Raw genomic sequence first — 104,969 nt, 5'->3', positions numbered from 1 at the left:
GCCAGGTATCTTTCTCAATCATTCTCTACCTTACTTATTTAAATTTTAAAAATTTAAAAATAGAAGATTTATTCATTTTATTGTATGTGTTTTGCCTGCATGTTTGTACACCACACATGTTTGGTGTCCTCAGAGGTCAAAAGATGGCATTGGATCCCCTGGAGTTGAAGTTATGGATTGTTGCAAACAACCATGTAGATGTTAGCAATCAACCCTGAGTCCTCTCTGCAAGAGCAACAGACACTCTTAACCACTCAGCCATCTCTCCTGTCCTTCCTTAAATATTCTTAACATTTATGGACACACAGGCATGGGGAGGTCGGTGACAAATTTAAATATTATTTCTCAGGCACTTTTTTTTTTTGGGACAGGTCTCTCACAGGCTTGGGACTTGCCAAGTATGTTCCACTGGCTGGCCAGCAAGCCCTGGGGACCTGTCTGTCTGTCTCCTCAGCCCTGGGATTCCATCTTAGGCTACCCCGTACTTCACTTTTTTTTTTTTTTTCTCCAAAATGTGAGTTCTGTGGATTGAGCTCAGCTTCTGAATCAGTTGAGCCTATCTCCCCAGCCCTGCAGTTTGGGGATTTTGTTGTTGGTTTGGTTTGGTTGGTTGTTTTCAGATTGGAATCTTGCTATGTAGACCAGGCTGGCCTGGAACTTGCAGCAATCTAGCCATTGTCTTCTAAATGCCAGCATAGGCTTGCATGCCTTAGCCTTGCAGTGTGTTAAGATCCAACATTTATCACATTTATATTTAGATATTATGGACATTTACATATAGTATTTGATTTGGTATGTTATGTATGTATGTATGTATGTATGTATTTATTTGAGAAGGCTTCACTGAACCATTCAGGATGACCTGGAACTCATCGCAGTCCTCCTACCTCAGTCTCAATAATCTATTTTATGGGCATGCACCACCCCACCTTACTGTGTTGTTTCTGGGTGTTAAAGAATTGACACTTGGAAGCATTGCACAGATACCGTTGTACTGAGCCCGCAATGGCTTACCCATTGATAGTGTTTTGTTATCAAAGTTCTTTCTGGTTTCCTGAGCTCAAGTGAAGTATCTGTGGTTTAAATGAAAAAAAGAAAAATTGGGCTTTGTTTTTCTTTTAAGAATTTGATACTGCATCTAGGGAGATGTCTGAGTGGGTAGAAGATCTTGCTGCAGAAGTCTTTATGACCAGAGTGCCAGTCCCGGAGCCTACACACACAGACATTCCTGTGCTGCTGAGCCACTCAAACCACCGAAGACTCAGCAAGAAAGGCTCATCCCGAATGTGGGTGACACCATCGGATGTGCTGAGAAGCATCATCCACCTCTACCTCCTGTATCCTTCGTGGTTGTGGATGCCAGCTGCCTCCTTCATGCCTTCTCTGCGTCTAATTGTGAGCAACATAACCCCTCCTCCTCTCGGTGAAAATATCACGATTTATAAATGTTATGTATTTTAGGAGTGCTTTGCCTGCCTCTGTGTCTGCGCATCACATCTGCCGCGCGCCTCAGGAGCCCAGAAGAAGGTGTCAGAGCCCCGGAAGCTGTAGTTACTGCAGGTGGTAAGCTGTCCGTGTGGATGCTGGGAATCAAACCCAGGTCCTCTGTGAGAGCAGGAAGTGCTCTTCACCAATGAGCCATCTCTCCAGCCCCTCAAAATAAGCACCTTCATTTCTTAAGTTGCTGTCGTCAAGTATTTTGATCATGACAATGAGAAAGTGACCAATACAGCACAGTAGACTTGGTACATGCTATGTAACCCCAACCTCCTGTCTCAGCCGCTCAAATTCAGGGATTATAGATGTGAACTACCTTGCTTGGAGATTATTTTTATATTTAAAATTGCAAGTGTGTGTGTGTGTGTGTTAATGTGTGTATGTGTGTGTATGAGTGCATGTGTATAGGTGTTTTGCCTGTACCTGTGTGCACAGATGTGTATGTGGTGCCCAAAGAGGATGTTTGGATCCCTTGAATTAATTAAGAAGATGCTCACGGTTCCCTCCTCTCAGATAACGTTAGCTTGTATCTAACTGACATAAAACTAGCCAGCACATTGTCCAAGTAGTTAAAAATTATGCAATGGAAACAGTAATTTTAAAGCTTATTAAAAGGCCATTTATTGACTCAATGACTTGAAATAGTTTAAAGCCTCTTTTTAAAAATTATTTATTGGTAAGCTTACAAGGCTCTTGTAGATTAGCAGTTCAACTGCAAAATTTATGTACTTTCTGGTAGGTACTTCTGCCATAATTTCATGGAAAATATATTCTTTTGTGTTTTTTTATGTATATGGTGTGTTGTCTACATGTCTGCACAATACGTACATGCCATGTTTGTGACCGGAAAAAGGCGTCTGATTCCTTGAGGTTGAAGTTACAGATAAGTTGCGAACCATCTTGAGGGTGCTGGGAATTGAAGTGAGTTCCCCTGGAAGAGCAGTCAGTGCTCTTAAACAGATGAGTCTCGGCTCTGCCATTGAAGATGACCATGACCTTGTGGGCCACCCGCAATTACCTCCCAAAACTCTTGGATTACAGATATGATGCAAAATACCCAGTGTATAGGACACCAGGCATCAAATCCAGGGCCATGGGCTTGCTAAGTAGTTCATTTTACAAATTTGAAAACAGAACCACACGCTAGTGGTAGAGCCAAGACCCGCTGGGGCTCACAGGCGCTGGTCCCGGCAGCTCCCACCTCTCCCCACAGCGCTCTCGGCAGCCGGCAGGGGGCGCTGGCGCACGCGGGCTCCCGCGGCCCCCGCCCCCGGGCAACCGTCGATTGGGCCGGCGCGTGATGTCACGCCGGTTTAGCCAAACAAATGGGTTTCGGGGCGAGCGTTGGGCTCCGCCGCCCAGCGCTGAGCTCCTGGTCCGCCTCAGTCTCGGGGGAGCGCGTCGGGCCTGCCGCCGGCGCCGCATCGGGCTGCCCAGCCGCACCAGCCCCGGGCCAGGCCCCGGCCGGGCAGAAGCACAGGTGGGCCGGGCGGAGGCGCGGGGCTGCGGGGCTGCGGGGCGCGGGCGGGACACCGTGGGCGCCTCCCGCTGCTCCCCGCGGCGGGGGCCGGGCGTTGGGGGGCGGGGACCGGGGCTCGCCGCGCTCGGGGTGCCGCCGGCCGCGTCCTCCGGAGAGCCGTCCGCGCGGCCTGGCCCCGAGGTCGTAAGCCCGGCGGCTCCCTGGGCCCGGAGTCGGGCGACCGGAGCTAGGCCTCCACGGGTGGGCTGCGTGCGGGGCTGGGGGTGGGGGGGGTCCCCGCGCAGGTGAGTTTGCGCGTCTTCTCCACCCTTCCCGGGGGGTTCTGGCGTGCGAGCCTGCGGCGGTGAGGTCACACTGCCGAGGCTCGGCGTGCGGGGGTGATGTCAGGGCTCTACCGAGACAGACTGTGATGTCACAGCAGGCCCCGAGTGGCGACCTTGGCGCGCGGAAGGGCTGGGAGGACCCGCGGGGAGAAAAAGGAAGTTCGGTCCTAGCACATTTGAACCGAAAACGTAGGATCTCGGCTTTGTGCAGTTTGAATGTAATAATTGTCAGGTGCTTAAACTTCATTTCGGAGAGCATCGATAGTACAGTTTAAGGACGTTCGGTTTAGAAATAGAGAAATCATGGGGGATTTGGGGGAGGGGCGGGGAAGGGTATTGGGGTGTTCACTGTAAGTGCCTTCAGGAAGCTAAATTCAGTTTGATGTGGTAGTTGCTGGGGAGGGATGCACGGGGCTGAACTAACAGGAGGGCTGATAATTCAGTTGGCTTTATCTTGGGGGGGGGGGCAGTGATCTGCTGCTAGCCTTTTTGTTAGCGAATGGCCAAGGCAAGCAGATCTTGAATGAACTTTGTCTTGCAAAGAGGGGGGAGCTTGAATCTAACATTCTTCTTAAATAATAATCATCCGATGATATAATTTGTCCAGGTGTTTCTCCCCCCCCCACCCCCCATTTCATCAGGGACATTGGTTTTCTGTGATTATAGCTCAGCAATAAACCTTTTCTTTGCAACTCCCCCCCTCCCACGTCTAGGATGTAACTTAATATAATAACACGTCTGAAGAAGACTTTTCAGGTCAGGTGACTAAATTTTGTCGGTAGTGCTTCCGAATGTGGAATTAGAAATTTTAGCAGGTGATTTTGAGAATGTTGCTTTTCCTTGACCTGCATAGAAGCTGAATGCTGGGGACATTCCGAGACAGTTCTTTCATCCTTTCTTTCTTCTAAAATCTGGTTCAAAAAGATAGGGAGGGGACTTGACAGTGGGGCATAGTTACAATTAAGGTTTTCAGCTGGAAGCTTCAGTAGACGCTTGCTCTTCAGTAGTCCTTGCTTGCTCCGGTCACCTACTTGAAATAGGTCCCCCCTTGAAATAGGTCCCCCCTTGAAATAGGTCCCCCTCCATTACTTTCTGCTTCTCATTTGCTTTTCAGATATTTGCATTTTTAAATGCAAATATGTCTTTGTTTAATAACTTTGTTTTTCTGATATGGTCTCTCTGTAACTGAGTGTCGTGAGAGGACAGTAGTTCCAGCCTGTATGTCTGGTGTGCTGAGAGTGACCCGTGTGTGTCATCACACCCAGCTCCTAGAAGACTTTCAGTGACTGGATTTTGCCTCAGTATGCAGATGAAATGTCAATTAACACAGGAAATGAAGTGCAGCAGAAATTATGTTATTACTGATTTTGGGTGTGTGTGTCCTGAGATTCAAGACCAGGGTCTCCTTCATAATTATTGGCACTGAGCTACATTCCCAGGCCCTTACTGTTATTGGACCGGAAGTTCCTAAGACATCACCAAGCCTTGGTGATTCAGTAGCCATTGTGTGTACTGTTGAGCAGAATTTTTCCCTTGAAGGAAATTAGAAACTGTATGGTGCCATGTTAAAGCTCCTACAATAAAATTTGAGTCTCTGGAACACCAGGGATCAAGGCGAAGCTGCTGATGTGGGGGTGGGGTGGGTGGGTGTAAATCAACCATTTATTAAAGATGAAAGGTTCTCCCAGGAAATACATTCTGAAGTTGGACATCGTACTGAAATGGACACCTATAGCCCTTGCCAAACAGTAGCCCCTTCGTGGCTCTGCACCCCTGGTTCTCCACCTTCCTGATGCCACGACCCTTATATGATTCCTCACCCCAACCATATTATTTCATTGGCACTTCATAACTGTAATATTGCTCCTGTTATGAATTGTAATGTAAATGTCTGATCTGCATCCTCAAATGGGCTGAGTCACACAGGCTGCACACACCAAAAGAGGGCGGCAGGTCTCATTACTGATGGTGTGAGCCACCATGTGGGTGCTGGGAATTGAACTCAGGACCCCTGGAAGAGCAGTCAGTGCTCTTGACCACTGAGCCTTCTCTCCAGCCCCTGGAAGTGAACCTAAATGGGAATTGAAAACCCTGCGGGTGATGGCAGTAGCTGTGCTTAGCAGAGCTTGTCCACCTCACTGCCTGTCGTGTTTAGATGTAAGTGTTATCTTCATGTGGAAAGAGAGTTAAAAGGTGCGGAATAAAGGTCTCGGCGTGTTGCGATTTTACTAAGAATCGATGGTGGGCATGAAGAAGCCTACTTAATGTGTATCATTGCATAACCAGGCATAACTGCAGGGAACATTTGTATAATCTGCTTCTACTTTTAGAGGGTTGCTTTTCACCCACGCTTTGCACTTTTGGGACTAGGAAGCAGCTTTTACTTCTTAAATGGTTTTATGGAAATTTGAGATGAAGTTTACTTTAAGACTTTTGTCATCATTTATGCACTTGAAAGGACCGGAATGATCATTAGTAACGTGGCATCTTTTTGATGGATAAGGCAAGCATTGTGGTGAATGAGTGTGGTGCTCGACTCCCTTAGGACACGTGTATTGTGCCAAATACTTACCAACATGCAGAGCTGAAAATCCTACAAACATTTTCTACTTTATTTTCTAAACTTAGTTTACGCTCACCTTGTTTAATTTCCACAGTATTGGATTTCCGGCAGATTCTTAGTATTTGTCGATGGGACATACCCACTGTGAGAGACGTCATTTAGTGCTTCTTCCCAGAAACTGCCGCTGTTTAAAGCCAAATAGTTGGAGGCAGGGCCAAGGATGTGATGAAAGCCTCCCATGTCAGGCCCATGTCAGGCCCATGTCAGGCCGTGTGCACCAGGCAGCATCCAGCAGGCGCATAATCTGTGCGCAGTCCTCTGGAAGCAACAACAGAAAGGTGTGGATTAGCTCCAACGACTACAGGTCATTTGGACATGGGCACCTTCAGTCCTTTGTCTAATTTATCTTCCCACTTCTCTTTATGTTTAGTGGATTTTGAAGCAGATGAGCTACTGTGTCATCACCCAGGACAGTGTTAATAATTAAAACGTACATGATCCTCAGTGTTGATTAAAACTACTTAATTGTTCATTTTAACTTCATCTTCTAGTTACTGCTTCACAGGACACTGTAGAACAGTGGCTCTAATCCTTTCTAACACCGTGACCCTTTTATACAGTTCTTAATGTAGTGGTGACCCCTGGCCATAAAATTATTTTTGCTGCTACCTTTTAACGTAATTTTGCTACTGTTATAAATCATAATATAAATATCTGTGTTTTCTGATGGTCCTAGGTGACCCCTGTGAAAAGGTTGTTTGATTCCAAGGGGGCAGCAACCCACAGGTTGAGAACCACTACTGTAGTGCATGCTGTTATAACTACTTAGCTTCACAGCCTATCCTGTCTGTTTCCTACCATAGTCACAATGTAAGTCTGTGAGTCCAAGACTGTGATAGTGCCTGTACAACACTGTCAGCCAGCAAACACTTTTTGAGCATCTTTGTGCCAGCTCTCTCTCTCTCTCTCTCTCGCTCTCTCTCTCTCTCTCCCCTTCCCTCCCCCTCCCTCCCCCCCACCTGATTTTTTTCTTTCTTTTCTATGATCCTCTCTCTGTGTGTAAGGGCCCTAATAATCCTCCTGTGTAGGAAGATGTGTGCCGACCAGATGTTGGTGTCAAGATGTCTCCCTCAGTCACTTTGACACTAATCTTTGAGACAGAGTGTCATTAAAACTGAGGTTGCTACTTATGTAGACCTGCCTGGCTAGTGAGTCCGTGGGATCCACATGTTTGTACATCTCCTAGTAGCAGGGATACAGACACGTGCCACTATGCACAACTTTGCTTGGGTTCTGGGGATCTTCTCTCAGTCCTCATACGTGTGTAGCATCAGTGAGCTGTGACTCTGCCCCTTCACCTTTGTTTAACATTGACGAGACGCTGGAGAGCACAGTGCCTGTGGGCTTAGTCAGACTGATGACTACTGTTGGGACACTTGGCTGGGCAGAGGTTTCGTCCAGATGTTAGTTGAAGGAGGAATTAGGAACTCAGGTGCTTCTAGCCTCAGACAAGGACTTGCACCATTGCATTACTGGGCTGTGTTGTCCCAGAATGAACGGATGATGAGAGCCTGAGGTACAGCCTGTGTGTGGAAGCGATCAGACTTTCTGCCCTCTTCCCCTTCCATTCTTTCCCTTCAAGTTTTAGCTTTTTAAGGCAGGACATTATCAAATAGTTCAGGCTGACCTTAAATTCACAGTCTCCCAGCCGCAGCCTTCTGAGGTCTGAGACTCTAGGCACTTCAGCATGTCTGCCTGTATTCACTCTGAGACTTGTACCTTTTATTGATGGGCACTCTCTCGGTTTGTGGAGAGTAGGAGTCTCTCAGGCCTTCATTTTTAGTCTCCTCTTTTTCTGATGTTTTATGGGGAAATTGTTAATTACAAGGAAAATATTGGGACATTGAATACATTACTATCTGTATACTTCCTCTTATTGGCCAATCTTAATTTTTGTATTTGTTTATAGTAATTATACTATACACACACACACTTCAGAATATTTATTGGTACTTGTTTACTTAATTTTAGGTGACATAGTAAAATGTACAAATCTTGGGTGTACGTATTCATGTAACCCATGTACCCTGTCACAATCACAGAACATTCTTGTTACCACAGAACATTCTTGTCAGTTTAAGTGGCTTTTAATATTTTGCTGTATTACATTCATTAGTTTCTTCTGAAACTGGTCAACAGACCCACGTCCCTACTCTGCTAGGGCACACTGGGGCAGGGCTATGCTGGGTGAGAAGCATGACAAGATGTCCATCAGAGGTGATGGGAGCACAGTGCTCCTGAAAGAGGCTTTGAGACCTGTCTGACCCTGTCTGTGACTCCTCAGGATGTCAGAGGCACCTTGAGCTTCCTAGCCTCCAGAGCACAGCGCTAATTTGCTTGTGAAGAGCCCAGGCGGGGTGTTTTGTCTCGGCAGTTCTCCTGAGTGAGGGCAGAGTGGCACCTAGAAGCAGTAACTGGAAATGCGGGGCTGGTTTGGAGGTGAGGGAGCGGTAGAGAACGGAACAGGTTTGGGAGTGGGCTGCTGGGAAAGGAACTTCAAGGACAACTGTGGACTCAGGCAGAAGTGATGAGTGTGTTGGGAATGAGAGGTGGCAGGTCAGTTGTACAGAGACAGACTGGGCAGACTTACACCGCGTTCTTGTGCTTTTCCAAAAGCACCTTCCGAGCGGTGAGTGTGTGGCAGAAGCAAGCACTGAGTGCACACGGGCTCTTGACTGCCTGTAGTAACATGAGGGGACTAAAGCACGTATACAGGACACTTCATACTAAAAGGAACAGAAGGGGAAGAGTGGGACCCAGTTCAGACTGGCCATGTTCTAAAGGAGAAGAGGGATTCAGAAGAGAGCCTGCAGGGTGTGGCCAAGCGAACTTTGGATGAAGAGATTAGTGTAGGCTGATGATGCCAGGTGCAGTTGATCAGGACAGTAATTCCTAAGGCACGCCAGGTCACAGGCCGTGTCTGACTCGGCGTTCTGGTCCTCACAGTCCAGTGTCTAAGTAACCCAGGTGCAGTCTAAGGCACAATGGCTACCTCTCCAGAGGTCTTAAACTTTGGCTAGATCTGTATGGCTCAGGCTCCTTCAGAATAGACTCTGCATGCATGTGGGGGAGGGGAGAAGAGATCAAAACCGTGAACACTAGTGCATTCTGTGAAGACACTCACTATTTACCTATCTTTCTAAGTATGCTCTGGAGAACTCTGGAGTCCAGACAGGCCCCCCACCCCCATCCTCAAGAGGTGGGCCATGATGGAGAGTGCCCCGACCAGGCAAAACTCGGGTTCTAGGGATGGGGCTTGCCCTAAGACCTGTACAGCCTTTAGCTAACAAGTCCAGTTGAAGAGATTTGTAGCTTGGGCTGTGTCCAGAAAAGCCATGAAAGCGGCTACTGCTTGGATCCTTAAGAGCCCAGTCCCCAGTATAGTTTATCTGGAAAGCAGACGATCAAGTCAGAGAGACTGGAACTTTAAGGTTTAACATGCTTGTGGGAGATTCTGTACTAAGTGACTGTTTTAAGGAGAGATTTAATTTTAATGTGTGTTCTACTCCCCTTTGGACTTGTGCCTGACTCACTATTGTTTTTTGGAAGCATATGAGCTGTTTGTTTCTACAGGATGGGGACAGTCAGCAGTTTGCTTCATGATGAATCTTACCTTTGATTCTCATTCATACCCATTTAGATAGAGTCCAGACTTTAGATTTGGGAGTTGTTGCTGCAGTTGGTTAAGATGTGTGGGGTTGTTGCTTTAAAGGAGTGAAGATATTTTGTATGACCTTGGGAAGATAAGGCATGAATATGTCTCCCAAGGTTCTGGGCTGGATCCTAATCTCCAGTGAAGACTGTGGGAGCTTCAGGATGTGATTAGGTGTGCCCTCATGAAGAGGCTCGTGCCTTTAGAAAGTCTCACAGGAATCCTTGACCCTTCCACCACGTGAGTAGTAAGGTGCTGTCTGTGGAGAGCGGGCCTCTGCTAGTGTACTGACTGTAGGTTCCCAGCTTCAAATAACTTGTTTCTCTCTAATCATCAGAAAAGGGACTTTACTTAAGGATTCAGAGAAAAGAACTTTTTTTTTTTTTAAAGACTGGAAGTTTTGCTATAAAGTATTAGAAAGGATTTTAGGGCCAGAATTTAATGAGAATTTTTTAAAAATTATTTTTGTTTCCAAGTATATTAGTGTTTTCCTGTTATATGCATGTGTACCATGTGTGGCCATGTATGTATCATGTACGGCCATGCATGTACCATGTGTGGTGCCTACTGAGGTCAGAAACTGGAGTTACAGATGGTTGTGAGCTGTCGTGTGGGTGCTGGAGACTGAAGAGCAGCCAGTGACTTGAACCCTGGAGCCATCTCTCCAGACTCACGCAGTGACATGATTTGAGGAAAGACTACCGTGGAAAGCAGGCTTCTGAGGGAATCTTGTCCTGTCGTCACAGGTTTGGCTGACGTCATTATTGTTTCTCTCCCTGTGTTTCTTGCCTGCCTCTGTCTTCTCACCTTTGCTGGCAGCTCTCTCTGTCCCAGATGCAGACTATCTTGTGTTTCTGGCACTCTGAGGGTTTCTCAGCTGCAATCTCTAAGACATGCTTCTGTTTGTACCCCATAGGCTTTACTTTGCCAGGTTTCCATCTGCTGAGAGGAGAGTGAGCCTCTTTTGTGGGTGTGTTTGATTTGGACTCACTGTTCCAGGCCACATGATATTCTCAGTAGTAGTGGTACCAAATGGGATTTAATGAGAAACAACTTGTAATTGTTGGGCTGACTACCTACATTAAACTGAGTTTCAAGGAACAAACTCCAGGGGCTGGAGAGATGGCTCAGTGGTTAAGAGCACTGACTGCTCTTCTAGAGGCCCTGAGTTCAAATCCCAGCAACTATGTGGTGGCTCACAACCATCTGTAATGGGTCCAAGTGCCTTCTTCAGGTGTGTCTGAAGACAGCTACAGTGTATTTATAATAAATAAATTAATTAATTAAAAAAAAAAAGGAACAAACTGCCTACTGCCAGCACAGACCTCCTAAATCCAGTGTGTGAACCAGAAGTTGCTGACGCTGCATTTGATGTCAGCTCTTTGAGAAAATGTCACTATTTCTGTCTTTGTGAGACCTTTGCTTTCATGTGAAGCCATGAATGGAGTTTGTCTGCAGTGTATTTACTGTGTGATGCACTGAGTTCATTCTCTCAGATTCTGTGTGAAGATAAAGCCCTTTCTGATGTTGTTGCTTCTAAAAAAAGCCCATGGGTTGTAGTTTTCTGAGGGAGCCTATGAAATCAATGGTAACATTAATTTTTAAAATGTTGTTATAACAGAAAACTAAGTCATTCACTGGCTAGCACCATTGAGAAGTTTAAAGATGAAGTTTGGCTGAGTCCTTGTGTCTCTAACCTCCTTTTCTGCTTCCTTCATTACTGAGCTCAGCTTTTATGCCTTTTACCCCGTTGTGGTCTTAGTATGTTTGTCATCCTTCAGATCGCGTGTCCTCCTGTCATGTGGCTCTACAGGAGGACATGCAGAAGGAATGAGTTGTGGAGCTGTGGGAAGGGCTCCTAAGCTGTTCCATAGACACCTTTGGCAGTGTGAAGTCAGAGCCCCTCCCCTTGGGAAGAACTTGGCTAGCACACTACTACACACCGCTGTTGGAGGGGAGGGCTCCTAAGGCCAAGCTGTGGATGCAGACAGCATATGCACAGTGTGCCTTCCTAGTCCATCTTCCCTTGCTCCCGTTAAACAGGCAGTTCCCTTTTGTGAGTTTATCTTTCCTGGTTTAACCTTTGCTATTATCCTGATCCTCTAATGTGGAATGAAGGTGGTTTGTATTGAAGGAAGGAAACTGCCCTTTATTTTCTGAGCATGCTAACAGAATGAACATGTTAGAAATGGGATAACTCTGTAGAGTGGTACTGTCCCATAAGAACAGTGTGACCCATACAGCCGTTCACAAGTGTAGATAGGAAACTGTGTGCGTGTGCGTGTTAGTTGCTGGGAATTAAACCCAGGGTTTCACATGGGCCATAATTGTTAAAAGTTAAAACAATTATGTTTGTATAATTGCTTATTTGAAGCCATAAAATCACTCTAGGAACTACAGAGATAATTATTGATTAGTTGGAGTTTCTTAAGATAAAATCTGTATTTGATAAGGATAGCTCAGAGGGCCCATTTACTTTATTGCTGAAGAACCAGGACAGGCAGACCAGTTTCCAAAGTAGGGCAGGAGATCTTATTTCAGGCTCAGGAATCAGGCTCAGGCTCTGGGTTCTCAGTATTCACAGCCCCCACTCACTCCAGTGATGGGGAGTAAGTTTCTGTCCTGGCTGTCAGCTGTTGTAGGTGAAGAACTCTTGGAAAATAGTTCAGAAAGGGTCTGAGGACCTGAAGCTTTCTAAGGAACCATCTCTCCCCACCCAGTTCTTTTAAATATGTGTTAATGATTAGCTTGATAGAATAGAAATACATTAACATTTTTAATTTGTAGAATTTTAAGACCCACTATTTCCTAGGAAATGTAAACTATATATTGATGCTAAGTGCATTAGTTGTTTTTGTTTGTTTGTTTGTTTGTTTGGGACAGTAGCTTCCTATGTAGCCCATGCTGGCCTACAACGTAAGTCCTGCCTTGTTCTAGAGCTTGGATTACAGGCATACCCATCAGACCTGGCTGTGTCCTGTCGTTTTTCTCTTAGATCAGTTTTACAGATTTTCTGTTCTTAGAGAAGTGCAAGTCTTTAAGAATTCTCCATGTTCTGCTGTTGTTTTCCTTCAATTCCTTATGTAACACTCCCTTTGCTAAATATATATTGATGGTTTTAAATAATCAAAACGTATTGTTAACAGCCAGGTAAATGGTTAATTTTACTGGCGGGCTTACACTTTCGCTCTATAAGCTGGCTAGTTAAAACTTTGCTTCAAAGTGGGACTGAACGCTCACATCCTTTCACTTAACTGCTGCAGTTTTTTCTTTCTCATTTGTTTATTTGCTTGTTCATTTGTTCATCCAAAACAGGGTCTTTTTTTAAGGTTTATTTATTTATTATATATAAGAACACTGTTGCTGTCTTCAGATACACCAGAAGAAGGCATCAGATCCCATTACAGATGGTTGTGGGCCACCATGTGGTTGCTGGGAATTGAACTCAGGACCTCTGGAAGAACAGTCAGTGCTCTTAACCACTGAGCCATCTCTCCAGCCCCCAAAACAGGGTCTTAACTCTGTAACCCTGGCTGGCCTAGAATAGCAGTAATCCGTATAATTGCTCAGTTTTCTTTAAGACATTCCATTGATGTTATGTGGCTGTTAGTATGTCTTAGAGAATTTTAGCTGGATTCTGTTTGCTTGGTGTGTTTGTTTCTAAACTGTTGCTGCTCATTGCACTCACCAAATGTGTGATGACTACTTTGATTCTTTTACACCTGAGTGTCCTGTTATTCTGTGCTGTGAGACTCTGGTTTATAAGATGATAAATATTGGAAAGTGCAGCCTTGTCTTCAGGAGTGTTTACTTTGAAAAGGTTAGTGATTATTGTCTATGCTAACATGTAGTCCAGAGGATCCACTGCTTACTAAGGATTTCTAAGTAGTGGATGGTTGGCTGTGACTTCTTGAGCCTATTGGAGGCCATGTGATGTTCGGCTCTGTTTTGTTTTGTAGTATTGGAGCCTCACAGTTGCTGGACGAACACTCTGAGCTACTGTTTTAGCGTAGCATGTAGTGTTTGCTACTGACAACCCAAAATGATAGATTATGTCTCCTTTTGGGTTGAAATGCATGTATGTTTAGCTTAAAAGGTTATTTGTATCTTGGATGGATCTATATATACTCGAGTGGAGTTCTGTGTCTTAAGGCTGAGTGGTTGTCATCTGGTATTGGTGCCAAAAACCAGGGTTTGCTGCTGATGTAGTTTTCCATGTGCATAGACTTTGCAAGCCTCCCGTAGTGTTTAGTGCCAGATATCCTCAATTTTATGTATATATTTAAAGTAAAGGAACATTATTTTATGTAGTATAATTATAATCATTACATAGAAATATATAGGAAATGGAGTCTAAAATTATACATCCCAAAATAGAGCCAGTCTTAAATGGTCTAAGAATAGTTAATTTAGACATGTATGATGATGCTTATCTGCAATTCTAACCTTGTGGATCCTGGAGCAGGATGATTTTGTGTTCAAACCCAGTGTAAACTACACAGTAAAGCCTTGCATTAAAACAGTAGCAAAAAGTATATATACTTAATAGCTGAGACGGCAGGATCACCAGCAGTTTGAAGACAGCCTGACTTATACAGTGAGCTTGCTGCCTGTATGTTTATGTAACGTGTGTATACAGTGCAAACAGAAACCAGAAGAGGGCCCCTGTCAGATCCTTTGATATTTAAGTTATAGACAGTTGTTAGTTGCCATGTAGGTACTAGGATTTAGATCCTGGGTTATCTGGGGAAGCATCATGTGTTCTTAACTGCTGAGCCATCTCTTCAGACCCCTCTTGGGTGTTTAGCCGTATGTGGTTGCTTTGTTTGCCTCAATTAAGAACAGGTGATGAGAGATAGGGTGCGCAGTATGGCTGAACCAGCCATGTGCTGTCTCCCTCAGGTCACAGGGACTAACTTGGCAGTGCTTCCCGCTCCCTTTCCCTCCCCAACACTGTGATTCTCTTTATCTAGTGTGTGGTGGCTTGATGAGAAATGGCCCCCACAGGCCCAGTCACCAGGGAGTAGGAGGTGTGGTCTTGTTGGAGGAAGTGTGTCACTGGGGCTGGGCTTTGAGGTTTCAGAAACTGAAGCCAGGCCTGAGGGCTTTCTTTTCTTCCTGCTACCTGGGGATCTAGATGTAGAACTTTTGGCTACTTCTCCAGCACCGTGTCTGCCTGCACACTACCACACCATGATGATAATGGACTAAACCTCTGAAACCGTGAGTTAGCTTCAGTAAATGCTTTTTTAAAACGAGTTGCCATGGTCATGGTGTTCACAGCAGTAGAACACTGGCTAAGACATAGTGGTTCTTACGGTAATTAGCTCCATGCAGTGTTATCTAAAACTATGGCTTTTGAAAAAATGTTATTTGGCCAGGTCCTGTGCTTAAATGGTTGAGAATGCTGGCCGTGCATTTCCTTTTTCCGTCAGTTGGGTGCCCGTCCCCCTCTGTAGAAACAGCAGAATTGCTTTTGTCGTGCCTGTTCTTTCAGCACACATTCTGTTCTCCTGCTTCAAACATTTCAGCCTTTGTTATCTCCGCCACCCACTATAACCTCTGCTTTATTTCCATTTCTTGTTGGCTGTCCTCCATGTGTCGGCAGAGCTCCTGGGAGCATGCTGCCTGTCCCCAACAGGGGCTGGCTGGCTGGGCCTCAGTATGGCTTATGGGCCTGCTGTAATGGGTAAATGCTGTGGCCACACTCACAATCCTAAGGCAGCACTTCCCAGTCTGGGGCTTGCTCTGTCAGAGGAGGCCTCCTTTGTCCTTGCTCCTGTCTGCCTGTACTCACTTGTTGCTCTTTCAGAAGACCTGCGTTCAGATTCCAGCATCCATGGTAGGTGTATAAACCCAGTTCTAAAGGTACATAAATGTGATGTACATAGATACATGTAGGCAGAATATTTATACACATAAAATGAAAATAACCCCAAAAATTTTTTAAAGAAATATATAGTACTTTGCTTTCTTTTTTTAAAACATTTTTTGTCAGTCTTTACACAAATTATTTGTGAGATAGGAAGCCTGACCAGTGGGTTAAAAACAATGATTTCTGATGCAAGAGTTCGGGAGCACATAGGCCTGGGGTAGTATTTGTAATGCCTGCTCTTTCCTGTCTGCAAGTGAAGGTCTAACACAGAAGACGCACATACACGCATGGATGGCTCGTAGCGCTTTCTTTCTTGTCTGTACTCATGGAACAAGTGTTCCAGTCATGAGAAGAGGTCTCTGTCTGTCTGTCTGTCTGTCCTCTCCCACCCTCACCATTCAGGTTGTGTAGGCTCTTTCTCTTCCAGAGTTGTCTGAGTTCTCAGTGACCTGTCTGGATCTTCAGGTGAGCTCACTTCAGCAGTGTGGGTCAAAGAGCAAAGGCTGCGTGCTAACCTTTTTTAACAGGAAGGTTTCTAGAAGTTGCCGTCCACAGTGGTCTTGTTAGGTAGAATGTTATGGCCACATCAGAAGAAAGGGATGCTGGAAAATGTAGGCAGTACCATCTTTCTCTATTGCAAACAGTGCCACATGAGCCCTTGCTTAGGTGCTGTTTTGTGGATGAATCCTTAGAAGTTGAGCTGTGGGCTGGAGAGATGGCTCAATGGTTAAGAGTACTGACTGCTCTTCCAGAGGTCCTGAGTTCAATTCCCAGCAACCACATGGTGGCTCACAACCATCTGTAATGGGATCTGATGCCCTCTTCTGTGTGTCTGAAGATAGCTATAGTGTACTTATATATACAGTGTACTTATATACATTAAATAAATAAATATTTTTAAAAAATGAAATTGAGCTGCTCAGTCAGAGTGGCGGCATCTCGAGAGCATGCCTGCTTTTTCTCATGTCAGTTTCTATCTTTGCCATAAGTATGGAAGAATTAGGACCAAGGCCAGCTCTAAATGTGCCCAATAAGATAGGTAGACAAGTAACCCCATCCTATTGCCCCAGTGTGTTGACAGGGCCTTGAGATGAGGATGAAGCTCCTGTTACACTAAGTCTGATGATGCACACGGCACATTTCACATTGTACTGAGTTCAGTCCTAACAGGAAGCTACGGGCTGATACAAAAGCAGAGAGACCTTAAATAGTTCACAGTGAACTGATAGGAAGATAGCAGGTAATAGTTTCCAGCAACCATTACCGTCATTGAAAAGTGAAGTAAGCTTAGTGTGTCAGTGTACCTGTAGTCCCAGCTGCAGCGGAGGGTGAGAGCACTCTAGGAGCCTGAGACCCTCTCAGAGAAAATAAAGCTAGATCTGGGGGTCAGGTTCATTTAGATTTAATGCTTTTTGTCTATTTCCCCCATGACATTCTTCCCACAGTCTACCTGCCCCGCCATCCCTGGGATTGTGACTTCTCATTGCTCTCTTAGCCGAAAGAGGAAAATCAAAGTAATAAACACATGTTCGGTTTGGATTCCTTTTACAGAACTATGCATATTTTTATATAATTATATTTGTTTTGAATCTTTATATTTTCCTTTTACTCCCCAGTTCAGATGGGTTCAGATATAAAACACATTTCACTAAAACTCCTTAGTGGACTGTTGAGGTTCTCAAGAGCATCTCAGATGTATTGCTCTGCTGGAGCGCCAGGGTACGCCTGGAATTTTGGCACTCAGGTGGATGAGGCAGAAAAATCATAGTTTGGGCCAGTTTGGGCCAGTGAGGTATTTTGTTTTTGCTTTGCTTTGTTTTGAAACAGGGTTTCTCTGTCTAGCCCTGGTTGTCCTGGAACTCACTCTGTAGATTGGACTGACCTCGAACTCACTGAGATGCACCTGCCTCTGCCCCACAGGAGCTAGGATTAAAGGAGTGTGCCACAACTGCTTGTTGGTGGTGGTGGGGTTTTTAATTCAATTTAGTTTTATTTTGGTTTGGGTTTTTGTTTTTTGATTTAAAAAAAAAAAAAAAAGTGCAGGGACTGGCGAGATGGCTCAGCAGTTAAGAATATTGACTGACTGCTCTTCCAGAGGACCCGGTTCAATTCCCAGCAACCACATGGTGACTCACTACTGTCTGTAACTCTACTTCCAGTGAATCCAACACCCTCACAAGGCCAAACACCAAATGAACGTACGTATGTACATACGTACATACATATATACGTACATACATACGTACATACATAGAGCACTATAAGCTGTCTTTACTCCTGACATAGGATTGGAACAGTTAATGAAAGTTGATACTTGGGAGTCTGAGTCGGGAAGCTAGATTGATTGAGTTTAGGATGTAAGGAGCAGCCTAAGTTCTGGAAGGATTTCAGTCTGTCTTGGCAGGGAAGCACAGGGAGTGGCCCTGTGCATGTGCTGGAGCATGAGGCTGTGGCTTGTCTTCTTAATGGCAGACCAATAAGCATCATCCACAAGGGGCAGATACACCCTTCAAATGCCCACCCTGGTGAGATTGCCTTCCACTAGTCAAAGGGCGTGGGTGGCTGCATTGCTTTCAGAATAGTTCCACAAGGTGGAAACAAGTGTTCAACCCAAAAGATAGTGACAGACATTTCAGGTTCAACCATATCACTCAGTAGCAGTGCTGGCCTTTCTAAGAGGGGAGGGAGCTTAACTATTACAATGCCAGGGACCATAAAGCAGCTTTAATGATAGCCTTATCTACAACCCGAGATGGAGGTCTTGAAATGCTTCTACGTTAGTGTCATTCACTTGTGCTGCAGCCCACGTTTCTGTGTATCTCTTTCTTTTTTTAAGAACAACAACAAATGACTAGTTCAGATTCCAAAGCACTGTCACATAAAAAGCTAGGCCCTGCAATATGCTGTAGTCCCAGCATTAGGAAGGCAGGTAGAGCTTGCTAGTTAGACAGCCTAGCTGAATCAGTGAGGCTCAGTGAAAGACTCTGGTCTCCAAAAAATGAGACTTCTGGCCTCCAGACGTGTATACGTGTACAAGTACCATACACACACACAACGCTGAAAAACAAACTTATATATACATACACATATATAAAATCTGCCATGTGCCTAGTGTGGCATTTTTTTCAGTTTAGTAGGGGACAGTGAGGAAAACCTTCACTAGGTCTCCATTGTCCCACAGTATGCAGATGAGCATCTCCTCTTGGAGCCCCCCAGGCTTTAATGGAACGGGGTAGGGCAATGTGAGTAACTCACCGTACCTCATTCTCACGCCAGAGTTGTGCTTGACGTCTGAAAGGCCCCAGGCCTGCTGTGTTGAAGGCCCTTTTCCTAGCATAGCAGTGCTCACTAGGCCTCACTCAGGCTACATCATTCTGTCTCCCGGGTGTATCCTCAACTTTTTAAACCATCTTCAGTTGTGAAACAGGATTTTGATAGTTACTGAGGTGGTTTTCTGTTGTCAAATTGATTTCAGTTGGGGGTTTCTATACTGCCTTTGATCTTTCAGTTCCCAGATAAAAGACACACAGCTTTTATATTTACCATAAGCCTTTAATGCACTGTCTACCCTTTAAGCTATTGGAATTTACTTTCCATCAATAACCCTGAGTTATAACTTGCTGTGGTCCTCCTGGGCTGCTCTTAGCTTCAGCTGGCCCTTACAGCCATGTTTTCATGACTCCTACTCCACTGTTGTCTTGTCCTCTCTCCACCTTCCTCTCCGTCCTCACGGTTCTCCTCTGACTCCAGGGCCCAGGAACCCAGCCTCTGCCTATCTCTCTTCTGCCCAGCTATAGGCTGTAGGCATCTTTATTCAACACCAGGGATAGCTTGGGCAAGGTTACAAACCACTGTGTATGTGTGGATTCTTTGGTGGTGGGGGGAGGTAGTCCCTGGGGATAATCAGACCTTGGGGGCCAGTATTTAGCGTTAAAATTCATAGCAAAAGACCAAACCTCAACTGCTTTCAATTTAGGATCTTCCTGCCTCCGCCTCCAAAGTAGCTAGGTTTACAGATCTGTACAGGCTTATAATATCTCATTGTGGTTATAACTTTCATTTCTCTGATGGCTAATGTGAGCAACCATCTCTTTGTGTTTGTTAGTATGTTTTTTTGGGGGGAGAGTGTCTCTTCAAACCCCAGTTGTTGAGGACTGAACTCAGGGCCCAGTGTGTGTGTACACCCTGTTACATACACTCATCTGGGATGATGTTTGTCTTCACTTGCTCTTACCCAGATTAAGGCCTAGGACACTATCTCTTAGTTTACCATCATTGCTGTCATGAAATAACTGAGACTAGGTAACATTTATATATACTTTTTGTTTCTCATGTAGCCCAGGCTGGCCTTGAACTCACTGTGAAGAGGAGGATGATATTGAACTTTTGATCTTCTTGCTTCTTCATAACTACTGAGGTTAGAGGTGCTGGGGATCAAACCGAAGGCTTTGAGAATAGAAAGCCATACTTACCAGCAGGGGAGACACCATGATCACAAAGGTGCTTTTCCCAGGGCGAGGCTTAGCCATTGTATTCCAGATATGCTGACCCCTGCGTTTCCCAAATGTGGGAAACTGGACTGCATAATTTGTGGTAGTGGGGGACTGCGTTCCCGCTCCCTGAAAGGGGGAAAGTGGTAGGTAAGCACTCTGCCAACTTAATTATAAGTAGCCCAGGGAAACCTTGAACTTCTGACTTCCTGGCTACATCTTCTGAGTGCTGGGATTAGAAATGTGTACACCAGATTCAGCTCTAAGACTTTGGAAATGTTTATTTTGCTCAGAGTTCTGGAGATTCAAAGCATGGTTCTGGACTTGGCTTAGCTCTGGTGAAGACCACCTGGTAGATGACTTTACAACTGTAGGAAAGCTTGTGAGGGAGAGATTTCTTTTGGAGACAGGAATGGGTTTGGCTTGCTTTTTTTTTCCACAAATAACTCACGGCTAGAGAACTAACTGTCTTAATCCTTCCAGAGGCAAGGCCACCCAGGAGCACCTCTTCATAGCCCATGTCACTTTCTAAGGTGCTGGAGTAGGGTCACACTTGGAACATTTGGGACCCATATCCAAAGCCTGTCCAATTCAGGTAGTAAAAAGAGAAAGGCAGACTTGAAGGAGATACCAGGATAACAAGTCTGAGAATAGAGACTTCATACAAAACAGAGAATAGGTAAACATCTATTTGGACACATTTTATAGTTTTAAAGGTAGGCACTAAAATAGGAATTTTGCCATGAGTTAGTTATAGCTCACTGATGGGACTTAAGTATGAACATCATCACTGTCTTCCTTAGGCCTTAGAACGTGGTCTCTTTGAGTTTATATGACTGGGCTTTGTAGCTGAGTATTTAAATGTGCTTACTTTCAGACTTGGAGAGTTTATTACTTATACTTACTCTTTGCTCAGATTATTAATGTATGAGAAATAATCCCATGTTTACAGGCTTCTGTGTTCGCTTCTGAGAAATTAAACTATCACCCCATGTTTAAGCCGTTGGGTGTTACCTCCCGTCAGTACCAAGAGATAGCTTCCTATTTACTCTGACTAGTAAAAAGCTTGCATTCCCTAGCATGCTATCATTTTGTTCTGCAGTGCTAGATTTTATGTCAGCGTAGAATTTAAAAGGCTTTTCCTTTTGCCTTTGATGACTATAACGAATAAAAATATGTAGTGAGTGTGTAGCTTTTGCTACCCAGCCCCCACCCAGAGATTGTTGTATTCGTAGATGAAAAACACAGACACACACAGTTGTTCAGTTTTAGCTTGCCTTATTGGCTCAACTGCTGGGCACCTCTAATCGACCTTGACTAGTGTGCCCTTCCCAGAATTCCCAGCTCAGAACCCAAATCTGCACTCAACTTCAGTTGCTCAGCCACCTTCAGTCCCAGCTCAACATCCCAACCTTCCAATTGTGGAAGCAGCCTGTTGCAGCTCTACCCAAGATCTCACATGGCTGGTTGGCTTTTCCTCCATCTGAAGCATGACAAACTCCCCTTTCCTTTCTCTCCTGCACTAAGGGACCCGGGACCTGGGACCTGGAATTTGGAAGTCCTGCCTATTCTTTCTGCCCAGCAATTGGCCGGTGGCATCTTTACTGATAGATCAGGAACCAATTGGAGAATTAGGACCTTAGCATCAGAACCACCCCTACGATGATGTAGGGTTTGTCACACAAATCTGCACCCTTAATCTTTGGAGGAAGAAAATTCTCATGTTGATTAAATAATCTCCTAGATCAGGTTCCTGCCTGGGACTCAAGTAGAGGGGCAGGGGCATTGCTGTGATGGTGGAGGTCAGTAGACTGGTATTATTAAGTAATTTAATGCTTGTGTTAGCCAAGCTAATGCAGGTACACTGCTGGGCTTTAAACATAGAGTCAGTCATTAGAGGATTTAAGGATTCTAGGCTAAGCTAAATCATAGAGAAATAGATGCCCTCATTTAACATATACACATGTATATTTCTTTTTTTAATGTATATCTCAAAATGCAAAATTTAAAGGCCTTAGAACATCTTTTTAAAAGACTATATGTATTAAACAGGAAAATTATACAATTGATTTTTCTGCTAAAAGACTGTTTAGATGTATTGCCTAGTTATTGTGACATACAGCTCAAGTTGTTAGCAAATGCCTCTATTCTGATGGAACTGGCTCTACATGTGTGATTATGCTTACAATCCGTAGTGTTTGCTGTGGATTTCATTCTACCAGTAAAACTAAAAAGTGCTGTGCACTTGAGTGCTGCACTTTCATGCTGTCAGCAGTGGAGAACACTGGTCCTCCAGGGCACGGTGCTGTGTGCTCAGTAGTGGGGAGCACTGGTCCTCCAGGGCACGGTGCTGTGTGCTCAGTAGTGGGGAGCACTGGTCCTCCAGGGCACGGTGCTGTGTGCTCAGTAGTGGGGAGCACTGGTCCTCCAGGGCACAGTGCTGTGTGCTCAGTAGTGGGAGCACTGGTCCTCCAGGGCACGGTGCTGTGTGCTCAGTAGTGGGAGCACTGGTGGTCTTCCAGGGCACGGTGCTGTGTGCTCAGTAGTGGGAACACTGGTCCTCTAGGACACTGGCACAATTACTGTCACTCTAATCTGTGAAAATATTTCTAAGACTATTTAGAGGTGCTAATTAGACAGATAAGTGTTCTTTGATTCATAGAAGTCAACTGCAAGACAGCTACAAAACTTTCACAAAATATGCAAGCGGCAACTTCAACAGGGTCCAAAGAATAGCAGTTTCTGTACTTGAAAGTGTGTGTGTGGCAGGGGTTAGTTGAAATGGTTAGTTCTTTGTGCACCATTAAACTGGTCTTAAATATGTAGAATACTGATTTTTTAAAAGTCACTTACTTTGTTATTCTAAGATGAATCACTTCTAAGCCTGGCATGATGACTCACACCTGTACTCCCAGAATCTGGGAGGATTCGTCAAAGAAATTGCCGAGTTTTAGGCCAGCCTTCTATACAGATGAGTTACAGGCTACCTCGCTCTCAGCACAGTGAGACCCTGACTGGCCGCTGATTTCTGAGGTATAATATGATTTGGAAAGGTCTTGTTATGTGTGTTTTTGGCAAATGATGAGACTTGATTTGTTTCTAGTTGTTTACTTATTCAGGATTATTAGCTTCATTCTTAGTGTTGGTTTTTAGGTTAAGTCTTTATAAACACCAAATAATTGGGTGCCTACCCTTTTTTCTTATAATCATTTCTCCTGCCTGGGTGTGAAAGTGATTTTTTTTTTTTTCCAAAACGTTTTGAAGATGCTGGGAAGAGGCTCCTTAGGTAAAACATCTGCCTTTCCAGCATGAGGACTGCACTGGGTCCCGGAACCTGTGCTTGTTTGATTGTTTGCTTTAAAGCTGCTCAGTCTGGCAGCAAGTGCTTAGATCCTCGTGCTGGGGACAGAGGCAGGCGGATCTTTTGAGCTAGCAAGAGAGCTTTGATGAGTTCCAGGGCAGTAAGAGGCCTTATCTGGGGAAAAATATAGTTGGTGACTCTTTCCAAGGTTGCTCACTGGCTTTCACATGTACACACAAACATACAAATGTTTTTGAAAGATATTAAAAACATGGGGCTGGAGGAGGAATCTGGTGGTAGTCACCTTTAGGGGGGAGGAGTTGTTGATCAGTAGAAATCCCCAAAAAGTGAAGTTTAGTGTTCAAAGCTGAGTGTTGAAAACTAGCCTTTTTTTTAGATTTATTTTATTTATTTATTTATTTTTATTTTTTTAAACAACTTTATTTTACAAAACAAAGATAAATGTACAGATTTTAAACATTTTTTGCTTAAAATTATACACTTTTGTCAGTACTTTTTTTTCAGATTTTAACATAATTTTTACATACAACTATATGAATATATTTTTTAGTCAGTACTTGATTTTTTTCAAGGTTTGATAGTATGCCTTGAAAACTTAATAGTTACAATGAGCATAAAGTACATGTAAAACAAAGTGTAACATGGAAATAGTTAAAGTTTTCTTGTTTTGTAAATATTTTTTTTGTTTTGTTTTGTTTTCTTTATTTCTTGGACTTCATACAGTCTGTGAGTTGGTTCTGGGGGAGTGCAAGCCTCTGGGGTTAGCATCCCACTATCAGTGACTGCATATTATGTCTGTTCTTTTGTGACTGGGTTATCTCACTCAGGATGATATTCTCTAGATGCAGCCATTTTCTTAAGAATTTGGTTAAGTCATTGTTTCTGGTGGCTGAGTAGTATTCCATTGTGTATATGTACCACAATTTTTGTATCCATTCGTCTTCTGAAGGACATCTGGGTTCCTTCCAGCTTCTGGCTATTATAAATAGAGCCGCTATGAACATTGTGGTGCATATATCTTTGTTGTGTATTAAAGTGTCTCTGGAGTATATGCCCAGAAGTGGAATACCTGGGTCTTCAGTCAGTACTATATCCAATTTTCTGAGGTATCGCCAGACTGATTTCCAGAGTGGTTGTATTAGCTTGCAACCCCACCAACAGTGGAGAAGTGTTCCTCTTTCTCCACAGCCTCGCCAGCATCTGCTGTCATCTGAGTTTTGGATCTTGGCCAATCTGACTGGTGTGAGGTGGAATCTCAGGGTTGTTTTGATTTGCATTTCCCTGATGGCTAAGGATGTCGAACACTTCCTCAGATGTTTCTCGGCCATTCGGTGTTCCTCAACTGAAAACGTTTTGTTTAGCTCTGTACCCCATTTTTTAATAGGGTTATTTGATTCTGTGGTGTCTAGCTTTTTGAGTTCCTTGTATACCTTGGATATTAGGCCTCTATCTGATGTGGTGTTGGTAAAGATCTTTTCCCATTCTGTTGGTTGCCGTTTTTGTTTTCTTGACGATGTCCTTAGCCTTACAGAAACTTTGCAAAGATTTATTTTATTTATATGAGTACACTGTAGCTGTCTTCAGACACACCAGAAGGTGGCATCGGATCCCATCATAGATGGTTGCAAGGCACCATGTGGTTGTTGGAATTGAACTCAGGACCTCTGGAAGAGCAGTCAGTGGTGCTCTTAACCACGGAGCCGTCTCTCCAGCCCAAGTATATAGCTCTTAGTGTTACAACTTTCAGTGTTACCGTATCCCCTGCCACACTGGTGTCTCCTTAGCAGCAGGACCCTGTAGCATTGTCATGAGCCTTTCCCTGTCTGTGGGCTTTTTCACTCCACTCAGTTTCCAGTCCCCTTCAGCTGCTCCACCTTCCACAGTCTCTGATGCTGGTCCTTCCCTTTGTGTGGTCTCTCTCCTGGCTGCTGTCAGCACCACTCTAGCAGGTGGATGTGCTTAGCACTAACAGCCTCTGGTGTTATCTCTCCTTGCAGCCAGCTCAGCCTGCTCTCACTACAGTAAAAAGGTCATGAGCAGCCAATGAAACCAGTCAGAGCACTGAACTAAGTCTTTTGGGGACCTGTTTTACAGCACAGGGAGGCAGTACACACGTAGGATGTCTCCTGGACCAAACCATTTGAAGGGAAGGCCGATTATATAGCCAGCCATGCAGTCTTAGGTCTGTTAGCCACAAAGTTTTTGCAGAATCATGCTATGTAGAGTGTGTAGGCTGCACAGCAATACTTGGTTTGCCTAGCCTGTCTACTGTGAGTCAGGGAGGTACAGGGAGGAAGTAAAGGCTTTTATGGGTGCCAATGAGTGGGGATGAGGGGCAAAGTTTCCTAGGGGTCTGGCAGCACATTTGGAATGATTGTGGTTAAAGAGGTGGTGTGTGTATGTATGTGTGTGTGTGTGTATATATACATATATATATACACACACACATACATATAGTAGCTATTGAAAGGGACTGAGAGTCTTTCTGAGTGGCTGTGAGGTGTTTAGAGCATCCATTGCTGGCTGTCAGTACAGTTCAATGGATCAAAAAAGAAGTCATTATTTAGGGCTCAGTGAGTGGAGTACTTGCCACCAAGCCTGTCAACCTGAGGTCATCCCCAGGATCCGAGTGTACAGTGAAAGGAAAGAACTGACTGCCAATGAGTGTATGCACACATACACACATGCACGCTCATTAGCTGTTGGTAATTCTTGTGGCTTCTGTAGAGGTGCCTTTGATGAGACTTAGAAATGGCAGTGCTCTATAGTTAGTTTTTGACACAAGCTAGCGTCATCTGGGAAGAGTGAGCCATCTGAGGATGGTAAGCATGTGGGGCCTTTGCTTTTAAAATATTCAAAATCTGTGTTGTTGTAAGTTATTCACTAACGCTGTTATGACCCAGCCAGCCCCCAATAATCAGGCAGAATCTTAGCCACTTATTTAGTCAACTTTAGCATGATTAGTGGGTGACTACCCCTAAGGTATTTTTCTACACTAGACTAGCTATTTCGCAGCTGTGCTCTCCTGGTTACTTGCCTAGTTACTGGGCTCTTTCTGGTTTTCTTTCTTCTTTTCTGTGGTCACTCTTGAGACACTCACTGGATTCTCAGGTCCTGCCTTTCTCTCTCTACCTCCCAATCACATGCCTTTTACTAAGCAATTTACCAATTTACAAATTAAAGCAGTAGCTTTAAATTGAGGAGCAAGGTTTACACAACAAAGGCCAGTGTGAAGATGCACTTGTCTGGAGGAGACCTGGTCTGGGGTTCAGGATTCAGCGTTTGTATACATAGCACAGACCAACTCCCAGCACGGTTGGTCTGCCTGCATATTATGTCTGTGCATCTCTTGAGTGTCTGGTGCTATGCAGGCAAAAGAGGGCATCAGATCCCCAGGAACCAAAGCTACGATGCGTAAGCTGCCCTGTGGGTGCCGGGAATTAAAACTGGAAGAATAGCCAGTGCTTTTTACCCCAGGGTCATCTTTCTAGCTCATAGAGTTGAGGTATGTGAACAGCATAAAAAACAATTGCTTGACGCTGTTGGCTTCATCTCACTTCGAGAATAAAGTTAGAATTGCAGCACCTGAATATTTTGAAGGACTTTTGTTAGAGCTGCTTCTGCAAAGCATCCTTGTGAAAATTATATCTCACATGTAGCATTCAATGCATGTAATTTAAGTTTACAAAATATATAAGGAAGTAATATACGATCTTTCAACTCTCCGTGTTTAGAAATAAGACTTACAGCTTTGAAAAGGAAGCCTTTCTCTGACACTGCTTTTCAAGTGGTAAAATGTCTGCTGTTTGCTGAATTTAAGTTGGAGAAATTCTTTGGTGACATGAAACGATTATGCCATATTTTACTGTAGTCATATTTTCTCTTAAACGTCTGTTAGGAGACAGGGACTCACTGTGTAGACCAGGCTGGCCTTTGCTAAGCTAGGATTACTGGCATGTGTCACAGCACCTGACCCTTTATTATATCTAATAAATGATGTAGAAAAACAATGTAAACATCTCCAATGTTGAACCCAGGAAAGCTTCCTTAATGCTTCAGAAGGTTATTTCCATAATACTTGCTTGCTTACTGGCCCGTTAGGAGAGAGTCCTTCATGGTACCCTGGTGTGGCTATTCGTATTTATTGCCATTTTATTCACTGACAGGTGGAGAATCAGAGAAAAAAAGGTATTTTGCTTAGAGTTGCAGGCACATAAAGCCAGTTCATTCTTATATTCACTTATTTCATCAAATTACCTTTATATGTTCAGTTAGGATTCTGTTGTCTGAGGGTGAGAGCCACAGCTTCACACTTGCTAGGATGGTGCTTTGCTACTGAGATGTAAGACCCCGCCCCTCCCCCTTCTTAAACCTTAACTTTAAGGAACTGATTTCTAGGGTCATTTTGTCTTTTGGGAAATCCACCAGATTACAAAGTTGAATATATGAAGTAAATCAAAAGTTGATGACTTGGTACACATAGAAAGAAAAAGTAACACCTTTGGTTTCTCAGGGGAAAACACTGCAATCACCACTCAATCACTGGTTTAAGAATGTATAGGTGTGGTGGCACTTGCTAGGCTACACAGCCCACTACAAACTCTGTGAGTTTGAGACAAGCCTGGTTGCATGATTTGCATATGCTTGGGCCAGTGCTTGGCACTATTAGGTGTGGCCTTGTTGGAGTAGGTGTGTTACTGGGTGTGGGCTTAATACCCTAGAAGTCAGTCTTCCACTAGCAGCCTTCAAATGAAGATATAGAACTCTCAGTTCTTCCTGCACCATGCTTTCCTGGATGCTGCCATGTTCCTGCCTTAATGATAATGGACTGAACTTCTGAACCTGCAAGCCAGCCCCAATTAAATGTTGTCCTTATAAGAAGTGCCTTGGTCATGGCTTCTGTTCACAGCAGTAAAGCCCACACTAAGACAGAAGTTGGTACCAGGGACTTGAGTATTGCTGTGATAGGCCTGACCATGGTTTTGTTTGGAAGAATGTGGATTTAGGGACTTTGGATTTGGAAAGCAATGGAATACTTTAAGTACGGCTTAGTGGGCCATCCTAGTACTAATGTGGAAGACTTTGTTGCTAAGAATAATTTGAATTGTGTGGACCTGGCCCAAGATGTTTCAGTGAAAATTTTCAGTGTGTCCTAAAGACTGTTTTTATGTTACTTTGGTGAAGAACATGGCTGCTTTTTGCCCTTGTCCAAAGAATCTGCCTGAGGCTAAGGTGAAGAGATTTATATTAATTGCATTGACGAAGTATCAAAAAAGCCCAGCAGAGACTTTGTTCTCTGATTAAAATCTCTTGAAGAGCATTTTGAACAAGTGTAGCAAGCTTAGAAAGGAAAAATATAAAGTATATGGTTTGAGTATTAAAGGGGCACCAGGAAGTGAAATGGAGCTGAATCCCTTGTTCTAAGAGATGGCAGATTAAGGGAGTGGAGCTTTGTAGCAAGATTCTATCCAATTTAGATCCAGGTATGGTGGTACACACCTTTAATCCAGCATTCAGGAGATAGAGCCATGCAGACCTCTGAGTTCAGATCAATCTACAGAGCAAGTTACAGAAAAGCTAAACTTAGGCAGAGAGGGATTCGGAGAACAGAAAGCTGATAATAGAACGGAGGCGAGGGGGTATGTTCCAGCCCAAAAAATCGGCAAAACAAAAGCTTTGGTCTTGTGGCTCTGGCTTTAGAGTGAAAAGTAGAAGGACTACTGGGACAATTGCTGTTGGTTAGCTGGAGCTAAGAAATTAGTGGTGATTAAGAAGAGACCAGCATCACTGAGGTGAAGTCTTCTGGGACGTGTTTTCTGAGAGCACAAAGATGTGTTCCAGAGATGGCCAAAGTTGTACTTCATGCTGCAGCTGTACTTGGTAATGTGTAAAAGTCACACAGGTGGTATTGGTTTTGAAGGAATGAAGGGGTCATGAAAAGCACCTGAGGCTTGGCACTATGAGAGGCCATGGAAGGCCATTGGGCAGTTGGTGGCCCAGGACTGAAGGGGTCATACAAAGGAGTTGAGGTTTGGCACCATGAAGAGAACCTATGAGAGGCTATTGGTGAAGCCTAGTTGCATCAGAAGACCCCAGCGTATTGGAGATGCCAGTACCATGGGAAGAACAGCAGCAGCAGTGGAGTGGATCAACGTGAGCTTAAAATGCTACAGAGGGCAGAGCTGGAGAAGTGACACCAGCCCTTTGGAGGAGCCCAGAAGATCATATGTGGACCCTAGACATTGAAATAGTTACTTTGGACACCCCAAGATGTTCGAGATGCCAGAGCCATGGGCTATCTGCTGAGTAAAGCTGCTAACAGGGAGAGGAACCAGCCCAGGAGAAAGAGGTTTGTTGCAGTCAGCAAAGATGAAAAAGGAGTTGGAGATCTACAGACAGCTTTAACATCAGATCTGGAGATGCAGAGTTTGGAGTTTGCTCAGCTGGTTTTCTGTCTTGCTTTGGGGATTAAAGTTAAATGATTCGATGAATCTCAGAAGAGACTTTGAAATTTGGACTTTTAACACTGTTGAGACTGCTATAGACTGTGGGGACTTTTGAAGTTGGACTAAATGTATTTTTCATTATGCTATGTTTAGACATGAGCCCCATAGACTAATGTTTGAACAAACCTGTGGGGGCCAGGGAGTAAAATGTGATGGTTTGTATATGCTTGGGCCAGGAGTGGCACTATTGGGGGCTTTGGCCTTGTTGGAATAGGTGGGTCACTTAACACCTTAGTCCTAGCTGCCTGGAAGTCAGTCTTTCGCTAGCAGCCTTCAGATGAAGATATAAAACTCTCAGCTCCTCCTGCACCATGGCTGCCTGGAAGATACTATGAGGATAATGGACTGAACTTCTGAACCTGTAAGCCAGGACCAATTAAATGTCCTTTATAAGAGTTGCCTTAGTCATGGTATCTGTTCACAGCAGTAAAACCCTAAATCATTGGTATATAGTTCCACGACAGCCAGGCATTACAGAAAAACTGAAAATAGTGAGAGATGGGGAGGGAGGGCAGCACTGTGGTAGTAATTATTCTACAGTTCACATTTCAAATTACAAAGATTATTTTACAATCTGGTAATTATCTTTATTTTATATGTATGGAATTAAGGTACATGCTAAGACCTTCTTTTGCCTTTAGTATATTGTTTTTTTTTATACTATATCATAAGTATGATTAGATTTGAGGCTCAGATTTTTTCAGAAGAAAATGATGTTTTTCTATTAAAAAAATCTAGTACTTATGGGCTGACATACTTCAGGCAGTTGGTACCATTCTTGCTTAGTTCAGTATTTGAGTGAACAGACTGGGAGATGATCATCAATACCTCCTTAAGTGTTCCACACTGATTAGAGATTTTTACTTCTTACTGCATTTCTAGTATGTATATGCGTGGACATGTGCCGGTCAGAAGACAGCTTTCAGGATCTGGTTCTCTTCTTCTACCAGGGCTTTTCTGAATTGAATTCTGGTATCAGTTTTGCTCCTTGACTTAGTGAGCCATCTTGCTGGCCTGCTGAGTATATTTTAAAAGCTTGGTGGGGGAGGAGGGCTGTACCTGTATTTGGATGGTGAAAAGAAGTATAAAACAGTACTTGCTTTCACTAATTTTTAGTGAAATAGTATTTTCTTCAGACTCTCACAGTGTTAGCAATACCTTTGACATTGTCATCAATAGAAAGTATAATTGCTCCCTTTTAAAAATTTATTTTTGAGATAATATAATTATAATTCCCCCTTCATTTTTCTCCCTCCAAACCCTGTCATATATCCAGATCATCTTGCTGTCTTTCAAATTCATGGTGTATTTTTCACTAATTGTTGTTCCATGTATATATGTATATGCATAACCATATATATTCCTAAATATAACATAGTCTGTACAATGTTACTTATATATATGTTTTCAGGGCTGACCATGTGATATTGGATAACCAATTGTTATGCTCTTCACTGGGGAAGACGAACCCAGCTTTTTCCAGTTGCCTACAGTTCTTTGTGTGGGGTTGAGGCTTTGTGGATTACCATCCTCCCTCAATTTGTTAAGTCTTGGTGTCCTTGTTCAGCTCATGTTTAGGCAGTTATGTTGTCGAGACTTGGGGTGTAGCTTCTGATTTACCGGAGACACAGTCTCACAGTGGACGCCCTGGTAGAGCTTGTAAGACTTTGCACCTCTTCTGCAGTGTTCGCCTAGTCTTAGGTGTGGGTACTCTGTAGCTGTATCCATGAGAACTGTGCTCCACAGCTGTGCCTTTGGATTGGTTCTAGTTTTCTGTAGTAGTCTCCTGTCTGTTTTCCTTCATGAGGGAGGAAAACTACTTACTTGTGGGTTTAAAGACAAATGTTTAGGTTGTTGGTAGGATTGTGTTGTAAGTTCGTCTATGATACCAGTGAGTTCACTATGACTAAACAGCTAGCTAGGTTTCCAGTACCAGTCATGGTTTCCCTCTTGTTGAGCAGAAGTAATTTCTTGTCACATCCTACTTACTACAGATATCTTATAAATACTTATGTTGGTCACAAATTAGAAATTAAAGTGATAAATAAACTGTTATTAGAGCCTGTTAATTAATTTGTTAAAAAGGAAAAAGCAGAAGCAGAGACAAGAGGATCTCTGAGTTTCAGGCCAGTCAGGATTATTCAGTGGACCCTGTCTTGGGGAGTGGGGTGGGAAACTAGGCTGCCTTGTGATTCCGTGCTTGCTGGCATATCTGAGTTCCTTCATCTAATACTACAATAGATTTTCTTTTGTGAATACATCCTTGAGTATTAATACTTGAGTTTAAAATATGCTGAGAGGAGCTAAAGGCTCTGCCAGAGGAATTTATTGTACTCCTCTGCATTAAAGATTAAGGATTAAATGGCTCAGGTTAATTCTAGTTTAGGGTAATGTTCTGTGAATGGATTATGGAATTCCTTCTAGCAGAATGAATTTAGAAATTCCAAATAATAATCTATGCTTATTGAGTTTCCATAAAAACTGAGTTTATACAAGGCAAAGGATTAAAGTAAAGATAAGTGTGTGTGTGATTATCTACTTTTCCTCTGTTTCTTTTTGTTGATTTTATTTATCCCTATCCTGGATATTCAGTTTGTAAGTAGCTGTCTGTTTTGATGGGTGTAGGAAAACTCTTGAGGTTTTCTCCTTCTGCTTTTCCAGACAGGAGGACTAGCTTCCAATAACAAAGTTACCACATAACATATGTACTGTACAAAGTATTTCTGAAACAGGTCAGTTGGGAAGTTGCTTTACCCTAAAAGTACCAGGGCACTTGTTCCTGGATGAGAGAGGGACAGGGAGTGGCAGTAATTCCTGATTAACTGGTTTGAAAGGAAGGAAATAGCAGTAAAATGTTAATATTAGTAAGAATATACAGAAGACTGAGAAGCTTGGTTGGAGCACAAATACTGCTGGAGTTGTCGGGTAGAGGCCATTATTCCATCGTAACAAGTTTATCTGTAGACTGGGGAGGGTGGGATTTGTATTCCCCAAGTTACAATGAGTTTCCAGATCCTTATCAGCCAAGTATTAGGAGTGACTGTTTTTAATAGTGATAACGAGGCACCTATTCCCAGAAGGGGACTTAGTCACTGGCAGGATTGTCAGAGGCCTGAAATGGTTGGGAAAACTCAGGATGGAAAAAAGGAAACTGTTTCAAACAGAACAAAAACAGTGTGCTCCCCCACCCTACCCCCAGGATGGTGAGATGGAATTTGATGAAAGTGGCATCCATCTTGTATCCAGGGAAACAGTGGGCTTCCTAGAAACCAGAGATCGGGGCTACTTACCAAAAGTACTGCAGACTTAACAGGAAGCATTGAGTAAGGTTAAAATGATAACAGCTCCTAAGCTAGAGTTACAGTCTTGGTAGAAATTAGAAAACCTAATTTTAATTAGAAAAAAACATTTAAGCTGGGTGTGGTGGCACACATCTTCAGTCCCAGTCCTGGGAGACAGTGAGGACAGTAGCAGATGATTTTTGAGTTCAAAGCCAGCTTGAGAAGGACAGTTAGGTCTACACAGAAAAATTCTGTCTTGAAAAAAAAATCTTGTAGCAGCTTTGTTTTAAAAAACAAAAAGACCTATTCTTCTTTATGTGTGTCTGTTTGAGCTTATACCACAGGTGCCCAAGGAAGCCAGAAGAGGACATCTGTCTTCTAGGAAATAAGAGTTCCAGCCTGTTGTGAACCACTTGACATGGGTGCCAGGAACTGAACTCACATCCTCTAGTAGAGCAGCAAGCTCTCTGAGCCACTGAGCCATCTCTCCAGACCATGGTTGCAGCCTTTTGAAAGAAAATCTAAGTGGCATTTCATTCTGTGGGATTCCGGTGTTGAGTAGAAGTGGTGGAAGTTGATGAGTTTACAGATGCTATTCTTTCAAACCAGGAGTTACTAAACTAGTGATGCAGACAAGGGAGTGGTTAGCATCATTAGGCCCAAAGAGAATGAGAAAAGTAGGCTGCCTTTATGTTTATCTTATTTCTATGCTAAGAACAAAAGTATATTTAATGTTAGGTTTTAAAATTAACATAACCATGACTGCCTGCCTACTAGCATATCCAGCTATGGGACCAGCTTTTCTTAAGTCCAGATTAAAAGAAATTGAATCACACACCGGAATAAACACACACATGTGCCTGCCTTGGTTGGTATAGTCTGCAGCTTGTCTCAGCTGTCTCTACTAAGCAAACTCCTCTGTAAAGATGATGCCATCCTGGTCCCTTCATCCTGTCTGGAAACAGCATTACTGTCTGAATTTCAATTAGAAAACTCGGGTCATAGTAATGTTTCTATCTAAGTAAGAATCAATTTTAAAGCCACGTAAAGAGATAGGCTCAGTGACTAAAAGCTCTTGCTGCACAACTCTGATGACCTTAGCTTGATCCCTAGAATCCATTGTGGAAGGAGAGAATTGACTCCAAAAAAGATGTCTTCCGACCTCCATACATATGTCTTAATATACACACTCAGAAATAATGATAAAAATAAATTTGTTTAGAAGTTATGTAAAGGTGTAAACTAGAAACAAAGTGTCTCAGATCATTGTATTTCATATTTCAGGTTATATTTACATACTAAAAATGTTACTTTCAGGGCTGGAAATAATAACAGTATGAAAGATCAAAGTTGGCTGGGCAGTGGTACCACATGTCTTTGATCCCAGCACTTAGGAAGCAGAAGCTGGCAGATCTCTCTGAGTTTGAAGCCATCCTGGTCTACAGATCTAATTCCAGGACAGCCAGGGCTACACAGAGAAACCCTGTCTTGAAGAAAAAAAAAAAAAAAGGAAAAAGAAAAAGAAAGATCAAAGTTGTAGCCATCTTTAGGGGACATTTGAGAAATTACTGGACTGATCATTTTAACTTCTCATATAATATTAAGTAAAAATAGCCCCTCATAGTGCTTTGAATATTGTCTTGAAGGAACTAGAGCACCACAAGATGCATGAACTATTGAGGTAACTTCCTGCTCTGCAGCTCAGCCTAACCCCAACTCATGTCAGTCTTCTTTCTTCAGCCTCCAAAGTGCTAAGATGTGGGTGGTAGCACCACGCCACCGTGCCTCTGTGTCACTCACAACATCCTTACTCGACTTCTTGTCGGCCTCCCTCCCAGCCGCTGAGGTCACATGCTTTTGCCACCATGTTTGACCATTAATAGCACTCCTGTGTTCTGACTGTTGAGTTTTCAGCCTTATCTGTGAGCAGTTAACTTTTTTCCTCACCCCCAGAGATGCTTTTGTTCCTTGTTCTTTTAATGTAGGTAATTATGGGTCTGCTTAAATTGTCCTGAGTGTTTGTGTATTCAGACTGAAAGTCTAGCTAGTTCCACTTTTATAAAAACTGTTAGTTTTTCCTCTGGTGTTTATGTGCGGAGTTAATTTTCTATTTTTACTGATGTGGTCCAGCTTCTCTCAGGAACAGGTGTTCTGATGTGCTGTATTCCCAAACACACGCTCTCATTTTGATCAACTGTTGTTATGCTGAGCCACTCTGCAATGTCCTGCCACCAGCATAGTGAAGATAGCACTGCTGCTTGCACTGCATTTCTGGTTTAGAGCTTTTGTCTTCTTTATCTTGGTTTAGATCCCATGACCTCAGCTGTCCTCCATGCTCTTGACAGAGTCCCATCGATGGAAAGCAAACCTAAGACTCTGCATGGTAGGTGAACTCTTTCCCACTGAACAATGTTCAGCCTACTTTAGTCTCTGTTTATAGTAGAACATGCTCTCTCTCCTAGTCTCTGCTTGAGAAAATTAAACTTTTGTAGACACTCGGTAGATATTAGTTCATCAAATATACTAACAACTGGTAGGTAACAGAGAGAACATGAACTTTTATTATACACCTAAACAGAGGAACCTTACGTATTTGGATGTGGGGCTCAAAGTGAAGCAAGAGTACTGAAGATTAATTGGAGCTCGGCAGACAGGGCTAGGGGTTTGGGCTTCTGGGGAAAAGAAAGTGGAGCAGGCTGTAGAAGTTCAGTGTAAGCATCAAGCAAGAGCCGCAGCAGCCTCTGGGGTAATCTCTCTCTGAGCCTGGTGTCACACCAATGTCTCTTAATAGAAAGGATAAAAAAGTATGTCCTAGAAACACCTGTCTCTTTACCCACTGTTTGTGAGTGAAGATAGTGTGTCTTCTATAGAAGAGTAGCTTTCCAGAGCCATTCCTGTGCACAGATCTGTGAGCTGCATTTCCCATGACTGTGTGCACAGGTCTGTGAGCTGCCCTTCCCGTGACCATGGCAGCGCCTGACTTAAGGAAGTAAAAGTTGACTTTATATTAAGGCAGGGAAGGCAAGGCAGCAGAGCTCAGGTGGGAAGCAGGTTGGGGCTGGGGGGAGTAAAGGATGCTGCTCAGATCTTTTGCTCCTTTTTATTATTCCACTGTTGGGTAACCTGCTAGATTTGGTTTGGAAGTGTCTTACATTTTTTTTCCTGTGATTGGATTCCCCAGAGACTTCCAATTTTCCTCAAAGTGAATATCTGACTGTTAGCCTTTGGGAAGAGTATTGGTAGATGGAGGTATGGTCAATGATATGTTGAAGGTGGTTCATATGAAAGACACATTTACTTGAGATGGAAAGATGGCTCAGAGCACCTGAGGACCCAGGCTCAATTCCCACCCAGCACTCACATAGTACTTACCACATAGTACCCCACATAGTATTCACCAGTCTGTAACTCCAGTTCCAGGGAATCTGTTCTCTTCTGGTTTCCTTGGGCAATGCATGGGCTTGTGAATTTGCTAACTCTGGGTTAAGTAATAAGTAACATCATTTGGTAGATTCTAACAGTTTGTAATAAGATGCTTACATCACAGGGTAAGCACACACTGCAAAGACACACATTTTCTCTTTCTCCTTAACCCCTCTGCCACTTGTTGGATGCTTACCACTTTAAGGTACATCCTGTGCCAGGGTCTGTGTGTACTTCATCACTTTGTTGGTGTTAAAGGAACTTCCCTTTTCCCCCCTTGAAGGCTCCAAAATTGAGTTCTGGTGACATAAACCACAATAGATTAGCAAAAGAAAGGGCATGCACATTTTTGTATATTCTTCCTAGGGAAGCTGAAAGTTGAGGATACATGCAGTTTTTGAGTATTTTGAGTAAATGGGTTTAAGAGGAGATTAATAGCCACAAAAAAAAACAGACAATAACAGTCTGGAGCAAAGTTCATCTGGGCTCTGGACATAGTGTTATCCCAGCCATCCTTTCCTGAAAGTCACTCTTTCCTGTTCTACAGGTTATAGGGAGGATAACTTAGGACTGCCATTCCTTATGGAAGAACTTTAGTTAGATAAGGAACTCCAGAGATCATTCCTCCTATGCTTTGAGGGAGACAGAGAGATGGGAGAAAGTTAGAGACCTTAGTTTTGAGATTAATTTTATAGTTTAAGGTTGTTCAGCCTGTCAGCATGCCCAACTTTGCAACGTTACCTCTCATCACCTCAAACCTTGTCTGGCATACTGAAGTCTAGAGTTCCATCTGGTTTAATGCTCTCAGAGGACCCACAGCATATGCAAGTGGGGGAAGGGAGAAGGGCAGATAGGTATATAACTGAAAGAGTGACGTCGATAGAGAAATTAGGTAGTATTTCTATCTTTAGCCCTGCTCCTGCTACCTGTTTGTTTGAATTGTTAGGTGTATGGTGTATAGGTGTGCTTGCATGTGAGCACACATGTGTGTTTATGAAGGTATCTTGCATCACTTTCTAGTTATTGATGCAGGATCTCTCACTGAACTCAGAGCTCACCAATTCTGGCTAGCCTAGCCATCCAGCTTGCCCCAGAAGTCTGCTGTCTCTGCCTCCCAAGTGCTGAGATTATAGGTCCTTGACTTTCTGTTTCTGTCTTTGGGATGATGTTTCCTGATGTTTACCCTACAACTTAGTGTTCTTCAGCTTCTGAGTCCTTTGCCTCATGTTTTTGTTTCCAGAAATTTCTGGCTATAATCAGTGTATACATGCCTGCTTAGGATTCTTGATAAGATAGGTAAATGATTTCAACTATTAAAGAGATTTTGAAATATGCCTGGCCAATCTCCAGTTGGTTTGCAAGTCGGGAAAAGACTTTGCTTATTGTGGGGAGGAAAGTTTTCATTTTCCTGAAGTGTATCTGTAGTGGTTGAAACTGAATGACCTATGGTTGCTTGTTTGCTTATGAATGTGTGGGAAGGTGGAGCAATATCAGATCACATTGTTTGCTCTTCAGAGGAACTAGAACAGTCATATTTCGTTGATGCGGATTCTTTAGTAATTCCAGTTATGCATCAGTGGCTGGCTGTAGTGGTCCGGTCACTTACATCCACTCTGGTAGGCAGTTAACTGTGAGTCTTAGGTATCATGGAAATGGCCTGCTAAGACTGTCAGTGCCTTTCATTTCATAGCAGGCAGGCCGGCCATTTCATAGTCCACTACTCCACATTCTCCTGTTGCCTTGTTTTTACAAACAGATGCATGAATGCCCACTGAAGAACTGCCATAGGAAACAAGGTGATAATTTAAAGTAGAGGTAGGACTTCAGAGACAGAAGCAAGAGAACCATTATAGATTCAAAACAAGCTTGACACCCAGTCTCAAAACAAATGAAGAGAAAAAGGGGGCAAGGAGGAATGAGAGTGTAAGCTTCTGGGTCAGTTAAACTCTTAGATTCCTCTATTGAGGAGTATGTTTTAATCCCTCCCCCCTTTTGATTGGTTGATTGGTTGTTTCTGTGCTGAATATTGAACCCAGGGTCTTGCACATTTGTCATGTGCTTTACCACTGAGGTAAATACCTATGCTTCACACACATGCTTTAATTTTTCAGAAGGTATTTATGGTTCAAGACAGTAATTGTAACTAAAGTAAATTGATTCCTGAAAGTCCCTTTCCACACAGAATATGTGAATTACACATAGACCCAGGTGAAAGTTGGGAGTTCAACATTGTGAAGAATGGTAGTTGTTTTAGTTACTGTTGTTTTGTTATGAGGAGACACCATGACAAAGGCAACTTTATAAAAAAGGGGGCATTTAACTGGGGCTTGCTTATAGTTTCAGAGGGTGAATCCGTGGGCAGCATGATGAGGTCATGGTAGCAGACAGGCAGGCATGGTACTGGAACAGTTGCTGAGAGCGCACTATCTTAACCTGAATGGAAGCAGAGAAAGATCTCCAGTGACACACTTTCTCCAACAAGGCCACACCTTCTAAATCTTCCTAAACAGTTCTACCAGCCAGGAAAAGAAGCATTGAAATGTTAAAGCCTGTGGGGCCATTGTCCCTTAAACCGCCACAGTGGCCGTTGTAACAGTCCATGTGTGAAAATATCCAGTTGCTGGGTTTTACGGAACATTGACACAAGCTGAGTCTCTGTCCCTCTTTTCAGTCTTTTCAGTCTTCTGTCACCATCGTCTTGCAGGTAGGAGGTTTTGTTGTTGTTCTTCTTCTTCTTTTTACCCCTAGTTGATGTGATGACCTCTAGGTCAGACTACATGACTTTCTGTTGTTTTCAGACCCTGTAATTCCCAGTGATTCCCTCAGACATGCTCCTCTTTTTAGAAGGAAGGGACAAGTGGATTGGGCCGGGTGTCTTTATAAGCTTATGTTCAAGACAAACATTCTATGGTATCTGGAAGGACCTTCTCTAGAACTTTGTTCATATGAAAAATCACACCTTGAATTGTATGTTCAAAGTATTACTTCTGTGAAAAAGTGGGATATTCTTGGCTACCTGGGCCCTCCTCAGAGACGGACCTGCCTTTGCCTTGCCATTGCCTACCACATGGGTGTAAAATACAGAATCTATACATGAGGGACCTTTAGAAGCATCATCTAGAGAGAATTACATAGGGCTTTTATTATTTTACTTTTCTGGAGTGAGGAGTGAGCCTGGAGCCTTTTGCATACCAGGAGGACAGTCTACCATTGAACCATCACTTGGAGGTTTTTGAAAAGTTTCTTCAGGCTCTGGGCCTTGTGGAAGTGACAGCGAGTGTGTGTTGACAGCTCTTGGCCTCAGGGCTAACGTGGGGCTAGGCAGCCCGTGGTGGAAGAACCCGAAGCTGCTGCCAGATGCCTTTTCACAGAGCACTTCCAAAAGATGGGGCCGGGTGGGGAATACACCAGCATGGTTATGTTGTTGTTCATAGCTCGAAGTAGATGCTTTTTTCTTTCTTTTTCTTCCCTAGACAGGATGTCCTGGAACTAAGGCAGGAAGATTGTGTTTGAGTCTAACTGAGGTAACATACTGAAACCTTATCTCTGAAACACAAATCTTTAAAGCTCTAAGGTGAGGAAGTTTGTAGTTTTGTTAGAACTTCTGTGGAAGTTGGAACACGCTGACATGGCAGATGGTCACATAAGATGGGAACAGAGCAACTGAAAAGAACCAGTGTGGGCTGAGTCATTAAAAATATCTCTGATTCACTAAAATATTCTTCATGTGGGTCAACTTGCTTATGCTGGAATCTTGGTTTTTTCATTTTTTGAGAAAAAAACAAGTATGAAGTAGACAAAGCAGGCTGGCAAGATGGCTCAGCAGTTTATGGTGCTGATGCTGTACCAGATGATCCCCATGGTAGAAGGAGAACCATCCTAACCTCTATATGCCCACCATGGCACATGGTGTTTTCTAAATAAAATAAAGCAGACAAAAGAAAATAGCCAGGCATGGCTTTAGCGTTTCTGCATTGGTGAATTTTAGGGCATGAACTTTGTGAAGTGAAAGAAAGAGTCTTAAGACATTTGCGTGTAGAAGCTGGTGGGATCTTCTCTTTCTCCTCTTGATTGGTCAGGAAGGATTGATTGTACTTGTCAGGAATACCTGGTTGTCCTCCCTGAAGATTATCTCCAGATGTCTCTCACAGGCAGACTTGCCCAGTCATGCCAGGAGGAATGGCCACCTCGATTTTCTATCTCTTTCTTAACTGCCCAAAGTAGGTACATAGATGTTTTCTTGAGGTTGCTTACAGCATTCCATGCCTGAGATCTGACTGAGCCCAGAGAGAAGTGGCTTCCTGGTGAGCTGATGGTTTTATCAGCAGGAAAAAAGGGAGTGCCCTAAGTCTTTTTTACAAAGGTACAGGTCTGTTTATAAGGTCTCCGTTTAATTTATCTAATGATCCCTTAAGTCTCACTCCAAATACAATCACACTTGGAGACTGACTAGAGGTTCAGCATAAGGGGCACAAGCTCAACAGTGCTGACTGTTGCTTCTTAAGAAGTTGTGGGATAGCTTCTCAACACTGTCAGCATTTCAGCACCAACACACTGCACAGTACCCTTTGATTTCCCTGCTTCCACATTTAACCTTAGTGGATCTTTATTTGCAACAAGACCATTGCATGGGAACCTTTTAGATTTCCTAGTAGTTTTGGGTTTTGCACAGCATGAACATCTGTGACACTGAGCTTGGAGATGGAGTAGACCTATACATAGCAAAACACAGCCTAACACTTTTGTTTTCTTTGGTCTTCTTACTCTTGTTTCCTGTAAACCAGACAGTTTAAAATTTTTGTTACTTAAGAGTCAAGAAATATCACCTTAAGCTTATATATACATTCTAAAATTGGCTCTCTTGGTCCTATCTCATTCCTAATAAAAACAAAGCCCCAAATGCTCCACACTTTACATCAAAGTGGCTTGTTACCATGGTAACAAGGAGTCTGCTTATTCTGAGGCAGGGTTCTCTTTTCTATTGCTTTGGGGAGAATATTTTAAAAACCAATCCAAATACCTTCTTGTGTACTTGACAGTGTGACCAGTTCAGGATATATCTAATTATCTTTAGCTTACAAATATGGAAGCACAGCAAAGGTATATTGTAAGAGAAGGACAGTCCCTTGAGTTGAGATTCTGTCACCTTGTGACACCTTCCAAACAAATTGAGGTGGGCCTTTTACAGGATAACCTGAAATTTCCTGCTATGTATCGTTACCATCCCCATCTTTCTCCTAGTCCACGTTTGAGACAGCTAACTGGTAGAGTTTAGGAGAATAGAGAATCACGTGAGACAGACGTAAAAAGTAATTTTACTTGGGCCAGATTGCCTATATGTGTAGGTCTCACGGTCTTTCACCTAAACATGCTACTGAGATTTTGAAGTGCATTTCTCATATCTTAACATGGAGCAGTTTGTTTCAGTTCAAGAACAGATGAAGGGAACAAAATGAAATAATGGTGGCTATAGGACAGGGCAGCAGCAGTGGACAGTGGCAAGCAGTGGTTGATTCTTGTTGAAGTTTGAGGGCAGACCTGGTGAGGTATGTGGGGAAAAAGACAGGGCAGGGCTTGGGTGTTAACAGGTGGAAAATAATGTTTATGTTTATTAAAATGGAGACACTTTCCGAACGTGGTGGAATGTGCAAAAGAAATGAGGGTTTTGACTTAGGACTGCTGAGTTCGAGATGCTCATTTTATAGATATGCAAGTGGAGAATTAAAACAGCTAGTGTAGTGACTGACTGCAGAGAAGTTTGTGTGGATGGTCTGGGGAGGCATACGGATGACATTGAGAATATTAGGGAACTGAGGGAGAGTAGGTCCCAAACTGCTTGAGGTGCCATGGAACATCTTAAAAACGCAGAGTATTTTTGAAAACATTATGGGAGGGTGTCTGCTTGGCCTACATGTATAATTTCAAAAGGATGTTTAGGGATGCACACTTGCATGTATCTTGTTTCTGTGGGGTTGAATTCTAGGTGTGTGCCATCATGCTCTGGAGACCAGCCCAGAGCTTTGTGCATGTTAAGCAAGTAAGTACTCAGTCAACAAAACTACATCCCAACCATTATCCTGTTCTTAGGTTTAAAAGCACTAAAAATTAAGTCAGTGAGATAACATTTATTTCAAAAGTAGATGAGCTGGGGGTACAAACCACTCCCCACCTTATGTTGAGATAGGATTTCTCCACTGTTTGAATAGGCTGGCCAGCTTTGGAGCATCAGGGATTGCCTTAACTCCCTAGCCCTGGAATGTGTTTACGAGAGTGCTGAGATGTGAGCTGACTGACTGGCTCCCCAGCCCCGATCAGGCATTTTTGGGAGAAACATAGCTCACCAAATGAGCACCTAGAAAGCTTTAGGGCAGTCAAGAAAATGACTTCAAAATCAAAGCACTATGAGCACCCGCATGTTAAAATTATTCAGTTGTCTCACCTAAAGAGGGGTAATAAACCAGTTTGATCTTAAAACGACTATTTAATTAAGTTTCTTGATACCTTTAGCCTTTGCATTTTTGAAAGTATAGCTAATACTAATTGAGAAAAAATAATATACCGCATCACACTGGGATCCCATCCTCCCAGGTCCACCCTTCTCCCTGGTGCCCTCCCCCTTCCAAAAGCCCCCACTGACCAGTTGTGTTCCCCATATACTCATGGGTTGCATTTTATAACCAAAAGTTTTAAATATAAAGACCAAAATGGAAATTCACAATGATGTGATATTTCTTCAAATTTAGCATATACAAGATCTTTGTCAGGCATAGTGATGCATGGTTGTAATCCCAACACTGAGGAGCAGAGGTAGGAAGGTCAGAAGTTCAAGGTCATATTTGGCTATGAAGTCACAAGGACAGTTAGAGGCCAGCCTAGGCTGTGGGAGAGCCTGACTCAAAAGAAAAGATTCTTCTCTTAGCTTCTTAAACTTTATTTCTTCTGTTTCTAGATAGATCTGAATTAAGAAACAATGTTAGTTTTGGTGGCGTTTTCTTTATTGATATCTTTTCTTTGCACATTAAATCAAAAGTACTTGTTTCTACTGCTTGCCTTCCATGGGTTTTGCTCTTAATTCCTGTGTTCCTCTCCTTCTGCCTTCTCCCAAATGAGAGCCGTGGAAGCCAGTGTGCATGCGTCTAGATTTACAGCTTTTCCATAACCATGGCAGAGGTTTATAGCTGAGAGCTGGGTGTGGTGGGTGTCATAGAGCCATGATGTCATTTTGTTCTACTCATAATGAGTTTCAAGGCTGGAAACTCTGCAGTTCCTCTACCTATATCTTTATTAGTATGAGTAACTTAATTGTCAGATTCTTAGCGTGATTTGAGGGAGTTCTTTTTGTATTATTTCTTCCTCCTTAATAGTATTTGGAGGTCTCCATATGTGTTTTTCTAAGATTTATTTCAAATCTGAGACTTTAAGAACTGATTTGACTGCATACCACGATCGGCTTAAGACACCCCAAAATGTTCCTGTTTGTTTCTCTCTGTGACAGCCTGATGTTGTAATCCTCCTACTTGTGTTTGTCATTTAGCTCAGTGTTCACAGTGTCTTCACAACAATACCACTTTCGTCTGTGACCTGGCTGGTCTGTTGTGTGTGCACTGTCCATCCATGTCTGCCCACTGCCTTTACTCTCTTATGTTCTGTGTGCTTTTTAAATCCATGTCCCAGTTTAGAAGGCATACTGGAAGAAGATGGAGTCCTTGCTTACCGTCGTACTAGCCTCTGAGAGTATGATTAGAACCTAAGCACATGCTTGGGAGCCAGGGACCAACTGCAAGGACCATTGCTTTGGTAATAAGTTAGGCTCCGAGCTGTGGGGTTTGAGGGGACGGTTTACTTAAATGTCCAAGTCAGAGGTTGTTTTATACTTGTTTAATGAGACAGAAGAAAATCCTGCAAAGTTAAGCATTGCATCTCGAATAGCCTGGTCTCTGCAGACTCTGCCAGGTGCCTTCAGTTTAACACAGCAGTCTCACAGCTCTTGCGTGTGCCTTGGAAATCGTTGTCTTCTTTGTGGCTTTCATTAAATCCCTGGTTTGTATCTGTTACTAGCTTTCCCTACATTGTTCTCATCATCTTCTGCACTGATTACTGATCTAAAATCATGTGGTACACACTTGAGTATTGTTTGCTGTCCTTGTATATATACAGTTTTCTAGTTTTATGTCCTATGATTATGTGCATGCTTTTGGGGGTTTTTTTTGGTGGGGTTTTGTTGTTGTTTGTTTTTGGTTTTTCAAGACAGGGTTTCTTTCCCCAGTCCCACCCCCTCCACCCCAGCTGAGACCTGAACCCAGGGCCTTGCACTTGCTAGGCAAGCTCTCTACCACTGAGCTAAATGCCCAACCCCAAGACAGGGTTTCTTTGTGTAATAGCCCCAGCTTTGTAGACCAGGCTGGTCTGAAACTCAGAGATCCCCCTTTCCCTGATTTCCTGAGGTCCATGTGTGGTTTTATAACAAATAGTTTGACTCACACTGGTTTGAGACTTAGGATGATAGATGCAGTCTAAGTGCGGATCCCACAGTTTGTTCCATAGGATTTTATCATTTAGGTAAAGGCTGTGGTGCACACTTGGGCACACACAACCCTTGCTCTCTCCTCCCTTCCCTCCTCCCTCCTTCTCTCCCTCTCTTTCTCTTGGCCAGGTTAGACTCAAACCCATGATTGTGCTTCAGAAGGCTCAGAGCACAGGCAGTGTGTGTCATGCCTGGCTAGGTTTGGTGTGACCTGCCGCTAAGACCTTCACTGAGTATTGTGTAGCTTTCATTTTTACCTTGAGGAAATCAAGATTCTTTTAGTACATTGAAACTTGGTTATGTATCTTTATGTATTAGAATATTTTCCTAGTGATTAGATTAGGGTGTTTGATATTTTTCTTAACTGTACAGTGTGTTCAATAGCAAAATAATGTTACTTTCACAATAAGAACTGACTTTTTTTCTCTCTTCCTTTCTCTTTTTCTTTCTCTCCTTTTTGCCTCTCCCCTTCCCTCTCTTCTTTCTTTTTTCTTTGTTTCCCTTTCTCTTTCTTTCTTAGCAGCATCTCATTTAGCCCAGGCTAGCTTTGAATTTGCTATTCATTAAAGAGGACTCCTAAGCCTTTTTCTGAATGAAATCAGACATTACAGGCCGATGACACTCGTAATGCCTGGCTGAAAGACCAGCTTGAATGTAAGCTAAGGCCAGCCCTTTAATTCTTCACAGCACCTCAGGCAGTGCAGGTTAGCTTCAGTTTTACTTTCCAGTAATGTTATTTGTTAATCAGTGTAAGGTTTTTTCTTTCAGATTGTCTGATAATAAGCTGTCAAAAACTGAGAGATAAGTATTATTTGATATATAGTAGGACTAAGTATTAGTTCCTGAAGTAAACCCATATTGCTAAATGTTTTCATAGTAGGGGTATCAGGAATGTTGATTTATGGTGTAATGGCTATGTCTGTCTATTGGGAGGAATACTGCTTACAGCCTTAGACCACCTATCCAAAGATGGGTTGCTCCCTCGCCCGTTAATCAATAAAATGCCCCACAGTTATGCCCGGCGGGCCAATTGTGGTTGGGACAGTTCCTCATTGAGGTTCCCTCTCACCCACCAGTCTTCAGCTGCGTCAAGAGGATGAGAACTAACCAGCGCAGTGGTCTTGAGCTGAGATCGTTTTCTGAATGCGCGCCTCCTTTCCTGCATAGTGGCTGAGGTCTGAGTACAGATGTTGAGGGCTGACAGACTGCTGGCATTAGGACCTCTAACAGTGTGTGGGGAAAGAGGATCACTCTGCAGACCGGCCCCACGTAGAAGTGATTCATCGACAGAAAACTTGTGCTGCTAAGTTTAGGGTGGGGTTGTATCTGTGTTGCTTTCTTACTTTTACCAGTGGCCTATGATTGACTACCAAGCAATGCAGGGAAGTAGGATCCTGTTTTGAGTATGGAAAGGAAAAGGTTGGAACCATGCATCACAAATCCCAGCAGTTTGTGAACCCTGATTATGGTTGCCTATTTTCTGTAAGGTTGACAATACGGAAGGAGTAGTAAAGTAGTCATCTCTCTGATTTCATTTCCATTACTTTTATCTCCTGGCTTTTCCTCTCCATGTGTCTGCGCCATCCATGGCAAAATACTTGAAAGAAGCAACTTAGCTTCCTCACATCTCCGAGGACCTGGGAAGAGACTCAGAAGAGCTCTGGGCTGTACCTGGGCCCCTGTCTCCATGTCCCTACATTTTTTAAAGATTTATTTTTATTATTTCATGTGTATGAGTGTTTTGCCTGCAGAAATATCCATTCACCACACGTGAGCCTGGTACCCAAAGAAGTGGTGAGCCTTCATGTGAATGCTGGGAATTGAACCCCGGTCCTTTGCAGCAACACCAACAAGTGTTCTTCACCATTGAGCCAACTTTCCAGCCCCATGTCCATACATTTGAAGCTAAATCTCATGTCCAAAAGGCTCCATAACTTCCCAAAACAGCACCACCAACTGGGACCAACTGTTCCAACAGAGTAGCCTTGGAGACTTTTCACATGCAACCATAACAGTGTGCTCTGCTCCTGTGCTGGCAGGAAGTCTGACTTTTGCTGTCAGCCACTCTTGTGGTTTGTTTTATTTGTAGTAGAAATACTAAAAGGTACCAGATGTGATCTGTGCATACTTTCTAGTAATTCTGAGTCAGGTAAGTTGGGGTTTTCTGTTGAAGTTAATTATATGTTTTTAAAATAAGTATAAAATTGCTTTACAGAAATCATTATATTTCTTTTTTTTTAATCATTATATTTCTTAATTATATTTTATAATGTAAGCATCAAACTCTTATGTTTTTTGGTATTTTCTTCCTTTCTTTTTTTTTTAAATTACTTATTCATTTTATGTATATAAATACACTGTAGCTGTCTTCAGACACACCAGAAAAGGGCATCAGATCTTATTACAGATGGTTGAGAGCAACCGGTGCTCTTAACCACTGAGCCGTTGTCTCTCCAGCCTGTTTCCTTCCTTTTTAGTTTTGGTGTTTAGGAGTCTGTTTATTAGAGTTTATTCGTGCTGATATTAGTTTGGCATTTTTTATTTTTAAAAAAGACATGGCTCTAGACAACTCTGTTTAGTATAATGAAGAAATGTTTCTAGTTAAAACTTGGTGTCTTTTTACTTTAAAAAACAGGATTTGGGGCTTTTGAATGTTAGGGTTAGGCCTACATATCTAGATTGTTCTGTCTCAGAAGCTGTTAACAATATGAAAATTAGATTTTTGTTTGGTTTGGTTTGGTCTTTTGAGACAAGGCTTTGCTGTGTAATAGCCCTGGTTGTCCTGGACTGGCTTTGTAAATTAGGCCAGCCTTGAGAACTCACAGAGATCTGCCTGCCTCTGTTTCTGCCTCTGAATGCTGGGATTAAAGGCATGTGTCACCATGCCTGGCCTCAAAGTTTTTTTTTTTTTTTTTTTTTTTTTTTTTTTTTTTTTTTTTTTGTCTATCTAATTTGACAGTATTAAAAACTAATGGCTTTATTGTAAAAGTGAACTGTTTTCACAAAGCTGGTGTCCAGAAGTTTCTTTAAAATCTGACACTGCATAGGAATATTTGCAGTAAGTAGAATGCTGGGAAAAGCTGCTAGTTAATGTCCTTAATGTTCGTGTCTTTGTTCTGCAAGAATGTGGCCAAGGTTGGGTGACTTATGATCAGACAGCATCCTCTTTTTTGCTTGTCCACCTCTCACCTGCTGGGGGAACCACACAAGATGAAGAAACAAGAGAAGGAGTTGCTTAATGCTCTCAACTTCTTAGGCTGCTCAAGTACTGATTAATTGGATCCTTATGGTGCTCCATGTAAGAAATTTCTGCTTATTGACTGGTTTAAGTCCTTGCATTTGGCATTGATTCCACTCTACTTAATGTTTGCCGTGGTGCATACTCTGAAGAATACAGGAAAGAATTAAGATTATCCTATTGTATAGGGCAATTGCCCCCAGGGAAAGCACAGTTCTGGCAGTTTAAAAGAGACAGATGGTAGCTGGTCAGTAATTTTGATGGGTTGAGGACAGGACAGTAAATGAGACCTGGGCAAGGAACGGTGGTAATAGCAGTAGCTCATCATTTGTTTCAGAATATTCAAGCACATACATAATGACTCTGGGGAGCCAGCATGCTGTCCTGCACCATTAATCTCTGGTTTAGGAAGAAGGACCAGCCTGGTCTACATAGCAAGCTCTAGGCCATCTAGGTTACCGAGTTAAGACTCTTCTCTTAAAATTGAAAAATTAAAACAAAACAAAAAAAGCCAAAAGCTCTGACAAGATTTTGAATAAACATTAGGGCTTCTAATTAGGGGTAACCTGCTTTAGCTTCTCCCTGTATTTTATATTAGTGATAGCCTGTTTCTGACCCTTTGTTTTTCTGTAATATCTTTATCACTGAAACTAAAAGCACTATCCATATGACCTAGAAGATACAAATCTGCTTGCTTTAGTCTCCCAAGTGTTGTGATTACAAGATATAAGCCACCACATTTGGCTTATTGAATTGCCTAGCTAGGCCTTGAGCTTGAAATCACCCTACGTTAACTACATCATTCTGCCTTCCCAGTAGTTGGGGTCTTAGTTACTTGTTCACTGCTGTAAGGAAACCTGAGATACGGCTACTTATTTAAAAAAAGAAGAAGAAGAAGCATTTAAGTGGGGGCATAATTGTAGTTTCAGAGGGTTAATCCGTGATGAACATGTTAGGGATGGTAATGGCGGGCAGTCAGGCAGGCAGGCAAGGTTCAGTACTGAAGAAATAGCTAAGAATTCACATCTGATCCACATGTTACAAGCAGAAGGCAAACAAGACTGGGCCTGGCATGGCCTTTTGAAATCTCAAAGCCCACCCCCAGTGATACACCTTCTCCAACATTTCCACTAACTGGGAACCAGGTATTCAAAGGTATGAGCCTATGGTGGCCATTCCCATTCAAACCACCACATTGGAATTGCAGGTCTGCACCATCAGGCCCATATAAGAACTATTTTCTATTAAGACAAACTTCCAGTAACTTTGATCTGCGACTTTCCTTTCAGGGAATGTAGAAATAGATTAAGGAAAGCCATCAAATGCATTGTGCTTACTGACTGGCAGGAGGGGCCTCTAGAAAGTGTGCTTAATTACATAATTCATTTGACATTTGTTGACTGTGACTATAAATGTTGCTATTTTATTTGCATGAGTGTTTTACCTGCATGTGAATGTCTGTGCACCCCAGTCATACCCGCTGGAGGAGTCTAAGAAGAGGGTGTTAGATTCCAGACAGTTACAGACAGTAACAAGCCATCATATGGTGCTGGGACTCAAACCTGGGTCCTTTGAAAGAGCAGCCAGTGCTCTTAACTGCTAAGCCATCTTTCTAGCCACCAAGAGTCATAAAATTTAATTTGATAAGTTCCACATTTGTGAGATGAAAATATTGATTGTTCTAGCTAAGTGGTCAGTAAATATTAGTGATATTTACATAATAATGTCTTTTCTCTGTCCCCACTTAAGTAAATGTGGGCAGTTATGATTCTTGCTATAAAAGGATATACAAGATAGTTTAAAATAGCAGATTTTGTTGTTTATTTAAACCTTTACATATAACTTTAATTAAAGTTGGTGAAACTAAGATAGGTTCAGATACTTTAATAAGCTGTTTGTTTATATTATACAGACCAAGGGATTAAAAGTCATACCTGTGTAGGGCCAACAGGAGTGTTCATTAGAGTGCTTGCTTCCAAGTTTAATTATTTTTGCACAGATCCCACATGGTAGCATGAGAGAATGGCCTCCCGCAAGTTGTCCTCTGACCACCACACATGCAGACATACACTCTCTTTAAAAAGAAAGAAAGAAAAAACCTATGTATTTAAGGAGTGGTTGATTGAATCAGCTTTGTTGGTTCATACTTGTAATTATAGCACTTGAGAGACTCAAGTTCAAGGTCAGCCTGGACTACAGCAGTGAGACCTTTTATCAAAACAGCACTTTTTGAGCTTTCTTAGAGAGAGAGAGAGAGAGAGAGAGAGAGAGAGAGAGAGAGAGAGAGAGAGAGAGAGAGAGAGAGGAGAGAGAGAGAGTAGAGAGAGAAAGACTGGAGAGACTGGTTGGCATTTGCCATTATTAACTTTAGTCCAATTCTTTTTTATTATTTGGTTTCTTAGTGTGTCTCCTTTTTCTTTCTTTTAAAATTGCTTCCTGATTTATTTCCTGTTCAGTTTTCAGTAATGGGTGTGGAGTGGAGTAAGAACATATGCCCCTTGTTTGAACCAGGAAGGAGTGAGGCAGCTGAGAGTGGCCTCACCCACCAAGCCTCTCTCCAAGTCAGTCGGACTGGAGCTCCATACTGTATACGTGACGGACATTTCAGGGCTTGCTTATCCAGTGTTTTCAAATGCTTCTGCCTATTTCTCTTTAAAAATTAAACAGTAAATATAGAAGACTTGAGTTTTGTACAGAAATAGAACAGTACTGAGTATCAGCTGTTTATTACCTACAAAGCTCAAGGTTGGCTCGAACTCCTGATCCCCGTTTCTTCTACCTTTCAACTGCTAGGATTACGTGTTCACTGAGTCTCTTATAAAATCTACCCTCTCCTAACCTTTTCTGTTTGAACTTGGAAGGTGAGAAATGAAGATGTTCAGCTGAGGTCCAGAATTTTCTGTTCGGTACATCCCTCTGGAAGCTAACCTAATCCCTGTCTGCCGTGGGTCCCGTAAGTTAGTGGCTAGTTCTCCAGGACAGACCAGATTACAACTTGTAGGTTTTATTTTTGAAAGTGTTTTCTTTCTCACCTGGAGTCCCTCTAGGGTCCCTCTAGGGATTGTGTTTCGGTTGTAATACTAGCAGTGACTTATCAGTACTGGAGTCCTGAACATAGTAAAAGCTGCAAAGCAGAGATAACTGGTTCTGACACTCCAGCTGACTTTGAAGCACAGCCTACGAGGGAAGAAGTTTTCCTGTAAAGAATCAGCTGTCTTCAACTGTGTTTTTGTTAATATCCTTTATGACACTGGTTAGTACTGACAGGGCTTGGTGCTGAGATTTTCAGTATAAACTGCAGACTTCCTAATAGTTCATCCAGTTAGGGTGCTGTCATTTCTCAGCTTGTTAGGGTTTAGTTTGGGTTCAAATTAACATGTACTTCTTTACCTGGATACTATATATAGCTGCTTTAAGGCCTGAGCTTCTTGCTTTTTCTAGTTTTCTTGTTTTATGGGGCTAAACCCGGGGCCTTAAAATACATGATAGTCAAGTGCTTCCTCATAATCTATTTGAACAAAACATCTAAGATATGTGTGTACTAAAATTTTAGTCTGGGTAGCTTATTGAAGACATCGAGTTTGTTGTGCTGTCTGTTTCCCTCAGGAGTGCGGAGTCTTTCAAGACATTGTCTTGCTTAGTCTGTGTGTGGTACCCTGGCTGGCCTCAGACTCCTGACAGTCTTCCTTGCTGTCTCGTGTGCTAGGATTTACAGGTGTGTGTACCCCTCCCCCTTTTGTAGAAGAGGAGGCTTGGAGGACAAGGACACTATTGTTCAGGCTTTCTAGTTTACAGTGAGGTTTCGATTTGTAACTGTCCACTTCCCATTTGAATGTCCTAAAACTTCTGGGGCTCCTTAGGTATCTTCTAGGGCCTTGCCACCATCCTGTTAATATTTATACTATGATGATACTTTTGTAGCATTTGTCCATAGTCGAAGATGGCAGCCCAGAAAGTAGAGGTTGCCCAGCTCAGTGAGATTCTGTAATGAGACGAATAGGGGAGGTTTTTCTGAGGAAGTGTAGAAGCAGCCATCTGTCTTGAACCCGTCGCTCTTCGAGTGCTCACTGCTGTTCTTTAGCGCTTGTCTAACCTCAGGGCCATCCGAGGCTTACCTGCTGAGACTGTTGGTGAAGACACAGAAGACATTAAATTGAGACAAAATATGAGGGGTTTTGTGTTGGTGGTGGTGGTTTTGTTTTGTTTTGGGTTTTTTTTACATTCTTGAGGGAGGGAGGAAGGGAGATGGAGTGTGTCTGTCTTGTGTGTATGGGTGTTTTGCCTGCCTATTTGTGCACCGCAGGTGGCATTGGGTCCTCTGGAACTGGAGCTACAGATGTTTGTGAGCCACCATGTGGATGCTAGGAATCTAACCTGGGTCCTCTGGAAGAGTGGCCAGTGTTCTTAACCATTGAGCCATCTCTCCAGTCCTAATATTAGTGTGTGCATGCATGTGTGTGTACATGTGAAGTGGTCCTCAAGGAGATCAAAAGACAACTTTTGGAGATTGCCTCTCTCCTTCTACCATGTGTGTTCTGGGGATGGAGCTCAGGTCGTGAAACTTAGCCACAAGCGTCTTAACCGCTAAGCCATGTCACCAGCCCAGAATTTGTTTCTCAGTAATTTACCAGCATTTAAAATTTTAAAGCATTTTTTTAAAACAACTGTGTGATAAATATTTCTAATGAATAGAAGCCTTTTTTGTTTTGTGCTTCATTGTGGTACCCTAATACTTTGAGTCTAATACAAAGCCAGAGTGATGTGGTTGAGCCACTTCAGACAGTGCAGGTGGATATCACATTTGCCCTCCTTTCTGTACTAAGGCCGTCTCGTGTAGAATGCACCACTCATTCATCCAACAGTGTAAGAACAAGGCTCCAGGGCAGTAGTTTTTAAACTAGTCAGACTCACTCCTGAACACATTGAGAATCCAAGCCAGCTCTTAGGAGTTCACAGTGCAGTGTCTCTGTTGGCTGAGTTTGGTATGCTGAAATAAGCTGTTGGTGACTTGTATTACATACTTTCTCTATTCTAGCCTCTACAGCCAGCATTGCAGTTAGGTTGTATGTATGTGTGCACACACACGTGAGCATTTACTTGTGTGTGTATGCATGTGTAGAGGCCTGAGGAAAACTATAGATAGGTGTTGTTCCATCTACCTTGTTTTTGAAAACAGATTCTCTTAGTGGCCTGGAACTTGCCAAGTCGGCTACGCTGATTGGTGGTGAGCCCCATCAGTCCGCTCTTCTACGTCCACTAGCTTTTTATACCAGCCCTGGCCATCAGCCTTTGTGCTTGTGAGGCAAGCCCACTTTACCAACACAGCCCTCTTTCCAGCCATAGATTTCATTTTTTTTTTTTTTTTTTTTTTTTTTTTGAAGACTATTTCTCCTTCCTCTTGCCCCATAGTCTTGGCTCGTATTTAAGATTGATTACTGAGTTGATGATTGTGCTACGTCAAGTGCTTTGGAGAAGGAGCTAAATGTGTACATGTTGCTACATGCACTGTAATTCTCAAGGCGGTCTCAGTGACATGCACTTAAGAAATGTTTACTCTTGAGTTTGTGCTTGTGTGTATATTCTGTATATAGCACACATGGGGTCAGAGAACAACTGATTCTCTCCCTCCACTGTGGGTTCCTGGGATCAGACTCAAGTTATCAGGCTTGCTCAGTTCTTAGGAGGCTTTTTGTTTTGTGTTTATTTATGAGAGGTCTCATGTAGTCCAAGCTGGCCTCAAACTTGCTGTATATCTAGAGCCATCTTGAATGTCTGACTGCCTTGTCTCCCAGCTGTGCCACCATATCCCGGCTCTGCTAGGGATCAAACCTAGGGCTTCCTCCACAAGAGCACTGAGCCACATGAGTCACAGCCCTCGCCCAAACAAGGGGTTTGTAAATCAGCACTCCATGACGTAAGTCTGGACCCTGATAAACTTTAGAGGGGTGGTTTGTGAATCTTGTGAAACAGTGACAGGCTTGGAAGATATGCACCATTTCCTCAGGAGTGGTCTGCTTTCTTTGATCAGTATTTCAAAGGATTTACTGACTGGAAAAACAAAGGTTAGATGATCACAGTACTTGATATAAAAGACACCTTAATTAACATGAATGATAACATGTTTTCCTTTCCATATGTGTTTTTTAGTGAGTGAGATAGAGTGAGATATTCCCAGCAGGGAGCTCGTGAGTACTCTTGGATTAGAGTCTCTATCAGCTAGCTTTCCTGCTTTCTTTTTCCCTTCATCCCTCTTCCTCCTTTTTCTAATCTCCCATTCCCTCCTCTCTGGCCTGTCTCTTTCCATTACTATGTAGACTAGGCTGGCCTCAGACTCAGGGATCTACCCTTTGCACCTCTCCCATGCCAGGATTAAAGGTGTGTATGGCCACAGGTGAATCATTTGTTATTTTCCTTTTGTGTTATTTCAAGGCTTGTTAAACCTGGCAAGTTTAAATATATGCTTTGGTATTAGGAGTTATGCTCCCACCATTGTCTGGTACCTCAGAATTTGACTACATTTAAAAAGAGGGCCTTCACGAAGGTGGAATGACTTAAAACGAGGCTGTGGGGTCAAGTGCTAATCTAGGGAAGTTCTGTGCTCAGCTATCCCATTGTCCCATGGAGTTACTATAAATTACTTAATTTGGGGCATTTAGTTTGTTTTATTTATGGTATAAAATTCATACAGCAACCTTGAGGCAGTTCTAAAATGGAAGCTATGAACATCAAACTCTTTGGAGCTGCATGTTTCAAAGGCCATTCTTCCTGGTTTCTTATTTGGTTGGTCTTTGGGTTTATTTTTGAAGAGATAACTAATTTTTTCTCACTATACATTATTAAACCATAAAGGCTTTGGTGACTGTTCCTTTAAAGCCATGTGAATGGGTAAGGCCAGGTGTCTATATCCTGGGTACATGGGAGGTCAGAAGGTATTGGGCACTTCAAGACTACTGCTTTCCGAAAAGGAAGAGCCGAGCTTCCTCCCCCATGAAGTCCTCACCTGGTCTTCTGGAGCTCTTTTTAAGAGGCTGTTTTCTCACATACAGGATTTTTGTGTTCTGTGAGAGCAGGATGCATGTCAGTGCCTAGATGTAGCATGCATTTTGTCTTGCACCTATATTATGTCTGGGTTCCTACCCTCCTGGTCCTGGCACCGTTTCCACTTAGTAGTGGTGGAGTGAGTCTTGTGCCTTCTTTGAGACTCACTGATCTGATAATGTGAGCCCATCACTCTTCTGGTGTGCATGGAAGAGAAAATGACGTCATGGTAGAGGCAGAGCTGTCCTGATGAACGCCCTCAGCGTCCTGTGTAATTTGTTTATACTGTGCATGAGCTTAGATGGTTTTTGTTGTTACTTTGGTGTTTTGTTTATGGAGCCTTGATGTGGTGTCCAGGCTGGCCCTTGGCTCTGGAGCTAACATAGTCTTACCTCATCCTCCTGAGTAGCTGAGACTTCAGGTGTGTGCTAGCATGCCCAGCAGCCACCTGTGGTAGGCATTTTTAATTTTTGTTGTGTTACTTTGTAGGCCAGGCCAGCCTCTAAATCTTGATTCTCTTACTTAGCCTCCTAAGTGTTTAATATACTCTTAACGACTAAACCATCTTTCCAGCCCTTAATTTGTAGCTTTATTCCCAATATAGTCTTAATTTTATCAGGACCAAAGGTTCCTAGAAGTCCTTGTAGTAATTATTTGTCTTGTTATCATGACAAAAAACCTGAAAAGAGCAACTTAAGGAAGGATTTAGATTTACTTTGATTCTCAGCTCCAGTTGATGGTGCAGATGAAAGGGGAGTAGCAGGAGGTGCTGCTTACAAGGTCAGGAGCCAAGGCAGGAGAGCAAGGAGTGCAGAACTGCCTTTGTCCGGATTAGAGTCGCTCTCCCACCTCAGCTAACCTCATCTAGAAGCTCCTCACAGACTGATTGTAACCCCATCAAGTTGACAATCAGAATGAATGATAAATCATTTTCCTCCTCTTAACTAAACAGATTTAGGACTCCCACCCCCCTCCACCCCCCACAAGTATGTTGCTGGGACTACAAACCATTTGTGTGATGCTCTGGTGAAGAAGATGCAGCCCATATTTTCTGGAAGCCTTTTTTTGAACAGTTGAGACAGGGTCTTCAAAAACTCTCAACCTTTTTTTCCTATTCACAACGCATTGATCCCTCTACATAGTTATTACATGGCAGTAAACCTGCACCGTAGCGCATGAGGCTGAGGTAGGCGGAGTCTGCCCTGGACTGCACACCAAGACCAAGGGCTAGAGGTATAGCTGGTCACTGTTGTCTAACATGTGCGAGGCTCCAAGTCAGCGTCCCAGCATCATACACATGAAAAATTACTTTGGCTTTTTCATGGTTTGGTGTTCATACACAATTTTTGATGGGGGTTGGAGGTGTGGCGTATGTGAGGCAGGTCTCATATCATAGCCCAGGCTGGCATGGAATGTAATACAGCCAGGCTGACTTTGAGCTGAGCCATCCTGCTTCACCCGAAAGCCAGGATTACAAGTCTGACCTGCCACATTCTGCCCATTTTCTAACATAAATTTAATCCTTTGTGTCTTAACTTTGTGGTTGTACACTATTTTTAGATGACAGTTTTCCTACTTTTTTTGTGTATTAGTATTTGCCTGTATGTATGTATGTATACCAGTACCATGTGCATACCTACTGCCCACACAGGTATTGTTGGCATTGGATGCCCTGGAATTGATTACAGATGATTGTGAACATAGTTGTGGTTCTGGGAAGCAAACCCTGTGCAAGAGCAGCCAGTGCTCTAACCACTGACATCTCTCCTGCCTCCCAGGTTTCTACGAGCCGGAATTATATACAGTGTCTAACCAGAATATGTGGCGCTTTTGAAAACTAGATTTTGGCTATCACTGTGTGAAGTTGTCTGGGTTTGAATTGCCTAACAGATAATTGCACCACATCCTGAAAGTTGAGTGTGATAGGTGTACCTCCCAGCTGAGTGTCCAAAAGCTGCTCTGATCAGGGCTGTCGGCTTTCTGCGCTGCAGTTCCTCACAGGCAGCACCAGGGTCTCTACCAACAGCTGACATGTCCTCAGAAAACACTAGCCTTTCCCTTCTCCTGACCACAGTCCGCCTTTTAACTGATCATCAAACATTGACTCTTCAACATGTGAGGGACTACGGGCTGTTACAGGTCTGCCAGTGATGAGTCCTGTTTGTTTTGGCTTTTGGAGATAAGAACTGTGCGTGTATGTGTGTGTGTTCGTGATATTCTTCATCTTTCCACCTCAACTTACCAGTAGTTGTGCTTATAAGCATGCACTACCATATTACATTTTTACACATTTTATCTATACAAGTTATAGACATGTTTGTCATACAGAGTCTTGGGACGCTTCTGTTCAGACAACGCATTTCTTTCTGAAATGCTTTGGTGGCAGCTGTCTTCGTCATCTTTGCTCGTCTACTTGACCTCTTATCTACTGTTTTGCAGGCACTCAAGCTGCGCATTTCTGAAAAACTGAACTTACTTCTGCCCCTCCCCTTCTGCAGATCTGACCGGTCCATCCACCCAGAGGAACCGCTCTTCATGCAATTGTCACAGCCGTAACCCTGAGGATCCTGGATGCTTCTCCACCTCTTAATTGTAATGGGTTAGAATCTTCTATTTACACACCATGTCTCTACTCTTAGTCTCTTAATTCACATTCTTCTTACTTACTGCATTTCCCCAAAACATCCATTTTGTACATCTTCCTTCAGGGTTTAGCTTAGAGAGTCAAGCCTCTCAGACCTGCTTCACTTCTAGCTCAGTGCCAGGGGCCTCCCCTCTCACGCCCACTCCTCTCTCCTTCCCTCCTGACTCTCACAGAACCGGTAGCATGCTACATAACCTGTCAGGGTCTGTTGCAACTGTTCAGTTTTCTGTGTCTTTATAGCAGTCACTGTGTCTGTCTTACGGCCGTGTAAGTCTGCAGTCCCGACAGATTGCTAGTTCTCAGTAGTTAGAAGGAAATAGATGTTTGTAGGGTAGATGTTCATGTGAAGGAATCCTGATGTTGTGCTTTATGAACCTCATTGTTGTACAGTTGTCTTATGATGTGATTAGCTTCCCTCTTTCTGGTCCCATCCCAGCAGTTCTATGAACAAGCTTCCAAAGTAAGAAGTGTGGAAGGACAAAGCAGGAAGAGCTGACAGAATGACCCGAGGCCATCCAGTACAAGATGGCTGCTCACCTAGCAGCTGTGCCAGTGGCACAGGAGGGCAGATATTAGTGACGTAGTTTGTTAGTGTGGGTAACTTAGGCTCATACTGACATCAAGCCGGCCTACCACACAGTAGAATCTGGAGGTAGGCGAGTACGCCACGGGAAATGGCAGGATGGAGAGTCACCATGTGTGGGAGCTAATTAGAGCTAGGAGTAGCCATCTAGACATCACCTTAAAGGAATCATGGTCCGTAATGAGAATGACCCTTGAAGGCCTCTACTATCTAAGAGCTAGGAAAGAAAAGAAAGAATCTGAGCAGGTAGAAGACTTGGGCGGTAAAAAGCCTGTTCACTTAAGTTTGTGTCAAGGAGAAAGACAAGAAGATATATCTTGTTTTGTTTTGCTTTGTTTTACCCAGTTATTACCCAGTTAGTATTTATGCTACTGCACAGACTGTTTCCTTAGCTTCCTGTTACGAAGTTCTGCCTCACTCCTGATAACCTCCTCAGCCCAAAGCCAAAGCCCCCAGTTCCCTTTGCTGGATGGAACGGACACAGTTACCAAGGCTCTTGCTAACCTTAGTACAAGGTTTAAAACAGAATCTGGGCCTAATCCTAGTAAAACTGATGAATGATCCCAGACAGCTTAATTTCTGAAGACCTTTCTGAGAGCCTGAGAAGCTGCTATGTAGGTACGGTGTAGGTTTTGCGGTTTCTTTACGTACAAGAGAGGAGGGCTTAAGTGTAACAGACTTTGTTTAAAGCAGGGTCATGTAGCCCGACCTGGTCTCAGAATCACTGTGGCTGAGGGTGTCCGCCAGCTAACAGTGTCCTCACAGCCCTTTGTCCCCGCTCTCCTCCTCTGTGTCTACGTAAGGCGCTGGAACCGTGCCATCATGCCTGGCTAATTACAGCAACCTTTTATAATAGAACTGTGAAGACTGGGGGTGTAGCTCAGTGATGGAGTGCTTGCAAGATTCTGATAAGGTGATGGAGAGCCTGGCAGCCATAGAAACCTGGATGGTGCTCTCCTCTGTGCTTGTTCTAGCGTGGGATGAGGTAGGCAGAGTGCTGCCATCTGTTTTTATTTTTGGGGGATTTTGTACCAGATGCTGGTACCCTGCATTATATCCTTAATTAACCACGGGTCTAAACCAAAACTAAGAGTCTTGTAGTCTTAAGTCTTTTTTGTTTCAAAACTGCTGAGTGTCCACCAAGGGAAGGGGAAAACTTGACACTCCTCCTCCCAGTCTTCAATCAGCAGCAACACAAACACGTGCTTCCTAGGCCTCCCTCCCCAGCAGTCAGGTGGATTCTGAACACCTCTACCCCCATTTTCCTCCTTTACAATTTATCTTGCTAAAACTGTTCATTCAGCTGCTGTCAGTAGAGCAGACTTTACAGATTATGTGCAAACAAAAACCTTCCCTAACTATACTAATTTGTTCTCAAATGTTTCTTTAGTTTGAATTATTTAATAATAATTATTAATGTCTATTAATAACTGACATGTTCTAGTTATGGTTACTAATACTGGGATGAAACCCTGTGACCAAAAGCAAGTTGGAGAACAAACAGTTTCACAGCACTGCTCATCATCAAAGGAAATCAGGGCAGGAACATGAAGGCAAGAGCTGATGCAGAGAGCATGGAAGGGAACTGCTCACTGGCTTGCTCCTTGTAGCTAACTCAGCCTGCTTTCTTATAGAACCCAGGACCACCAGCCCAGGATGGCACCACCCATACTGGGTTGTAGCCTCCCCCATTGATAACTAAGTAAGAAAATGCCCCACAGGCTTGTCTGCACACAGCCTGATCTTATGGAAGCATTTTCTCAGATAAGGGTCCCCCACCTCCGATGACTACAGCTTGTGTCAAGCTGACATAAAACTAGCCAGCATAACACACAGATCCTAAAATACTGTGTGGGTGAGGGAGGCAAGGAAAACATTGTGCAGTACAAAGCAGCTCACACAGCTGAAGTTTACGTTTATTCACAGGTGCTCTGTAAAGAGGTCATTATGTGATCATTTATTATGTCCCCCCAACCTGCTTTCATTTCACTTACAGGAGGATACGAAAACTTAGCACATAGTTGGCTAAAGAGGCAGCACTCAGTATGACACTTCTTTATGTATCATCTTTTTCTTGAAGAATTCCGGACAGTTCTTTTGGGAAGATTAAATTATCGCATATTAAACTGTTATGGTCCAGAAAAGGGGACAATCTCTACCACACTTGGGTTTTGAGGTGTCAGAGACCAGTCCCAGTGATCTGAAGATCTACTCCAGGATGGAGAGGCTCCTGGGCAGAGGTGCTTGCCATCAAGCCTGAGGCCTGAGCTAATCCCTAGAATTCACATGGGAAAGCGGAGAAAGAACTCCTGCATGTTGTTCTCTGACTTCTCCGTATGCACTGCACAGCCTGTGCCTATGCTTATATTGAAATAAATGTACAAAAAAATCCTTAAAAGGCACTTTCTGTGCTAGAAAAGCTTAGGCGTTCAAATGAAAGGTAAAGGACATCTGTTCTACAGTCATCTCTTGACCTAAACGTAGGTAAAGGCTGCTCTGTCACCGGTGCTCAAAAATGTGGGACCTGTGGGACGGATTATATGTAGTTGCCCCCAGGATGCATGTCTTACACAGTAATCTCAGCCAGAGTGGATCTCTCCATGTATAGGTCTGAAAGTGTGGCCTCACTCCACAAGTGTGTGACTGCAGATCTTTTATTACATGGATAGGATTATTTTACAGGAGACCAGACAACCCTCGAAAACACACTCTATTCAATCCCAGGGAGATTTTTAGAAAGGGTATGGATTATTGGACTATATCTAGTGTTTCAACTCTTTAGTTAACATTTCCACTCAGACCAAGAGAAAAGTACCTTGCCCAGTTGTATCCATCCTCTCTAGCTAATCTAATCAGTCATTGAGTGAGATTGGGACACAGGCCAGTGGCAAGTAACCCTCTTTCTGTCTCTCTGAAATGCCTCCCATAATCACCCCACCAGGAAAGAAGAAAAGAAGGGGCCATGTTTTTATTGTTTTGTTTTGTCTGAATTAGCTCTATGTTTGTTTAAGATAGCTACAGAAGATTCAATAGCTAAGATTTGGTACTTGGTCTTAGCCACAGGTCAGTAAGGATGTATAGTTCATATGAATGGATTATTTAGAAAGTCACAGCACATGACAGGCGAGTTGACAAGTTACAAACAGCAAAATCGCCAACACTATGGGAATGGTTGAAGAAATAATAGTTATTTTTATATGCAACCAATAAAAGGCTAGTTGTGACTAATTGGAAAGATAAAGATAAAATATATTAGGGCCTCATTTTTCATGAATTTCAGGCCAGCCAGGATTACATACTAAGACACTCTCTCAAACAAACAAGCCCACCAAACAAAGCAATCTACTAGGTTTAGGCATGGTATGCAGGCCCAAAGTTCCAGCACTGAGGGAAGCTGAGGCAGGAGGATCACAAGTTTGACCAGCATCTACATGAAGAAACCCTGTCCTTTCCTCCTAAGTAGGAGGACGGTACTGTTGGAGCTGGTGGAATGCTGGCTCAGCATGACAGAGTCCTGAGTCTGACTCCAGCACTGTCTATAATCTCAGGACTGTGGAGGCACAAAAGGATCAGAAAGTCAAGGCCAGCCTGGCCTACATGAAGAAACCCTGTCTCCTAAAACAAAACAGTAAACAACATAGTGAATATAGAGGAGTCTCCTTAATAGTTCCTATCTCTGTGTTAACGTTTGATTTAAAAAAGAAAAAAAGCAGTTTCGGGAAACTGAACTTTAAAGGATTAATTTACATTAGTAGTCCTTTCAATAATGTATCATTCAAAATCAGCTAATTTTCAGGCTGCTAATTCCACAGAAAGTGGTTAGTTTGCTTGATTTGTGCATTAGAAACGAACCAGAATACAACTTTTGGTAAAGATGTTGGAAGTTGAGAAAATACATTTCTCTTGCTAGAAGCAGCAGCAAGATACCTAAGTCAGCTCTGTTCTCTCCTGTTCCAGGGCATCTGTTATGCACCTTAAGCTATACTGGAACTTCCAAAAGAAAGATCGCCCTCTGGAAATCAGCAGGGAAGCGCCGAGAACACCTATGAGCCACAGAGACACCAACAGTGATGAAAAGGGCAGAGCCGACTACATGAAACCGACCGCCTTTCCTTCTGCCTCCCTTGTCAAAGCATCATCTAGAAAACCTTTTAGGATCCTTTCTCCAAATGTTCTGTGCAGTATGAGTGGGAAGAGCCCTGTGGAGAACAGCTTGAATGTTAAAGCCAAAAAGAATGTGCCGTCTGCAGCAGTGCCCCAGAGTGAAGAAGGCCTGCCCGGGAGCTGGGCTATTGTCAAGCCTGGAAACACAAAGGAGAAAATTGCATTCTTTGCAGCCCACCAGTGTAGCAATAGGATAGGCTCTATGAAGATAAAGAGTTCCTGGGATATCGATGGGCGAGCCACTAAAAGAAGGAAAAAATCAGGGGATCTTAAGAAAGCCAAGTTACAGCTAGAAATGATGAGAGAGGTTAACAGCCAGTGCTACCAGTCTGAGCCATTTGTGTGTGGCGTCGAGCACTGTTCTGTGCATTACATGAGTGACAGTGGGGACGGTGTCTGTGCTGCGAGGCCTCTGTCAGTGATACAGATGGTCGCCTTCCTTGAGCAGAGAGCCACTGCTCTGCTAGCCAGCTGCACAAAAAACTGCCCAAGTCCTCCTGCCATTGTGAAGATTTCTGGCCAGTCCCGGGGTACACCACCTGCTCCTGAGCCCTTCTCTGCTCCAGAAACTTGTGAAGAACCCAAGGAAAGAGAAAATCCCGAGGCTGGCAGATCCCAGAACGAGCCAGTCCGTGTCCTTGACATGGTAGCCAGGCTGGAGTCTGAGTGCCTGAAGCACCAGGGCCAGCGGGAACCTGGGAGCTTGTCCCGGAATAACAGCTTCCGTAGAAATGTAGGCAGGGTGTTGCTCACAAATGGTTCTCAGGCCGGTGACAAAAATGAAGAGGGCTCCGCAGACACACCCGACCCTCAGGTGCACCCCTTGCAGTCTGTGGGTGAAGGACCCTCTGCAACTGACCATCATTCGGCAGGGGAGCAGGCCTGGGATGGTACTTCTCAGGGCTGTCCCTTGTTGCCAGCAGATGTGGGCTTCCACCCTGACAGCACAGATTTAGAGCCAGGTCAGCAAACAGCTGTGAAAAACTGCAGCCGGGAAGATGTAGAAATGGCAGAGGAATTTGACGAGTTGCCCACAGATGCTGTCAGTTGTATAAGTAGAGAGCTTGTGACTCTCACAAACCACAATCCTGAGCAGAGACCAGAACCTCTGTGCATCAGCATCACTGTGTGCACAGTAGAGAAAGCCCAGACATCTGCTTTAGACTCCCCTGAAGAGCCTCTTCCTGGGATGCTGTTCTTTTTGTCACCCGGACAAGACCAGCAGGAGCACCCCCAGCTGAGTCACCCAGCACCAGAGGCATCAGAGGGCAGTCAGCCTCAAGATGCTGCTGAGGGCAGCAGTGCATGTGAGGAGAAAGGTGCCTCTGTGGATACACTCGTCCCAGCAGCCTCGGGGGGAGGGAGTACCTTCGAGGTACTTGAGGCAGCCACTTGCAAGAAGCAGGTGTCTCAGGACTTTCTGGAGACCAGGTTTAAAATCCAGCAACTTCTGGAACCTCAGCAGTACATGGCATGCCTGCCTCACCACATCATGGTGAAAATCTTCAGGTTACTCCCTACCCTGAGCTTAGCAATTCTTAAATGTACCTGCCGCTACTTCAAGTCCATTATTGAATACTACAACATCAGGCCAGCAGATTCTCGGTGGGTCCGAGACCCACGCTATAGAGAAGACCCTTGCAAACAGTGCAAGAAAAAGTATGTGAAAGGGGATGTGTCCCTGTGCCGGTGGCACCCCAAACCCTATTGCCAGGCATTGCCTTATGGGCCTGGGTACTGGATGTGCTGCCACCAGTCTCAGAAGGGCTTTCCTGGCTGTAAGTTAGGCCTTCATGACAATCACTGGTTACCTGCCTGCCACAGCTTTAATCGGGCAATCCATAAGAAATCAAGAGGGAGTGAGCCAGAAGAGGAGTACTGAAGTCCACGGGGGAGGCAACGGGACTGTGAAGCACCCGGTCAGCCTTGAGCGGTGCAACCTTGCCCAGCCCTTCTGGATCTCTGCTCAGATCTGACTGCCATTGCTCAGGCATTTCAAACTGTTTGCCAGCTGCACAAGAAATTAGCTCCATGGTTTGGTATAGTGGTGCCTCACATTTAACCTATCCAGCTGTGAAGAACTCTTGCCTGTTTTCCTCCATCAAGGACATTCAGGGGTCACCAGACAGTCTCCACAAGGGGATCCTGAAGTGGTCCAGCACTGGCTCTATATTTGGAGTGAGGAGAGCAAACCTTTGGGAATTATGTATGCCTCAAAAAGAAAAGCCAGGCACCTTACCCTAGCCCTTGTATGCTTGTTCCTGTGAGAATGGTGACTGGAGACGGGTGTGCCCTGTGGTGTTTACAGTGTATATAATGGTTGTGTTTGCATAGGGCTGCGAACGTGCACATTAAACCCGAGCGCCTTTACCTGTAGATGAGTGCTTTGGCCCCTCTGTAAATAACGTGATTAAAATTCAGTAATGTATATTATGAACAGCTGACTAAACATAATCACCACAGAATATGACAATATCATATAATAGATTAAAATGTTGTGCATCCTTTTGTCTGGTTAAATTTTTTAAAAAAAAACTTCAATAAAAAATAAACATTTTAAATGAGGTCTGGTCTTACAGTAAGATTTTATTAACTTTACGAATGTTCATGTAAATACAGGTAATGTTGGAGGAGACCAGAAGAGGGTGTTAGACCCCTGTGAGAACTGTCCTGGGAATCTAATCTGGGTGTTCTGCAAGAGCAACAAGTTCTCTTTGCTGCTGAGCCATTACAGCCCAAAGATTTCTTTTGTGCATGTGCATGAGCTTGCTCTAGAGTGTGAGCACACTGAGGGCAGGTCACCACCGTGGAGCTTGAGTGGCCAGCACTTGTGAGCTGCCCAATGAACTGAACCAGATTCTTCTGCCTAAGTCACCTGTCCAGACGCTGGTATGCCAGGGTTTCGAAGGTTCTTATGTATTGAGTTGTAATTAAAAACAACAACAAACCTTTGATGTGTTTGGGTATTTTGCCTACAGTTGTGTCTGCATCACATGCTTGCCTGTGCTAGCTGAGGCCAGAAGAGGGCATCCGATCCCTTTGAACTGGGGTCTGAGCAGGTTTGTAAGCCCTCGTGTGGTTGCTGGGAATCAGGCCCCAGTCCTCTGAAGAACAGCACTGCTCTTAACTGCAGTCACCTCTTCAGCTCCCTTGTTAGGGACCTGTTGAAGTTTTGTTTTCAAGCCACTTGTAGTGACTCATGCCTGTGATCCCACAGCTCTGAGGCAAAGGAATTGCTGTGTGAGACATGTCTGGGTTCCAAGAGGAGATATTTCAGATGCACCCTAAAACAAGGTTATTTAGTAGAAGGGATGATGGCTTTTTATATCGCAAGACCATCTTTTCTTAAATTGTAAGTTTAAATTTTTATAGCCTTTTAACATTTTTAATGTGCCCAGTGCCTGCCATATTCCCTGTATAGGAAAGTAATATTCAAGAATATCCATAGCCTGTCCATCAGATTCACATAGAAGCCACTGGGAATCTTGAGGCTTGTGGACAGAAAGCTGGGCCTCAAAAAAAAACAAAAGCCAGATTGGTCTGAAATGAATCACTCAAAAACAGAAAGAAAACCTTGTTATTGGTGTGAGTTGCAGGCAAGAACAGATGACAAGTGTGGGCGAGTGATGAGGGAGGGATGTGGCTGCCTTGGAGGAGGGTGCACGCTTGGCCAGGACCTGTAGGGAGCAAAGGGGACGATGGCGTTTAGGTTGAGCCAGCTTGGCCTGTGTTAATGAGAGGGGCATGAGGTCAGTGGCTGTGTGTGTGTGTGTGTGTGTGTGTGTGTGTGTGTGTGTACACAAGAGAGTGCATTTGTCCTTGTAAGCCAGAAGGAGGTGTCAGATGCCCTGCATCTAGAATTACAAGCAGTTATGAGTGTCAAATGCCAAACTCTGGTCTGTGGTTCTTAACTGCTGAGCCATCTCTGGGTTTTTCTTTTATCCTTTGAAGTAACTGCTGAGAGCAGGCTGAAACTGCAGTGACCCCATGCCAGGGAGGCCACCCCTGACAACTGGAGACTCAGAGTTGGTCTGACACCAACACAAGAGGCTGGGAACAGCTCATCTACAAGACATCTGCTGTTGGTTTGGGCCAAACTGGCAATCTGGGTGTCCTGTGAGTTTGTGGTGACTCAGTTGGGATTAAAGGAGATAACACACCACACAGGACAACCAAGGGTGTGATGTAGCTCATGCACTGTGTGCAACCTTTCCTGCCTGTGGTTCTCCCACAAGAGTGCACAAGATAAATAACTCAGGGTTTTCATGAGTCAGAATTCTGACCCGGTTATCACAAGCTAGCAGCTGTGTGAAGCTGCGCTCACTGAGAGCAGGGGCATAGGATGGCCCCAGCTCACTTGGCTTTACCTCAGAAATGCTTTGAACCGTGGCAAGGACATGCTTCCCAGTGCTAAACAAAGGCTTCTGCTGGTGGCATCTGCCACCCACCAACACCAACCCCACCTCACCCCCCATGCTGGACTCTACAGCCAGAATGTAATGCTGCTTTTTGAGACTCTGTGGCCCTCTAGTGTTGAATGTGAAAATAATCCACTCTTTGATTTTTGGTTTTAAGGGTTTGCGTGTGTAGGTCTGTATACCACATGCATGCTGTTCTGTGGAGGCCAAAAGGCATTATGTCCTGTAAAGTCAGTTACAGACAGCTGTTAGATGTCCTGTAGGTGCTGGAAACTAAACCTCAGTCCTGGAAGAGCAGTCAGTGCTAACCCTGACTAACCTGTCAGAAGCTCCCAGGAAAATGGCCCACTCTCACATAGTGCCATGGTATTTCTATCCTGCACTGCCAAAGGACCACAGAATAAACACTCTTTGGCTGGGTTTCTACCCTACCCCAGCCAAAGAAAATGCCTGCTCTCCGCTCTTGCAGGAGGCTTAGTGTTTACTGCACCTCTCAAGTCAAGCCCATCCTTTGTTGAAACTGAGAATTGGGTCCCCATGCCACTCTGTCTTGTGCCGGCTGGGAAAGGATCCAAGGGCATGTGCATCATACATGTGCATGGCAGCATGTGACTTGTGGTCCTAGCACTCAGTAGGACCATCTGAGGCCATCCTGGGCCACATAGTGAGGCCCTCTTAACAAAACCCCTAAACACAATGTGCTTCCAGTGTGACTGATGGCCCCGCTGCAGCATCTGCTGCCCCTCTATCACTGGAGGTTCCCCTGGACTCACAGGATAGCTAGTGCGAGCACCTACCCTCAGTGCCTCATACAGTATACACTCCATGACTACATCCCGTGTTTGATCTGTAGTTTAGCCAAATTCCCAACCTGTTTTACATTTTTAAGAGATCATCTCAGGTAGCCTAAGTTATCCTTACATTTATGATCCTCCTGCCTCAGCTTTCTGAGTAACTTGGATCACAAGCATGCAGTCGCAGATCTGGCTTGCTAGTACCAATTCAATACAAGTGCTGGCAGGTTTGGGCGGCTCTGGCTCATTCCATAATTGTCTATGAAGGATGAGAAACATGAAGAGAATTTAAAAGGACCTTTGCCTCTGGACATCGCAGATCCCAGAAGACCAGGCTTGTCTAGTTCCTACAGGAGCTGTGGCTGCAGCGGCTTGCTCTAGACTGCCACTGCAGTAGCTCCCAGCAGCAGGCTGTGGGCCAGTGCTTATGGCCTGGCCTTGGGCATCTCTGCAATGTGGACTTTGAGTGCCTGTTAGCCTTTTGAGGCTATCTGGACAACTGCACACAAGTACTCCCAGCTCTTTGCCACACCTTCAATTGCTGCCATTCTTTAGCTATTTTTCTTTCTTCATCCACAGACTGCTTCACATATGCCATAAAGTCATTTGACACTAAATCCTTCTTCACACTAGAACAGTGTCCATAGTGAATGTTATCAGCTGGCTATAGAGTCCTGTAATCGTATGTTGAGCACACAGTGGAATTGTATACAAGCTAGTGTTAGAATCTCAGAACTAATGAAGTGCCCCTGCCGGAAGTACACCATCCTTTCTGACATACACCACTCCTAACTTTATGGAAGTTCATGGCCACAGCTGATACTTGCAAAGCCTCATGGGAAGAGCAAACATTGCGGTTAGGCACCCTTGAGTGCCTTGAGTTTATCTGTGCCTAGCTGTTGACACAGAACCTTAATGCTGTAGTCTCCCACTCTAGGTGGCTGGCCTCGTTAGGCGTGGGGAACAGAGTCACTAGTTAGCACTAGGAAGAGAAGTGGAACAGGGCAGAGACGACGCCCTTACAGGACAGAGGAGGAAACCCACTAAAGCCAGTGAGGCGACAACCTGCTACCTGGCAAAGGTGCTTGCTTGCAAACCTGGCAACCAAACTTTGATCCCTGAAATCCACAAAAAGGCCAGCAGAGAATAAACTGCACAAATTTGTCTTCTGATCTCTACATGCTGGTTACAGCATACACACTCCCTCTAATAAGAGTTTGTGTAATTACAAAAAAAAAAAAAAAAAAGACATGAAAGCTTTTCCACATTTTCCTAAGCCAGTGGTTCTCAACCTTCCTATCGCTGGGATACTTTAATATACCTTCTCAAGTTGTGGTGAGCCCCAGCCATATTTTTTGTTGCTACTTTGTAATTTTGCTAGTTATGAATTGTAATGAAAATCTGTGTCTTGGGTGACCCCTGTGAGAGGGTCATTCAATTGCCCCCAGGCTGAGAACTGCTGTCCTAAGGTCTCTTAGAGACAAATTCTACAAAGGCATCTATCTGTTTTAGAGGGTTTGGTTTTTCTTCTAATTCTAGTACTGGGAGTCCAACCCAGGGCCACGCTAGGCAGACAGCTCACCACTGAGCTGTTTCCCTGCCCTTTTAAAGCTTGCTTTGTTGGGTTTTAATTTAGAGATGGGTCTCAATTTGCTCAGGATAACCTTGAGGTCATTCTACCTCAGCCTTCTCGGTGCTAGGTGAGCTACCACACCTGCTCCCTCCTGAGTTTTTAAAGACAAGTTCTCATGATAAACTTAGAATAGCACCTCCTTCCATGTGCTGACATTAACAGGGATGTGCCATCACACTCAGCTCAAATTATTTTTTCCCTTACAGCTTTTAATATTCTTTTTTGTGCATTTTGTGTTTTGACTATTATGTGACAGGACAAATTTCTTTTCTGGTCCAATCTATTTGGAGTTCTGTAGGCTTTTATGTTCATGGACATCACTTTCTTTAGGTTAGGGAAGTTTTCTTCTATAATTTTGTTAAAAATATTTTCTGGTCCTTTAAGTTGGGAATCTACTTTATATATAAGATCATTTTAATGTTTTGTGTTTCTTTTTTTTTAAGATTTATTTATTTTATATGAGTACATTGTTGCTATCAGAAGAGGGCATCAGATCCCATTGCATGTGGTTGCTGGGATTTGAACTCAGGACCTTTGGAAGAGCAGTCAGTGCTCTTAGCCGCTGAACCATCTCTCCAGCCCTCTTTTTTTTTTTTAATTGAACAACTTTATTTTAAAAAACAAAGATAAATGTACAGATTTTAGGCATTTTTGCATAAAAGTATACGAATACATTTTTGTCAGTACTTGTTTTTTTTAAAGGTTTGATAGTGTACATTAAGATCTTAATAGTTACAGTGAGCATAAAGTACATGTAAAACTCAAATTATTTTTTAGGTTGGGTTTGCAAAAATAAAATCAAGTAGGCCCCTAAATGTTTTCTCTTTGAAATGGTGTATAGGAACTAGGTCCTCAAGTGAACACTGAGGGAAAGTGGCATATGCCCAAAACTACTCTTTCAAATGTGGTGCCTACCACTTGGTAGAAGACAGCTATTAATGCACAGCATGCTGTATGCTAGCCGGGGAGGCTAGCTGCTGAGGCAGGGTGGTGAGCAGTATGCAGACACCAGGAAGAACAGCAGCGGTACACAATCTGCTGTGCTCTTCAACTGACTTTCCTCCTTCCTCTTCTACCCACACCGAACCACAAGCATTCAATCTTATGACCTGCTACTGATCTCTGTTACGTAGTATGAAAAGCTGATGTTCTTTTAAAAGAAAAAGTAGCCAGATAGAAAATGTTAAGTGCTTGTGTTCAATATAAGATGTGGACATACCATCCGCAGTATTTGTAAAGCCCAGGGCAAGAACAGAACACCGGCCTTCAGCCCAGCCCCCTCACCTATGGCCCTTTTCTGGCCCTCTGCAGAGCCACACCTTTAAACCCCCCAGGGGGTTTGTTGAGACAAGGCCTCACTAGTATCCCTGGCTGTCCTGGAACTCACTCTGTAGACCACCAGGGTGTCCTCTAACTCAGAGTTACACACACTTCTCCTTCCCAGTGCTAGGACTAAAGGCATAGCCTACCATGTCTAGCCAAACATTTAGGGGTTCCTCTCTGTGGAGAACAAAGCGCAAGGCTCATCCTAGAAGTAGGAGTGCCCAGGTGAGTGGAAGGTAGCAAGGGCTGTGTGACAGAACCAAGGGCTGAGTATAGAGGAATGGAAAATGTAGACGGGATGAGACAGGGGCATCACCAGTTGGCTCCTAGCCATCAAGCATGAAGGAGTGCTCTGTAGGAGGTAAGCAGGAGATAACCCAAGAATGCCTCCTGTAGAGAGTATACAAAGCAGGGATGCGGCCATTGTACCAGACACTTTCCCCAACATAAAGTTCCTTAAAGGACACTGGAGAATTTCCTCCTCTGTGCCTAGAAGGAACCTATTGCCTACATCTTGAGGCTCTTCAGAGGCCTTCAGTACTTAGATATTTCCAATTTCAGAGTAGACAGTTTCTTTCAGTGAGAGCAGGAGCAGGGGACATGTAGGTTCTGTAATTCCCCCTTTCAGTGCAGCTCTACCCCGTGATCTTCAACAGTTCAAGAGCTGTAGAAGACAGGCTGACTCTGTGGGCCTCAGGCACTACTCTGGGGGCACAATCTCTACCAAGGTCCTAGATGGCGCTCACTTTGCGGTTACAGGCTGACCCAGCAGAAATTGAGGAACAAGCAAGTATCTCGGACATGCTGAGTGCAGTGGAAACTCAGTTCTGGGAGTCTCTCTCTAAGGCCATCAAGAGGACAGAATTCCCTTAAGCCATGACCAGCAGTACCTACCAAAAGCATGAGCATTTCCCTGTTAACACTGGTCAGCCTCCTTCCTTAATGTCCTGCTCCCCCTGCCCCCATCACTACTGACCACACACTGGAGATGCCTTCCAGCTACTGCTGCCAAACCGATTAGCAAGCACCCAAGTGCCACGTACTTGTTTATGCCCCAGAAATGCCTTCAAAATATTTTTAAATTTAGAAAAATAATATACTATTAAACTTGTAGGATAGCAGTTTCCTCAGCACCTGGTGTCTCTGGAAGTCACAGTAAATGCTAGAACACTTACAAAGGTAACATAAGTATGGAAGATGATGTGGGTGCTGGGAGTATCATTAATACGTCAATTGGTTCCAGCCCATTCTCATCACTTACCTTGAACCTATGGTCAATTTGTGGCTGTTGGGAAAAAAACAGTGGGCACAGTGGCACATAACTTTACTCCCAGCACTCAGGAGACAGGAGCAGGCAGATCTCTGTATGAAGTTAGCCTGGTCTACACAGAAAGTAGGTACATAGATATTTTATAAGACATATCTGTGTGTATGCTTTCCCGGCATAGGTGTATTTGCAGCCCATGCATACTTGATGCCATAGAACCCAGAAAGTGACAGATCCTCAGGAAATGGAGTGTGGATGGTTGTGAGCGACCATGTGGATGCTGGGAACTGAATTAAGGTCTTCTGCAAGAGCTGCAAGCTCTCTTGACCTCTAAGCCATCATTTTAAGTGTTATACCCTCTCGCACCCAAGTACTCTGTATTCCTTCCTACAAATACTAGACAACAACAAACAAAACAACGTGCCCCCTTGCTGATTTGCTGGTCTAATTCTTTAATTTGCCCAGGTTGCCAAGGTAACCCAGTGGGTGAAAGTACTTGCCAGAAAGCCTGCGGACCTGTTTCAATCCCTTGGACATAGAAGGAAAGACTCCCCAAAGTTGCCATCTGACCTCTAACATGTACCTGTGCACTGGCCCCACACATACATGCACAAAAAAATAATTTTAAAATTGCTACCCTGGTGGGTCTTGTGTTTACAAAAAATTCTCTTGATCTTTTCCAGGATATCTTCTCTCCAGATACGTGAGGAGGTGGCTTTACAGCTGAGGGCTCAGACATCACCAAGCCTAGGTTCAGACTTCCTGTCCTGAAGCACCTTCACCCAAGTTGTCCTTTCCTTCCCACTGTTCACTCCCTGTACTGGACAAATCTAACTGGTGAGAAGTCTCCCCTTCCCTTCATACACTGCGTGGTAACTTGCTTCTGGAGCCCACATCTCTCTGCAGAGCTTCCCATCCCACGAGTCACCTTTGGGGTCCCGCCTCCAGGTCCCATGGTTCTACCCCAGTTCTTGTCCCCCTCCACTTCTAGCCAGCTCCTTCACTGGCTGGAAGCCGCTGGTACCTGTGGAAGGGAATTTTGCAAAAAGGATTCTTGAAAGCTTGCAGACTCCTCAAGGCCCGAGAACAGACTCCATGTGGGCACCTCAGAGGCTCACTCCTTTCCAGATCAAGAACCACCTGCCTTTTGGAGAATGAAACCCACAACTGATAAACAAGTATTTTGTTTGCTAAAGATGAGCCATCATGAAACCTAATAACCGGTCATTTTAAAAACAAATTTCTTGCCTAGCAAAAAGTTCTTAATTGGTATGAAGTGCTCCAGGGTTAGCTTGCACGCCTGCTGCTACCTCGGTGCAGCAGCAGAAATCAACAGCAACTTGGAAGAAGGCGCACACAGCAAAGTGTTGTTAAAGGATTTATTGCAGTAATACAACAGAAGTTTAGAAAACCTCTTTCTGATCAACCGCACTTGGACGTTTCAGTCTCAGCCAGGGGCTGACCTCGCAGCTCTCCCAGTACACACCTGAAGCCCACCAATGCTGCCCCACACCATGGCAAGTTACATTTCTTCATTCTATGTAAGACCATGTAAAGCAGCTTGTGTGGTACCTCCGAATGTCTATTAGTATTACTTTGTTCCAATAAATCATTTTAAAATGGAAAACATGATCAACTTCTATGGCTTTTGGTTTAAAAAAAATATCAGCTTCATTTTTCTTCAGAAAGCTGTTTGTGTATGGTTCAGGCACCTACACAAAAGGTCTTAAGGAGCAGCAAAGAGTATGAGAAAGGAAACAGTGGTTGAAGTGTGTCTTTAACACTATTTACAACAGGTGGATCCAGTGCAAAGTAACAAAACCCCAAGTTCTTGAGCAGCCTAGGCAGTCTGTGCTGGATCACTTACTGTGACAGAAAGTGACAAAAGTACCTCTAGTTGATACTAAATAAAACAAGGCCCCCGCCCAGCCCTGTCCTTCCTGCATCTGTAGTTACATTGCTGTAGGCGTGAGTTGGTGACCTCTGCACTTTCTGTAGCTTCCTCTGAAGCTCGTGGTTTCTTTTTCAGAGGGTCTGTTTGTTCCAGCACACTCAGCCTCTACGTTCTAGAAGTAGGTGGCACAACACAAGCCCAGCAGTTGCAGAGCTGAGCACAGAACAGACTCCAGCCGTCTCCTCCACAGCTGGAATATCTAGAGCTAGGGAATGTGGGGGTCCTGGGGAGGATGAAGTCCTTTCTACAATCCTACCAATAGCAAAAGCTCTATAGCACCTCAATCTGCAGGCAAAGTTCCAACCATGAGTGAACAGAAGCTGAAGGACCATCACTCCAGTCACAACAGGAAGATATGGTGACAAGGCCTTGGGTGGGCGGGTCACAGGATTGCTAGAGTCTGTTACATACAACTTCCTTTTTGAAGCTACTGAAAATAAAGAACTAATTATGAATTAAACATCATGCCTCTCCTGTTACAGCTTTCTGTAAGATTGTCATTAGAATGGCCCCTGGGGAAATCCCTTGACAGCTGAGCACTTCCTGGGACAGCTGCTCGGTGCCACACTGCACACGGTGCTGTCTTCAGACTCTTAGAGACCCCAGGGACAAGTAGAGAAATCTCCCTGGAAACACCTGCAACCAGTTAACCCCACCACCTCCACCAAGAAAGAAGCCAGACAGCAAGCAAGTGACGACTTCATCGGGTGTTCATCCGATGCTCGGGGAGCAGTTAGCACATCTGGGGAATGGTAAAGGAAGGGCAAGGTGAGTGTAGTACAGAGATCTCCAATGACTCATCTCCCTTCAGAATACAAGAGAACTGTTTAGACATCTAAACATCCCGGCAGATTCGCAGATATGGGGACACAGAAATGAAGAGCTCGGTTTCTTTGGTGTGTAGTAGGAAGTGAGGAATGTGACACACAATAAATGACAACAGTAAGCTGTCATCTCCTCCCTCCTCAGACAACCACCTCTCCCTGATGAGGCCAAAACTGCCACTGGCCTGCTGGCCGGTCTCTCAAGAGGATGACAGAAAAACAAACTCAGCTTTTGTCTTTCATTCCTCATCTCCAAGGAACGCTTCCTTGCGATCTGACCAAAGCCTAGAACTTGGTGTCAGGAGACTCGGCACCTAGGAACCAGCATACTGAGGACCCGGTGCCCAGGAAGCCCCAAGCTCAGGTCCTACTACTAATCTTGTCCTGACGACGGCTTCCAAGCACTATCGCAACTACACAGACAAGGTTATGAGAGTGCAGTGGGGAAGATTCAAACACAAAATCAGCATCGTTAGCGGTGTCCAGTGTAAGCTTTGAACCAAGAGGTCACCGAGGCCGCAGCAGAGGAGATCATCCCACCAGCGCTGCTGCTGGCTATGGGTGGGGACGCCTGGGTGCTCTGGCTCTGGGAAACTTCCACTGGCTGGGAAGGGATGTCACAGAATCGGGGGCTTGGCAGGTTCTCCCAGTCTGTGCCCAGGTCAGTCTCTTCATCGCTTACACGCTCATCTCCACTCACATCTGATTCTCCAGCAACTCCAGGGTCCACAAATTCCATGGACTCCTCAAGGTCTGCTCGAACTTCAAAAGGTCCTGACCTGTGTGCAAACAGAGGGGCTGCATAAGACTCCACCATTCTCCCACCCACAGTCCTTTGAGTTTGGTATTACTGGATATGGGAAAGGCTCAACTTGTTCCATTTCCTTCCTGTGTGTGTGTGTCTGAGTGTGTGTGTGTGAGAGAGAGAGAAAGTAAGCAAAAGAGAGCAGGCATCCATGTGGAAGCCGCAGGACAGCCTTCAGGAGTGATTCTCACCGACTCTTTTCAGAACTTGTGTACACCAGGTAAGATGGGTGATTCTCCGGCTGGGCCTCCCATTTCATTACATCATCATCTCATTCACCTGCTTTTTCCTCGGGTTCTGGAAACTGAACTTGAGTCCCTGTGCTTGCACAGAGAGCCCTTAGCCTACTGAGCTGTCCCCCAGGCCCATGTCTTTATTCACGATTGAACAATCTGACTCCCTTGTCTATCTTTTTACTAGGTTCTTTTCCATTACTGATTGAAAGACCGACTCTAGATTTTTATTTTCACTCTACTGTAGATGTTGCAAACCTGTTTACTGTTGTCTCTTTAAGGCGTGAGGCCTTTCTTACTAAAGAGAGTCCCTGCACAGTAATGTGTGCCTCCTGTTTTACATAGTTTTGAGGCTAGGTTAAAACTTCTTTCCTCACTCTATGAGTATAAAATAGTCTCTTCTAATAGGTCTTCTATGTGTTATTTTAAACAGGATCTTTTATGTGTGGAACTTGTTTTTATATACAGGATATAGTATGAAAACAACTTTTCCCTTCCTGAATGCCAACTAGTGAACATTGTTGACCATGATCATCCAATTCATCTGACACAGTCCTGTGGGCAGTAATGTAGTGCAATTCAACTCTGTGGTGTGTAGAGCTCGGCATACTGTTCATGCTAACATAGGAGGTCAGTGAGTGTAAAGAACCACAGGCATAGTACCTGAGACTTACTAAGTCACACTCCTTTCACCTTGGTTTCCTAAACACTGAGCTTAAACAAACCTTGGTGTGTTTCTGACATTGTGGGTGGGATCACAAGAGCAAGTATGTGGAAGTCCTAGAACAATTTTGGGAGTCCTTTCTCTCCTTCCACCATGTGTGGCAAGGAGAACTAAGGTCACCAGGCTTGGTAGCAAGTTCTTTCACCTACTAAGCCATCTCGCTGACTCCACGCACCCCCCAAAAAATCTTTTTTTTTTTTCTTTTTTTTTTTTTAATTAACTTTTTATACAGAGTTTGGGAAGGGGCTGGCCCTTCTTAGTGTCTCTGTCCTTGGAATCAGTCTGTCTGACACATCACTGGTCTTGTCTGAGCTGTGAGAACGATGGCAGATTTCAGGTCCCAGGGCTGCTTTGTCCAGTCTACTCCTTGTCCAGCACCAAGATGCCACCCTAGAACTACACACCACAGAATATCTCGCTGGTTTCCTTCTACAGATGCTCCCCAACGTGGGAGTTGAAAATATAATGAGTCAAAAAACGCAAACAAACAAATAAATGTAAGTGCTACACATACGAGGCTTGTGTTTCACCACTCAGCCACACTCCTGCCCCTCTGAAGGCAGGATCCTACCGAGTTGCTCAGGCCTGTCTTAATTTGTGGTCCTCTTGCCTCAGCTTCCTGACTGGCTCGATTCAGGCATTTGCCACCTCAGCCGGCTCAAAAACTCATTTACTATACTACAGTAACAAACACCAACAAGAGTGCTTACATCAGCCTACAGCTTGAACAAAAACACCTAAGAAAAGCCCACTTTCCAAAGAATATACACATCAGGTATGTCCCACCTCTACAAAAGCATGCCTATACTGATGAGAGCAAGGACAACGGGTAACACCTAGAGCAGGGTACCAAAGATGAGCCTCTCCTCGTTTATACTCTTGGGCTTAGCAACTAAGTCACCTAGAGCAGACCATGGAGCAGAGCAGTATTCGTTGTTACTGATCTCTCTTCTTCAGCTGATAAATTTCAAACCAACTCACTGTATGAATTCTAACAAATGGTGACCAAACTGACCTGGTAATGAAAAGAAATCCCACAGATACAGTATATGCAAGCACAAAAGAAAATGTCCAAGAGAGGGCACAGCTTCCAGGGGCAGGTTAGAAATGGAACAAGTGAGCTTCAAGAGAAGCACAAGGTGGCAGCCAGGAAACCTGGCTCCTCTAGGACACATCAAATGCTAAATGTACTTCACTGCAACTTTCTGTCAGAAATGATACAAAGGATCCCAGAAGCCCACACATGACCAGCTGCTGCCTTCCACACATCACTGAACAACTTTTGTCCTTCCCACAAAATGGGGAACTTGGTAAACACTGGACACTGTGCCAGTAAGCACCACTGAGAAGCAGCCACAGAGAAACAATGCTTAGAGAAAAGCCACACATCCAACTTACCTGCCTAGGTGCTCAGAGTGCGGGCTGACCAGGTGCATTAGGTTCCTGAGTGTATGCAGTGGTTGCAACTGATCTGAATTAACATGCTAGAAAAAGCAAAGGCTCAATTAATACTTTCAAATACACAGCAAATCAAAACTGAGTTCAAAGCGCAGAGCTCGTACCTGAGAAGAACAAAGGTAAAGGATGTTTGTGTTCAGTTTCCTCACTGCGCGTGTCAGTTTCTGTTTGCTGAGGTTTTCGCCACAGAACTCACTGTAAGACAAGCACATAGCTCCTAAGATTGCTCTCTGAGGAAGGTCTGTTAAAATGTTCCTTCTGAAGGATATGTCTGAACTACAGTTTAGAGCAACACAGCACAATCTTGGTCCTTCGTAAAGTGCCTGAAGCAGGCCCTCCCTAAGCTCCCTTGGGGCGCAGTTCCACCATCTATAGAAACTGCCAACGTTCGTACCTAGGTGACCGAGAACTCTGCCTCTGGAGCTCATGCCACAGCAACAGGAAATGCTAAGGGAGTGATACCTGTGGGAGCATCAGGAGGGAGCCGACCACCACCCACTCCTAGTGGAAGGACAGCTGTAGACTCCAGGGGGCGCGTGTGAGCTCCTCTTCACCCCTCCTCACCCCATTCCCCACCTCCTGGGACTCAGTGCCTTCCCTACTATGGTTTTCTTCCCTACTGTCCCCCTCCCCCTGCCCCCTCCCCATTCGTGGCTTGTTCCCTTCCTCCATGCCCAGGGATGGGAAGAAGGAAGAGAATTTGCCAAACTGGGTTCAATCCCTGTACATAAGAAACAGAAGAGGGGAAATGCATAACCCTCCTGCTTGCACTGGTCTCCACAGGCCCTTAGAGTAAACGGGTAAGTTCTGGCTGTTAAGTGCTTGAGCACAGTCCTATAAGTCCAGCAACCAGATACTGAGGCAGGAGGATCCTCAGACGAGCTGGGCTATAGTATAGGCTGCTACAATCCAGTGATAAGACATTTACTTGTGCTAGAAATGCAAGGGTGACCAGAGGGTGGGCACTCTTACTGTGAACTGTGTAGACAGTGTCAAAACATTCAAGCACTAAGTTTTCAAAGAACTAAACAAGCCCCACACACACCACTGATAGAACTGCATGGAGACCTGCAGCATCCTCCTCGTACGACCTGGTCCCTCCTTCATTTACTTCCCCAAGAATCAGACAGAGTCTCTGTGGGCTTTTCAGATCCCGTTTGTGACTGAATGAGATGAGTTATCCTTGGAACCAGCCTAATGCTTTAGTCAAATGTTCTCAGCTTACATTGGCTTTTCTCTCAGCTAGTAAGAGGGCACACCAACGAGATGGGTGACAACAGGATTGCCACTGTAGCGACTTACCTGTTGCACAGCTTTTTGGGAAGATTGATGTCAAGTATGTGAGACACAATGTTGACCAGCTGCGTGGCGTAGCCCAGCGCGGCGCTGATGGTGTAGGCAGGGTTGTTATGCTCCATATCTGAGAGTGCACACAGAAGTCAGGTAGTTTTTCACTTGTAGCTTTTAAATTACATTACTGATAACTAGGCTTCACTTACTCCAAGGTCAGACACAAACAACCGGAAATAGGCCAAGCATAATTAATGGTCTAGACTGAATGGACCTGGCAATGTACTACCTAAATGATTAATGACCAGCTTAACCCATGTGGCAGCTCACAGCTGTTAATACCAACACTGGGAGGCACAGGTAGGAGGCCAGCCTGAGTTATGTAAGACCATTTCTCAAAATGGAAGGGTCATCACTTTCTTTATACTTTTGCCTGCCTCAAACCTGCTGGCTGTTTTCTCAGCACCCTTGGATGCTTCTTTACAACCTGGGATGGTTAGATTTCAGAACCAAGTGAAAACAGCAGAGCCTCGGGAGAAAGGGTCCACTGGGGTTGCCTAGAGCAAGTGAGCCTATGGGCATGCCTGTGGGTTTGTCTTGATTACCTTAGCTGACGTGGGAAGAGCTAGCCCACTGTGAGTGTCCCTGAGGACTGTGTGGGAATACAGAAAGTGAGCTCAATTCTTGCTTCCACATTTTCCCAATGCTGAAATATAATCTGGAAGTGCAAGCTAAAATTAACCCTTTCTCCACAAAGCCTTTTTTTTTCAAGGTACTTTATAACAAAATAAAACCAGGCCACATGCCATCTCTCCAGGGAAAGAAAAGGCTACCCCTGCAGTCACTGATAATGGGATACTAACCCCAGAAAGCTCTGAACACCCCAGAAACAACCCACAGACTATGTGAAGATCAAGAAAAAAAGAAAAAAAAGAATATATTTTAATTAAAATAGAACTGTATCACATCCCCCTTTCCTTCCTACAGCCCCTCCCAGTTTCTCTCCTATCTCCCCAAATTAATAACCTCTTTTCCTATATTATTGTTACATATATATACATGTGTATGTATATGTACCCACAAATACTTAATTACAACCTTATAAAAATGTATTTGTATACTTTTATGCAAAAATGCTTAAAAATCTGTACACTTATTTGTTTTTTAAAATAAAGTTAAAAAAAAAAAACGAAAAGAAAAGAAAAGAAAAGGCTACCCCACCTTTCTCAGGCAGCTATGATCATCAGCACCCAGTGCTGACCACAGCACACCCTCACCGAATGTGCTCACGTGCTGAGTGACAGCTCTGTGTGGTGGCAGTATCAGAAACATACGCTGAGTGACCTAATGAGCCATCTTTCTCCACAGAAGACAAACTGTGGGGGCATTTCAACTTCCACTCACTACTTCAATAGTGTGAAGCTATAAACTCAAATAAAGCCAAAAGGCAAGGTACAAACATGAGTTTCTTCCCCTCCCTTCTTTCCTGCATAAGAGATAAGGCTTGGCTATCCAAGTATTCCTAAACAGCTCAAGGTTGCCTTGGACTCTAGACAATCCTCATTCCTCAGCCTTCCAAATGCTGGGATAATAGTCATGTGTAACCAGAATTTTTTTTCTGCCTTTCTCTATGAATTAATACTAACCCAGAAGTAATCATCAGTCACCAAGTGATGAATATAAAATGCGGTATATCCATACAATGGAATAGTACTTAGCCATAAAAAGCAATGGAGTACTAACATACGCCATGATAGGAACCTTGTAAAAGAAGGCTAAATCAAACACACAAAAACTACACACTGCATGATTTCACTTATTGCTCGAAAGCACACTGCTTCCCTAGAGCTGGGGAAGAGGAAGAGGGACTGTGACAAGTCAGAGCACGGGTTTTCCTCTGGGATCAGGAAAAGGTTATGGATGAACAGAGCTGGTGTTTGCAAATGTTGTGCATGCACTAAATCCAACTGTTCACCACAGCACCGTTCTCTCTGCTGTGTACAGTTTACCTCACAAATTATGTACCCAAATACATTTTCAAAGAATATTTTTGCTTCTCACCAGGTCCTTGGGTTGTTTTCTTCTCTTCTACCCAATTATAGTAAGCAGAGTAGTCCCCGTTGTTTGGTAGGCTAATCCAAGGACCTGTGATGCTAATGCTGGTGTCACCATTGTGGTCATCACAGACCCATCTTCCAGAGAGGTAAGTTGTCCTCCGGGCCTCAGCAAGCTTGCTCACCATGCTGGAGGTCATGGCACTGTCTGTCTCTGAAGACACGTCTGCAGGGTCTCTGCAAAGGAACAGCAAAGATTACACCACAACCACAGTACACATCTAACACATGCTGAGAAAAAATTACAAGGTAAGAGAAGCACAGAAGGTGAGATTTTCTTCATGTCTTGTCCAGCCATGCACATGTGTGCAGTCCTGAGAGACACAGCAAGAGCAGCACCATGTGAATAGTAGAGTACACTCGTGTAAGATAAAGATCACGTCATACATGGTACAGCAGCATGGAACTATGTGGCCTATTGCTGGCCACAGGTCATTATTTGCTACAGAACTACATGGGCACATGTTTTCCTGGTAAACAATTCAACCTCATGAAGAAGGTACAAGAGTTTTAAAGTTTCACCCACATTACCAACTTAGGAAAATGCAACGATAAAAATCAGAAGGCCTAGATCCAGTTCTCACACTGAAACCCAAAGCCAAATGAAACATGTAAAAGAATTAGTCTGTAAGATAGGGGCTCATGTATCCCAGGCTGGCCTTGAATTCGCTGTGCCACAAAGGCTGTTCCTGAATTCCTGGTCCTCCTGCCTCAGCATCCTTAGAGCTGAGGAGCCATCACACCCAGCTACCGTGGCACAGAGATCAATCATTCACACTACAACATGGCTCACTCACCCACAGACCAACCCTGCTGCCACAGAGCACTCTTCAATCTTCTATAGTGCTCTTTTTCTTTCTTCTTTCTCTCTTCTCCTTGTCTCCGTCATCCCCAATAAACCTCTTCCATGTGGGGAAAAAAATCTTTTGTGGTGTAGGAGCAAATCCAGAACCACACACTGTGCTCGGGTGTCTGTCGATCCAGCAGTATATAATGTCAGCACAAGGATTCTGCACTACTAGCTTCTCTCTCTCAAAGGCCTGACCAGCTGTCTCTATGCCAATTGGTAGTAATTTAACTTTTCTCCACTGATTCAAAATACTTACCAACTTTGTATCTGGACCTGCTACCAGCACTGATGGATTGAACCTAGACCTTTTGCTTGCTGCCTAAGGGCCTACCACTGAACTTGCCCCTGCCCCTTTGCACTTTTTATTTTGAAACAGGGTCTCCTTAAGTTGTCCAGGCTAAGGGTTGGAAAGGTGGCTCAGCAGTTAAGAGCACTGACTACTCTTCCAGAGATCCTGAGTTCAATTCCCAGCAACCACATGGTGGCTCACAGCAATCTGTAAAAGCATCCGATGCCCTCTTCTGGTGTGTCTGAAGACAGCTACAGTGTACTTATATACATTAAAATGAATAAATAAATATTTAAAAACAAAAAGTTATCCAGGCTAGGCTTAACTTGCAGGCTACCTGTGTAAGCCTCCCAATTTCTGGAATCACATGTCTATGCCAAGAGCAGCTTTACCAGACACAAAGTACTTGAAAAAACAAGTGAGGTAATGGGTTTTCAAGTTTGAAACAAAACTCAGACCTGTTAAGTTTTTAGGGAGCCGAATCTGGCAACATACCAAAGCTGAGACTGAGGTGGAGGGTATTGGGTGGTTTTGTGTCAACTTGGCACAAGCTGGAGTTATCACAGAGAAATGAGCCTCAGATGAGGAAATGCCTCCATGAGATCCAGCTATAAGGCATTTTCTCAATTAGTGATCAAGGGGGAAGGGCCCAGCCCATTGTGGGTGGTGCCATCCCTGGGCTGGTAGACTATAAGAAAAGCAGGCTGAGCAAGTCAGGGGAAGCAAGCCAGGAAGTAACATCCCTCCATTGCCTCTGCATCAGCTCCTGCTTCCTGACCTGCTTGAGTTCCAGTCCTGACTTCCTCTGGTGATGAACAGCAATGTGGAAGGGTAAGCTGATAAACCCTTCCTCCCCAACTTGCTTCTTGGTCATGATCTTTGTGCAGGAATAGACACCCTGACTAAGACAGGAGACAAGAAAGAATAGCTACTAGTCACCCACTGTCAGTCCAGGTAAAGCAGGAGTCAGGGAGACAGGGTCCTCAGGCACAGTGGCCATGGGGTTAGAGCATGTGAGCTTCTGCTGGTGTTTCCACGCCCACAATCAGCATCTACATCTACAGAACACTGAGAGATGCAGTGAGGGCCAGAGTGTGCACTCTGTTCTCAGTTCCACCAGTTTGTTTGATAGTGCTGGACACTGAACCTATGAGGGGCTCATGCACCCTTTTTTAAGATTGAAACAGGATCTCAATAAGTTGCCCAGGCTGGCCTTCAACTTGTAATCCTCCAGCCTCATCCTTCGAGAGACTAGGATTACAGGTTTGAGCCACTAGGCCCAAGTGAACCTTTTCAAAAGCATCCAGATGACTGATAAATGTTGAGAGGGGAGGGAATGGAGGTGGGGTGGGAGGGGTCCTCTCTACCCAGTTTCCTGAGAGCCCCCTGCACTAGAGTCACACACAGTGCTGTCTCCTCAGCAGCTAACAGAATAAACAGCCACTCCCAGACACGGCTAAGGCTGGGCCCACAGTGTGTTCTAATGTACTAGTTCACACTCAGTAATACAGGTGATTTCAGCCTCACTTAACAGACAAGGAGATCGGGTTTGTGGGTTCAACAGTCTCTCGCATGCACACACCTAATAAATGCCCTGGCTGGCATGGCTGGACAGGCGGTCTTTCCCCAGGAGTGTGGGCCAGCATGGAACCTGGAAGCTTTGTGGTGGGACACAAACCGCCCCACCCTGTGTTCTGGCTGCCTCCCCAGCTTTTTACTGTTAGCTGAGGATGATAAGAATCAAGTTTCATTATCAGGAACACCAGCTGACCCTCAGAGAAAACAGTGCTCAGCACCTGCCCCACACCAAAGCCTTCGTACTGTACCTCCCAGAAGTCTTCACTTCATCGATTGGGAAGATGACAGAGGTGAGCTCTAGGATGTGCGACCTTCGAAGACGCGCCAAACGCTCATAGTGACCCCTCAAGTCAGTGGTCTTCTTCTCCACCAGGTCCCCAAGCTTGCGGTTGTGCCGCTGAATCTTCTCCTTTTTCTCCTGGTGTCGCTGTGCTCGACTGTACAGCTTCTGGTTCTTTTCCTTGTTCTTGAGGAGGCCTTCAGAATCTACACAGCAAGCCACATGACTGAGCAGCTGTGTACACTGCAGGCGCCTCCCAGCACTGCTTCCCCTCCACGCTCACTAGTGTAGAAACTTCACTAGGAACTTCCTAGAGAGATTCCTTGGGTGGTGGAGTCTGAGGCTTGCTAGGGTCATTGTACTCAAGTTAAGCTTCATTTGAGTCACAAAAAAAACAAACTGTGCACTCTAAAACGAACACCTAGGAACCACATCCTCTAGACCCATGTGCCACCCTAGCAGTCACCTTACATTGGTCCCATTAGCTTGCTCTATAGCTAACTTAAGCCTTTCACTCCACGCCCACTGTTGCTTCTGACTGCATCTCACTAAAGTGCCACCCATCCCTAGGTGGCCCAACTCCAACCTACCCACCGCCCCCTTTCTGCATGCCCCATGAGGAGTGAGTGTGTGTGCGTGCGACCTCTTGCCTCACCCTGATGATGGGATTAGAGGTGTGCATCACCATGCATGGCTCTTGCACAATCTATAAACTACAGATAATGCCTGGCAGTTCTCAAACACAGACCAAACTTTTGAACCTCCTAACAGGCATAGCCACAGATCCCTTTTACCCTGGCTATGTTCAGTGCCTCCACACTTGAGATCTTCTCAGATGGACCCACTTACTGTTAGGGACTGGCTGAATGAATACTGAAGTAGTTCCTATCCTGCAAACATCCATCCCCACACTGTTGTTCAAAATACTATCCATCTGGGAATATGCCATAGTTGCTCCTATTTTTCCCAATTTTCAGATCTCTCTTATTAGAGAGGCTCTGCCCATAGATGCTTCCCAGATCCGTCTGTCTCTCACAATAGACTGTTTGACTTCTGCAGCACACTACTCTTAGCTCTTCACTCCAGACCCACTGAAGCCTAGCCACCTCCTAAGCAGGCTGTCACTGGAACCAAACAGTCACCTGTGGACACAAGCCACTGTCTCTGAGGACCTAAGCTTGCAGTTCAGCACTGGCATGAGCTTTCTTAGTTTCCATCTCCTCTCAGAAACACCCTTTCGCAGGCCAGCTCTGTAGATGTCTGGGTAAAACCATCCCAGGATTGGTGTCCCATACAAGTTTACTTTTAGTTTAAAAACTCTGTCATGTCCATATTTACTGATCCTTGGCAACTCAGGAATCTGACTGGCGCAGGTCCTGAATCAGACAGAACAGTTTAAAATTCAGTCCTCAGTCACCCATCTGCACCCTGTGCTGATTTTGGGAACTCAAGGTTCCCTCATCCCCTGCTGGTGTCTCCCCTAAAGCATCAAAGCACTTGATGCTATTTCTACTCTGCTATGCAGCCAGATGAAGCCCACCCATCACACGCACATCACTAACATTCCTACCATGCCCCTCGCTGCATCTGCATTACGGTGCCCTGTGAAAGCGAGTCGAGCTCTACGGTGCAGCCTTCACTGACTACACAGGTATATCTCAACAACACAGCTTCAAATGGCTTGGAGCATCTCTCCATCTGTGAGCCGAGTTCATGAATCACTTCTAAAGCTCGTGAACTCCTTTACCACAGCTTGCAAGACAGTGAGGAGGCTCTAGAGGTAACCTATTGAGCATCAGTTTTCAACTCTGGCATCGTCCACACTATCTACAGCAGCTCAGTGAGGTCCTGGGTCTGCGCTGACAGCAGTCTGGAAATCTACAATAGTATGCACAGCCCTTTTTCAACAGAGCAATATGAGATGTTGTGATAAGCCTAGAGATTTCTCTGCCTGAATTCCCAGTTGGTCACGAGGTCATTCGCATCATGTGCTACAGGGTACACTGCTTTGTGACCATCTTTTTGTTTTAAAGTTTAGGAACCTGTTAGAATGAGCTGATTAACATCTGTGCATGTACATATTCAGCATACTGTGCAGTTTCAAAAGGTTGGGACACTTGCCTGAGTATCACTGAAGGATGTTGGGGAAGCGGAAAGCCAATGTTAAATAACTTCTTGTGCTGCTGAACTCAAGCCCTGGAAACATCGGGGTCTCTTCTCCCTGCAGATCTGCAGGCATTCAGCATCTGCCCTGCCCACTGAACTCTCCACTTCCAGCTTATGACTTGAAATGTAAGCTCTCAGCTGTTGCGGCTACCATGCCTTCGCTCCACCACCGCTGGCCACTAACCTCTGGAATCATAAGCCCAGTTAAATGTTTTCTCTCATAAGCTATCTTAGTATGGTATTTTTCCACAGCAACAAAAAATGTAACTAAGACACCAATCTTAAGAAATAAATGTGTCTAAGGATGTAAGGTTTCATAGAGGACATACAATTTGATTACCACCTATGATAACATCTAAAGCATTTATCCGTAATGTAAAACCAGTCGGTGCCGTGAATTGACTAGAGAAAAAAGCCATGGTCTCACACTCCTGTATTCGCACTGCATATCACAAGAAAGTGCCAAGTCAGACTCTGCCAATGCGCCCTGGGTGTAGTGTCTATGGTGTTGGTGAGCAAGAGCTGAGTGAGAGTGTGCAAAGCACTGAATGAAGTGAGCGATGTTCCCGGTCCTTCCCTTTTATTAGACAGAGATGTAAACTACTGACGACCTTTGCAAAGAAAGAAAGAAAGCAAGGAAAGCAAGTAGAGCTCAGCTTCCCTAGTAAAATAATCTGAATATGGGGCTGTACACGGCGGCACTTGAGATGACGAGAGAAGAGGCGTGTGAATTTCTGGCCAACTTGGGTTACAGAGCAAGATCCTTTCTCAATAAATATATAAATCTCAAGAATGAAATGCTCTAAAACCAGGTTTCTTTTCTTTTCTTTTTTCTTTCTTTCATTTGAAGACAGGATCTCACTACATCGCCCTGGCTGTCCCATATGAGTAAACCAGGTTGGCCTCTGTCAGTGCTGCGACTAAAGGTGTCTGCCACTACACCTAGCCTTAAAATCCAGACATTCTGAGTGCTGACAAAATGCTACAATTTTACTTCCACAAACACAAACGAATTCATCTTTAGGTGGGTCCCAACAGCATATCTTAATACACACACGCACACACACATTCAAAGAAAACTGAAATCCAAACCACTTCTAACTTACAGGCATTTCAAATTAGGGGTTTGATATTTGCAACCCAAAGTCAAGTTTCCAAAGTCACTAATACCCTGATGGTCAATATGCCAACTTGACAGGATCAGGTACCACAGGAGATAAACCTCTGGGTTTGTTTGTCAGGGAGTTTCTAGATTGGGTGAACTGACCAAGATAACCTCCTTTAAGTGTGGTTCCCAGGCTGAACAAAACCAGGAAGCAAGCTACATGTGGGCACTCATTTTTCCCTCCTGACTGGCTGCCGCCTCAGCTCCCTACCTTGATGGGCTGTGATACCCTTCAGCTGTGAGCTTGTCAGCTGGGTGCTTCTGTCAGGTGTGCACTCACAGCATGAGAATTCGAACCGACCCCCACACACTTCTCCTTTCACCCCCCACCCCTGCCACTCCCAGGGAACAGGTACTTACTTTTTTTCATTTCCTCGTTTCCTTTACATATCGTTTGCTTCAGCTGTTCAATCCTCATCTTGCACGACATTATTTTCCATCTCTTAAAAAAAAAAATCACAACAGATGTCACAAATGTTAGTCTCATGGGATCATTACTACCTGAATTACTGCTGATTTCCTGGTCCACCTCAGGAGACAGTGAAGAAAAAGCTATCGTTAACTCCATTTGTAATGACTGCTTTGACCTATGGTAGATCACAAAAGAGAAAGTATTTTCTGGTTCCATACAGTAGCTGCTGGGAAATCGATGAGAGAGACATATGCAGTTCTTCTCCGTGGGTTACAGCACAGAGGAAAATGCTTCTAAACTTCCCTTATCCAGTACAGAGCTACCTACCAACCTGGCTAAGCTATATGTGGTGATGTACAACTAGAATCCTAGCATCTGGGGAGGCAGACATACAAGGTTCAGGATTCCAAGGCCACCCTGAGCTACATAAAATCCTGCTTCAAACCCACCATAAAACAATTTTAATACATAAAGATTCATTTCCCTATATACTATCCAAATGTCATAGGTCAACACACATGCCTAGTGGCTACCACAAGGACAGAGCAGATTCAGAATGTTTGTATCATCACAAAAACACCGAGTTCCACATTCAGATAACTCAGAAAATTACATGAAACACGACACTTTACATTACTAGGAATGGTACAGCCAGGCAGCTTCCCCCAGTGAATAAAATATCAAAGCTTATAGGACATGTGGTGTGTGAATGACAATGACCCATAGACTCAGTCTGTATGGATACTTGGTCCCTAGCTGGTGGGTGGTTTTGGAAAGATGAGGTGGTGCAGCCTTTCTGAAGATGTTATCACTGAGGGCAGGCTCTGAGGTTTCAAATGACTCCCAGTACCCTCTTTCTCTCTGCCTTGTGGTCATGGATAAAGATATGAGCTCTCAGCTGTTCCTTCACTTCCTATAATGGACTCTTAATGCTCGGAAACATTAAATGCTCTTTTATAAGTGCCTTGGTTGTGATGTTTTGTTGCAACAATAGAAAAGTAACTAAGACAACTTGTTAGTTAGTGCACAATTATTTTGTATTGTCTCCCTAACTGTAGGTAATCAAAAGACTAAAACAAAGTATTTCCAATGTTAGCATTTACATAAGCAGTCCCAAGACACAAGATACAGAACAGATAGCAGGGGTTTTACTGCTGTTCACTTTTATTTGTCTATAAATATTGGTGTGGAAGTGGGGCATGGAGGACGCAGGAGGTCAAAGGACAACTCTGGCATTGATTCGCCTTCCCCTGTTCAGTGGATTTCAGGGATGGAGGAGGAGTGCAGAGTGGAGCTCAGGTCATGATACTTACGCAGTCCTTCATCTGCTGAGCCATCCTGCCCACTGCACTGGTCTTAACATGTTCCTACAGTCCTCAGTCAACTGGTCTGATAGAAAGATTTTGAAGACACATACCGTGCCAATTTAGGTGACAGCAGCCTGGAGGGCTGGGGCAGGGTTCTTCAGAAGGCAGTATAATGCTTTGAATCAGATTCCGATATATGGTACAATTTCTCCCATAGTCAGGATTCACGGGTCCAGTAATCAAAGGGTAGAGAAGGGAATGGTTCCACGCTTGGCCCCGGTGACCCACTAGGAAAGTTTTTGCTTCCTGTTCCCATGACCTTAAGTTCTGCTGGCTCAGAAGTAGAGAGCACTCCTGCCAGGAAACACCACAAGCATTCCTTAATCCTGAAGCTCAAACTTCACTCAGACCACTTCCAGCTTCTGGTTCCCTTAAGTCAATAAATAGGCTAAGTGTTAGCAGGGAAAACTGGTTTGCTTCTCCTCAACAGAAGAAAGAAAGGTTCTATCAGGAATGCAAGAGATCCTATCCGTCTTATCTTGGAGCTTTAAAGCTCAGAGAAACCATAACAATCCAATCCAGGCAAGATAACCTGGAGGACAGACCCTTCAGGTATGCAAATATGGGTCATTTATTCAAGAAAAGAACCAAGGAAGGTTCTGAGAGGAAATGCAGAATGGGCCGAGAAGGACAGTGATAATAAACACCAGCCAAGGCCACCTGACTAGTACAAAGAGCTTTAACTGACATGGTATTTCTGTCATACTTTGTTAAGCATGTGCTTGTACAATTTTTTTTTCTTTATCATATAATGTAACATCAACTGAGATAATAGCAATGGCTATCATATCCAAGTTATGAGATACTAAAAATGCCCCTCAAGGGAAATGCTACCTAGCCTAAAATATACAATGTGTTTGCAATTGAATGTGGGATGCTGATATCATTTTAGGGATAATTATGACCTAGTTATTGTTTTCATTTGGAAATTAAGTGTGACATAAACAAATAGATTGTATGTCAAGCTGACAAGGGGTGGTGGACTTGTAATGTTTATTCTTGTCACCTTGACTCCATTTGGAATTAACTAAAACACAAGCAACTGGGCATACATGTGAGGGATATTTGGTGAACTGGATTATCTGAGTGAGGTAGGAAAATCGACCTTTAATATAGCTCATCTGAGGTTTGAAGGCTCACCCTAAATCTGGACTCACCTCATGCATTCTGTATGAAAGACATACATGCCTGCTGGTCCTCACTGTCACTGCCCAGATCATCTACCCTGCTGCTGGGGAATTCCTTCACTGGCATTAGAGCCTACTTTAGGATTCTGACTTATTCTACAGACCAGCTGAGACATCCACCCTCATGGACTGAACAACTACTGGATTCTTGGACTGGGATGGACAGCCACTGTTAAAACATGTTTATTATAGAACATTAGGAAAATGACCCAGGTGACTGTTTAAAATACACAAACCCCACACTATATATGACAAAGGCCTGAGGGCATGCAAATCCTCCAGGCTGGAGAGCCATGTCTGTTGCTGGTGAATCACTTCTGAAAAGTTCTCAAATATTTAAATTCAGAGTGAAGGAGTGGACTGGCAATGATGCGATCCACACATAAATGTCAGAGAGAAATTCGAGGGCAGTAAACAAGGCAATGAATGACTAGTTCACAGTAGCCACCCCTCGACAGCCACTGGAGAGCGTGTGTTTGTGCCCTGTCTGCGTGTACACACACACAGAATCAGGTCAAAACCTAGAGAGCCATTATGACACCCATTATGCATCTGTCTCAAGAACAGCACATTTCCAAATTTATGCCATGTCTTTAGAAGGGAACAGTGTGTTAACCAGTACAGACGTCAGGAGGAGATCAGACCACGCTGTGCTCACAGGCATCCGCTGCATCGAAGGCATCCATTTTAGACTTGGGGCTTTAAGGACATCTTCTTAGTTTTAATGGCTTTTACATTTCCATTTTCATCTTTGTAATTGGCACGGTCCCTTTTCTTGACAAACTTTTTTCCAATTGTTCCCACCAAAGTCTCATATCTTTTTGCCATTTCTTCATCCGACACATCGACCTCTACTGTCTCATCTTCTTCTGCCGCTGCTCTGTTCTTAGAATTCACCTGAAGCACTAACTTCTCAACTTCAGGATTAAACCCTTTGAATGACATCCTTCCGTAGAGAAGATCTTCACATAGGGAGAAGCTCTGCCCTTCTATGATGAAGCTCTTTCTCCTTTAACTCCGGCGAATCCACGTACCAGTGCTCATCACTGAGCATCTTCCGTTCCTCCTCTCCTAGCTGTTTCTTGGTTTCCGGGTCCAGGCCCCTTTGCATGAACTTCATGCGCAGCAGATTCTTGGATAACTTAGTCTTGCGCTTCGACGCCATGTTGGATACCGTTAGTCCCCTTTCTACATATACACAGATTCACTGTCAGTTCTGTTCCTTCATATACCTGCTCCCGTTTTTTACCTTGTGAGGACTATGCTATTATATGGTCCAGCCTGACCTTAGAACTCAGGAGTCTCCTGCTTTAGCCTCTCCTCTGTGTATCACTCAGGCCATGGAGTCTAGAGAGCACTGAGAATGATATGAAAAATTCAGAAAAAATTTCACTGGACATCTTATTTATAATATTGACAGCATGAGTCGTTTATATTCTTGAACTGTCATGAGAGTTATACATGATTCTACACTAGACACAACAGAAAGAAGTTGGCACTGTATTGAGTCCCTTCACCTTGTTCTTTGCCAGGCGCCCCAATCCCATGCATGCTTGGCATGTAGCCCTCTACCGGGCTACACTTCAGGGTTAAGGCCTAGCCACCACATATTATTTAGGGTATATTTAAAACACACATAAAAAGGAAATGACAGCATCTTACCTTTTTTCCATTGAAAAATTATATTGCAGACATAACATTCCTTTGGATACATATATACTAACCACATTTTTACACCATTAAAAACTGATTTGCCAGGTTGGAGAGATGGCTCAGTGGTTAAGAGCACTGACTGTTTTCCCCAAGGCCCTGAGTTCAATTCCCAGCAACCACATGGTGGCTCACAACCATCTGTAATGGGATCCAATGTCCTCTTCTGGTGTGTCCAAAGACAGTGACAGTGTACTCACCATATGCATAAAATAAATTTAAAAAGTTGATTTGCCACATTAACTGGACACAGTTATATACTCGCTGAGACAAAGGCAGCTAGCTCCACAGGCCATGGGTTCTTAACATTTCTTAGCAGGAACTTGTTGAACACACAAGTGCTCTGTCAGCAGAACAGAGTATCCCTAAGTCAAATGTCTGTGATGCTGCAAAGAGGGGAAAGAGGTCAAAAGGCCCTAATTTACATACCTGTTTCATTCACCAGCTCAGTGGTTAGTTTTGTTTAATGTGCAAAGCTGTTGAATTATTTACTATGCCAAAATGCCTTTTTATTGTTTTATTAACGTCTTTTTTATTTTTTGTATTTTTTAAAGATTTATTTATTTATATTATGTATGTGAGTGTTCTGTCTTCATGAACACTAGAAGAGGGCATCAGATTCCATTACAGGTGGTTGTGAGCCACCAAGTGGTTGCTGGGAATTGAACTCAGGACCTCTGGAAGAGCAGTCAGTGTTCTTAACCATGGAGCCATCTCTCACCACCAAAATGCTTTTGTCTGTGGCATCTAAAGGTCCTAACAACCCCAAACTGCGTGAGTCCATTGCTAAATGACTTTTCTTTTGTTTTAAGCTGGATCTCATGTAGACCCATCTAGCTCTAAGTCCCAACCCTCTCTTATCATCCCCTCCCAAGATCTGAGATTCCAAGTATAGAGACCCATGCACAGCTCCTGCTGAATCCTTAGTATTTTATCATATGTTTATTATGGGTAATTTTTACAAAACAAATGCTCTCTTGGTTCTGTATTACTATGCCAAGAGCAGATTTGTATAATTATCCTTTATAAAGGTTGTATAATTTAACTGCCTATTCCATTTGACATATCTCTATGTAAAGCTTAGAAGGCCATACTACAAACAAATTTAAACACCAGGCTGTCAAATGTGGTTAAAAACTAAAAGAATTATTTCTTCAAGCTCTGCCAACTTAAAAACATGCACCCTCATGTAAGCAGAACGTTAGCTTCCTTGTTGGAACTTACCAGCTGATCTGTTAGCCGCTTTCCTTCCATAGCTTTTAGCACTCTGTATGGGAGAGAAGAAAAGGGAAACCCTTACTGGTCATCTTACAAAGCTCAAAAGAGAAGTCTGTTTTTAAGAAACGGTGTATTATGTATATGGCTGTTCTGTCTGCATGTGTATGTCTGAGTAGCATGGGTGTGCCTGGACCTGAGGAGATGCTAGATGAGGGTATCAGGTCCATCTCCTGGGGCTGATTGTCAGGAATGAAACCCAGTGCCTCTGGAAGGGCAGCTGGTGCTCTTCAAGCCTGAACCATCTCTCCAGGCTTTGCTTTTTCTTTTGTTTTCAATACTGGCTCTTGCTATGTGCCCCGGTTAGTCTTAAACCCAGCCTTCTGATTATAGATGCACACTGCCACCCCAGGCTAAAAACAGCTATAGTAAGAGTCAAAGGCCACCAGGCACCACAGGGGATCTGCCAGGTCAGTTTAGGGCAGAAGATTCTACAGAAATTCTTAAATGTAGGTTTAAGGTGAGAGCGTCACAAGGGGCTGGCTAACAACCGAGTCTTGGGTCTCACCCTAGACTTACTAATCAGAATGTCTGAGGCTAGGAGCCCAAGAATCTGGATCCTAAAACATTTTATCTCCGCTACTGAGACAGACAGCTGAACCTCACTGCTCTAAACTGACTACCAAAGACACTAGCGCTCACCAGTTCCCACAGAAGATGAAGGGGAGCTGCAAGGGCCTCTGGGAATGACCTATGAAAACCCTAACTTAGGCCCACCAGTCACCAGTGAGCAGGGCCAAATGAATGACTCACCTGTCCAAACAATTTAGGTTTACTTCGGAAAAGACTCTAGGTCTCAGGCCAAGATTTTCTAGAAACTTGATATTCTCTCCTGCTTTATTTCTCTCAGATACAATTTCCCCCACACTGTAAGTCTGATACTCCACACATTGACCTATCAGGGTTCCCATCCCAAAATTTTAAAAGACAGTCTACTAAATGAGGTGGCAATTCACTAATCTGCACACAAAAGAAACAAATTAAAACAACTGTCTAAAGACAACGTCTACAAATTAAAAAATAAAAACTTACTCTTTTTGAAATTCTTCTTGCTTGTTCTTAAGCTGGCTTAGCCTTTCCTTCTTGTCAATAAACCTGTTTTAAAAAAAAAATCTTAGTTTATTTGCCATGTCCTCCTCCCCTCAGTTTAATGAGACTCCACCAATTCATGAGCTGACCACTTCTGCAAATTCCTATGAAAATGCCTATATCCTGAAAGCAAACATTTCTAAACAGGAGCACACAGCTGCTTCCCAGCAGGTATTTTTTAAACCAACTTAGAACTGTCAACTTTAAAGCTCTTTCCTCACTTTAAAGTGTTTGTAGATCCAATCCGGTACCTCAATGCTGTTTTCCAAAACACACATCAGAATGCTAACATGAACTTTTGCTGTTTTTGAGACATTCTATATACCTGGCTGACCTAGAATTCCCTATGCTGACCAGGTTGGGCTTGAATTCTTAAGAGATGCCTGTCTGTGCCTTTTAAATAATGCTCCCAAAGGAACACATGCGTATGTACACCACCACTAATGTGAACTTGAATACAAGGTGGTTAGGCTTTCATTATAAAAATAATCTTAATTGCCAACCTTAATTTAGCCTTGCTTTCCTCTACAAATTGAGACCCTACAACTTCTGTTCTGTTTTGTCTTCTGAGAAAAGGTCTATCTATATAGTTCTCCCTGTCCTGGATCTGGCTATGTTGACCAGGCTGGCCTAGAACATATTGAGATCCACCTGCCTCTGCCTCCCGGCCCAGATATTACAGTTGTATGCACCACTGCCTGGCCAAATCCTTACAACTTGTGAAGTAGGTTTATTCCCACTGGCAGCTCACAGGTTAGAAGAAAAAGGCCTATCACAACACTGCTGCTTCTCCAGGAGTGTGGGTCTCCGGCTGAGATCATTTCACTGTCTCTGGCTATACATCTGGACTTACTTTTTAGGTTAAAGTGACAATTTAGAATAACTACCTCTCAATTTAAAATTTATTTGACATATTAAAAATTAAAATCAGGGCTGTCTCAATTGTTGAGCACTTGCTCTTACAGGACTCGGGTTCAATTCCAAGCAACCACATGGCAGCTCACAACCATATGTGACTCGAAAGCCCTCTTCTAACCTACACACACACACACACACACACACCAGGAACACACATTAGAAACATATACATGCATCAAAATGCTCATATTCACAAAATACATAAATCTAAAACCATTTTTATTTTTAAGAATGTGATTTTTTTTCATACATAAATGGATTGTGTGATGTTTATATCTGCTTAGGCATATCAATCTCCCAAACATTTATCACGTCTTTATGGTACAAATAATGAAACTCTTTTGTGACTTTTTAACATCTATCTTAGGCAATCATCTATAGTCTTCTACTTCACACCAGGACTGCAGCTCTTACCTAGGGGGAACTGATCAAGCCTTTGCTACTCTCCCTCCTTCTTGGCCCTGTTTGAGAGGCTGCAGTACAGAAAAAGTATGACAATAAATAGAATAACCTTTTATAAATTCTAAAAGGTATGATTACTGACAAAAAAAGCTGTGGTTTCTTAGCAATCTTGTATCTGCTGCTGAAATATCATTAACAAGTTGTGTGAGGTAGGAGTTGAGGGTCTGGAACTCGTGCAGTAGAAAGATTAAAAAACTTGCTTCAGCTGCCTACAGTACTGTACTCTCAAGACAAGAGAGTTCTTTTCCATTATAACCAAAGGCTTTTTAAGTTTTCTTTACTGAATCTCTACAACACTGACTGCATTTATCAACAGTCAACAACAAAAACTGTATCATTGGGGTCAGATGAGATTTCTCAGAGGTGAAAAGCACTGTGTGATCTGATCTTCCAGATGATCTGTGTCCCAGCACTCACACAGCTGCTCACTTTCATTCATAATTCCTATCCCTCTGAGGTCAGCAGGCATGTACCGGGCACACAAACACATACAAAACACCTATGCCCATACGGGAAATAATCTTTAGAGAAAGGTCTTAGCAAATACAGACTCGTTCCTGTTCAGCCAGTCATTTGACACCCTGGAAACCATTTCCATAGGACACAGACAACCAAAGAGATACTACCGGGAAAACAGACACATTTAAATGCACTTCTTCCCATGCATTTCTCTTGAAATCTATGGTAAGTAACATCTCAACTTCTTCCTTACCCCTTAAACCCGGCTCAATTTCCATAGTCCTGTATTTCTGCTTCTGGGTAAAAGATGCAACGGTGTATTTCTAAGCCATTAGTGAAGATAAAAACCATTCCTAAAAAGTGCTGAGGTCTTATCATATCATATGTCCAGAAAATGGTCTCTCTCTTTCTCTCTACTGCACACTGGCTCCTAACACAGCAGGCAGAACCCCAGCTGCCCATATCAACTTCCCACTCCCAGTTATCTACCTGCCATGACTCAATCAACAAGTGCTTCCTGGATTTGAGGAAAGAGATTACACAACCTGCCAGTTTTCTATTGTGTAACAGTGCTATTTTTGATAGTTAGGTAAATGCATAATCTAGAAAAATTGGGCTCCAGTTAAGACAACATAAATATCCAGCAGTACAAGACACAGAGAAGACTTTGCTGGAAGAACTGCTTCCTACCCTAGGGATGACAAACAGGAAACATGCGCCTCTTTGTTCCTTATGAACAGGTGGAAGGTTAAAGTTCAGATGAAAGAGAAAAGACAGGTGTTGCTTTAAACAAGAGACAGGCAGAGATGAGATTGACAGTATCCTGGACAATAAAAAAAAAAAAAAGTTTCTATGTCTGTCAAACTTATACCATCCCACAAAGTATCTAAAGATGCATCAGCTAGGTTTGATGGCTAATGCCTATAACCCCAGAATCGCAGCATTTGTCAGCTGAGATGGGAGAATTACCCAAACACAAGACTAGCCTGGGCTACATAGTTCCAGATCATCCTCTTAAAACCAGAACACAACACATATTTCTTCCAAATGACCTAATTACTGACACTTACTACTTCATTATTTAGTTTTCCCCAAAGTGCCACCTCTTTAGCTGGTCTAGGTTAAACCAGGGTGCAATGGTGCTGTGAGGCTTCAGGCTTTATTTCCACGTGGATCCAGTCAACAAGAGGTTTTTATGAAGTAAAAGGAATTGAAAGCAATTGTTTACAAATTAGTACAAAGTTATTTACAAATGAGTCAGTAGCACAAGCAACCTTTGCTCTCAAAGTTCAAGACCTGCCAGAATCAGTTGAACTCTTAAGAGCAGGGCAGCCTTTCTCCTCAGCAATTTGCCAACATAGTTGATCCATGTACTGATATCCAACCAGAGCTCTTAAAAAGTGCCTGGCTGTCAGGACAGTGGTCCTGGGTCTGAAGAGATTCTTTTATCCTACTAGACACTGGGTAATGTTCTGGAAACAAGAGAAGGCTGACAAATAGCTTCTGAAGGCACGCACAGTTCAGGAAATGGAAGCCTGAGTGAAGGGAAGCTGGCCAATATACCACTGTGGTGGTCTGCTAAGGTGTAATGACTGAGATACTTGTTCTTCATCTTTCTGCTTCGTTAGGAAAATAAATCCACTATAATAAAGATATAATAAATCCTTGGGCTGAAGAGATGGCTCAGCAGTTAAGAGCACCAATTGCTCTTCCAGAGGTCCTGAGTTCAATTCCCAGCAACCACATGGTGGCTCACAACCATCTGTAATGGGGATCAGATTCCCTTTTCTGGTGTGTCTGAAAACAGTGACAATGTATGCACACACGTGAAATAAATAAATAAACCTCATCTTAATGGAGTTAGCCACAACTTTCTAAGTAAGATTATGCTGTGAGTTTGCAATGCTGGGGGTCAAAGGAAGGCTTTGCACAAATCAGGTAAACATTCTACCACTAGCCACATTTCCAAGACTGTTTTAAAAGTAGTGCCACCTTGGCCATGGGTATGTGCTACACCCTGCCACTGAGCTGACACTGTGACAGAACAAGATGTGGTGCCTTCAGGGAAAGACATTTTGGATGCTGGCATTTTACTCAAATAACATTACACATGAGGGAGGCATTATCTCACCACAAAATACACCAAACACTGCAACAGCAAACAAGATGATGGAGTGAGAGTCTTGCAGGGAAGATCAGAAGGGACATTTAATTTCAGAGGGGACAAAGCACTTACTGTATGTACAAGTCTCCTCGTAATCATCGGGCAATAACTTGAATTGCTGTTGTAAAAGAATAAATGCTTCAACTTTAAGACTAAAAAAATTATCTGTCTTAGCCGAGCTTAGTAGCACACAACTTTCATCCCAGTGCTCAGGAAGCAGAGCCAGGAGGAGCTCTCCGAGTTCCAGGCCAGCCTGATCTATACAGTGAGTTCCAGGTCACCCAGAGCTACATAGTGAGACATTGTCTCAAATAAACAAGCAAACAAGCATACCAAAAAGTTACCTGTCTTATTATCATTGAAACTATACTGCTGAAACAAAAGTAAGGAGACAAAAGACTCTTGAGCTAAGCATTCTTTTTTTTTTTAATTATCTTAATTCAAAAGAAAACCAAAATATTTTCTTAAACGCAGTTCTTTTAACTAAGGACTTGAAACTCAAAAAACACAGTCCCAAATCCCTAGTGACACAAAATCGTCTTTGAGGTTAGAGAAGGAAGCCAACCTCCCAGTCCTCGTTCACACAGAGCTGTGTCCACCTGTGACACTGACATCCAGGGCTCAAATCTCTGCGGACTCCTTCTATAAAACGTATTTATGTCTGAAGACAAGAAAAGGTAAAACTAAGCTTCTGAATGGGAGAACTAAGACTCCTCTACACAGACGTCTCCAGAAGGACTGTATTTCCTTCCCCCAATACCCAAGAGGACCGTAGAGAAACTCTAAGGTGGGTGATGGGGAACAGCAATCTAAGTTCACCAGACTCCCACCCCCACCCTACCACTGGCAACAAAGCGCCGGCGCAGAGCTGCTACATTCTCTCTTCCACTGGCCAGGTTCCGGGCCCAGACTAGGCTGTCCAGACTCCAGCTTCTAGTGCTTGGGCCAGAGGAAACAGAGAAGCAGAAACAATAGAGGCGTGGCGGCCGCCGTACCTCTCACGGTCGCGGCCGTCGAAATAGACGAAATCACCGCTCTGGACGCACTTGGCGCAAGTCAACCGCCGGCGAGTGGTGTTGCACAGAGGACATCGCTCAACAGCCACATAAAGGCCCTCGGCGTCGTCCACCGAGTCCACCATGTCCCGTGCTAGCGCCCGCGGCCCAAAACCAGGAGCCTCGGGCGTCCAAGATCCCTTCCCACTGGGAGACGCCATGATGATCTGAGCTCAGGGCCAGTCACGTGGGATTTTGTTTTCATCCAGGTGCATCCTGGGCTCGGAGGCGGGACCTGGAGGTCGGGGCGTGGTCTGGAGGCTGGGGCGGGAGAGGAGGCGGTCCAGAGGTTGGAGGCGTGGCCCAGAGGCCGATTGTCAAGGGTGAGGGATTGCTTCGTCCTCCTTCAGGGTTCCGCCCACAGAGTGGAGCTAAGCAAAGCCTCTACGTTATGCAAAGTGTTTAATAAGTACCCCAAGTATTCTCTTCGAAAGGTTAGGGAACACAACAAAGGAATTCATTTTATTCATTGAAGTTACTTTTACGTTTTTGGCTAAAACTGCAAAGAGCAAGGTTGGGAGAGAGTTGGATCTCAGAACTAACGGAAGGTTGACTCACCTTCCTCCTTAAGAAAACCTTTTAACGCCTCTGCCCGACTTTGTCTTGGTTCAGGGATATATTTGCTGTACCTCCGTCATCCTGGAGGGTTGAGCAAAAGCCTCCATAGCAGCCTAGCGCTTCCCACATCAGTAAAAACAAACTGAAGGTGTAGATCAGGTTTTAATGGATAGTACCTTCTACGTAGCCTCCAGTTCCAATCCTCCTGTGGCAGCCTCAGAGAGCTAACGGATTACAGGTATGTGATCACAGAAACCTGGCTGTAAGCACAGCAGGAAAGCTGAATTCTAGTGGCTTTTGGCCTACCCTCTGGAGGAAGCTCATATGAAGTTGTTAGGTATGCCTGGAAACCATGGCTTCATCAAGGTGTCCACCAACGGAAGCTTTGAACTCTTTCTTCCCCAATTCACACTCTGCCTCCTCTGATGTTTTCCTCATACTCCACCTTGGGACCGAAGTCTGCCTTAGAAAGGACAGGTTCAGCAGCCATGTTGGGCCTGGAGCCTGGATTGTAGGAGCCAGTTGCCTGTCACTCTTCCTGTGCCTGTCATCAAATGTGCTGTATATTGTACCAGGAGAGGAAGGAGCAGCCGCAGCACTCAGATTGCTGAGAAAAACAAAAATCCAGATACTACTAGCAAATTGCTGTGGAAGGGCAGGGAAAGAAACACATGCACACACATACACACATACATGCACACACACATACGTGCGCACACACACAAAGAAGAAGAGGGAGAGAGAGAGAGGAAAGAGGGAGGGAGGGAGCATGGCCCATGTTCAATCTCAGAGTGAATCGTAGCTTAGTAGTTAAGGAAGGACCAACCACTTTCCATTTTCACCTTCTGTTGGGGTGGGGTTGGGTTGGAAAGGAAAGCTAACAAAGTTAACAGACTCACTGTTGACTCTCAGGGAGGTAAAAGGTTGGAATGAAAAGACTTAACTGATCAAGGCTGTAAAAGCATCTTCTGTCATCCTGCATTAGCTCGGGCACTTTGGACCATGTGTGCATCCAGAAGAGGTGGTGCTGTTCTCTGAACCCGAGCTGTCCTGGCTGGGGGCTGAGCAGAGCAGAGGGACTCACTCTGGCTGTGGAGATGAACAGTCAGGATTAAAGGGCCAGAAGGGCTAGAATGCACCCTTAGGATAGGATACAGTAAAGAGCACTGTGCGGCAGCTACACAAAGACTCACAAAGAAACACAAATACTGGGGTATTCTGTGACAGGCTCGACCGTGCTGCTAGCTTGGCAGAACGTGGACTTGGGACTTTGGACTAGAAAAAGCAGATAAACCCTTTTATCAAGACTTAATGGGGACGGGGGGGGGGGGGGAGCTGGAGAGATGACTCAGCGGTTAAGAGCACTGACTGTTCTCCCTTAGGTCCTGAGTTCAATTCCCAGCAACCACACAGTGGCCACAACCATCTGTAATGGAATGTGATGCCCTCTTCTAGTTGTCTGAAGACAGTGACACTGTACTTTAAATAAATCTTTAAAAAAAAAAAAAAACTAAATGGGTATATCCCCATTAATGGACCTACGTGAGCACGAAGGACAGTGGTACTGAGAACAGATATGACAGCCTGGCTCAAGAGGCCTAAGAGGAGAAGAATACTAGTCAAGTGGCCTGGAGACCATTCTTGTGATATTTTTGGCAAATAAAATGGCGTCTCTCTGCCCTAGTCCAAAAAAAAAAAAAAAAAAAAAAAAAAATCTACCTAGGGTTAAACTGAAGAGTTTTGGATTAATGGCCTCAGCAGGGAGCATTTCAGAAGCAAGCTGATCAAGGAAAAACAAAATGTATAGGAGGAGAAAAAGAGCACCTGGAAGTGTCTTGGAGCGAACTCCAGTTCTCAAGGAGATACAATTGTAATGGAAAGCCTAATGCTACACGGAAGGAAGGGAGTGGTAACTTCATAATGAAGGGAGTGGTAACCTCAGGACAAGACTGCACCCAGCTAAACTTCCAACTTGTCAAAAGTAATTAAATAAAATCTTAAGCAGTGAAGGAAAAGCTCAGCAGCAGAACCAGGGAGCCGTGTACCAGCTCCGCAAACAACAGGACTTGGCAGCCTTGGCCAAGTGGTTCTGGCTTTAGAGTCAAAGATTCAAGGGGTTATGAAATCTTTGTCATGACTAAGAAAAAACATCGAGGTCACGTGTATATCAGGAGTGCTTTCATGGAGGCTCAGGGAGGCACTGAGAGGATGAAGCCTAGATTACCTTGCAGATCCCGAAATGTGGAAGGTGCTAATGTCATGGGGCATCTGCTGAGGGAAGCTGCTAGCACGTTTAGAAACAGCCCAAGGGAAAGAGATGTGTTGCAGTCAACAACGCTGGAAGGAGTTGGAGGTCTGATGAGCACTTTGACATCAGAATTTGAAATTTTTCCCTGTTGGCTTTAGGTCTGTCTTATTTTGGTCCAGTATTTCCTCCCTGGGCTCCCTTCACTACGTCTGGGCATTATAATGTATATTTTCTGCCATTGTGTGTAGGAAGTAAGCGATTTGCCTTTTGATTCTGATTTTACAGGAGTTAAAGTTAAGAGATTGCCTTGAGTCTCTAAAGAGACTTTGAACTTTTACAGTGTTGAGATTGGGATAGACCATGGGGACTTTTGGAACTGGATTGAACGCATTTTTGTATTGTGATTTGGCTACAAGCCTATAGGGGTCAGGGAGCTGAATATGGAAGTTTGAATAAAGATGGCCCCCATAGACACATGGATTTTAATACTTGGCCACCAGGGTGGGGCACTATTAGAAGGATTAGGAGGTGTGTGGGTTTGTTGAAGGAAGTGTGTCACTGGGGGGTGGCCTTTGAGGTTTCAAAAAGCCCATAGTTTGTCTGTCTGCCTGCCTGTCTCTTTCTCTCTCCCCACTCCCTCCTCCCTCCCTGCTGCCAACAGATCCAGATGTTGACCCTTCAGCTACTTCTCTCTAGCACCATGTCTGCCTGCATGTGGCCATTATCTCTGCCATGATGTCTATGGGCTAAATGTCTGAAATTGTAAGCCAGCCCCAACCAAGTACTTTTCTTTATAAGAGTTGCTGTTGTCACAGTGTCTCGGTCACGATGCTGCTCCCAGCTCAAAGTACAATTTCTCTCTGACTTGAATCCTTACCTGTAAATATATCTTTTATTTGCCCAATGTAATTGTCATCTTGGAGCCTACAGAGTTTCTGGACAACAAGGGCCACACAGAGAAACTCTGTCTCAAAAACAAACAAATAAAACATGAAAAATAGTAATCTTGAAAAATATTTCCAGCATAAATTGTCAAAATTGTTAAAATACAAAAAGCTATTAACAAAAGAGAAATATTGAGAATATTGAGCAAATGACATCATATGTATCTTACAAGCTTATGATGAGATGTTTAATCTCACTAATACATCAGAAAAACATACACTTAGACAACGTACGCTTCGTCGCTAACTTGGCAGATGTAAGTAAGCATGCTAACAGCAGTGCAATGTTCCTAGGAAGAAATGACCGTCGGTGCCTCTGCAGGTGAGGAGACACATTCCTGAAGGGCTCACTCTCCTTCTACCACGAGGACAGCACGGGCTCTCCTACCAGCTTTATAAGGAAGGGGCAAACACCAGCCCAGGGCGTCCTCTGCAGGAGATACGGGAAAGAGGAGTCTTTTCAGAGACACCTCCTGAGCTAATCCAGAAGTGTCCCATTTAGATCTCTCTACCCTCTGACCTGCAGTGAGGAAAGTCCACAGCAGTGCCCGAGGGATGACATCTTGTCGTGACTGCAGAGGCTTGTTGTTTTAGCGAAGTTTAGAAACAAGTTCTAATAGTCCAGTTAGGTCCCTTGATGGCCCTAGGGATGATGTCCTAAGCCTTTATCCTAACCCTGAGGACTATAAAGTTTGGGATATAGCTCAGTATTGTGTGAAGTCTGTTTGGCAAAGGACAGACAGTATGTCACTCCTTCTGTAAGCTTTCAACAAATGCTCCTCTTCTCACACGGTGAGCTGAGCACGGGGTAGTGTGGAAACGCCGTCCTCTTCCCCTTTGGCTCCTGTGCAGATCACTTTCCCAGAGCTAAGTGTGGGGGCTGTTGCCATGAGCTCTCTGTTGAGGTCCAGGTGTTGCCCCACAGGCCACACGAACACCAATCTCTGTCAGACAGGGATAGTTTACTGAACATTTGCCTCAGGACTGATGAATCAGGGATGTAGCCTAGAGTTGGAAGCTAGATAGATAGACTTTAACCCGTGCAAGGATGCTACCTGACATCCATTGACATCTGTGCCAAGTTATTCCTCCACTCAGGATTTATGGATGGGACTTCCTTAGGAACATATCTTTGTTGTACATTTATTGTTTCAACTGGTTGGGTTATTCAGCTGTGGCAGGGCAACTTGACTTGCCCAGCAATCACTTCTTAACTTGCCCACCAGGATGTCAGTTACCCATGTGCATGACTCTGCCAATTCCCAGGGAGGTCTCATGAACTTAAAACTGTAT

At 43.9% G+C, this 104,969-nt stretch overlaps 2 protein-coding genes and 1 pseudogene across 7 annotated transcripts; 1 reads left to right on the top strand and 2 right to left on the bottom strand.

Moving 5' to 3' along the window:
• Positions 1-2,848: 2,848 nt before the first annotated feature.
• Positions 2,849-72,913, top strand: FBXO34 (F-box protein 34). 5 transcript variants are annotated; one of them, XR_013975269.1, is made up of 4 exons: positions 2,849-2,977; positions 35,358-35,432; positions 57,771-57,864; positions 72,782-72,913. XR_013975269.1 is itself a non-coding variant. In XM_080925932.1 (4 exons), exon 4 carries the CDS (start codon positions 62,467-62,469, stop codon positions 64,543-64,545), a length of 2,079 nt encoding a protein of 692 aa, XP_080782058.1. In that variant the 5' UTR covers positions 2,849-2,977; positions 35,358-35,432; positions 57,771-57,864; positions 62,457-62,466; the 3' UTR covers positions 64,546-65,511. The 5 variants fall into 5 exon arrangements, 4 of the variants coding, with proteins under 4 accessions (XP_080782058.1, XP_080782059.1, XP_080782060.1 ...); XM_080925932.1 differs by lacking the exon at positions 72,782-72,913 and adding an exon at positions 62,457-65,511; XM_080925933.1 differs by lacking the exon at positions 72,782-72,913 and adding an exon at positions 62,457-65,511 and having other exon boundaries at positions 57,771-57,871.
• Positions 72,914-75,348: 2,435 nt separating this feature from the next.
• Positions 75,349-100,102, bottom strand: ATG14 (autophagy related 14; the record flags this gene model as incomplete). The annotated part of the gene is made up of 10 exons (XM_080925936.1): positions 99,867-100,102; positions 94,812-94,874; positions 93,729-93,771; positions 88,189-88,270; positions 84,466-84,703; positions 81,448-81,677; positions 79,399-79,516; positions 78,201-78,291; positions 78,037-78,122; positions 75,349-75,655 (listed from the first exon to the last, which is right to left on the bottom strand). The coding sequence occupies exons 1-10, from the start codon at positions 100,085-100,087 to the stop codon at positions 75,349-75,351; spliced, it is 1,479 nt and encodes a 492-aa protein (XP_080782062.1). The 5' UTR covers positions 100,088-100,102.
• On the bottom strand, positions 91,482-91,959 carry LOC308427984 (M-phase phosphoprotein 6-like; annotated as a pseudogene). Its single transcript has one exon. The product of its transcript is annotated as an M-phase phosphoprotein 6-like (transcript).
• Positions 100,103-104,969: the final 4,867 nt, after the last annotated feature.

Source organism: Micromys minutus, assembly GCF_963924665.1.
Source record: "Micromys minutus genome assembly, chromosome: 12".
Classification (NCBI taxonomy): domain Eukaryota; kingdom Metazoa; phylum Chordata; class Mammalia; order Rodentia; family Muridae; genus Micromys; species Micromys minutus.
The sequence above is the reverse complement of the archived record's forward strand: the minus strand, read 5'-3'. Positions and strand labels throughout refer to the sequence as shown.

Bases quoted from the DNA above. Each gene is read 5' to 3' on its own strand.
- FBXO34 (XM_080925932.1), top strand. From the start codon at position 62,467: ATGCACCTTAAGCTATACTGGAACTTCCAAAAGAAAGATCGCCCTCTG.